This window comes from Colius striatus, chromosome 6 (genome assembly GCF_028858725.1).
Source record: "Colius striatus isolate bColStr4 chromosome 6, bColStr4.1.hap1, whole genome shotgun sequence".
NCBI classification, from domain to species: domain Eukaryota; kingdom Metazoa; phylum Chordata; class Aves; order Coliiformes; family Coliidae; genus Colius; species Colius striatus.
This window is the reverse complement of record NC_084764.1, coordinates 6,903,918-7,046,297: the sequence shown is the minus strand read 5'-3', so window position 1 is coordinate 7,046,297 and position 142,380 is coordinate 6,903,918. Positions and strand designations below refer to the sequence as shown.

General features: G+C 47.7%; 2 protein-coding genes across 8 annotated transcripts; one reads left to right on the top strand and one right to left on the bottom strand.

Annotated features, from left to right (window-relative positions):
* The first annotated feature begins 47,715 nt into the window (after positions 1-47,715).
* On the top strand, positions 47,716-99,830 carry PRDM11 (PR/SET domain 11). Of its 6 annotated transcripts, none has more exons than XM_061997832.1 (8): positions 47,716-47,823; positions 67,660-67,778; positions 68,332-68,435; positions 69,316-69,578; positions 70,527-70,594; positions 86,029-86,216; positions 89,292-89,942; positions 90,776-99,830. In XM_061997832.1, exons 2-8 carry the CDS (start codon positions 67,663-67,665, stop codon positions 92,938-92,940), a joined length of 3,555 nt encoding a protein of 1,184 aa, XP_061853816.1. In that variant the 5' UTR covers positions 47,716-47,823; positions 67,660-67,662; the 3' UTR covers positions 92,941-99,830. The 6 variants fall into 6 exon arrangements, with proteins under 6 accessions (XP_061853816.1, XP_061853814.1, XP_061853817.1 ...); XM_061997830.1 differs by lacking the exon at positions 47,716-47,823 and adding an exon at positions 47,827-47,885; XM_061997831.1 differs by lacking the exon at positions 47,716-47,823 and adding an exon at positions 47,982-48,313.
* A 9,975-nt stretch (positions 99,831-109,805) lies between these two features.
* SYT13 (synaptotagmin 13) lies at positions 109,806-127,072 on the bottom strand. Of its 2 annotated transcripts, none has more exons than XM_061998586.1 (6): positions 126,890-127,072; positions 121,747-121,969; positions 119,721-119,859; positions 117,205-117,502; positions 110,366-110,495; positions 109,806-110,110 (listed from the first exon to the last, which is right to left on the bottom strand). In XM_061998586.1, exons 1-6 carry the CDS (start codon positions 127,070-127,072, stop codon positions 109,806-109,808), a joined length of 1,278 nt encoding a protein of 425 aa, XP_061854570.1. The 2 variants fall into 2 exon arrangements, with proteins under 2 accessions (XP_061854570.1, XP_061854569.1); XM_061998585.1 differs by having other exon boundaries at positions 117,205-117,515; positions 119,725-119,859.
* Positions 127,073-142,380: the final 15,308 nt, after the last annotated feature.

Here is a 142,380-nt window from a genome sequence, read left to right as displayed (position 1 = left end):
TTGCCCAGCATGGGTTGGGAGTATTCCCAGTTATTTTAGAAAGCTGTCTCATCCCAACGTGACATCAGAGTGACAGATCTGGGTTGGAAGGGACCTCTGAGCTTCATCCGGTCCCAGGCCCTGGTCAAAGCAGGGCCAGCTTAGGTCAGGTTACTCGCCCTCTGTCCAGCCAAGCTGTGAGTATTTCCCAGGATGGAGATTTCACAACTATTTCAACCCGCTCCAGTGTGGCACTACTTGTCCCTCTCATGAAATGGCCACCAAAGAAGTTGTGCACTCATCCCAGAAATTCAGCTCTCATGCTCTAAATGTGTGTCCTGTGTTTAAGATCCAGCTTGCTGCTCCATCTGCCAGGTGTCAGGAGGCTGCCATTCCAGGAGACTGCCTTTTAAATACCACCATCATGGAACTATCTCAGGAGGGTACAGGGAAGGATGTCGCAGTCCATAGATGACACCTCCGGAGCTGCGTGGGGTAGAGTGGTTGTGTTTGGTTTTTTCTCTCCATGGACACCTCAGGAGCTGGTGGGGTTGGCTTAGGAGCAGAGACTATGTCCTGCTGGCAGCAGGGCTTAGTGTTCTGCAGCCAAAGAGTGACCTTCACCTAGGGCTGGTTTCACCAGCAGATTTCTGGTTTGAAATTCCCTGTGGCCCTGCCTGCCCTTAGATCTCTCTCCTCTGGAAAGCAGCTGATGGGAACTATTACAGATTAAGAGGCAGGCAAGTGGGGTGCAGCTGAGGGCTCATTGTAAGCCTGCCTCAACTGCACCTACAGCCAGCCCAGCCCATCTCTTAAGAAGACAGGAAACAATTCAGCTGCAGGATGGAGTCAGTGCCACCAATGCAGCGTGTCTAGGATAATCCAGCACAAGAAAGAGATAAACAAGTGCTGTTTAAAATACTGTGCTAGCCTGGGTGGTCTTCATCTGTGTAGACAGAAGGCAGACAGCTAAGCAACCAAGAAAATGCCCAGTAAATTAAGCCTGTTTTGCACTATTTATAGCTAAATGTAAGACCTGAGGGAACTCAGCACCCGCTGCAATGAGTTTGGCAGCCGGCATCCTTCGTGCCTCATGCCTGTGCTGCCATGAGCAAAGGTGGCTGATGAGCAAGCCAAGGTCTCAGGATCACCATACCTCTTGAATTGCATCTCATAGAATCATAGAATGGTAGGGGTTGGGAGGGACCTTTACAGATCATCTAGTCCAACTCACTGCAGAAGCAGGGTCACCTAGATCAGGTCGCATAGGAACGTGTCCAGGCGGGTCTTGAAGACCTCCAAGGAAGGAGCCTCCACACCCTCCCTGGGCAGCCTGTGCCAGGGCTCCCTCACCTGAACAGTGAAATAGTTTTTTCTTATAATTAAATGGAACTTTTTGTGTTCCAGCTTCATCCCATCACCCCTTGTCCTGTTGCCAGCTACTATAGAAAAAAAGTGCTGCCCCAACTTCCTGACACCCACCCTTTAGATATTTGTAAATGTTAATGAGATCCCCCCTCAGTCTCCTCCAGACTAAACAGCCCCAGGTCCCACAGCCTTTCCTCATAAGGAAGATGCTCCAGTTCCCTGATTATCTTGGTGGCCCTGTGCTGGACTCTCTCCAGCAGTTCCCTGTCCCTCTTGAGCTGAGAGGCCCAGAACTGGACACAGTACTCAATGCATCTACAGGCATTTGGACAGCCACTGCAATTCAGAGGAGGAGAGATGCTTTATGCCTCTGTAGCCTGGGACAATCTCTTCCTTCCCTGCTAACTGAAACTCCTGAGAGACTTTCACAGTCTGAAGTTGGGCAGAATGTATTCATATTGCAACTCAGTAGCCTCCCTCAGCCTCATTCCTTGGAAGAACACAACTGATTTGGCAACAGAAAGGACCTTGAGGATCATCTTCCCTGCTCTGAGTTTCCACAGGTTTCTAAACTTGGGAAACTTGCTGTACTGTCCCTGTAACATCCCAGGGCACCACTCTGTTCATAAAGAGAGAAACAAAACTGCTGTCTGCATGTAGCTATTGCCATACATACTCCTGTAAGACATGGAGAGGTAAATCTGGAATCATTTAAACAGATTTTTGCCTTAAACTTACATTTCTATTACACGTTAGTTTACCCAGATGGTGGATGACAAGTCAGTGTTGATAATGCATTTCAGATCTGCCATTTATCTTCACATTAATGTCTCTTTGCCTTTCTGATAGTATTTTAAGAGTAAAAGAGATCAAGTACATGCATATCACTATAAAGCTAAAAGCCAGAAGAAAAAGCCTATGAAATTCTTCTACAGCATTGTTGCAGAATCTGGAGTAGATCTGAGTGAAACTGGCATACTCTCACACATTTTCATTCACTAGTTTTCTTGGTTGCATGTCCAAAATCATGGGGCAGCAAGGGAAAGAAGAGGGTCATGTTACCTAGTTTGGCTTTGTGAAAGACAACATGGCTGTAGTTATTTGTCTGAATGCCTTTCACATCAACAAAACAAGATGAGGACTCAAATCTAGACTCCTTTTATATCCACATACCATCTCGTGGGGAGCCAGCACTTGGGGGACTACAGCGCCAGCACTTCCCAAAGGTCAGAGTTGGAGCCTTGGATTCCAGTTTTGAGGCTTTTTCTGCATGCTGGCACATGGAGGCTTAAGATTACTTTTCAAGCCTGAGAGGTTGGATAGAGACAGGTAGTGGCATCTCTCCTATGCTGCATTTTCACATGCTTTTTGTGAGCTTGGAGAATTACCTTCTTCCCAGAACAGCTGCCACTTCATACACCAGGCAATATTTCTTAACCATTTAACTCTGTTAAAGCAGCTTTCACAATAATTGAATGCTATGACATAGGTATCCACCTGAAAAATATATTCACTATGGGTTCACCATTGTGTGGGCTAATTCCTCATTACAGAAAGGAATAGAAGAAAAGTCGGTGGTTGGTGATTGTGAGCAGTCAGCACACAGTGTAAAATATCAGTGTTTGTAGCTACGGTGTCAGCCCACACAGCTGGGGAAAGAGTGCTGCCACTGCATTAGTAATACCTCATTTCACACCAAGTGGTGAAGGCTACTAGCAATAGAGAGGAAAATACAATTAAAGCCTATGCTCACCCTATCCTTTATGATCTACTGATAGCACATCTTCTGGTCCTCAGTACAGACTCACAGAATCACAGACTCACAGAATCATAGAATGTTGAGGGTTGGAAGGGACCTGCAGAGCTCATCCAGCCCAACCCTCTCCATCAGGAGGCACAGGAACGTGTCCAAGTGGGTTTGGAAACCTCTCAAGAAGGAGCCTCCACATCCTCCCTGGGCAGCCTGTGCCAGGGCTCCCTCAGCTCAGCACCAAACAAGTTTCTCCTCATGTTCCAGTGCAACCTCCTATGTTCCAGTTTGTGCCTGTTAGCCCCTTAACCTGTCACTGGAGGCAATAGCAAAAAGAAATGCCCCATCCTCTTGACATACACCTTTTAAATACTTGTAACTGTTAACAAGGTACCCCCTCAGCCTTCTGCAGACTGAACAGCCCCAGCTCCTGCAGCCTTTCCTCATAAGAGATGTCCCAGTCCCCTGATCATCTTGGTGTCCCTGCTGTGGCCTCTCTCCAGCAGTTCCCTGTCCTTCTTGATCTGGGGAGCCCACAACTGGAAATGGACTCCAGATGAGGCCTCAATGGGGCAGAAGAGAGGGGGAGGAGAGCCTCAACCTGCTACCCACACTATTCTTGATGCATTCCAGAATGCCATTGGCCTTCTTGACTCTCATGGTTACTTTGCTGCCCACCAGCTCTCCCAGGTCTCTCTCCTGGAGCTGCTCTTCAGCAGTTCAACCCCCAGCCTGTGCTGCTGCAGGGGGTTGTTCCTCCCCAGGTGCAGGACTCTGCCCTTGTCCTTGTTGAACCTCATGAGGTTCCTCTCTGCCCAACTCTCAGCCTGTCCAGATCCAGCTCAATGGCAGCACAGTCTCTGGTGAATCAGCCAGTCCTCCCAGTTTGGTGTCATCAGGGAACTTGCTGAGGGTCACTCTGTCCCCTCATCCAGGTTGTTGATGAAGATGTTGAACAAGACTGGCCCCAGAACCGATCCCTGTGGAACTCCACTGGCCACAGGCCTCCAACTCAACTCTGTGCCATTGATCACCACCCTCTGGGCTCTGTCATTCAGCCAGCTCTCAATCCACCTCACTGTCCACTCATCCAGCCCACACTGCCTGAGCTAAACACTCACATTGGTTGCATTGATCATCCCATTGCCCTTGCATGAGACCCAAATTTACCGCTGGCTGAAACGAAAGTTGTGTATGTGCCAAAGGGCAGAACTTGGATCCACTGAAATCATGGAACACTTTTGCCTTTGTTTTCAGAAAGGACCAAGATTTCACTCTGTATCTCTGTGTATGTGTTTACCACCACCATGGATCAGGCTTTCAGAAACTTCAATGGTTTAGTTCTTCCAATTGTCCTGAAAGACCAGAATACCTTATTCAGTCTGGGCATGAGATGGAAATGGGAAGTCTTCAGCAAGCCTCACAGCAGAAAGTGGATGGCACCTGTGCCATTACCAGCACTACCTCCAGCCTCCATCCAAACTAGTGCCTGACCAAGATCATGAGGATGGCATCACTACCAGCATTCTTAACAGAAAAACACCTCACATTAACAATCTTTCTGCTGAGGAGTTTGTTACTGCGAACCTGAGCATATTTGTTACCAGTCTTTGTTTGGGATGATGATGGAAAGCAGAACTGGTGGGAACCAGCAGAGTTACCAGCCAGGGAAACTCTGCAATAGTGGTAAACATCCAAAGGCTCGCTGCCTGTTGACTGCTTGAATATGCTCTAATCTGCACCTGAATGCTGGAACAGTTCTTTTGATGGACTCTGAGGACCAGAAAGAGAAAAAGAGAGCAGTTACAGGTAGGGATCTCAAACAGTTGTTGCTGGTATGAAACTAAAATTGTTGGTAAGACAGTCTGGCCAGACTGCTTAAACAGGTAGGTGGTCAGGCTGAATTACCCTGTGCCTTCTGGGTTTAAAGGCTTGGAGTCTATAAGTATAGAGAAGAAAACAGTGTATGAATTATTTCCAGATCATGTAATAAAATCAATTATCCTTGTAGCAGAGCAATACTTTGCATATCTTATCTGCCACAGTCTAACCAGATTATTGGCGTAAGAAACCAGACAATAACATGGCACAGGCAAGCAGGAGCCAGCATCTTGGAGAACAGTTTGCATTCAAGTGAACATTAAGAGTCAAGCATTGTGGTTATTAACTGCTGTAACTTTTGCTGAGCCTTAGAACAGCTCCAGGTCTGAGGAAACCAGCCACGTCAGGGTTTATCTGCACCAAAGTAAGCGACTGCTTTGACCTCTGCTGCTTTGTTTTCTGAAGCAACAGCCAGCCAGATAGAGATTTTCTTTGCCTGGGCTTGGTTCAGTGCTGTTCAGTCGTCTCCCTGCCCTGAGAGAGCTCAACCTGGGAGGTATTTCTTGCTTTGTCACTTAGATTCGCTTCAGTTGCTATGGTTGCCCCATCACTCGCTGTGCTGCTTTGGTCAGCATGCTCTCCCTCCTCGATCCTTATTCCCTATGAACTTGCCATGGCACATTTCTCCATTTACTGTCCTCAAGGCCAATGTTATATCAACTTCTTTCACCTTCCTTTCAACTTACCCATCTCTATCGCTGCTCTTCAAGGAGCAGGAGAACTAATGTTTGCTGCCAGTGTCATTATGAGCTACTGTGAGGTTCCTTCTCTTTTTCAAATCAAGAAGTAATTTTAATGATAAAAATCCTTTGATCTGAGTCACTTTCAAAATGAGTGGCTGCAATCCCCTTGTCCATACTTGTAGCAACCTAAATAGGGAAGAATTGCCAAGGCTGAGCAAACAGCAAGCTGCCCAACAGTGCCAAATGTTTAAGGCTGCTTCTAGCTCCCTCAGATGTGTCCCTGCCTGGTCCTTGGCAGAGAGTTCAGCACAAGGCTGGGGCCTTGTTAATCACCCACTCAGCTGCTGCATCCTCCTGGATGGCAAGAGCTGCTTCAGCACATCTCATCTGCCCAGGTTTAAAAATTATGTAGAGTACCCCTTCATGCCACTTCTTTCCCCTCATAAGCACTAATTCCATGCTCTATTGAATTAACCTTCCTGCTAGATATTGTCAGGATTTACAGGGCAGCCTTATTCTTAATATTCTGGGAGAGTTGTGCAGCTCTGGAGGGAACAAGGGAAATGCTTGCTGCAGCTGCTGGTCTTTGATGGAGGTCATCTTAAGTCTCTCTCTCTTTGAGGTAGGCTGCTTCTGCTGCTCCAGTTTCAAAGATAAAAACAGATTGCTTCTCTTCCTCATGCTGATCCTGCTGGTGGAGAGCCCCTTTAGGCAGCTGTGAGATGCACCTTTGCTTCATGCCCCACCAGCCTCAAGCAGAGGTCTGGTGGGTGATGGAGGTGAGAAGAAGCATCTGGCCCTGGAGTGCTGATGGGGCCCGGTGCAGAATTTGTTTCAAGTTCTTCCCCTCGCCCTTGCTCCCATTGCTAGTTCTCAAAAGCTCTCACACTTCAGGGCAAGAAAAAGAATTTAAAGAAAGCACTGTTCCTTAGTGGTAACATGTACCAGAGGTGCAGGCAGCCTTTCATCTTTCCAACTACAGCGAGTGCAATGCCTGCAGTGACTTTATTCACATTAAACACAGCATCTGCTGAGCATGAAGGCTGTGCCTAGGCTGCTGTGATTATCCTGCCAAGCTCCCCAGCTGAAGCAGGGCCAGCATTGCACTCCTCCAGCTTATGCCTGGCCAATATCACTTGTGCCAGGCTCCTTGGCACAGTGAGAGATGATGGCAGTTCCTGCTGGGTTGCCAGGATTGCACCAAGCCAGGATCCTGCCCTGCTGTGATCTTGCACTCATGTTTCATTCCTAGAGGGTTTTTTTCCTCAAAACAACTTGCACATAGAAGGCTGTTCTGCCTCTGCCACAAAGCACCCATCTCAGTGCAGTTAGCAGCAAGGCTGAGGGCTGTCTGCCTCTCTGAGAGGGCTGCACCAGCTCTACAGCTGGTGTAGTGGAGTTCAGAGGGGTATGTGCTCCTCTGGGAGGAAAAGAGAGCAAATGCTGCAGGGGTGGTCCTGGGGAGGCCAAAGAAAAAGACCTGTATTGCTGGGAGTGGAGGAAAAAAATGATGGAGACCAAAAGAGCAACTCTAAGCAATGCTGCTGAATGCCTCCTGGGAGGATACACCTTCCCCGGGGGAGCTGGGCCATAGAAAATGCTTTGCTTTTTCCTCTTCCAGAAGGTACTGGCTAACATTTGCCAGCAGGAAAGCAGCCTCCCAGATAATACCACAGCCTGAATTTGCACAGGGTGTGCAAGCCCAGCTGGGTGGTTTCCCTTTTCAAGCAGATTTCTTTAGCACATGGATATTTTTTCACCGCTCGCATCACTGTTTGGCAAACGACAGATCTGCTGGAGTGCCTCACAGACAGGGCCCAGCTCTATTTCCCAGAGCTGCTAAGGACAGAAAACTCCATTTTCTCCATCTGTTGGGCACAGAAGGGCCTTTTTTTTTTTTTCAAGAATGTAGTTTTCCAACATTTAATTGCTTTGTTTCATAAGCTTGATATGATGAGGATGTCCCTGTTCCCCTACGATCTGCTAGCAACACCTCAGACCCATCTGGCTTTGCCTAGCCCTAAAGTTTCCAGCTTTGGAGCAGCTCCTCAGCCACACATTTGTACCTCTCCAGCTAGTGCTGCTCTCACTGGGTGCCATGCTGAACACCTTTGAGTTATCTCTCTCTAATTCCTTCTCACTCACTAAGGTTTCAAAGTGCTTACTGGACTTTGCTATATGAGGGCCACCTGTGGGTTGCTGAAATAACAGTACAGATTAGCTCTTCCACTAACATTTTCCTCTGTATGTCCCACCTCTGTTTCAAAGAAGATGAGGATGCTTTGTCTTGTAGGTGGTGAAGTCGATGCATAAAGATAACAAAAAGACTTTCCTGTGACCACACTGCTAGGTCCCAGAGCAGAGTCTGAGCCCTTTGAATCCTTTGGCCATGCTCTGTCCCCTCTGATGCCTCCCCAGGCCTTGGGAACCTGCTCATCACCCAAGCTGGGCTGTGATACTCCTCCCTCTGTGACAAATAGGCATAGTCTCTGGTGCTACCTTTGCCCATGTCACACAGAAATTTCTCCCAATACCAAGCCTGCTGTTTGCACAGGCCATTCATTAGGGATAAGTGGAGCAGGGAGCAATGAATGTTGCTAATTGCATATAATTACAGATCCCAATTCTCTTCTTATGCTGTATGTGTGTGTCTGTTTATAGGGCAATTACAGAGTAAATAGGATGCAATTAGAGTGATCTATGCTGGAGGGCTGCACTTCTCACTGAGTGCTGAACTGGATGGACTCCAAATGGGGATGCCACCTCCTTTCACTGGAGTTCCCCCAGAATTAAGATCTTGTCAGGTTCCTCAGCTTCAACCTTGACCACCGAAGGTCACTGTCACAAGTCTGTCTTGTTCTGCTGCTCCAGCACTAAAGGGAGGTTTCAGTAATGCACTGTCTCTACTAATTATCCCCATCTCTTGGTTTTCCTTGTCCTGATGTTCTTTTTCTCTTGGCTTAAGCATATGTACTATTCAGAAACATATGTCATAGCTTTAGGTCAGGGTCCTAACCGAAACAGGATTTTGACATCAGCCTAAGTAGGTGGTGAGTGATGAGTTGGTGCCAGATGTTCATACTGTTTGTTCCCTGCACAGCTTGCAGGTCTTGGTCTGAACAGAAAAAAATCCACAGTACATAGCTGCAGTTACAGTGGGAGTCTCAGGGGAGTGAAAAGTGCTGTGCTCTCCTGGTCCTGCTGCCTAGAACGGAAGAAGTCATCTATTTTTAAAGCACTCAGTAAAGGGAGTGTAAACTGGCTGGAGCTCCTAAACACTGCTTTGGTATGAAAGTTAGGTCGTTAGAATAAAGTTGGCAGGGAGCACTGGGAAGGAAACATTCCCAACTGCTGCCTTTCCTCTCAACTCAGTGAATAAACAAACCTCAAGTCCCCACAGCTCCCAGTTTAGCACTTTTTACCAGAACTGGCATCTTAAGCAATACAGATGATGTTAGATCAATAAAGTCTCTGCTCAGAATAGCTATACAAACATGGATTTGGGCTTTCTATAACATTTACCTGTGAGCTTCTCACATCCTTGCTACAGAGGTTACTCAAACAGACACGCTGTTGGATTCAACCACTTCTTTTGCCTAGCTATGAAAGCAAAACCTGAGTTCAAGTTGGACTTTGGATGCATCAGAAAAAGTGTGGTAGATAACTCTGACTGTGAAACCTTCCTGACTGTACTTGAGGTTGAACAAAAGCATGATGCACTTTGAAGAGGTTTTGTTTTTCTCTCTGAACTTCTGCTGTATAATCTGTATCTCAGTTTAGTTTATAGCACAGAGATGCTGTTGCTGGCCAACTGAATGGCACTGAGAGCTGGAAAGCCAACTATGACAGAAAATAATACATCCCATTTCAATAGTTTTCACCCACAGGTTGTTGGTTTCACAGAGAAGTTTCTGGCTTGTTCAGTGCAGTCAGTTGGGGAATGAGTTCTTTGATCCCATGAAGTGGATCAGGAGGAGAAATGCCCAGTTTATACTATTCCTTGAGTCAAAATTAGCCAAGGAGGTTGCTCAAAGGAAAGATCAGAGATTAAAAGGCTTTTAGGCAGGCCTGTTCTTCACCTCCTTTTCATGGGAGGTGGGAGTCACACCAACACGGGTGAGAGCACTGAGGAAATGCAGGTGTTGCTACTTGGTCACATCGATGCTCACCAGGCAAACTGAGTTCTAATTTTTAGGCTTTTCAGCTTTATGTATGTACACGTTGGACAAATAAATCCATAATTCCTTGAACTTCATGGTGAACTTGAGGAAACTTCTGCCTTTAACTGTGCTTTGTTCCTATGCAACCTGATGTAGGTGAACCTGCTTCTGCAGGGGGGTTGGACTAGATGAGCTCTAAAGGTCCCTTCCAACCCCTACCATTCTATGATTCTATGATTCATAGGAAAGGATTTGGAAAGGAGAGAGGTCCCGGGGCTGTTAGCCATGGCAATGACTGTCAGATTGGCCTGCATTTTGTCAGGTGAGAAAGCAAAATGGAAAGGCTTGGCAGAAGTACCCATGGTCAAGGTCCAAGACTGAAGAAAAGCAGTTTTTCTGCGAGGTGTGTGAGTGGTCTTCATCTCGTTTTCCATTGGAAACAATACCTGAATTACAGAGCCTTGTCCAAGGCCATTTAAAACCAAGAAATCAGCTGCTGACTTGGGACTGCTGGGGACACCCTGGCTCAACCACTTCATCTCTGGAAAAAGAGCTGGACGGATGCATAATACCTAGCAGGCATAAATGTGAAGGAGCTAGAGCTGGATGAGACTAGCACTTTTGTACTTTCACAGGTGTGAGCTTCTCTAGGAGCTCCAAATTATCTGAGCTGGAGAAAGCACAAAGATCTTCAGATCTGCACAATCTTGACCTGAGTCAAATATAGCACAGCAGCTTGCCATCTTAATTTACTACCTTCTCAGCCTGTTCCCTCCTATACCCATTTGAGAATCACTTGTTGATCTCAACCCACCTACCTCAGCACAGCTGGAAGCTTTCACGACACCCTGCTGACCCAAATGAAACTGCCTGTCACACTGAGACTACCTGTGAGGCTGCTTTTGGCAACTCAATGGCAAACCCCTTCCTGCTGAAAGAAAAGAGGGTACCTTACTTTCCCACAGGAGGTTTTCTTTCTGGATAACTCTTGATCATCCTTCAAATATGTGCCTAGCAGCAGAGAAAATAAAAGGCCAAGAAGGAATATGTTAGAAACTGAGAAAACCTTTCTAAAGACACTAAGGAAGGGTTCAAAGAAGGACACTAGTGATGTTCTTGTCATTGTGTATTCGAGAACAGGAGCTGGATTATTGTCACATGTTAGACTAATATTTTCTCCTTGAAACTCTCATGACTGCAGATTTTCTATCCCTACCTCAGGCTGAGCTGTTGCTGCCAGTGCTGAAGTTCATCTCTATGATATAGAGTGCCACAGATGTAAAGGATTTATGCTCTTGCCAGCAAATGTCCAATAAGGGGGTTAGTTGTGAAGACAAAACCAGCTGATGTCCCTCTTCACTGATTATAGAGGGACCCTGGAGAAACCAGCTTTCTCATTCTACCTGTAGTGTCCATGTTGTCATGCTTTTAGTGATTCAAGCAATCACACTCTACTGGGACAACGCCTTCCCCCTTGCTGCACAGACAGCAAATCATTATCTGATCAGAATCATATCTCATCAAGACTGGAAATGGCAACCTAGATATCAAAGAGTTTATTTCTCGTGCCCAGCAGCACTCCTTTCAATCCAATGGCAGAAGTGAGCAGGGCAGGCTGGAGCAGAGAGGCTCAGGCAAAGAAAGAGTTAATTCCTTACCCTGGCATTCCTGACGTGTCTTTTCTATTTCCCACAAATATTTGCACATAAGAAAAGCTTGTCTAGAGAAAAAGAATGCATCTATTTGTGCTGGGCCCATTCTCACAGTTACCCCCAAAATCTTGCAGGAGGGGTGGGAGTCGAGTGATGTGGGCAGCACGCTTGCCTGGGAAGAAAAACAATCACACTCCCACATTCCCACAGATGAAGTGTATGAAAGTCATTAATTGGCAGTGTCCATGTTGGGAGTGTCCACGCTGATGTGTTTGCAGGACCCATTTCACAAGCGTTTCAAAACGGTGGGAAAAAAAGAGCATTGGATTTTTTTGGTGTTTCAGGAATCCGAAAGGAAACTAAATCCTGCCAAGAAATGGATCACTGAAATTAGCTTAAGATGCTCTAAGCCTGTTCAGCTCTCTGAGCTTATTACACTGGGGGGTTAGGAAGTGCCTGTGAATTTCTCCATTTAGGAGATCACCAAAAAGAGGCCTATTTGACAGAATAGTCATCCTGAAAGTGAAGTCCAGTGAAGATGTGTTTGCTAGGAGCCTAGGAGCCCCCAAATTGTGAGTCTCTTTTAGTAGGCCTAAACTCATTTGAATATAGCCCTGTATTACAGAGGAAAATGTCTATAATCACTAGAAATAGGAGTTACAGGAATATACTTACCCTGAGTGAGTAACAGGCATCTTACATCATCCTTGCTTTAGTTAAGCTAAGTGGAATTTAGATGAGGGACAAATACTGGAGGTGAGAGACAGAGATGAGTCAGGACTTTCTGTGAGAAAAATGGCAAGATGCAGCTTCTTGGCAAGTACCAACAGATCTACTCTTCACCTTCTTTAGCCTAAGGTAAGATGGCAGGAACATACTTAATTAGCTCATCTGGAGTTCAATGTTTTGTGTTACTGACTAAGATCACAAAAAAAGGGGCCTCAGACTGAGGCTGAGTTTCTCTGACTCACGTTCTCACCTGCAGCGGCTGACCTCTTCCTAAAACCTAATCTCATTCAGGTTAGACTTTCTTCTTTAGCAAGGCTTCCCTTAGACATCTCTGAATTAATCTCTCTGCTTATTTTTACATTCCTATTTTCCTTCTACAGCCGCCTAGCCCCCATTTGCACTGATACCCACGGGCTTGCCATGTCACCTCCGCAGCACGGTGCCCTTTGCTCCTCAACGCGCTCTATGCTCAGGCCGTTAGCTCATCTTCTACCCACCTACTTCCATCCAAGCCAGTTCTCTTGGAAGTGCTCTGTGTGAACCTTTGTGGCTTTCCAGCTAATGTCTGGAGCTTACACATCTCTCCTCTTGAATGGCAACTTCCTTGAGGCAGGAGAAAGTCTTTAGACAGCAGAGTCTGAGATGAGCACACAGCTGCGTGTTTCTATTCATACAGACATGCCTGTCTGTCAAATACAGATAATTGGATATTTATCCATACATTTGCATGAGGAATCAGTGGAACTGTCTACAGAAGCATTTCAGGGGCTAGCCTGGGTCCTTTCTCCCTTTAAAATGTCAACCTTGGGTAGCTTCACAGAGAGTGACTGTATCCAGAGCAGTTACGGCTGCAGATTCGACTGAAAAGTTAATTATGAATAATAAAGAGAATAGAGGAAAGAACTCTGTGCTCTGTCCTTTTGCCATTAGCAATTACTGCTCAGCTCATTTCAGAGGTTTATGTTTTTGGGGTTTTTTTTGCATTTACCAGTTCCTGGCTGATTTCTCTGTGTGTGGAACTAGAGAGCATCACATATCACCAGTACTGACCTTTATTTCAGGATCCCTCTTTCAAACCTGGTGCTTTGAGGCTGCCTCTGCTACATATGTTTAACAAATATTTAAATCCTGGAAGAACCTTATACTCTGTGCACTTCATCTTTCAAAATCATGTTGCTCTCTGAATGCACCTCCCATGAAGAGCTGGTGGCAAAGTGCCTTATCTCTTCTGAAAGCTTTTTTGACTCCCAGCTGTACTCTCCCTTGTTTTTTAGCCAGGCTTTCAAAATTACATACACAAACAACCAGCTGCTAGATATTTGTGTGGAACATTAGCCTTGCAATTAAAGAGAGAGAAAAAGAAGCTCTACTTTGGGGTCCTTCAGAGTTTCATTACTGCCTGTTCTGCTCCATTACTGCATTCCTTTGAAAAGTGAACGGCATTAGAGGACCCAGCTGCGAACAGGCCCCATTGATCACCAGCTGCCTAAAGAATTATCCATCCTAAGCCAGACAAGTAAAGTCATGCTGAAGGTTATGGGTGACTCCCCAGTTCTATCCACCACTTCTTCCTTCTGGTCAAATGAACATGGTGAAACAAAGGTTTCAGGCTGGAGACAGAAACATCCACAGAAACAGAGGATATACTGGCATCCTTGTCCTGCTGGTGGGGTCCCTGCAATGTCCTAGACAGAAGAAGGTTTTGGTTGGGAAAGATCTTTAAGCTCATTGAGTCCAGCCCCTCCCCCCGCCCTGCCAAGCCCACCACTACCCCACGGCCCTCAGCACCTCAGCTCCACGGCTTTGCAATAGCTCCAGGGATGGGCACTCCCCCACCTCCCTGGGCAGCCTGGCACAGGGGCTGACAACCCTCTCAGGGAAAAAGCTCTTCCTCAGCTCCAACCTAAACCTCCCCTGGGGCAACTTGAGCCTATTTCCTCATGAATGGTGATTCATTACTGGAGAGAAGAGATCGACCCCCCAGGATATATTTCATGAACCTTGTGGTAACCACATTTGCTGTGGGGCTGTACCTGAGGGATCAGGAGCAAACATATCTTGAAGTAGTGGTGTATATTCTGATTTCAGAGAAAGCTGCTGGGAGAGGGAGGAAAGGGATCTCCAAATCATCAGAAGAGCCCAACCTGCTGTTGTGCATCTGGCACGCAGAATGGATTCTCCCATCTCCCACCCAAGGATGCCTGAAAGACTCGTTAAGGGTAGCAGTGTGTCTGGCAGGAGTTCATGGCACCGTGTAAGAGTCAGAAGTCCTAGGGACAGGAGACTTGAGGGTCCATTACTGTTCACTGTGGTCAGCAGAGAGGGGAGACAACACAGTGCCGAGCATGAGGGAGGAAATGACTTGCAAAGGACATCATCACCAAAACCTCACAACACTCCCATGAGCAGAATGAATGACACTGTGGCAAACAGAGTGAAAAATAAGACTTGTGTTTTCTATTTCTAGCCTTAGGTCTAATTATTTGTCTGATCTCCACAACAGATACTTATCCTGGACAACAGCACTTCATTTTATCTCTCTGCAAGTAAGAGAGAAAAAGAGCTGCCCTGTAGGGGGGCTTTAAATATTCCCTTCACTGCTTTTAAAGTAGCTCTGGACCAGTTTTGAACAATGATGCATACATGAAAATCATTACTATTAATTCATGCTTCATAAAGAGAGAGCTCACACAGCACTCGAGCTGCAGCCTCACCGGGGCCCAGCACAGAGGCACAATCCCTGCCCTGGTCCTGCTGCCACGCCAGGCCAGGACAGGCAAGTAAATGCAGTCAGGAACACCTACACCTGCACTCAGGGTCTCACCTCCTTTGGTGGGCTGCTCCTGCCTAGATGGAGAAGTAGCCAGTGCTTGGACAGAAACAGTTTTGCCATCTGACAGGGTTTAATTCAAACCTGTTTTACACATCAGGGTGACTGTCCCCAACCTCGCCAGCATCAGCCCAGGCCATAGTGCTGGTGGGAGAGCCCACCACACAGGGCCACACTGCGGCCAGGGCTGTGGTTTCACTTTCTCCCTTGCTCCAGGGGCAAGACATCTCCTAAAATGCCCAACTGCTGAGGAGGTTCCCTGCTTGCAGCAAGGCTGGCAGTGCCAGCCAGGCTTCCCTCTGAGCTGTGATGGACAAACAGCGCTGACAGCACAGCATCAGAAAAGGCTGCCTCATGAAAACTGGGATATCTTGTGGGAGCACTTTGTGTCAGCTGTGAGAAAAATGTTGACCTAAAGGGTTTCATAAGCAACTTTCTGATTTCATTTTGTTTTGATTCCTGTGAAGTGCTTTGCTGTCTTTTCAAAGCGTTTCAGCTATTAGTTGGATTTAATTGTGTGCACATGTATCGACTCAGATGAAAGCTCATTAAGAATGGCACGTTATGGTTTTATCTATACTATGAAATGTGTCTACATCATAGAAACAAGGTGTCTTAACATTTTAAAACATAACTGTCAGTGAAAGGTGTTTCTGTGGTTAGAAAACGGAACAGCTGGCTTTTGCCTTTCCTCAGGAAATTTTGTAAACACTTTTTGCTGCATCTGGGACGTGTGGATCTCCAGCTATCGAAGCTTCCTCTGTTCCAGGCAGCTCTGCCTTCAGCCCTTTGTCACCAAGAGGTGGGGCTTTCAGAAGTCAGCAGTGACCATGAGCGTGTGACAAACTTGTGACAAAGCTGGAATCCCAATTCACACAGGTTTTACTTCTGCCTACCTGAGAGACCTTCTTGGCTACACCACTTTGTGATGCTTCCACATCTCCAGCCCACTCATCGTTTAGCTGGGGCATGGAGAGTGCACAGTCTCCAGATGAGCCTTGAGTGAAAAGCTGATGGGAGTTTTTAGCAAGTGAGTTTCAGGACAGAAATTGTTCTGTTTGGATTCCCTTCACTTTCTTTCAGAGTCATTATCTCCAATTTGTGTGTGGAAGGCAAAGCTTCTAATTATACACTGCAACGAGTGCACTTTCTTATAAATAGCACCAATTGTTCTCCTGGGACATGTTCATCTGAATCAGCTCCTATTCAGCTTTGCAGTCTCTCTTCCATGTGCAAGGAGAATATTTTTTACTAAGGAAAACCAAGCAAGTCTCATGTGACTCAAGGGCTGAGGCACTGGGACGGGGTTTGGGGAATCTGGATCCTGCTGCCTGACAATGATGGTTTCACCTGCTGTGTCACCCTGAAATCACTCTTGAATCTAGGCAGTCTAGGGCTACCAAGATGCTGAACAGACTGGAGCATCTCTCTGATGAGGAAAGGCTGCTGGACCTGGGGCTGTTCAGCCTGGAGAAGAGAAGGCTAAGGGGGACCCTTATCAATGCTGATAAAGGGTGGGTGTTGAGAGGATGAGGCCAGTCTTTGTTCTGTGGTGGCTGGTGACAGGACAAGGGGTAGTGGACACAAGCTGGAACACAGGAAGTTCCATGGGAACAGGAGGAGAAACTCCTTTGGTGTTGAGGTGAGGGAGCCCTGGCACAGGTTGCCCAGGGAGGGTGTGGAGGCTTCTTCTCAGGAGGTTTCCAACCCACCTGGACACGTTCCTGTGTGACTTGATGGAGGGAAACCTGCTTTAGCAGAGGCTTGGGCTGGATGAGCTCTAGAGGGCACTTCCATTGCCCACCAGACTGGGATTCTGTGATTCTGAGCTCTTGGTCCAAATGGATGGTCACATCAGTGCTAGTAAGCATTGGCCCTGGAAGATCTGAATTATGGGGTGATTTGCTTATCACCCTGCAGAAGAGAACATTTTGTGTGACCCCTTGCCAGCTAGTTCTGGCTGATGGGAGCTGGAAGATGCTGAGCTGGCAGGAAGCCCTGATGGTGTGCAAGAAAAAGAGTGTGGCCAGCAGGTCAAGGGAGGTTCTTCTCCCTCTCTACTCTGCCCTGGTGAGGCCTCATCTGGAGTCCTGTGTCCAGTGCTGGGCTCCTCAGCTCAACAGGGACAGGGAAGTGCTGGAGAGAGTCCAGTGCAGGGTCACCAAGATGATGAGGGGACTGGAACCTGCTTCTACAGGAGGGTTGGACTAGATGATCTCTAAAGGCCCCTTCCAACCCCTGCCATTCTATGATTCTATGATAAGAGAGGTTACAACTTTCAAGTGGAGGGATAGAAGGAAGTGAAAAAGAAAGTCTAACCAGAACTAAATTGGGACATAGCTCAAGACAAGATGAGAGAGGTATTCATATTTTTGATTTTGTGTGATCATCTTCCCTACCTGCCACCTTCTGCTTTAACTGGCTGCATTCTCAGCTGTCAGCTTTATGCAGAAAAGCCTTACAGCTCCATGAAGGGAAGAGGGGCTCTGGACACCCACACGACTAGACACAGATTGTTAGCAGAGGGCTTCTGTGCACCCCATGGATCCCTCTCCACCACTGTCTGTAGGTGAAGACCCTGGCTGTGTCCTGCTGCTATGTGGAGCTGTGAACAGAAAAGCACCTCTCAGCTCTGGTTGAATGGAACACAGATGCCAGGTCTCACAGCAGGGGCTGCTTTGATCCTTGCAGAAGGCTTCCTCTCCTCTCCTCTCCTCTCCTCTCCTCTCCTCTCCTCTCCTCTCCTCTCCTCTCCTCTCCTCTCCTCTCCTCTCCTCTCCTCTCCTCTCCTCTCCTCTCCTCTCCTCTCCTCTCCTCTCCTCTCCTCTCCTCTCTCATCAGTAAGGCCTCAGTGCATATAACTGCTTTGGATCTTTTCCTGTGAAGGTGCCAAAACAGACCAAAGCCCTGTCTGCACTGCAGTATTAGTTCCTCTCTCCCCATCACCCCCAGCCTCACACTGGCCATAGGGCCCAGACCCTGCTGCCAGGGTGGGAGCTTGTCTGCAGAGGCTGAGCCACCTTCCACTAAGAGTGCCCCACAGCTCTCTGGTTAGCCCCCATGTCCCAGCAAGCACTTGGCAGTGCCCATCCCAGCGGTACCCATCCCAGCACTGCAGCCCACAAACGGCCATGGCAAGAGCCTGTGTGCAGAGGAGGGGGCCCATGGGTGGAGAGGACACACCACTGAGGCCCAGCACTGCACCAGCTGAGGGCAGGGAGGAATCACCCTGCTCAGGACCGAGCCCAGGTCACCCCAGCAGGTCCCCAGAGCTGCTCTGGAGTCTCTGCTTGAAAGCCAGACGCTCCCTGACGCAGCCCAGCGTTGGAGGCTACGTCTATGTGGCAGTGAATATGTCACAGAGATGAAATCTCCAGCGTGCTCGGGGCAAGTGATTCAGACGCTGCTCATCTGAGGAGCACAGCTCAGCCAGGAGCGTGTGTTTAATTGCTCAGTTCACTGTAACACCTGATGCTTCCAGCGTTATCCACTTGCCCCAGCACTGGAGCTGCCACCTTCTGAACACACTCATTTCATGAAGCCATTTGCTTTTCCCTGATTATCTTTTTATGCAGTTAATATCTGCTCAGCAAATCACCGATCCCTCTGCCTCCTCCGTATCTAAAGCAATTAATGAGCCCCAGCTGGCAGCCATGGCTGAATGAGTCACTCGATGGAGAAAAAGATATAACCGTTGCTATTCTTCCCTTGTGCTGTTACTTGCCAGTTGATATTTTGGACTAAGAGCACTTGTCTGTAATTCCCATGATGGAGCTCGTCCAGCTCTCTGAACCTGCCAGGTCAGGAGGCTGTATACTCAGAGGATTCAGTCCCCACTCTTGGCATGTTCCAGCCATCACCTCTGCCACAGCTGTGGCTGGGGAGAAAACAACGCTGCAGGCTCACTCCTGACCCAGCAATAAACAGGGAAGATACCTGCTATAAAATCATAGCCCTCTCAACTTTTCTAATAGGGTTTATGAAGTTCAGAGAGCTACTTCATGCTACGAAATAAAAGCACTTTAGCAGCCTTCTTCAAATAAAGCAAACTGGGACATCCCTGGGGTAAATTCCAGGCCAATTTTTAAACATACGTCAGCCCTGCGTGCCTCTCATCACATACATCACAGGCATGTCTCGGGACATTCCTCCATCCCATCCCTCTTGCAGCCTGCCACAGATAGCTTTGCTGACCGAGGTCAAAAAGGCTTTTATAAGCTGTCTGTGCTGACACCTTGGTGTCTTCCCCAGCTGACAGAGCTAATGTGGAAACTTTTACAGTGTGCAAACAGTGGAAGTGCCTTCCTGGAATGAGCCTTTAAAGGAGAAAAAGAAAGTAACACTGAATTACTCTTGTTGCCATTTACCTGTCTGATTCTGCATGAAATTTGAGTTCCCTTTCATCTCTACTGACTAAAGAGACAGCTTTGTCATCAGCATGTTGTTTGGTCTTTCTGTTCACTTACTGCCTTTTCAAACATCAAGAAGTGTGATTTGTAGAGGGGCATCTGAAGGAGATGAAGGCTCCTGGCTTAGCTCAGGAAAGCAGTTGTGTACATATCTCAAGAGAGCTGGAAACCTTTGTACATGTGCAAGGAGCCAGAAAGCAAAGCATTTAGGCCAGCACCACCAGCAAAGATGCCTGATGTGTTACAGTTGTTGAGGAGTGGGATAAACAGACGGTAGGGGGTCAAGACTGGGAATTTGAAACACCACAAAACAGGGCCATGGCAAGGAGCAGGCAGCAGGGGCAGGAGAGTTCGGGGAGAAGCATCATGCAGGCATCAGTAGAGCCTGAGAGAGAAATACAGCCAGAAAGAGCACAGGTTGCTTGGATGGCAATTGAGCTGGCAAGGAGAGGAAAATCCAGAACTAGAAAAATATTAACAACAGTAAATGCACACGAGGAGGAGGCAGCAGTGAGCAAGGAGCCCTAAAAATCTGCTGAATCACACCGTTGATGTGTTGGAGCTTTGTTTTCAGTCACACGAATGTTCCACATCTGCCAAGCTGTTGTGTGGCTTTTCAGCTGAAGCAGTTAGCCATCATTCGAAGCATCACACAAATAAATCCCTCCTGATAGGCTGTAGGCTGTTTTCATATGTGAGATTAGCGGTGAGTCCAGCTACATTATGGTTCTTCCACTCAGGAAGCTCTCCTATGGACTGTCTCCCTGCCTCTTACAAAGAGAGGCTCAGGAGGCCGTGTGATGCTCTTCCCTGGTTGCCTTTATTGCTGCCTATTGAACCAAACACATGTGTAAGAAAGATAGATAGCATGCATTAGCCTCCTCCTTTCCCCAGCACTTAACAACATGCAGCAGAACAATACAGACTTCTGCTTTCCACGTGGCCCTTCCAGTTAATGTTTCTTTTGGGAGGGGAGAAAATCACACTCCCGTTATTATTTATTAACATCTGCTTCATGCCAGATCTGAATTTCTGACCTACATTGTGCTTGAGCAAAGGGCTCACTGAAGGAGAATTTTGCCTAGAGTAAGGACTTCAAGTTTAGGTCTATTAATTATTAATTGTTCTATTTATTTATTCAAAAGGCATGGTGAAATGGGAACGTTAGTTGTTTTCCTTCCTCATGAACTCATTCTCTTGACTGGTCTTATCTGGTTTTGCACGTGTTCTTTCCCAAAGGAACGAGTCAAAAAGTGTGAGTGTGTGTGTGTGTGTGTTCATGAGGGAGAGGGTCAGATTTTGTGCCAGGCAGGTCAGGATACAGTCACATTTATCCTTCTCACACATTGTTTTGTAGGTGAAGAGGCTGGCAGATAGAATGAAATACTGGCTTCATTTCCTGCAGAACTGAATTCTCCTAAAAAGCCAAGGATGGAAGAGACTGAATTTAGAACAACAAACACCAAAGCTACAGAGACTCTACCAGTCAAAGAAAATCTTTCACTGTAGTGATTTACCAATTTGGAACGTGCTGTGGAAGACCCTTTTCCATCAAGATCTGTTCACCTACAAGGCCATTTGGCTGTTCAAGGTTTGGAGGGTGTTATCTGTGACAGTCAGTGGCACTCTTGTGTCTCTTCACAGCATATTCTCCCTCTATTGTGATTTCATTTTCTTGATAACCCAAAAGAGCAGGAGTCCACAACCTTCCCTTTTGTGCTCTCCTTCACGTCATCTGCAGCAGGCTAGTGTGTCCTACAGCCAAAGGTGGTGGGGGAAAGCAACCCTGCTCTGTGCTGCAGAGAACAGACACGGAGAAAGAGCCTCCCAGCTCGGGTGGGGCTGGGAGCAACACTGAGCAGACCTGAGCTCTGTGAGCCCAACACTCCTGCAGAAAGGATCCCGGCTCTGCCGCTCTCACCCTGAAGAGAAGAAACGGTGGCTTCTGAGCCAAGGCTTCAGGGGCAACTCTAAACATAGGCCACAGAAGAAAGCAAAAATGTCAGGGAAGTGTCAGGGAAGAGGGGCAAACTCACAGATCTTGATCGATCTGTAGCCAGACCTGCCAGGCACTCTGCTGTGAGTGTTCAGATGGAACGCATTGACATTTGCTAATGTAGACCCTTGACAACTGGAGACATTTCCTGGGACACAAGAACTTTGTATTCTTGTACTGCTTAGTGTCACCTACAAATCCAGGAAGAGCAAAGAAACCTTCTTGTGTCTCTGCCAGAGCGTAACTTGATTTCTTTCCGAGACAGACAACCCAGCTGCATGCTGCTGGCCTTCTGGCGCTTGTGAGGTTACAGGCATCAATGTCAATAACCCTCATCTCTCCCCTCCAAATGTCTTCTGAAACATCATCCAGCATTTCAGCCCAGCATCACATATGCTCCTTTATTTGGTGCTCAGAAGTGAGCAACTGAGGATATAGGCTTTTATTAGAGTGTACTGTAGTTCCCCTCCTGTGAAGGCATTGCTGCTGCATAAATACTGCCCCAAGGGCTCTCCTCAGCAGCTCCTGCTATTTCCTTCCCATAGTGAGCAAATAAACATGAGGTTTCTATCCAAGGTCCTCTGCTTTTCTTTTTGGCTGTTGTGGCAGCTCAGATGAGAGGAGATAAGAAAGTGGTCCTCTCCTCACCGTGCTGCTGACAGCCTGAACTTCTCTTTCCTCTCCCTGCCACATCCTGTAATGTTCATTGACCCCAAACCCCACCAATTGCTCCATCAATAAGCTGTTGGCTGCCTGAGTCTCAGTGTGTCATCCTATCTTTAGGAAACAAAAAAAGCCAACAACAAAACAAAGCAGCCATACATCCCTTCAGTAAGCTGCTTGCTTGAGTGTTTTAACTGTGCACAGAGATCCCTTGATAAGGTTAAGGGATTATACCCATCACTCAACAAGGCTGTGGATAAATACAGAACTGCAGGTGATGCCAGTGTAAAGAGGTGCAGACAGGGCTATAAGTGGGAACTCTGCTCTTTGAAAGCAAAGCAGGGCAATGATCTTTCAGGGCTGGGTCATAGCTCCTAACATTTGCCTCTTTTGGAGGCAGTTAAGGTACATGATGCAGTGGGAGCAGGTCTAGGAGGAGCTTCAGCCAAATGCCTCCAGAAGTACGTTTTGGAGGGCTGGCAGCCTTCACACTGTCTATTTGGGCAGGACCAGAAGCACCATGTGTGGCAGGGGCAAGCCTTCTCCATGGTGGGAAGCAGGAACCATCAGAAATCTCCTCTTCTTGTGGGGTTTCCAGTGCTGCTTTGCAGGTGCATTAGTTCAAGTCAACTGGGGGTCATCCAGACAAGTCTCAGAAGCATGTCCTGGCTTGTTTTGTGTCTAGGCTTGTAGCTGGTTGCCTTCCTCACCTCCAGGCCTCCTGCTCCAAGCCAGTAAGGCTGCTGTGCATGTGTGTCTCATCTCCTGAGAGCTTGCTGAAGTACAGTGGGGGACTGGAAAGACCAGCTATGAGTCAGCCAGCACCCAGCAGCTTGGACATTGCCTTTGCAGAGTCTTTGCAGAGTCATGGCTGCCTCATCTCTGGAACTGTTCAAGGCCAGGCTGGATGGGGCTTGGAGCAATGCTTGGAAGGCAACTCTGTCTGTGGCTGGTGAGTAGTAATTAATTGATCTTTAAGATGCTTTCCAACCTAAACCATTCTGTGATTCTCAGGAAGGACTCAAGAGTGTCTCACAAACCCTCACCCATTGCGTTGGCCTCACCACTCTGCAGTGCTGGAAGTAGAAATAGCCAGTGCTGACATAGGCTAGAAACAGAAATGCAAAGAGGGAAAGAGGCTTGGGAAATGTAGCAACAAGTAGCAGCTAACTCCACACCATTTCCTTACAGTCTTGAAGGAAACCTGACATCTTCCAGGCCTGAGTGGTGCATCTTCTCCCTGCTTGTCTCAGCAGCACCCCCAACCTCTGCCCCTGCAGCAAGCTGCCTGCCTCTCTGACAAAGCTCCCACCCATCTCCTCCCTACCCCTGAACATCTGTACCTTCTCTCACTTCTGCAGACTCAGCTTCTGTCTTGGTCAGTGCAATTTGTCCCTTCCCCATTGGACCCAGAATGCAATGAGGCAGCAGTCACTCACCCAGCCATAAAGCACGCAGGCTGTAATAAACTGCAAACAGATAAACACAAGAGGGATCATCCATCAGAGCAGACAGGCCTTAATGTCTGATGCAGGTCTGTGCTTCAACACTTTAACCCAAAGGCAGATGGTAAAAACATGTGAGTGCTGGATATGGCAATTCCAGTTCAGACTTGTTCTCTTTTTGGAGAGTAAGAGCACTCTGCGTAAGTGTTTGCCTCAACAGTTCCCAGCTCATCATTTCTTCTCAGACTGTTTTGCTTCTACCCGTGGCTGTTCGTGACTGTGGATGTGTAATGGGTCAGTGGGCGTTTTTCCCTCTCACTGATTGTGTGTTTGAAATGTTTAAACTGGGGGATAATGACTAGCAGAAGGTGAGTATTGAATCTCGTGCCTCTGGTATCAACTTCCAGGTGAGTAATAACTCATGTTAGAGTGGAGCTCCAAGAGTTTCTACATATTTTCACCACACTGTACTCAAACACAGAATTGCTCGGGCTTTGGAGCTTTTGGTGGGGGTTTTATTTAGGTTTGGTTGGTGTTGTGGGGTTTTTTTTCTGAAGAGTCCATGTTTCACTCAGTAGGTTCTGGATGGAAAGCAGGGCTCTGGAGTTTTCCTCACCACCAGTCCTTCATGGGGCAGGTTGCACCTTCTACAAAGCAAACCTAGCCAATTTCTGGATGGAAGTAAATTTCTTTCACAGGGTTTTACAGAGCAGCTGTTCTCTGTGTGTGTGTGTGTGTGTGAACATGTATACACAGAATCACAGAATCATGGAATGGTAGGGGCTAGAAGTGGTCCAGGTGCAGTAAAACCGTGTGGGAAAGCATATGCAATGGGGGCAGGGAGGCTGAGTTTGCTGCACCTTAAATGTCATTTTTCCAGCAGGCAGTAGTTTTCAGGACTCAGTGTAGGCTACAGGGAGTGGGGAGACATGGAGAGGGACAGTCTGCCTCTGGGAAACACCAGCAGCCTGTGGAGGGATAGGAGGAGGAAGCCCCTGGAGCAGGATGGTGTTTCCCCCCATATGGCATTCCTCCCAACTCTGCTTCAGCAGCTTTACCTCTAAGGAGAGAATCATAGAATGGTAGGGTTGGAAGAGATCATCTAGTCCAAGAGATCATCTTTAGAGATCATCTAGTCTAACCTCTCTGCAGAAGCAGGTTCACCTAGATCAGGTTGCATAGGAACATGTCCAGGCGGGTCTTGAAGACCTCCAAGGAAGGAGCCTCCACAACCCCTCTGGGCAGCCTGTGCCAGGGCTCCCTCACCTCAACAGTGAAATACTTTTTTCTTATATTTAAGTGGAACTTTTTGTGTTCCAGCTACATCCCATTACCCCTTGAGAGGCCACAGTTGTTCCTGTAGCAACATTTTTTAATCATAGTCAAAAAGAGCATCAGCTGTCCCTGAAGACACCAGAAGAAGGCCAAGCTGCAGGAAGAGTCTTCACGCTTCACCCACCTCACTTGTGACTTCTGCTCTCACAAAAACCCGTGGCCCAGCTCTGTAACTTGTCCCAGTTTCCATCTCATCCCCTTACACCACAATCTGTCAGTGTTGCTGAGGGGCCAGCCTGGCTCTTCCAAGGGAGGAGAGCCTCTCACAGCTCCCTCTCAAGCCCTGCACCACCAGCACTGCTGCACACACCTCCTCTAGTGATGGGTGCCTGAGGAGGATGTGGAGAAACCAAACACCTTCTCCCAGGGCAGCCTCAAAGAGATGTGACACCTCCCTTCTTGCCTCCTCCACCCCCTACATCTCTTGGATATCCTGGTTTCTCTCCTTGCAGATGCTGACTCATCTTTCAAAGGGAATGAAGGGCTGAGCTCAGTCCTGAGATGTCTGGCACCACCCTTCTAGCCAAGAACTTGGCATTCAGGGGCTTGCTCACCCTCTTTTGGGGATGCCACCACTTGATGGCTTTGCTGAATTACTGCTGAGCAACTCTCAGGGACAAGGAAAGAAGACATTAGGCTATCAGTGTCTGTGGGGAAAATGCCCTGTTCCCCTTACATTTGTTCCTGCAGGCAACAGCAGGGTTAAGCGCCAGAATAGCATGTCAGATCTGGATGGTGCCATGGGGAAAAACAGCAGAGTAATTTAAACTGCTAGGGGAGAAACAGCAAGACATAAACCTCTTTTTGCCCCTCCCTTCTCCTCACATATGTACTTTGCTTTTTTAATAAGGATTGACTTATTTTTTGTTTGTTTTCTGTTTGTTTTCTAAGCCTGAAACTCTGCAGAAAAGAAAATGTGTCATCTAGACAAGACTACCAAGGGCTGCCATCTGTGCTCATAGCCCCAGCACTCTTTGCTGGGACGTTGCTTTGGAACAGTGCTGGCCATGAAGAAGCTGTTACCTTGCCCAGCAGTTGTGGAGGCAAGCTTCACTTCATCTCTGCCCAGAGGTGCTGGCGTGTGCAGAGAGAGGACAACCAGCATCTCTGAAGAAAGATGCTCGCCCTAACCCCTGCCTGTTACCCACACACACGTGCACCCTTCTTTGCCCCAGGGAGACACTGTGCAGACATGGAAGGTGCTGGAGTGGACACAAGAGCACACAGAGGAGAGGAAGCCTCAAGCAGAGAGCTGTTAGATTCAGCCTTAAGCAGAGTGCTGTTAAATTCAAAGAAGCATCTTGCAGTGGCTATTAAGGGCTGCCAGATGAATACATAATCACAAGCTTGTCAGGGCTTGATTTATTTTGGTTATCTGCCTGGTGCTAAAAACATATACATCTCTTTCTGAAATCACCACATGCTAAAATGCCACTGCCCTCACTCCTGATCTTATGGGAAAACTGGTTGACTTCAAAAAAGAACTGAAGGCAAGACAGAGACTGTGTCATGTGAACTCCCTCCCCTCTGAGCCACAGCCAGAGGTGAACAGTGCAAAAGTCCTGCTGAGCAATCCCTAAGTGTGCCCCAGGCCAATGAGACCGTGAGCATGGGCTGGAGAATGTTTTCTTTCCATAGTCCCAGTCTGCCCAGGGTCCTCCTCTGCATTCAGCTCCTGGTGGTGGGGCAGTCAGGAGCTGCCTGGAACCCTTGAGGTTTAGAGGACTAACATCTATTATCTTTTATGTGTTGGCTGGAAATGGAAAAACCTCCATCTAGCTTCCCCAGAGGGAACCTCCTCCACCAGCATACAAGTCCCTTTGTCAGGGAGTGAGAATGAAGCAGCCCTAGTAGGTCCCTTCTGGCCCACTTCTCTGAGAAAAGCTGAGGGGGGAGATTATCTCTTCCAGCTCTTTTTTTTTTTTTTCTGATGCTTTTTCAGTCTTACTTGAAATTTGGCTTCCCACCTTATCCCTGTGATGCTGTCTCACAACTTCACATCCAGAATCCATATGTTCCTTCCTATATCTTCCCTGCACTTCCCTGCTTTAATGCTGGCATTTCCAGATGGAGGTTCCCCTTCAATTCAGCTAGATGCAATCCCTCCTACCCTGCTGTCCTGTAGGCTGATGGATGCTGTCCTGGTGATCAGCCACAGCTTATTCAAGTGCTGTAACTTGGCTTCTCTTCATCTCACCTCATATGTCCACTTATAAAATGCTTTTTTGCAGCTGCTCTCCAGGCACAGTCCAGGCTGCCAGCATCCATCTGGTGCTACATGTCTTGGTACTGAGGCAGCAGCCCCTGTTCTCCCTTCCCTCCCACCAGTGTGGCCTCTGTTCAAAGGGTTTCATCTGGACAAATCCGAGGAGGAGGCTCTGAACAGACAAGTCATCCCTTCCCACGCTGGGAAGGAGGCAATGGGACTGCTGTTGGCTGCCAGATTGGTATGACACATCACTGATAAACCCAGTGATTGAAGAGATTATGAGCAAAGGGGAGTAGCTTAGAAAGAAATTCTTTGTGGACTGCTCTGTTTGTCTGTGCATGATCTGTTCAATACCGTGAGATTCTGCAGATATAGAACTCCTTTGTCATGATCTGACACTCACAGCACACACAGGCAGTTGCTGTTTTGGGCAGAAGGAGCCCAGAGCCTCCCTGTGGCTTGAGGAAGGTGTGTGTTACTCCCCATAGGCGCTGCCTCTTAATTACCTCTGTTAAATCGACTGAAATGAACCCTGTGGCTTGTAGAGTCAAGAGGCTCCTATGGAAGCTGTGATGCAGATGTGGTCAGGGAAATATTAAGATAACAACAAGAAGAGATGGCACATCCCTGCCTGGAAGGAACAGAAGAAAACAAAGACACGGAGCTCCCACAGGCAGCTGAGATGCAGCAGAGATGCTGCTGGCTGTGGACACACACCAACACAGTCTGTCACCTATCCGAGGGCACAGCATCTTCCCTCCTGTCACCCTGAGAGGACAAAGTGGGAGGTGCTGACAGCCAGTCACACCTCCTCCCTGCTGGCACTGACACTCACAGCCCCTGCACTGCCGGGTGCAGAACCAAACACGTCTCACTGGCACAGCAAGGGACAAGGAACTGGCTTTTGGATGAGTTCTCCCAAGTGTAGCAGATGTGGGAGATCTAATGTTTAACATCTCTATCAATGATGTGGATGAGGGGATTGAGTGCACCCTCAGTCAGTTTGCAGAGGACACCAAGCTGGGCAGGAGCGTAGATCTGCTTGAGGGCAGGAAGGCTCTTCAGAGGGCTCTGGCCAGGCTGGAGCCATGGGCTGAGGGCAATGGGATGAGGTTCAACAAGGCCAAGGGCTGGGTCCTGCCCTTGGGCCACACCAACCCCAGGCACCGCTCCAGGCTGGGGCAGAGGGGCTGGAAAGCTGCTGGAGGGAAAGGGCCTGGTGAGGCTGCAGCTCGAGTGCTGTGTTCAGTGTTGGGCCCCTGACTGCCAGAGGGACACTGAGGGGCTGGAGCGTGTCCAGAGACAAGATATGGAGCAGCTGAGGGAGCTGGGGACATTCAGCCTGTAGAAGAGGAGGCTGAGAGGAGACATGAGCACTCTCTACAATGCCCTGACTGGAGGTGGGAGTTAATCTCTGCTCTCAAGTAACAACTGACAGGATAGGAGGAAACAGCCTCAAGTTGCTCCAGGGGAGATTTGGATTGGAGTTGAGGAAGAACTTTTTCCCTGAGAGGGTTGTCAGCCCCTGTCCCAGGCTGCCCAGGGAGGTGGGGGAGTGCCCATCCCTGGAGCCATTGCAAAGCCGTGGAGCTGAGGTGCTGAGGGCCATGGGTTAGTGGTGGGCTTGGCAGGGTGAGGGGAGGGGTTGGACTCCAGGAGCTTAAAGGTCTTTTCCAGCCAAAATGAGTCTGTGAATACCCAAAAAAAGATCTGGAACAGTGAGTCATCAAAGGGCTCATCAGATTTCTCACAAGAATGAATTGTCTGCCAAGAATTCCACATCAATTCCAGATCACATTTTGCTTCCATTACCTGCAGGTGAGATCTAACTTGCTGCACTCTGAACCTCTGTTGGGTATTGTTCAACAGACTCTGTGGACATGCTCTGGCTGCAGAGGATGATGTAGTGCCAGTGTACCCCACACTTTTTCTTCAGGACACTGAGGCTTTGTTCTGGCAGCCTTCCCCCATATGGTGAGCAGCCCCACTGAGGACAGACCTATCACCCACCACAGCTCAGCCCAGCTTGGCAAATGACTCGGAGCTTCTTCAGGCTGGGAACTGCACAGGAGAGGGTAAAGTGCACTGCTGTTACTGCTGCAGGTATTTTTATGAGTTGCTTCATGCTGGAGCCCCATACCCCTCTCCAGGCCACCAGCAGCAATAAACATCTCCCCTTTCTTCCATCTTCTTGAAGAGTTTCACTCAGTAGGAGCGGGGCAAAACTGATTCTAAATCCCTTTACTGTTCATGAAAGTGGATCACATTGAAGATAACCTTCTCCTCCATTCCTGATAAGGAAGTGGGATCATCCTGTAGGCTGGCTCCTTCTTACAGTTCCTTAAATCCTTAAAGAAAGGACAATTTTTCAGTGCATTCCACCCAATGTTTTGCAATTCTTCACCAGTCCTGATTTGTTGCCACTAAATATCTTCACTTGCCAGGTCAGAGTGGTTCACAGAGAATTTAGGCACAGCCTCAGCTTAGTTTATCTTTGCTTCCTTTCAAAAATTCCAGAGGAGCTGACCATGGACTTCCTTGTGCCTGCAGACCACAGACAGCAAGCTAAACTGGCCTTGAGTTCAACAAATGCTACTTTGGGTCCTGTATTAGCAAGCTCCTTTACACAGCATATCCAAGTTTCTGTTTTTCAAATAGGGAACTGTAAAGGCCAAAACTTATTTCCCATCATAATTCCAGTATCCACAGTGTACATACAGACTGTGCAGCAGAAAAGAATGACTCTCTTTCCATTATAGAAAGCTGAATAATTCAGACACCTTCTTTAGGCCTCCTCCTCTCTTCCCTAGATAACAATCATCCCACATTTTAGTGCTGCAACAAAACCAGCCACCCAGGGCTCCATGGTATTCACTAGGCTTTGTACTGACAGGAGGAGAAAGCACAGATCCTCTTGCTGTCAGAGTGAAAATAGAATTCTATTTAATTGTTGAAACATGAGGTTTTTGATGTGGTTGCATATTTCTGGCTTCCTTGGAGGATGGACGGTGGTGGGTACCCACATGTACTCACACGTGCCACATTAGGAAGGATGTTTGTGCAGTCCAAGGATGAGGATGCAGCTGAAATGGGGGGGAAAATTCTGCAGGTTTCCTCTGTGATTTTGGCCACATTACTTTGTGACTCATTCCTCCACCTTCAAAGAGAGCAGTAAAAGCATTGTCTGGCTGTAGCAATGAGTGTCAAGGACTTGTCCACCACGGTGGCAGTGAGTGTTAGTTATTTCTCACCCTGTGTGACTTGTCCCCAAATCTTCAAGCATCCCATACTATGTGCATCAGGCCTTAAACCTGGAAGTCCTGCTAGGCAGCAAACTAACCATGAGCCAGCAACGTGGCCTCGTGGGCAAGAAGGCCAGTGGCATCCTTGGGGGAATCAAGAAGAATGTGGGCAGCAGGTCAAGGGAGGTTCTGCTCTCCCTCTACTCTGCCCTAGTGAGGCCTCATCTGGAGTCCTGTGTCCAGTTCTGGGCTCCCCAGCTCAAGAGGGACAGGGAACTGCTGGAGAGGGGCCAGTGCAAGGTTACCAAGGTGATCAGGGGACTGGGGCATCTCTCTGACAAGGAAAGGCTGCAGGATATGGGGCTGTTCAGTCAGAGAAGACTGGGAGAGGACCTCATCAACACTTACAAATATTTAAAGGATGGATGTCAAGAGGATGGGACCAAGTTTTTTTTCTGTAGTGCCCAGTGACAGGACAAGGGGTGATGCGCACAAGCTGGAACACAGGAACTTCCACTGGAACATGAGGAGAAACTTGTTTGGTGCTGAGGTGAGGGAGCCCTGGCACAGGCTGCCCAGGGAGGGTGTGGAGGCTTCTTCTCAGGTTTCCAAACCCACCTGGACACGTTCCTGTGTGACCTGATGGAGGGGAACCTGCTTTAGCAGGCGGTTGGACTGGAGATCTTTAGAGGTCCTTCCAACCCCCACCATTCTGTGATTCTACAGCCAGAGGTGAACAGAGCAGGCTCTGCACTCTATATCCCTGAAATAGAAAGCCTTGTTCTGAGCAGCATAGGTTAATTTAGGAGAAGAGAGTTTAGGGGCTGTCAAATTGTATGTTATCAGAATGAGGTTCAATTTGTAGTGACTGTACAGACTACAGTCTTTACTCCATAGTTTAAAGAGAAGTGATGCCTCTAGGATAAAGCAATTGTGAGGAACAAATGATGAACAAGAGGAAAGTGACAGTTTAAGAAAAGAGCACACCTTCCCTAGATATTACAAAAGTTGCCCTAGCTTTATAGCAACAAAACAGTATCTATTCCTTTAAAAAGTCCTGAGTGACTCTACAGACAGGCAGTTTTAATAACATGTATATAGAGAGCCTGTGAATACCTGTGCAACTGCATAAAAAAAAGAGGAAAGACAAGGTTCTAAAGGGAGCTGGCGGAGGCAGTGAAAAAAAACCTCTGTGACTCAACACCGTCGAGACAGAGAATGTGGATACAAATGTTCTGAGAACAAAAGAAATCCTCAAATTGTTATAGATCTTTTATCAGATGAAAGTAATGATATATCTAATATTCCTGCAGCAAAAAAATACCCCATCAGTGTCCAGACAATATTTATCTTTTGCATTCTGAAAGAAAAATGTCAGTATCCCATGAGATTAATGCATTATTCTACTCTTCTACATGAACAACAAAAGGATTGTAGAATATCCTTTGCTGGACAAAAATATTTCTAAATCAGAACATCTAGATAAGGCTCAAAAGGCTTCTAAAAGCTCTCTGAAGATCTCTCAGGATAGCTAATGTCAATTTTTAATAAAGTTTGAGAAAACTGAGGATTGCCTACAGACTGTAAAGGGAGGTGTCGTTCCATTAGCACTTTTAAAGTAGAACTGGGACAGAAAGGGGAGGGAGACAAGAGCAGGGAGAGAGAGAGACAAGGGAGAGGGAGAACATGGAGAGGGAGATGTAAAGCAATGAGAGGAAAACTGTCTCCAGTCCTGTTCCCTAGGCCACTAGCCCAGCACTAGGGAGAGGGATGTGAGGAAGAGGCAAAGGAATACAAGGATGGGTTATTATTGCACAGAGCAGAGTATGGATGAGAGATTACAGCTACCATGGTGTTGTCTTTATGTCTGAAGTCATTTGAAGGAGGGAGAATCACAAATGCACTTTTGTCCTGGAGCATCACTAAACTGCCTAAATTCTACCTGATCATTTGGGCTGATATTTCTTGCATTGCAAACTGACTGACTCAGAGACCTCAAAGCATATTCACCAACCAGGAACAGCCAACATGATGCCCAGGATCTCAAGAGGTTTTGTGGAGGTGAATTCCTGACCTGCTGCTCTCCCATACTCGAGCATCAATCCAGAAGGGAACCTAAATTCCTTGCCTGCAAACTTCTCAGCTCCCACTGCCTAGAGGCTGGTAAATAATGAAGAAGTCTGCACATTTACAGTCTCTGCTGACTGGAGAACAGCCTATGCACAAGCACCTATAGAGACTGCCAAAAATTTGGTGTCACAGCTTCTTTCAGTATCAAGACTTCCCCTGGGCTTTGAGACTGACCACTTCTCAAGCCCCTCGGTGTCTTTACCCTTCCATGTCACCTTTTGCTTCTCTCACCCACCTTCTCACAGGTCTCTGACCTTGCTCATTCCCTCATAAACCACAGTGTCTGGCCCTGGGCCCACTGGTTAAACCAAAGATAAATATAGGTAAGTATATTACCCTGAGTTTTACTGCCTAGCCTGAAATGCCAAACAGGTGAGATTAACCCTTCCCTGCCTCTACTCCACTCTTTGGGTTGAATCGACAGGGACCATCCCGTCTCTTTGCACATACTTTCTTAGGCAGCACATGGCTCCTACAGATTCAACCAGACAAGAAGCAGAGGTGGTGGACTCAGACATTAAAAAGAAGATGGTCTTCTCCTCACTGCTCCATGACACCAGGAATAGATCTTGCTAAAAGAGGAAGACCTGGACACCTGAAAAGGCTGCATGTAGAGCTATGCTAATGCACTTTACAGAATCACAAAATCACAGAATGGTAGGGGTTAGAAGGGACCTTTAGAGATCATCTAGTCCAACATCCTGCTAAAAACAAGTCCACCTAGATCAGGAGGCACAGGAACGCATCCAGGAGGGTTTGGAAACCGTCAGAGAAAGAGACTCCACACCCTCCCTGGGCAGCCTGTGCCAGGGCTCCCTCACCTCAACAGTAATGAAGTTTTTCCTTATGTTTAAGTGGAACTTTTTGTGTTCCAGCTTTTGTCCTTTACCCCTATCCCTATCACTGGACACTACAGAAAAGGTGGTGCCCCATCCTCCTGACATACACCTTTTAAATACTTGTAAGTATTAATGAGGTCCTCCCTCAGCCTTCTCTTCTCCAGGCTGAACAGCCCCAGATCCCACAGCCTTTCCTCATAAGCAAGATGTTCCAGTTCCCCGATCATCTTGGTGTCCCTGTGCTGCCCTCTCTCCAGAAGTTCCCTGTTCTTCTAGAGCTGAGGAGCCCAGAACTGGACACAGGACTCCAGATGAGGCCTCACCAGGGCAGAGGAGAGAAAGAGCAGAACCTCCCTCGACCTGCTGCCCACACTCTTGAACTCAACACTTACACTGAAAAGAGAATACCTCAAGTTCCCAAAGCACTGGGAGGAGTGCAAGGAAACACACTTTCTCTGTGTGTAGCACTACCTGAGAAGATGTATTCCTCTCTTTCACATATGTGCTTCCTTATTTTTTTTTATACTTGTTCTTGTAAAGCTCCAAATATAGGGGTTTTTTTTTTCCTTTAAATGCAGTTTCTCTGCTCCCTCCTGGGTATGAGGGCTGACTTATCTACCCTTTACATCAGCTGCTCCAGGCAGAGAGATAAACATAGGCCTGGGGAAAAAGCTTTGTCAGCTTTTGATGGAAAGATTAAATGCAAGCCATTACTGAACCTAAGAGAGTGCCAGAGCCTGACACACGAATCTCAGTAAACAACACAAATCCCTCTATTTCAGAGGCTCCAGTAGAGTGAGAAATGTGTCCCACTTAACTATGGCAAGTGGTCTGACCCCTGGGGAGCTCAGGCAGCCACAATGCTTCTCATTCTCTCCCCATAAGTATTTTTTGCATGGTCTCTCCTCTCTCAGCAGTTGCTCAGCCCCTTTCTTTGGGCTGTGGAGGAGCAGCCAGTTAGAATAGTTTTGTTTCAGCTGGAAGAGACCTTTAAGGTCATTCAACCTTTGTCCTAGCCCTGTCAACCACTAGACCATTTCCCTATGTACAGTTGGTCCAAGCTACCTCACCGTGTGGCTGTGATGGGAGAGAGAAGAGTAATATAAAGACAGAGAGGATCAAGGCATTGCAAAGTGCAGGTTCAGCTTCTCCATCCAGTGACAGGTGAAACCAAATTTAAATAGAATAAATAAATGACAGGAAATCTCCCTCCACCCTAGAAAAGAACTGGTAAGAGTTACCATGGGAAGTGTGAAGTGATCATACCAGTCACAACTACAGACTTGCCACCTCTGCTGTGAGCTGAATCCTGCTTTCCACTCCATAGACTCTTACACATTACTATGGATCAGAATTTGGGTGATTACACCATGTTTTGGTACCACAGCTGGCGGCAGAAATACAGAAGTTTAGCAGCCTGCCTCTGGTTTACTCTGCAGGTCCTGGCTGAGCCCTCACTCACACCTATCCCATATCAACAAACTCCTTACAGCAACTGAAGCTGTACCTTTCTCTGCCACCCAGCCTGATGCTTCTGCTTGCATGGTGGAGAGATGCTTGGCCTTTTGCAGTTCCCTCATCACCCATCACCCATACAACATCATCCAGGCTTGAGCTATGCACACCATCATCTGTTGACAGTGCATGTGAAGGTGATTAGCAAAAAGGAAACACACGTCTGTGTCCTCAGATTTGGTGTTGATGTTTTACAGCACAAGCACTTCACTGAGGAGCTGGAATGACACAATGAAAGGCAAAACTGTACCCAGGAAGCCTGTAAATGCATCAACAGTAATAAAGGAGGAATGCTTTGTTTTCACAGCTAATCCAAATCTAGCAGTCTTTGACCCAAACTGGTGTGAATGATAGCATGGAGGTGACGTTGGAGACCAGCCTCCCAAGGCTGAATCATTTGATTCAATCCTTCCAGGTAGCTCAGAGATGCACAGAAACCTGCACTTCAAGAAATAGCTTTGCCAAGAACATAGCAAGCCACGGTGAAGCAGCCTCAGGCTTATGCTGAAGATCTCCCATGCCCCTTGCTGGAGAAACAGCGCAATAACAGAGCTCTGGGCAACACAAACTTTGTGAAAACGCTAAAACAGAGAAACACAAGATGGTAAAGAAAAGCCAAGCACATATATCCCCTTGGATAAAGGATTTGCCCAAAACCCCGATTCCAGGAGTAAAAACTAGCAAAGAAAGTAATATAACATAAGATCTAAAAACAGGACAGGCCTGCTGTATTTTGGCTTTAGATATCTGCTGAAATACAGTACATGGTCTCCTGTTTTTAGACCCTGAAGGAGCATTTCAGAGCCTGTTGTACATGAGAAATAATATTAGATGCTTTTAAGGAAGACTGCTTAGAAATGGCTGTGTCGTAGTATAAAGGTACTGAAATTAGCTTCAAAATAACTCCTGGCATTCTGATAGCCATTTAGCTGTCAGGTATCTTACCAGCCCATGTTGGGCCCTGCGTTGCCACAGGCTGTTTCCATTGCTCGAGTTAGAGCAAGCTGCAGGCCAGCTCAGGAGTCTCCACTTGTCACCGTGGGCATGTCCACACCTCCTCAGCAGCTCTTGCACAGAGATGGCTAACAGCAGAGAGCTTTAAAGAGTGATTTTGATGCTCTGCCCTTATGTGGAATCAGTGAATGCTGTATTAACATGAGCCAGCTCTGACTGCCATCTGGAAGGTGGCTGTGGCTTGATGTTGGTTGAGGCACCAGCAGTGCTGGTGGCAAGGGGCTTAGCAGGGTTCAGCATTACCATGTGATGTGATACTTGTATTTCCACACCCTGCCCACTCCTGTCAGTGATATTTTATTTTCCCCTTTTCCTCTGCTCCACGCTGTTCTCTCTCTGGCACAGGCTATCCCAGTCCCAAAATACCTTCCTGACTATTTTCTCCTGCTCTGGCTTGGTTTCCATCCTCAGGAAGATATCTTTCTTGGAAATGAGCTTGAGTATGCGAAAAAGAGGAAAATACCCCATATTTAGAGCCACAACCTTGTTCACAAATCAGTTTGCACCTGTTGATTCACCAAAAGTAGGAGAAACAACTCTGTCCTACACTTTACTTGAAGCACTTCATGTGAAGGAGGAGCTCCAGGGAAAGCCTTGCAAGGCCCCACTCTAAAGCTGCAGTTTGGCCAGCATGGTGTCCAGGAAGCCTGAAGAAAGCCCAGTTTTGTTTCAAATATCCCTTTTAAAAATTATTTGGCAAATCCAATGGTTGCTGTTTGTCATTTAATGTGTTCCTAATGGAGCATTAAGTGAGTGGACTCGTCTTTTAACACTTCATTTCCTCCTTTAGGGAGGAAATCTAATGGTAGTGACTGCAACTGAGTGGCCTAGAGGGAATTGGTAATGAAATTTCTCTAGCAGCCCACAACAAAATTGTTTTTAATCTAAGTCCTGTGTAAATGAATGGGTAATTTTCTGACATCCTTTTTGGGTTTTTTTTAATTGATATGATTCCAAAGTTAAAAACAGCAGCAACACACATCTGAACAACTGCAAGAGAGAAAGCAGATATCTACTTTCAAAAGAATAAGGGCTCTAGACCAAGGGGTATGGAGCAACAGAAGTTAAAAGATTATGCAGGTGACTGGAGCATTTTTCTTATGAGGAAAGGCTGTGGGACCTGGGGCTGTTCATGCTGGACGAGACAGAGCAGATCTTGTTAATACTTACAAGTGTTTAAAGGGAGGATGTCAAGAGGAGAGGGTGGCACATTTTCTGTAGTATTCAGTGACAGGACAAGAGGTAATAGATAAAAGCTGGAACAAAAAAAAGTTCCACTTAAACTATTTTACTGTAAATGTGAGGGAGTCCTGGCCCAGGCTGCCCAGGGAGGGTGTGGAGGCTTCTTCTCAGGAGGTTCCCAAACCTGCCTGGGCACGTTCCTGTGTGCCCTGATGGAGGGGAACCTGCTTTAGCAGGGGTTGAACTTGATAATCTTTAGAGGTCCCTTCCAACCTCTACCATTCTGTAATTTTGTGATTCTGTGATTACACCTGCTTTTTGTAAAATACACCCCCTGCACACAAACCAGGCTGGTTTTCGTTGCTCACAATCCATCACTGTGGTGCCAGCTGTGCTGAGGGTGCCCGACCATGTGTGGCTCCGGGGGCACCCCCGAGCACTGGTGGGTTTTGGGGCAGCAGGTGCCCTGTCAGGCCAATGCTTCACCTACCCTGCAGGCCCACAAACATGTCCCTCCTCACAGCCAACACCTCAGGCCTAGCTTGGGAGACAGCTCGGCGTGTGCTAGGAAGGAGCCAGGCGACATCCCGAGCTGACAAAGTGGGGCACAGCCAGAAGCTGTGGAGCATCCTCACAGGAGGCCCACTGGCAATAACTCCATGGTGAAAAAGTCACAGTTAATTAATCCAACAGTTAGAGCAGGACTTTGCCACAGGCCCTGGCCCTGCGGTGGGGATGCAGTTAGATTTCTGGCCCAGATGAGGGTCAGAGGCACTGCGGAGCCAACACGGCGAGAAACACCAGCCCATGACAAGGGCGTTCAAAACCTTTGGCACCATCCAGTTTGAAAAACAGTTCATGGCTCTCAGCTTCAGCATTTTCTCAATTCTTCTTGAAAGCATGAAAGACAGACACAAACAGGGAAAGTTGCCTAAATGCCCATACTGGGGAAAAAATGAAAGGGAATGTGCATACCATATTCGCAAAGTAAATTGGTAAAAAAACCCCATTCCAACTTATTATTTCCTCCTGTTGGAAGGACTAGTTTTAAAAACACAAGACATAATCTGGATGAAACTGACAGTGGCAATTTAAAATAAAAGCAAAACATCCATAGGAGGAAAATCCACCAAATCTATGCCTTACATTTAAGGCTATTCTTTGCCCACATGTTCTTACAAATGAACAAAACATGAAAAACCACTTGTGTGAGATTTTGTGAGTGTTGGACATGATTTAATTTTTGAAACAGTAAAAAAAAAAACCCAAAACCTCTGAAGCTTTCACTGATTTCATCTATTGAAATAGTTATTAAAACCACTTTTGACACTTCTTATTAGACAAACAGGGTTTGTTTTGATAAGCAAGTCCTTAATAATGTTAGTAGCCAAAGGAAAACAGCATTCAGCCTTTGGGGGAAATTAAAGCTTTTGCTAGGCAAAACCAGGATATTGTAGCCCCCACCTAAAACTGAAGCTCATGTGCTGAAAAGGGGAAAGAAAACGAGAAGATAGTATTTTCTCCTTTTTTTTTCCCTTTAAAAATATTTTTTTAACTATCTTATCCATGCAAGTGATACCCATGGAAACACTGTTTTCAGCTCAGGGGACGTTTTTGATGAAGTCCTTCAGCTTGAACATCACCTTGAACACTTTCAGTGATGGTGCTTTTGATAAAATAGGTTGCTTTGCCCTAAATATCCCCTGCATCATAGTCATTGTTATTACTTCTATTAGACATTATTATTACTTATATTGATGGAAGATGCAGAGACTGTAAGATATTCAAGGTGCTACTCAAAGGCAGAACACAAAAAGGCGGTTCTTGAGTTAAACACACTGTCATTAGGCAGAAGTGCTGCAGAGTTCAGAGGGAAAAAAAGCACCAGCCATCGTTAAGCAGCCAGAATTAGCTTTGAGATCGTGACATTTAGAGCAATAATGAAAAGGTGTCTGCATTTTATTTACTTCTGTCTTAGGAATCTTAAAATATTTTGTTCATAAGTTCAGTTTTTTGCAGCCTCTTAGAGGACGAAAAAGTGCTATCTTTAAAATGAAAGCTGGGAAACTGATGTAAGCAGAAACTTTAAGGAAAATACCGAATGTCATGAGAGTTGGCAACACTTCCCCACCAATGTTATCCTTCGGATCCTGTTTTTAATACAAAATTAAAGGCTGTTTTCCCCTACACTCTTCAATCCTATAGTTAAGTGCAATGCGTTGCCCTTTAAATGAACACTCTTTTTACAAAGCAACTGGATTATCTTCAATGATGCTACTGGCAACAGCTGAGATTGGCAAAAAAATATCACAGGTTTATAATTATATCAAATTTTCTTCTCATTACAGACAATAAGGTCTGGACAGTCATTTTGCATTTTGTTTATTATCAGCTTCCAGTCGCAATCATTTTCAGACTGTTGCATTAGAACAACACAAAATGATCTGGATTGAAAAAAAACCCAGATGACAAATTATTTGCTATGAGAACCTTGTGTTTTTTTACTCTGGGACTTCAAATCCACGTGGAAGTATTCAGTTAATGTAGATTAATTGGGTTACTTAAAATAAAGCTTTAGTTCAGAGCTAAATCTGATCTACATGTCTCTAAATTGCAAAAGAGAATCCTGAGATTTATAGATCATGTTCTCGTGATGTAGTCTCTGTAACGTAAGACATGGATGCAGCAGTGAATGGGGGAGGCTCCCCCTGTGAAAATCTGTTGGAACTATTTGCTTCAGATCTCTCTGCTCTGCTTGTGCAGTTGAATTAACTTACTATAATTCAACAGCTTGTTAAGGGTAACATCAGCTGGGGGAGAAATGTAGCACAGACTGTACCATACTGTGTTGGCATTTCTGGAAGCGCAACTCTCCTGCCCCCTGAAGTAGAATGAAAGACTGATAAATGATGTGCACAGAAGGCATTCTGTCTGGCTGTCTTAAACTGTAAGAGCTGCATGATTAGGACCATCCTTTCACAACAAAGCAAGCAGCAAAGGGGGTCCCCCAGCTTTCCCAAAAGCAGCAGGGAGTAGCTGTGACTCCCTGGCAAGAAGAGTAGGGGAAGGGTTCAGCAAAAGTCTATGTGGAATAAAACTATGTGTGCTTCAAGACTTGGGCTAGAGTGAAGACAGCCTCTCTCAAACTCTGTCCCCTGCTCAGAAGCTTAGCCTCAATGGTACTGCAATAGATCAACACTGCAATAGATCAACACCTAGTGATGAATGGATGAGTATCTCTGGGGGAGGATATGCAGGTGAGAAAAACAATCAGCAGCATCTGGAGCTCCCCCCAACCACAGACAATGCTGTGGATCTCAGGAGGGAGCTGAAAGTGTTCCCAGCTCTCTTCTCAGCACTGTGCTGATGCCATGGGAAGGAGGAGCAAAGGGTACGGGGGGTCCTGCTACCTGGGGTGCAGCTATAAAGAAGCAAACGCCTCAGTGGGCCATCAAATGGAACCCACCTCTGAGCTGGACTCACATTCAACATCCACTGTACTAGTTGTGTGGAAGGGGCAGCTGGGGTACACACTCAAATTCAGCATATCTTGAACAGACAAAACCCATGTCTACGTGAAGAATTATTTTCTCTCCAGCTCAGAAGCCAATGCAAGGAGTTTGTACCCCAGGAGTAGGAATAAACTGTGTATCATCTGCATTACAGAATCCTGGAAACTTAGTACAGGTGACAATTTAATCAATCCAGTGTAGCATGGTTTATATCAGTAGCATTGGCTGAATGACAGTCCAGAGGGTGGTGATCAATGCTGTCGAGCTGGAGGCCTGTGGCCTGGGGGGGTCCACAGGGATGGGTTCTGGGGCCAGTCTGATTCAACATCTTCATCACTTGGATGAGGGGACAGAGTGTACCCTCAGCAAGTTCCCTGATGACACCAAACTGAGAGGACTGGCTGATACACCAGAGGCTGTGCTGCCATTCAGCGGGATCTGGACAGGCTGAGAGTTGGGCAGAGAGGAACCTCATGAGGTTCAATATGGACAAAGGCAGAGTCCTGCACCTGGGAAGGAACAACCCCATGCACCAGTACAGGCTGGGGATTGACCTGATGGAGAGCAGCTGCAGGAGAGGGACCTGGGAGTCCTGGTTGATAATAACCATGAGCCAGCAAGGTGCCCTCATGGCCAAGAAGGCCAATGGCATCCTGGGATGCATCAAGAAGAGTGTGGGCAGCAGGTGGAGGGAGATTCTGCTCCCCCTCTACTCTGCCCTGATGAGGCTTCATCTGGAGTCCTGTGTCCAGTTCTGGGCTCCCCAGTTCGAGAGGGACAGGGAACTGCTGGAGAGAGGCCAGCACAGGGCTTCAAAGATGCTCAGAGCAAACATCTTTCTTATGAGGAAAGGCTGCAGGACCTGGGGCTGTTCAGCCTGAAGAAGACTAAGGGGGGATCTCATCATCACTTATAAATACCTAAGGAGTGGGCATTGAGAGGATGGGGCCAGTCTTTTTTCTGTTGTCTCAAGTGACAGGAGAAGGGGTAATGGGCACAGGCTGGAACACAGGAAGTTCCACTGGAACATGTGGAGAAACTCCTTTGGTGTTGTTTTGGTGCCAGGGAGCCCTGGCCCAGGCTGCCCAGGGAGGGTATCAAGACTCCTTCTCTGGAGGTTTCCAAACCTGCCTGGACACATTCCTGTGCCCCCCATGGAAGGGAACCTGCTTTAGCAGGAGGTTAGGCTGGATGAGCTCTGGAGGGCCTTTCCAATTCCCACCATTCTGGGCTTTTGTGCACTCATTAATCAGATGAAGAACTGGTTCCTTTCAGATCTCAAATCTGAAAGTCCCCAGTAAAGATAGATGGTGATGTGGCAGGACTTTCTAGGGAGGAGTATTTAACTTATTCAGCATTTCAGCCAGTGACCAGAAAGTTAAATATAAAATTGCTGCTGACAAAATTCACAGGTGACATCAAGATTAACAAACAAAGGAAGAGAAGGAATTCTGCTGCCTGACCTGAGAGCGTTTGATGGCAGAAGTTTGGGGCCCTTCCCAGAAAGCGGTTTTGTGGGCAGCGCCATGCATGGTGGTGCAAGCACAGGCCATTCCCATGAAGTGATGGAACATCCCCTGGCTAACAGCAGCTCTGGAAAGGGTAAAAGGACAAACAGTTCATGAGAAACTTGCAGTGTCATGATATGATTAAATACTAGGGTGACCCAGAAAGCAGAGCTGTAAAGAAGAAATGTGTATATAGACGTGTGTTTTTGTTTAGGTGGGCTCTAGATTGCCAGGGGCAGTTCAGGCAACCCTATTTTAAAAGGGATGTTGAGAGCAGGGTTCAAGGGAAAAACAGGAAAACAATATAAGGACGGGCAAAAATGTCTTTGTGAGTTGACTAGACTACAGCATAGATAACATTTTCCCAAGAAGAACATATCCAGAATGTTTTGAAGCATAAAAGAAAAGCATAAAAAGAAACAGCAACCAGAATGTGGACACAGCCAAATTCACAAAGAGAATCCAAGCCCACGTTCATCATGAGGAGAGTAAGACAAAGGCAAAGATCAATTTTTTATCTCTTCATTTCTTCAGACCAGAACTCTGTGTCTTTCTTAAAGACAGCTTGCTAGTTAAACACGGGTTATTTGGCTCAAGAGAGGATAGCTGCTTGTGATATACAGAAGTGCACATTCCTATGGACTGCCAAAACATGTGACGGATGCCTAGAAACAAACCACCGAGTACTGAAGTGCTTGTGAGTGGAGACATTCCTCGCTTTCCAGTCTTTGGGCCAGCTACAGAGAGATCAGTTCATATGGAAAAGTAGTTCTGATTCTTCATTAAAAACACACACACCAGTGCAATTCTCAAACCCCAGCGTTTGAAAAAGGCACTATTTCGATGTGCCTCATCTGATTCAAAAGATTTCAGGAGTGGTCTTGGGCAGGTGATCTAATTGCTGAGTTTCTGGCTGCAGTTCAAGTGCTCGTGAGTGCTCATTCCCACTGCCGGCCCCGCAGCCCAAGACACTGGCGCCAATCTGGGTAAAAGGCAATACACATGTGTGCACCAATACTATGATAACTAAGCAGCTTTCCTCTCTTTTTTTTCTGGTGGATTGTTTTCAACCCAGCTCAGCACTCTGCTCCAGTTCATGACCTGCAAACAGCGTTGTCAGCACAGCTGGGGCTGGGCATCTTTATCATCAAACCATACTCTCACATTCCTGTATCGCTCTACAGTGTTCCCAGAGAGGGCTCCCTGGCTCTGCACACTGATAAACCTCAGGCAGGGTCATCCCACCCTCCTCACTGTCCCTAACTCTGCCTTTTCCTCCTCTCTTGTTAGTGCTAGAGCTGCTGTGGCCAGAGGCTATCAGGCTCAGGTTAGCTCTCGTGACAGGCTCAGCAGACAGAGGCACAACAGCCAAGGTCCAGTGAAGAGAGAAAAGGGGAGAAGGTTGCACCCAGAAGTTTCTTGCTTTCCAGTAAAACTCAGGAATGTTTATCCAGCTCTTGGGGGCTGGTTCATCAGGCTTAATCCAGTAACACCCATGAAATTCACAGAGCCCATTGCATTGCTAAAGCGTTCGTATTTTTCTACTGGCAACTGTGAAAGACTCATCTAGCAGGATGAGGGAAAAGTCACAGCAGTGCTGGGGGAAGGTCATCACCGCATCTATTGTATGGCAGAAATAAACACAAGCTGCAGCTCGGCACAGTTATGTGCTTTTCAAAGAGCTCCCACCCTGACATTTGTAGCTATGACTTTCCTTCTCAGTCATGTAATTTCCTCTTTCTTTTCTTTTGTGGGACATTTTCAGATTTTCAAAGGGGAAAGTATGTATTCCAATTCACCACCCAACAACCCAGCAGTGTGGAAAAGAAACGTCCCTAATTTTGGTGTGGCTTCTTACCAATGTCTTTAACGTTAAAAGCTGATTAAAAGCCTTAACAGCTAGCTAACTTCACACTGATGGAGAGCATCAGCACCACAGTCCTGCAGATGTGAATCTTCTCTGTGTGCAGGAAAGGTGTTGTCTGGGTAATGGCAGAAGGGTTTTCCTTTCTGCTTGCAACCTTTCCTGGAGGAAGAGAGTTCGGCCTCAAGCAACCCTTTACTCGAAGCCTGGGAAGCAGACAGCAGTTGCTTGGTATTGATGTGGTTATGTAGAATGTTGACAATCTTAAATGAGAGAATATTCAGTAATGTGAAAGCTGCTGTGCATGTAGGCTTGCAGAAGAACCAGAAAGCTCTTCTACCTTTCCTTGGGTGCCCTATTGAATAGAGCCAGGCAGCTCCCACCACCCCACCTCCAGCACAGGTCCTGAGCAACCCCTGTCTTTGCAGTGTTGTGCCTGAGCCACCTGACATTTCTAGGGAAATTCACACTCACTGTGCTGAATACATCTGGACGCTTCCACTGCTGGGGCTAGACTTTGCAGCTGACAGAGGTACATGTTGACTTCCAGCGTTTCCAGCTCTGAAGACCGTTTAGGCACAGTTGCTGTCAAGCTGAATTCTGTTTTATCCACTTTCACACGCATTATTTTTCATACCGTTGGCTAAAAGCTCAGCGTCAGCAGAAGAACCCTTTTGCCTCTCTGGGAGACTCTCCAGCACTTCATGGAGGAACAGATTTGACAGTCTAATACTGGAAAGTCAACACCTAATTACTTCATTCCTTACTGATGTTACTGTTTGTAGAGTTTTTTCTGAGAAGCTGTCAGACACGGATGGGAATGGCTGCGGGTGATGGAGCTGGGGCTCAGCGCCAGGAAACAGGGCTGAGGCACTCATTAAACAAAAATTAATCCTACATCTTCTTAATAAGCGAGGGGGCAGTTTGCTGGGGAAGAGGGAGCCTTTCCAAGCCCCAAAGGTAAGACTTCTGAAGATAGTTTGAACTGTGTTCCTTCTGTAATTAGTTTCTAGACAGAAAACACACAAAAATCTTCTTCACGGGGGTTTTATCACCTGAGGTGGTAATTTCACCCCAACTGGATGCCAGGTGCCCACCAAAGCTGCCCTGTCACTCTGCTCATCAGCTGGACAGGAGAGAGAAAATATAATGAAAGTCAAATCTGAGAAGAATGATGAAATAAATAAATAAAAGTTAAAACACCTTCCCTCCAGCCCTCCCTTCCACATCCCCCCTCAGCAGCACAAGGGGAATGAGAGTGGGGGTTGCAGTCAGTTCATCACACATTGTCTCTGATGCTCTTTTCTCCTTGATAGGGAGGACTCCTCATACTTCCTCTGCTCCAGCATGGGGTCCCTCCCACAAGAGACAGTCCTCCATGAATTTCTCCAATGTGAGTCCTTCTCGTGAGCTGCAGCTCTTCATGAACTGCTCCAGCATGGTGCCTTTCCACAGAGTGCAGTCCTTCAGGAACAAATTGCTCCAGCATGGCTCACCCGCGGGGTCTCAAGTCCTGACAGCAAACTTGATTCTGCGAGGGCTCTTCTCTCCACAGGTTCACAGGTCCTGACAGGAGCCTGCTCCATCATGGGGCTTCCCACAGGGCCACAGCCTCCTTTGGATACCCACCCACTCCAGTGTGGGGTCCTCCAGGGGCTGCAGGTCAGGACCTGCTTCTCTGTGGACCTCCATGAGCTGCAGGTGGATCTCTGCCCCACCACTGCAGGGGCATAGCCTTTTTCACCATGGGCTGCATCACAGGCTGCAGGGGAGCCTTTGCTCCAGCACTTGGATCATCTCCTCACTCTCGTTCTTCACCAACCTTGGTGTCTGCAGCACTGATTCTGCCAAGTATTCTCAGTCCTCTCTCTTGGCTGCTGCTGTTGAGCAGTAGTTCTTTCCCCACCTTAAATAACTTACCCCAGAGGTGCTACCAATGTCACTGATGGGCTCAGCCTTGGCCAGCAGCAGGTCGATCTTGGAGCCAGCTGACGTTGGCTCTGTCAGACAAGGGTCGTGTCAGACACGTCAGCTTCTAGCAGCTTCTCACAGAAGCCACTCCTGTAGCTCCCTGCTCCCAAAACCTTGCCCTGCAAACCCAATACACCTGGCTATTAAATGTATAAAGACAAGAGACACACATTAAGACAAGGCAATTCCTTCCCAATACTGCCCGTGTTTGCAAACAGACACCATAGCTGTTAGTTATGTTGTACTTAGGCATTTAATTTTCTTTACAAATAAAAGCTTTATGTCTCCCTTTGAGCCTGCTCTTGCAGCCTGAGACGGCAGCTACAACAAAACTATCACTCCAAATTACCATGGCATTCAGTGTGCATTTCTGTTACTTCCACGATTTTTATTGGGGTTTTTAATTATTATTTTTTCCTCTTGGTTCATTCATCAATCATATTTACAATCCCATTGTCGTGCTTGCTGCCAGTTTAGTGTTCTCACACATTTCAGCACATAGACAGAAGCTGCAAACCAGGGCAGCTTTATTAGGATCTCTAATATTTCTGAGGAGTCTGAAGGTGCTGACAGCTTATGGTATGTCTTTCCCAGGCAAGTGCAAATGCCTCAAAGTCCATCTATCTGCGATTACTGGAAGGGGTAAAATTACACAGCACGCTTACCCTCCCAAGTAGGAATCCTCTCCCCAGAGGTTAAAAACGGGGAACAAAAAGCATATCACAGCTGGAGATCTGGGGAATGCTACTCGTTTGAACTTCCGAATCATCCGTGCCACACTGCCTGCCTTTGCAACGAAAGCTTGGTTTGAAGCTGAGTTCATTGCCTTCCTCTTCATTTTGCCAAATTCTCTTTTGCCGACTGAAGTGATACATCGAGGCTGGATCCTGAAGTCCTGCCACCCCTCAAACTCTGGGTGACAGCAGCAGGGGCAGCTCAAGGATGGCAGAAGCTGGCCTCTGTTTTGCTACGTCCTTATTCACTTTGTGTCCTCACTGATTTTCCTCCACACCATCTTTTTCTAGCAGGCACCTCAGGGTGAAGGATGGTATTAGGAATAAATCTCATCTCTTGAGACTCCAGAAAAGGGTATTTCTCAGGGCTGTAGCAAAAGGGAAGTAGTTCCCAGTATCCAAGCATGCCCATTGTCACCACAGCCCTGTTTGCACACAAGCCCATTGTCACCCAAAGGAACTGGAAAATTATGGCTATTTATCCATCCCTCTCTTAACCCCCCACTGTGCCTCTTTTGGCAAAGCAGCTAAACAGTTTGCATTGTTTCAGATTTAATGCCCGCAGATGGTTTTATTTAGAATGTGTTTTATTGGTGAGACATGCTTCCTCTGTTTATGAAATTATGCCTACTTTTTGTCATCCGTGGGGTTGCCTGCGCTTTCTGCGCAGAGCTCGAGGGTAGGGTTTGTTTTGTTGTTGTTGCTGCTGCTGCAGGGTGGGTTGCTTTTTTGAGGGGGTAATCTGAAATATGGTCGAGCTCGGAGCTTTGGGGAATCGCCCCGTCTCCACCTTCGCTTTTTGCCCGCAGAAGGACATGAAGCTGCGGCCGTCGGAGAATTGCTGCGCACCGGCGGAACCGCCCCGCCGTGCCCTCCGGAGCCGCTCAGACCCTTCCCGCGGCCGGCGGAGGAGCCCCGGGGCACTTATCCGGGGCGGGGAGCGGGGGCTCGCCTCATCGCCGTCCCTCAGAGGCGGGCGGCCCCGAGGGCGCGGGCGGGCGGCTCGGCCGCGCTGCCGGCGGCAGGTGGTGGCCGCGGCAGCGGCGGGGGGAGCCCTGCGGCTCCCTGCGGGCCGCGGCCCCTGGGCCGGCGGCTCCCCCCGCGCTGTGCCCGAGGGCCACCCGGGCGGGTCTGGCCGTTGAGGGCCCCTGCGAGCCCCGGGACGGCCGCGCGCGTCGGTCGCCGTTGGCTCCGCGCGGAACTCGCAGGCTCCGGAGCAGGAGGTGGGAACCGGCGGCGGCTTGGGTTTGCTCCAGTGCTTTTTTTTTAAAAAATGTTTTTTGAGGTATTTTTTTATTATTGTTTTTTCCCCTCCTCTCTTCCCACCTCGGGTTATTTGGAGAGAAGGCGGGATCGCCGCGGCCCCGGGAGAGCCACAGCGGGCCGGGCCGGGCCGGGCCGGGCGGGCCGGCGGCGCCTCCCCCCGGTTCGGGGGGTCCCCGGGCTCGGCCCCCGAACGCCCCTCTCTTCCGTTCTCCATGTCATTTCCTGTGCTAATAAGATGGTGGTCACGGCCGGGAGGGAGGGAGCCGCCGCCGCCGCCTCCGCTGAGCCCGGCCCGGCCCCGGGACCCGTCCTCGCCTGGGACTAGCCAGCGGGGCCGGCGGGGAGGGAGGGCGCAGCCAGCCGGGCTCTCCCCCGCCCCCCCTCCCCTCCCCCGGCGGAGTGGGCCCCCCGACGCCGAGGCGGGCCCCCCGCGCCCGCAGCGCCGAGGTGAGTCAGCCCCGCTGGTAGCCAAGGTGGCCACAAAAATGGCTGCGGAGCGCGCCGGGCGGGGGAAGGGGGAGGGGGGCACCTGGCCCAGCGCGGGGGAGGCGGGGGAAGGTCCGGCTGAGGGGTGCCCACAGCGGGCAGGGCAGCGCCGAGGACCCGCGGGCTCAGGTACCGCACCCCCCCCCTCCCCCCCGCTTTCTCCTGCGGGGCGGGCGGCGCTGGGCCGTCCCCGCCGTTCCCCGCCGCGCCGCTCCCGCCCTTCCCCTCGCCGTCCCCCCTCCCGTTCCCCCCCGTCCCTTCCCCTCCCCGCGGCCGTTAGCGGCACCGGCGACTGACGCGGCCGGTGGCCAATGGGACGCGGGGGCGGGCGGGCGCGCGCCACATTGGAACGCGGGGGCGGGGCGGCGCGAGGGGCGCTCCCCGGGGGCGGCAGCCCCGGCACCAGCCCCGGCACCAGCCCGAGGTTGCCGCAGCCGGTTGCATGTTCGACGGGATCGGGCGACTTCGCCGTGGGGTTCCCGTCGCCCACGGGTTTCGCTCCGTCTCGCTCTGCCGCTAGAGCGGCCCGTGAGCGATGGGATCCCCGCGTTTCGTCGCACCCTGCTTGCAGACATCGTGCCTGCAACATCTCCCGGTGCAGAGGAATTGCCCTCACACCGCTTGGCTTGATTGAAAAAAAACCTGGCCGCTGGGCAAAAGTCTTGGCTCTGGTGTGGCTTCTTCTAGTGATTAATGTTTGGCATTAATGGGAGAACTGGCAGAACCAGCTTAAAAAAAGAATCAAGCAGCCCACCTGACTGTCAGAAAAGGTTGTTTTCCAGCACTGCAGAGGGTGTTTTTAGGAGCACTGAAGGAGCCCCAGCCCCAGATATCCAGCAGCTCCCTGGACCTGCTCCTGCTAAGCAAGGTTTGACTCCCTCTGAGACCAGCGGAGCTGCCTGGGTTGGGCGTTGTGTCCTCTAAATGCCCAAGATTATAAGCAAATCAAAGTGGAAAGGGAAATGACTCTTTCAACTTGTTAAGGTATTGTGTAAAAACCCCAGAACAGACGCCCATGGCTGGTCAGGGCAGTGCGTTTTTTGTTTCCAAGTGCGAGCCGCCATCGAAAACGAAAGCGTTCAGATGATGCATGTTTGCTTCTTGCAAGGGGATCCTTCCACCCAAAGTGCTTCTAGGGCTCTTGAATCGCTTGCAGTCTGAAAAGGGTTCAAGCATTGGGGCTGTTGGTGTGGCCGGCAGAAGGACTGTGACAGTGAAAGAAAGGCTGGCTGTCTGAAACCGCTCACCAGGGAGGGTTTGAGGCAGCAGCGGGAGGTGCTGAAGGTGGCCCTGGCTCTTGGTTAGACGCCGAGTTGGCTGATCCCACTGCAGTGTGGAGTTGCAGGACCAGGGGAAGCTGCTCTTCTCTCCTGCCTAGGAGCTGTTCATGAAAAACTGAATATGAGCCAGCCCAGAAAGTGAACTGTATCCTGGGCTGCATCAAAAGCAGGGTGTCCAGCAGGTCAAGGGAGGGTATTCTCACTCTCTACTCCATTCTTGTGAGACCCCACCTGCAGTGCTGCATCCAGGTCTGGGACCTCTAACATAACAAGAGACATGGACCTGCTCGAGTGGATTCAGAGGAGGCCATGAAGATGATCAGGAGGTTGGAGCACCTTTCCTGAGAGGACAGGTTGTTCAGCCTGGAGAAGAGAAGGCTCTGGGGGAGACCTTGCAGCAGCCTGCCAGTATAGAAAGGGGCCAACTAGAAAGCTGGAGAGAGACTTCTTATGAGGACTTGTGGTGACAGGACAAGGAGTGTTGGCTTTAGCCTGAAAGAGGAAAGGTTTAGATGTGCTGTGAGGAAGAAGATCTTCCCTGTGAGAGTGGTAAGGCCCAGGCAAAGGTTGCCCAGAAAGGTTGTGGCTGCCCCATGGCTGGAAGTGTTCAAGGGCAGGTTGGATGAGGCTTGGAGCAGCCTGGTCTGGTGAAAGGTGTCCCTGCCCGTGGCAGAAGGGTTGGAACAAGATGATCTTTAAGGTGCTTTCCAATGCAAAGTGTTCTATGACTCAGTAAAAAGCTGCTGCTGCTTCTTGCTGTCCATGGGGTGTAAGGGAGGTCCTGTGGCTCCCAGCTCAGTGCTGGCTTCAACGGGGAGCTTGCTGGTTTTGGGAGAGTGGCCTTTTGTTCCTCTAGCATCTTTGTGAACCATGCATGAAGCACGGTGCTTTCTGGGCCAGTTCATGTGGACTCTCTCATTGTGAGCCTTACTGACTGCTAGTAGCAATTGTGTGCATTTTTAACAACTTAAGGAGAATTCTTGTGAAGTTAATACCCAAAAAAGGCAAAAACAAACCCAAAACCTTACTTTTGATGGACTGAGTCAAGGTCAGTCTTATCGGGATGGACTGGGGACAGCTTGTTTGGTGGAATTCCTTGCTGGAAAATGATGGACCTGCTGGAAACAGGTAGGAGAGGGGTGAGGTGGTGTCCATGAGCACTGCAAGAGGAGGCTGAAGTAGGAGGGCTCCTCTGCTGCTGCAGACTGACTGTCTGTGGTCTGGAGGCTGCAAGCACTGTGGGGAGTAGAAGCTGCTGCCCTGAGATGTTCTGTTTTTTTTTTTTTAAATATTCTTTCTTTTGGAACTTCTCTCTCATGCTGGTTAATTCTCAAGCAAAGCTGTTGGTGTTTGAGGTGTTTTAGCCCCATGTCCATTTACTCAAGAGGAGTACTTGCTTTTACCTATCTGTTTATTCTTAAAGTTGCTGTTAGCAAGGCTGATTTGGCTAAAAGTGCCATTTCCAGAGCTCTTAGACACTACCTAACATTCATGGCATTCTGGAGTAGCATATTTGAAATTGTTGTTGCCAATCTGGTATTGTTGTCATGTGTGTGAAAATTTGCATGGAGAAACTAAATATAGTCCCCAAGGACTGAATTGGGTTTGGCTCTTTTGGTGGAGTTTTTTTGTGCTTAACAATGAAATAATAATAATCAGTGGATTAACTGAGGCACCTCTAGAGGGAAGAAATAAGCTGATGTGAAAAGGCCAGGTAAGAAGGAATGACTTGTTTTCAGTGGTGTGAGCACAGATGGGAACCTTTGATGCCCACTTTGCATTGAGAATGCCTGTCTGAGACCTATGCACAACCGTTTTCCCTAAGAAAGCCAAAACAAGCAAACACTGCTTTTATTCCTCAGTTTGAATTGCAGCTTTATGGCATTTTAAGTAATCTGGAGTTAGCTGGACATACATCTGGGGATACTTGACGTCTTGTATCAGCATTGAGTTGTGTACTCAGGGCTCTCACCTGAGCACAGGTCCTTTGGACCCAGAGGCTCAGGGCTGCCTGAGGCACAGGCGTAGCTGGTGAAGAGTACACCAGGACAGGCTGGGGACTGACCTACTGGAGAGCGGCTCCAGGAGAGGGACCTGGGAGTTCTGCTGGGCTGCAGATTAAACATGAGCAGCAGTATGTCCTCGTGGGCAAGGCGGCCAATGGCATCCTCGAGGCATCAAGAAGAATGTGTCCAGCAGGTTGAGGGAGGTTTTCCTCTCTCCTCTTTTCTGCCCTGGTGAGGCCTCATCTGGAGCCCCGTGTTCAGTTCTGGGCTCCCCAGCTCTAGAGAGACAGGGAACTGCTGGAGAGAGGCCAGTGGAGGGCTACCAAGATGCTCAGGGGACTGAAACTTCTCTCTGATGAGGAAAGGTTGCAGGACCTGGGGCTGTTCAGCCTGGAGTGTGAAGGATCTCATCAACACTTACAAGTATTTAAAAGGTGTTACCAGGAGGATGTTGATGGCTCTCGTTTCTTTTGTCTCAAGTGATAGGGATAGGGCTAATGAACAAAAGCTGGAACACAAAGTTTCACTTAAACACAAGGAGAAACTTGTTTGGTGCTGAGGTGAGGGAGCCCTGGCACAGGCTGCCCAGGGAGGGTGTGGAGGCTCCTTCTCTGGAGGTTCCCAAACCCGCCTGGACACGTTCCTGTGCCCCTTGATGGAGGGGAACCTGCTTTAGCAGGGGGTTGGGCTGAATGATCTTTAGAGGTCCCTTCCAACCCCCACCATTCTATGACTCTGTGAAGAGAGGCTGGCATGGAGCAAGTGGCAGAATTCCTCGTGGCCTGGCGTCGAGCAGCCCTGCAGTGGGATGCTAGCACTGCTTCTTTGCCTCTTTGTGGCTTTTGTGGCATATGTCATTGTAGCACTGTCATAGAGGATGAAGTTTTTTGGATCAGCTGCAGTTTTAGTGCCTCCTCTTGCACTGACCTCCCTGCAGTAGTGGTGTAAAAAATGCTTTAATTTCACGGGCTCTTCTCTCTGTGACCTCTTCTCTGCTACTGAAGGTGTTTTTAAATAAAGCCTCTAGAGCAATGGTCCTTCTAAAGCTGCATGGTGAAGTGTTGCTTTTCAGGAATCCTTGCTAGTTAAACTTGCCCATGCAAGTGGAAAGGAAAAGCAGAGAGGACAAGGTGAGAGACAGATTCCTGTTGTCCTGCATGGTTGTCTTCAGAAAGAAGGTGAGGGAAAAAGTGCTTTGGAAAGGGAGTATGTTTGCAGGCAAGACTGTACAAACAAAGCAGTGGAAAACACAGCAGTCCTGCAGCTTCTGTGGAAGGTGAGAGCAGCCAAGGTGGATGGAGAAGAAACCTGGTGAGCAGGGCAACTCGAGCATCCTATGCTAGGGAATCTTTTCTTTAAAATGCCCTCCATGTGACAGACACTGCATTACTAACAGAAAGACTGGGAGGATTGAAAGCAAGGAAGGAAAAATAGCAGAGGTGGAGGGTGTAAATTTTGACTTGACATCTAGAGTCATGTTTAGGATGTGGATTTTTAGAGCTCTGGTCACTGTCGTCACCATGTAGGCTTCAGACTCCAGCTAGACTCAGCAAAAGTAGTACCAGCACTGACATTTTTCCTCCTTCCATCCCAAACTGTGCCTATAACTGCAAGGACCTATGTTTCTGCTGAGAGACAGGCAAGCTGTTAAAAATACTGACAATTTGATTTTGTGCTTCCTGGTCACTAGTCCGTTTATGTGAGCAGGATAGCTCATATCCCTGAGAGCTGTTGTTCAAAGGCCTCTCTCTGCAAGGCAGGGAGGCAGCACTGGCCTTTCCAACTCGGAACAGTTTCTCTGCAGTCAGAAGGTAAAAACATTATAAATACAATTTAAGGTTTAAGCTGCAGAAACTGGCAGACTCCAGAGAGAGATCAGTAATGTGCTGGAGTCCCTTGGTCACGGACAGCCATCAAGAAGGGGCCCATCAGAAGGGCGATTCTATGTAAGCAATTTGAGCGTGCTTTGACAAATGGCTTCGTTTCTCTGGCCCCTTTCTTCTCTCCTCCTTAAGCTTTGGGTTTTCAGCAAGACTAGTTTTTCTTCCACTCTAATGACTTGTCCCAGAGGAGGGCCTGCTGTTCCAAAATGTGTCGGCATCAAGCCTTGCCAGGGCCAGCGCTCTTGGAAACTAGAGCTGATGTCGGTCAGGGACATCAGCTGCTTCCAGGCTGATAACTGGCATGAGTTATTGTCCACTACATTCTTTTTCAATACAATGAAGCTTTCTTTTGAAAATGTATCATATAAACTGTGTCAAATGTACTGAGTGGAGTTAAATGTGCTCCTTCAAGTGCAGACCCAGAACAGCTGAGCAGATTGCATAGCATCTTTCTTGGAGGACCTAAGTTTGGCTGAGAGTACTTTCCCACTCTCACAGTGTACCTCTTTACACCTTTCATTTGGATGAACCTTGACTTCCTCATGACTTTGTATATTGGGGGGAGTTAGGTTTTTTTGTTCTAAGGCTCCTGTAGTACTTCCTGTGGTCCACTGCTTTCTTTAAATTGGAGACCTTTTGCTTGGAAGGGCTAATGGGAATGTTAAATATGCCACTGTTTGCAGACTTCAGTCCTTCTATCCCTTCAGATGAAATTAATGAAAACACTGGGAAACTGAAGGAAAAAGCGGTACTGATGACACAGGAACATGCTTTTGTGGACAGTAAAATGCCTTCTGGAGTTGTTGTGTGTACACAGGTTATTTTTTTGCTCAAAAAGTTCCCCTTAAACATAAGGAAAAACTACTTTACTCCAAGGATGATGGAGCCCTGGCACAGGCTACCCAGGGAGGGTGTTGAGTCTCCTTCTCTGGATGTTTCAAAACCTACCGGGATGTGTTCCTGTGCCTCCTAATCTAGGTGGACCTGATTTAGCAGGGGGTTGGACAAGATGATCTCTAAAGGTCCCTTCCAACCCCTACCATTCTGTGATTCTGTGAAATTGCTTAATTTCTCTTCCCTTTGTGAATGGTAAGAGAATTTTCTCATGTATGGTATGTTTGTAAATTGCTTTGTTCCTTGAGAAGTCTTTCCTGAATCATGCAGGGAAGGACCACTGAATGGGTGCAGCAGTACCTGATACTCAGCACAGAATCCCCTCAGCTAACACTGATGCAAAGGCAGTATCTCCAGAAAGGTTGGTCCCAATCCACTTACTGTGTCTCCTGGACATGTTGAGAGTTAGCACCAACTAAATCAGGTGCTAACATATCCTCTTTAAGTCTGATGGACTTAACCACGTTTGGTTGGGGATTTTTATAACAAGGTTTCATTCTGTAATCAGGTGTTGAAATCTTGCTTTTGAATTCTCTTGGGGTAGCTGGTGAAATCCCATAGTCCCAGAGTGACTTGCATGTGTGAAGTAACTGTCACATATTCCCTCTTCTTTTTGGATTGGAATTGAATGAGTTCTTGGGTTCTTTAAATGCTTCTACTATTCAGCATTTAAAAAATCTCCATAACGTAGAGGACAAGATATTTCTGTGCAATCCATTTATGCAGAAGACACATTGGAGGAGTGGGAGTTAAGGAATGGACCAGAAGTGCTTGGTTCCTGCTGGAATTTTTTTTGCAGTTAGCTACATTAGGATATACAGAGTCTGAACATCCCTCTCCCTGCATGGAAGGGAATGTGCTGATCAACCGGTGGTGGTGGTGAATTCAGCACACGGATATCTGATTTCCTGGCAGGTCTGACACTGGGAGTACCTGGACTGCTGCCTGCCCCAAGGAAAAGGGGGTCGGTGTGACCCATGTGCAGCCCGTGCTGTAACATGAGCCCCTAACCTGTAGACAGATTTACCAGCCCTGAATAATGTCTGTTGTGCTGTGAGATCTTATCTCTCTAATGGCCTGCAAGAGGGTACAAATGAGGAGAAAAAAAATGTGGCTCTTGCTTTTGCTTCCTCTACATCTTGATTTGAGCAGTTGATTCGTTCTGCCTGGTGTGATTGTTACTGCTTTTAAAGGAAGGAGCTAGTTTGTTAGAATGTTAGGAACAAGTGAAAATGTGATTTGCTCATACCTTCTCAGTTTTCCCCAAAATGTTTTTTCCCTTTTTGCTGAACAAGTGAAAAGAAAGGAGCTGCTTGCTGTGTCCTGAAGCCTGAGTGAAACCACTGTAACAAACAGAGGAACCGTCATGTAACACGCTTCAACAAAAAGGAACAGGCACCAACTGGACAAGTGGTACCTGAGCAGGGTTTTATCTTTACTTTATGTCACTACCCACAGGTCCCAACTGAATGGGGATCCCCCTGCAGCTGAGACTGCCTGCCTAGAGGTCTCAACACTGCAGAGCCTTCCCCTTTTGGTGTTTGATTCCTGAAGCTTTTGAGTTGGGTGATGGGAAGGAGCATTGCTCAATAGCCAGATGCTCACTGGAAGTACAGAGGTCTCTTGGAGGGTTGAGGATTTCTCATCTGCCTTTGAGCCTTGGGTTGTGAGTTGTGATACTGTCTGCTCAAGAAACTGTCATGTGTCTGTATGAAGGGTGAAATTGTGGTTTGTTTTTAAGTGACAGAATGTACAGGCAATCTTACACACAAACAGCAGTGTGATTTAAGGCAGATGAGCACTTGCTTGTCACTCGAGTGCTTTGTTGGCTTTGTGTAGAAGATTGGTGCTCTGGTGAAATGCACTGAGCATTTGTCTTGGTGGAGCAGTTTGAACTTTGTGAATAGCTTGACCGTGGCTTGCAGACATGGTGTGCAAGGCAGTTCATCCCGTCCTGTCCTCTGACACCATTGAACAGTCAGCAGTGGACGAAAAAGAGTACTGCAGGAAAAAGCTGGAACTTCTAGAAAAGTGTTGAGTGAAAGGCCGTCTTGTTAAGAGATGGATGTGCTCTCCAGAGGGTCTAATTTAGACACTAAGGAAATATATGTGGAGCTGATTGCTGGCTGGGTGCCAGTCACTGAAGGGCACCGGAGGCTGAAATGCCAGGCTGCGCTGGTGGTGCTGGCACTTCAGCCCATGACGGTTGGGTTGCATGAATTATCTCTCTGCCTCCCAGCTAATTTTATCCTGTTGATTTTTCATGAATCATTTCCCATCTCTGTGGGTTAGAAATTAAAGTGGAAGTTTGCTAGCCAGAATAGCCACATCTGCTATTTAGAAAGTAGTGTCTGGGGTTTGCTTCCTGCCCACCCCCACGCCTTCCCTTCGCTTTCTCTTTTTACCTCCATCAGTGTTCAAATATGTGAATCGCTGGTGTTGCTCCCCCAGGGGAATTTTTAGGCTGTCTGGCCTGCCCAAGGGCTGGGTCCTCCCCTGCGTGTGGCTGGGCCCTTGGGCAGCAGGAGGGTGCTGAGTGCCATGTGGCAGGGTCCCAGGCGCACGGCGAGGCTGGCAGGACCCGACCAGGCCGTCTAGAATTTCCTGCACGTCCCTTATGAAGCATCCAAGGCACTCCAGTGTCTCTTCCCTGTCCCAGCATAGCAGAAGAGCAGGAGTGCTGCAGTGGCCCAGCCTGCTGAATGCCTCCTGGGCCTTTCTGTCTCCAGCCTTCTGGTGTGTCCAAGATGAGAGTGGAAGGTCATTTGGGCAGTAAATTCACATCTTTGCTTTTCAGAAAAGCATCTGCCTGATGAAAAACTTAACATTTCCAGACCCAAACATGCCTTCCCTTTGTTGAGCTGTTTGCTCTTGATTGCCATTGAGGCTCCTATCCAGGCCAGCAGCAAGGAAAGGATAAGCTCATTATCCAAAAGTTGAATCTTATAAATAGAGATCCAGGGACCCACATAGGAGTTGCATAGCATGGATCCTGTGGGTAAGCAAAGTTCTGCTGGCACCTGGGCTTAAGAAAAATCATGTTCCCTTGAAACAAAGAGCTAGGTAAACAAGACAAGGTCTGCAGCTTGCTGATATTCATTTTTCATCAGACTTGGTGGATCACAGTGAATCCAGGAGAGGGAAAGAACGATCTTGTTGGGACAGGCCTGAAAATTGTCAAGCTGATGGCTGAGGAAATGATAGCTTGGGTAGCATGACACCAGTCCTGGGTAAATGAATTACTTGAATTCATGCTTGACACTTGATGTTGTGGAAAGTGCCTTGTACTTCTCAAACAGGTCTGATTTTATTCTTTGAGAGGCTTACCATTGGTTTGCAGACAGATCTGTAGATGTGATATACTTAGGTATATACGGCGGTTAACTCGGTGCGTGAGAACCCAATTAATACCTCATGCCAAAGAATATCAATAAAATGCAAGTGGCTCAGGACGTGAAGATAGTGATTGATAGAGACTCAGCATCCAATAAATAAACTGAAGTAGCAGGATAAACAGTGAGGAAGATGAAGGCCACTCTAAGCTAAAGGACAGTGTTAGCACACTAATACATCAGCTATGTTCAGATTAAGATGAATGTAGAACTTGGATTTTTCAGCGTCAAAAGATCAAGGCCCTGGCGTTGCTACCTTAGATGAGGGGAACAAATAATCCATCTATTTTAAGCTGGAGCTTGCTCACTTTACAGAAGAGTCTCTGCAACATGATATGTGGAGGCTGCCTTTTCAAAGAAGTAGACTCGGTGACCCTTCCCTTGAAATGAGGGCAAGGGAGAAGGCAATTCTGCCTGACACTTACTCAGTGATGCAGAAGAAAGCACGGCTCACCATTGGCAAAAACACTTTGTAGATGAAACAAGTTTGGTGAATTACAGCTGTTAATAGGGAATAATACAGTGTATTTGGTAAAAGAGCCATTGAAACATCATTTTCATGCAAGCAAGTGAAGAGTTGTAAAGGTGGAAGGGCATGTCCTGAATGTGATCTGCAAAAAGGAGGCTGTCCCGTGTGAGAACATCAGGGTTGGAATGGGCAGGTAGCTCTAGGGAGCTTTCTGTCTCAAGTCCTGGCTGGAAAAGATGGCCATGGTCTTGGACACAAACAGGGAGGTATCAGGGTGAGGAGGTAGTTTTACTTATGTCAGTAAGCCTTGTATTTACTTCAGACAGTCTTATATCTGTGTGGCTTTCTGGTGCCAGCAGCTTGAAGAAACATAGAGAAAATAGAGTTACACAGGAGAATGAAGAAAACTGTTGGAAAGCTGAGAGGATACTGCATGGGTACATATCCAGGGCTCTGCTATGTATGTGTTTTCATTCAGTACTTATCACTGTTGCCATCCAAACACTTTTTAGTAATGCCTTAAGGACTAAGACTTCTGTCTTCCACTTGATTTTGTACTCTTACTCTGTCCTTGGGGATAAGATTGTTGGTGGAATGGCATCTTGGTTTAGTACTGAGGTTTTGTATCTGTTGGTTTTAACTTTATAAATGTAGATGGATATTTATCTTGAAGAAGCTGGCAGTCCTGACCAAAGATGGTGAGGTTTGTTACAGGCATTAACCTACGAGGCAATTCTTTTCACTTGCTCAAAGCAGCATCTCAACATGCTGGGTATTTCAGCCTTTCCCACTGGGTTGCAGGGCCCTTTGAAGGAACTGCTGGCTGGTGCTAGAGGGATTCACCTATACCTTGTCTGTGATGGCCATTACCTAATGAAATGAACTTGTGGTGAAGTGTTGGCTTCTCTGCCTCTTGCTAGACTTGGATCGAGATTTTGTCCTGTTTGTAGACAAAAGTTAAAGGCATGTGACATACAAGGGATCAGTCAGTTTGACCTGATTCTCCTTTCTACCCTCAAACTGTGAATCTATGAGATCAGTGCTGGGAGCCAAATACAGCAAAAATTATAAGTTTCCAGTTTAAGGGAATTATTTTGAACATGCTTTAAAAACACAGTCACATATTCTTTCAGCTGCAGTAAGCAGCTGCCTTGGCTCCTTGGCATGCCACACTCTTTCAGAGGCTTTTAGTCTGCACGTTAGCTTTACATTGTCAGCATCCCACAGTGTTAAGTCCTTACTCAACACTTAATACAGAGAAGTTGCACTACATTATATCTTGTTTGCAGAGGCTTGTGCTGATCCACGACCTAGCTTCCTACTCTGAGGTCAACAAAGGGCAAGTGCTCCCAATTGACCATAATACCAAGTTTTGTGTCAGATCCTATAAAGTAAAGCAGCATTGTCCACCTTCACTGGAAGCCACCATAAGACAACCTTAAGACTGGTTCAGGGATTATTTCAGAGGTTCTTCTATTTCTCCCTCTGAATGCATCTGTCATGAAGTAGATTGTGGCAGTTTTTGATGACATGTTTTGCCAATCAACTATCCAAGAATGACAATGTGAATGAACACATTGCACATCCACTTGAAATGACAGGAGGAGTTCCAGGTTAGCAAATGGGAATTGCCCTGCCCGCAGCCTGTCTGCAGTCAGGATGACACCGGGAACTTGGTGATGTGGTACCCCAGTGCTATTTGTCCTGTCAGTTGCTGCTCTTGAGCAAGCATTTCTGGGATGCATTAAGAAGAGTGGGCAGCAGGTTGAGGGAGGTTCTCCCCTGCCTCCACTCTGCCCTGGTAAGGTCTCATCTGGAGTCCTGTGTCTACCAGTTCAAGAGAGACGGGGAACTGCTGGAGAGATGCCAGCACAGGACTACCAAGGTGCTGAAGGGACTGGAACATCTCTCTGAGGAGAGAAAGTTGCATGGATCTGGGGCTGTTCAGCCTGGAGGAGACTGAGGGAGGACCTCATTAATACTTACAAGTGTTTAAAAAGTGTTTGTTAAGGTGATAGGGTGACACTTTCTTCTGTTGTCTCAATTGACAGGACAAGGAGTAATGGACATAAGATGTAACACAAAAAGTTTCACTGGAACATGAGGAGAAACTTGTTTGGTGTTGAGGTGAGGGAGCCCTGGCACAGGCTGCCCAGGGAGGATGTGGAGTCTTCTTCTCAGGAGGTTCCCAAACTCACCTGGACGTGTTCCTGTGCCCCCTGATTGAGGGGAACCTGCAGGGGGTTGGGCTGGATGAGCTCTGGAGATCCCTTCCAACCCCCACTATTCTGTGGTTCTGGAGTTGAAACCACTGGGAATTCTCAGCCTTCCCTGCTGTAAAATGAAGTTAAGTCTTGTAGTTTCAAAGCTTGCTCTCCAAGCTTCTGAAGAAAGCTGCAGCAAAACTAGTGGTGCTTGCAGGTATCTTTCTTGCACTCTTGACCTCCTTCAGTGTTTTCAGAATTCTAATCTCCAAGAAAACATTTCATACTTCTGGTGAATTTATGGCTACCGACCCTAGTGGAGTAACTGGCAATGATTTAAACAAGTCCTAGTTGCAGCCCATGCTGCTCAAATCCTACATCATACATGCCCTGTAATTGTCACTAACTGAGTTTGAATTTATGACTGCCCCAGCTAGTTTCCAGCTGCTCAGGCTGCATTCAACCCTGCTCTGTGGCTGTCAGGGAAGAGCACTGGCCTTGCATCAAACTGGAAGGCAGGTCTTCAGGTCTTGCCCAGCCACCAGCTGTGGGGTGAGTGATGGCTTTGCCCACTGTAATGTCATGGTTGGGATGTGGATTGGGGGAAGTTAAGCCAGCACTGTGTCAACTGTCATGGTGAAAACAATTTTCCCAGTGGAACCTGGGATTGTTTTAGTGTCTGTCAGTGGACAGTGGTCCCCCTCTGAGCAGCATGGTTCTCTCTTTGTTTTGTGGGATCTCTTGTGTTTGCATTGGCTCTGAGCATGAGCCAGCTGATGCTTCATAAAGTGATTTGAAATGGTTGGCATGGCCAAGGACCTTGGTAAGTGAATTCACCTTGGGGGGAAACAGTCAGCCTGGGTCTTTTGTGGCTGATTTGGGGGGAGCTTGGAGCCTTGAATACTGTGCTTTATTCCCCTGTTTTGGCTCATCAGTAGCTGACTGTTCTGGATTACTATTTCTGGTAATAATATGCAACTATAGAAAAAGCACATGAATTCAAGTCCATCTTTCACCATGGGCCTGCACTTTAAACGTGGTGCAAGCTATGCAAGAGCGTTCTTAAAAGAAGAGGGGATGACCTCCAGAAGGCCAGCAGTGAGAAACTGAGTGAAGGAGCTGTGTGCTGAGAAGGGGATGGATTCCTACACGGCTGTTTCACATGCAAGAATGTCCCAATCTGGGAAGATTGCCAGTAAAATGTAAAATTAAAGCTCTGTTTTGGAGACTGATCCACTCAGATAAGAGTCTGTAGCAGTTAACTAGTAACTACAAGAAGGGCAGTGATAAAGGTGGCATGCTTGAGGACAGGAATTCATAGGTTTGTTCATGCTTAACCCCGTTTGGACTTTTTTTCCCCTGCATTAGTGTTTAACAGCTCTGTGTTTTCTGCTTCCCTGATTGTTAGCAACATGGTAAAGCCACTGGAGATCTGAACCTGTGTCATGTGGAGACATGACAGGTCTTTGCCTACTGTATAAAGAAAACAGGAGGTTATGTGGTGCTGCCTGTGAACCCAGGGATGCCTCTTGGTATTGGTAAAGGTCATGCCAGTGTCCTGGTCCTGCCAAGGGACACTGTACCTCATACCACAGCTGCCTTTGCTGTTCCAAGGATTTCATGTTGTGTACAAGCAGCAGCTGCATCTTCACAGCATCCCTCTCACATATGGATTGTTCTCCCTGATGTGCTGCTAGGACTTTGCAGTAGGCTGTGTGGGCACCGGCAGTGGGAGGGCTTTCCTGATGCGCAGAGGGATACACACATGGAAGGCCAAGTACCCCCGGGAATACCTTCAGTAGCAACCAAGGACCCTGCTCTGGCTTATGCTTAGAAGATGCTTCCCCATATCATCTGAAATGTTCAGAGGATCTTCATATTTAGGTGATACAACAAACACAACTATAAACATTGTCGTCGTCCCCCCCTCCCCAGACCAATCAAATGGAATCATGGAAACAATTAGATTGGAAAGACCTTTAAGGTCGAGTCCAACCATTAACCCAACACTGCCAAATTCATCACTAAATCACAGCCCTCAGCACCACATCTATACTCTTTCAAATACTTTGAAGCATGGTGACTCAATTCCAATACTTAACAACCCTTTCAGTGAAGCACTCCTCTGAGGCCTGTTTCCTCTTGTCCTGTTTCTTGGTAACTTGGGAGAAGAGACCAGCCCTCACCTCACCACAACCTACTGTCAGGGAGTTGTAGGGAGTGCTCATGTGTCCCATCAGCCTCCTCCAGGCTGAGCACCCCCAGCTCCCTCAGCTGCTCCCCATCACACTTGTGCTCCAGCCCCTTCCCCAGCTCTGCTGCCTGGCTCTGGACATGCTCCAGCCCCTCAGTGTCCCTCTGGCAGTGAGGGGCCCAACACTGAACACAGCACTCGAGCTGCAGCCTCACCAGGGCCCAGCACAGGGGGACAATCCCTGCCCTGGTCCTGCTGCCACACCAGTGCTGATCCAAGCCAAGATGCCGTTGACCTTTTTGACCATGTTGGCACACTGCTGGCACATACTCATCTGGCTGTCAACCAATGTCCCCAGGTCCTTTTCCACTGGACAGCTTTCCAGGCAGGAAAAGTCAAGTGAGAAGTGCAGAATGTGAACTACACTCTTGTAGCTGTGGAAAACTAGAGGAGGAGGAGAAAGAGCAAGAAAGAGAAACTAATGAGCAGTGAAATTAGGGAAGATTAAAAGCAGCTTTAAATACATTAGAAACTAAAAGAGTCCTAAAAGCACAGTACTGATGCCTGGAACTGGACATGTTGAATGTTTCTTTTGTGTAGCTGGTGGAAAAGCTAGATGATGGTAGCTGTTACAGCAGCAGTGTCATGTTCTCTGTTGTAGCTATACCTTGGGAAATTACCAAGCAGCAGTGACTCCAGCAGTATATTTCAAGTTTGCTATTCTGGCTAACTTGCATCCAGGGATTTTAAAAGAGGTAGCTGATGAGTACTCTGTGGGCCAAAAATGCTGAAAACAATGTTGTGTGTTAGTCATAAACAAGTAAGCTAATACCAAGTCTAATCTGGGCAAACTAGAATACCAGGCTACCTGCAGTCTGATGTCTTCCAGTAATAAAATAATGTAATCTTGGAATGTCTCTCTGTTGAGGAAAGGCTGCTGGACCTGGGGCTGTTCAGCCTAAAGAAGAGAAGGCTGAGGGGAGATCTCATCAACACTTAAAAGTGTTTAAAAGGTGGATGTCAGGAGAATGGGGTGACACTTTCTTCTGTTGTGCCCACTGACAGGGCAAGGGGTAATGGACAAAAGCTGGAACACAAAAAATTCCCCTTAAATACAAGGAGAAACTTGTTTGGTGCTGAGGTGAGGGAGCCCTGGCCCAGGCTGCCCAGGGAAGTTGTGGAGGCTTCTTCTCAGGAGGTTTCCAAACCCATTTGGACACGTTCCTGTGCCCCTGGTGGAGGGGAACCTGCTTTAGCAGGGACTTGGGCTGGATGAGCTCTGGAGGGCCCTTCCAACCCCCACCGTTACATGATTCTGTGATTCAGTACCTGATTGGTCGTGATTTAAGGGGTTGTTAATTGTAATAACCAGTCTGTACAGTTTGTGGTTTTTTCAGTAGATCTTTTCTAGCATGGTGTGATTTTTCTGATGTTGCTATAATTTTGTTTGATAAAGGTAAAGGCGCTGGTGTGTCCCGAATGTTTAATGCACTGAAGTTGTGACACAAGTCATCAGAATATGCAACTGGAGGGCTTCAGTGTGTCCCACACTGTGGGGGCGGATCAAAGGGTTGGAACACCTCTCAGATGCAGAAATGCTGAGAGTTGGGGTTGTTGAGCTTGGAGAAGAGAAAGCTCTGAGGAGACTTTATTGCGGCTTTTCAGTACTTAAAGGAGACATAGGCTGTAAGAAAGATGGGGACAGGCTTTTTAGTAGGGTCTGTATCGACAGGACAAGCTGTAGTGGTTTTAAACTAAGAGAAAGGAGATTCAGAGTAGATAGAAGGAAGAATTATTTTTACAATGAGGGTGTTGAAACACTGGCACAGGTTGCCCAGAGAGATGATAAATGCCCCATCCCTTGAAACATTCAAGGTCACGTTGGATGGAGCGGAGAAACCTGATCTAGTGAAGATGTCCCTGGGCACGGCAGGGGATTGGACTAGATGACCTTTAAAGCTCCCTTCCAACCCAAACCATTCTGTGGTTTTATCAGTAAATGAAAACCTGACTAAATGAAAGGTCACAGTGGGACAACAAAAGGTGAGCTGTTGCTGATACTGTATTTCTTTTGGCTTGATGCTAATCAAGAGGTGGGTGTCAGTAACAAGTAACAGGACAAGATGAAATGGCCTCCAGTTGCACCAGGGGAGGGCTAGATTGGAGGTTAGGAAGAATTTCTTCACCAAAAGGGTTGTCAAGCCCTGGCCCAGGCTGCCCGGGGAGGTAGTGGGAGTCCTCATCCCTGTAGGGATTCCAAAGCCACGTAGTTGTGGCACTGAGGGACACAGTTTAGTGGTGGCTGTGGCAATGCTGGCGAAATCTTTGGACTTGATGGTCTTAAAGGTCTTTTCCAACCTAAATAATTTTAGGGTTCTATGTTTGTCAGCATACTGACAGAGAACACAAAGTTAATTTGGATTATGTTTGTGGGCAACACAAAGCCTGGGCAAGTTAAAGTCATGAAAAGGAGCAAGTTAGCGTTGCAGTTCTGATCACACTTATGCTGAGTGAGACAACAAGGAGTTGTGTGAATTTCTTAACCTACTCACAGAGGAGGTTGGAGGGATGGCAGGGTGTACGTGGTGGCCTGGAGCTGTGGCAGGAGCTAGGGCTCTTAGGGAGGTTCGCCAAACACAAAACTCCAGCTGGACACGGTGTCCAGAAAGTCAGTTCAATACTTGGATGCAGACATGGAGATGCTGAGCCAGGGCAGGGAGAGTGTTATCTCAGTACAAGGTGCTGCTCACAGGTGCTGCGGCCAGTGCAGCACAGGCATATTGCTGACAAGATAGAGGGAGTTCAGGGAGCACCATGAGAGGAGAGGGCTGCAAAATGTGCCATACAGGAAAATGAGGAATTCTGTATGCAAAAGAAACAAGCTTTCTTCTTTTTTTCTTCCTTTTTTCTGCCTCCTTTTTCCCTTCCCTTTTTTCCTCCTTTCACCAGGAGCTCACTGAAGGAAGCCTGATGGCCTTTGTTAGAAGATCAGGCTCTGCCACCACAGGGTCTCCTTCACTCCATAATGGAGAAGTCTCTACAAGGGAAGAATGGGAATAGAAAAGCCAGTGTCTCTTCAGAGACAGATGTCTGCATCTCTTTCTGATGAAGCCTTGGTGGGTGTGGGTGTTATAATTCCAGGTGCCCCATCCTCCAGGCTTCAAAAATGGGTGGGTTTTCTGACTGAGAGCATCTGCCTCACAGCCAGTATCTGCCTCTCCTATGTCAGCTAACTAGCTCTAGGACAGAGTTCTTCACATCTTTCTTCTCCTCCAGACGCTGATTTTTCTCTCCTGAGTTTCTTTCAGACTTTTCAGGAAAGATTTTTTCCTCCTCCTCCTCTGGGAAGGGCAGGTAGCCCCTGCCAGCAGCAGCAGCTGGTGCATGGGGACAAGACTGAAGAGCTTCCCTCTCCAGGGACTCAGCCTGCCAAAACAATAAGCCCCTCTTTGTTATGAATACAGTTTTCCTTCTGAGTGGCCGTGGTAATTCTGAAAGAGAATAATATATCTTATTTCCAGCACCTGGTGAAGGCTTAGAAGCATGTGTGTTTGCATGTATCTAGTTGTTTGTAAGCTGAGGCTTTGCTTTCAGAGCATTATGTGAATATTAACTAATGCTTCCTTGATACTGGCTCGATAAAGGTCTTCTAGGCTGTACATTGGCACGTGAGAAGTTGAGCTGGAAAAATTAATCATTTGTCCCCTGGAACAAAGGGGAGCAGAGCACAAAGAGGCTGGGAGCAGCCTTCCTTCTTGCTGTAACCAGGGCACAAATGCAGACAGGACGTCTGTGGTGCTCAGTCCTGGACAAGCACGTGGGGAATAAGAAAATTCCTGTCTTTAGAGGTTTGTGACCTGAGAACATGAATTTTGGGATGCCCAGAGCTGCGATGGGGAGGGGCTTTTTCACCAACTCCCCTCACAGAAGGGGTCTGAGGCCCCTCTGTTGAGTGCTTTTCAGTGTACAGCACAATGGCCTGCTGTTGGGCAGCAGGTAAGGAAAGAAGGATAACAGGGGGGACTTTTTTGGGGAGGAGCTATGCAGTCTATCTGATCTGATATGATGCCTGAGAACAGCCAGTTTATGTGCCTTGGAGGAAGTCTTCAGACAAATGCAATGAAGGGATGAGTGGTACTCTGTGTTCTTTCTTGTCACAAGCTGGCGTGCTCTGAAGCTTAGTGGCCTTTCCAAAAATCTTAATATTCATTAAAGCAATTCCAAATTATCGTTACTTGCAATGTGTGTTCTTCAGCTCCATCCCATGAGGGAGTGAGGAGGGAAGTGTTACTGTTTTGGAGCGTGCTGACCTTAGACGTCATTAAGTGGTTCCTGGCTGTTGCCTTGAGCTGAGGGAGAAGCATTTTCCCTGCAGCAGGTCATATGCCAGAAGGGTAGTGGTAGCTCACCTCCAGTCGTTGCAGGGGACAGGATGATCAAGAGCATGACTTGTGCAATTTTGGTGGAGTCTGACAGGGTGGCACCCTGTTTGTCAGAGGTGTCCAAAGCGCACAGAAAGCTCCATTGGTAGGGGTGTGTAGTACTTTGTGCTCTGTTCCCAGGTAAAGGCTGGACTGTGTTATATTTGTAGACAGGTTTGTGCAATGGCCGGCATTCCTCTTTCTTGTCATTCTGTCCTCAAAGCCCTGCTCTGAGGTAGTGAGTGGTGCTCTGTGTCTCCATTACACGTCCCACCCAGCAGTCTTAAATGCCACGCGCACATCTTTAATGGGCGCTGGGGAGCATACTTGGGATTCCCCATGCTCAGGGTTGCTCAGTGGTATCTCATGCTCTTCACCTGACCTGCAACTGAACTGCTCTTGTCTCCCCAGCACAGGAAGGGGTTTCTACCTTCATGCACACTTAGGTGCTCTGGCGTGTGATGGCAGCTCTTGGTGCCGGGAGGGAGTCTGCTCTGGGGGGAGAAAAGTTGTGATTTCCTGGCCACTCATTTTTTTTTCCTCTCTCCCTTTGTTCTTTTTCAGAACATGAGTGAAAACTTGAAGGACTGTTTGATCCAGACCCAGGCTTCCTTAGGGGAGATGGTGATGATAAAAACAGAGGCCTGCTCTCCGCGCCGGGACCAGGACTATGGACAGCCTTGGTACGAGGCTGAGCTTTGGTCTCATGTACTCTTAACTCCTTTTTCCCCACCTTCCCCCAAGCTTCAAACTGATTTGGAGGGGTATACTTGAACTTCTCGAAGTTATTCATACCCTCCCATGTGAGGTCTGCCTTATAATCACACACCTGTCTAGGCACCTGTGTGCTAGTTTGCATAAAGCCTTGCAGTGCTGGTGTGTGTTGAGCGTGATGCCTTGCCTTGGAGCAGCATGTTTCCCAGGCTGGAGCAGAGTGATGCTGCCTCTCTGACGGTGGGAGTCCCTTCTGCTATTCTCCTGCCCAGTGTGGGATGTGCCAGGTCTATGCCACGCATGATGGTGCTGTAGCTGAAGCTACTACCTGCAGTAGGCTTTAGCCTTAAAGCCATCTTAGGTACCTGCTTTCAGCAGGTTGGATGGCAAGTTAAATCATTTCTCTGCTGCAGGTATGGGGACTAATAGTTGGTCAAGTCCCATTGTCTCCACTCCTCTCTGTGTGCAGTCCCAATGTCCCAATGTTAGATTAATGTTCTCTTTCTGTTGCTCCCTCCCCAGCTCTGGAAGGCCTGACCTGCAGTCCATGGAGGTGGAGCCCAAGAAACTGAAAGGGAGACGGGATTTGATCATGACCAAGAGCTTCCAGCAAGTGGACTTCTGGTGTAAGTGTCTGGTGAGGGAAAAGCAACGCTACCATTTTTATAGGCTTCAGTTTCCCTGGTCAGCACTCTGACAGTTTGGGGCAGGAGGCAGGGGAGGAAAAAGACAGGGACAAAATTGCATGTTGTCCTGAAAGCACTGGCACATTTGATAGAGAAACTCTTGCACAAGAGCAGTTTGTCTATCATGGGGCTATGCAGTGATAGGGCGGTAGGTGAAAAGCATGCTGGAAACATGCAGATACCCACGGGAGAACCCCAAGAATCTGCAAAGCCAAAAGACTTGGATTCAGAGACTGTGAAGGGAACCCTGCATGGGCAATAACTCTTTCCCACCGTGTTCTGGGAAAGGAAAATATTTATTAGCATACCTATAAAATACCAAATCATAGGCCACAGTCTAGCCATGGGACAAGTGTCTGGGGATGCTGTCTCTCTCCAAAGCACAGCATGAAGGCTGTATGATGAGGGTATTTGTTTTCAGGGATGTTTGCTTTAGTTCCTCTCTGGTGAGTGGACAATCCAACCTTTTGGCTTGAGGATGTTGCTAATAACCAGGGATGTACAAGGAGCCCCCCCGAGATCTGTCTCTGCAGGTGAAGGTGGGGCCTTTCCCTGTGTGCATAGCCATTGGTGGTGCATCTGTGAAGGGTATCAGGGTTCATGTAGGCACAAGCATGGGGTGAGACAGAGCCCTTGTTGAGAGACATGTGGTAAAACAAGTGAGCAGTTGGTGAAACATCTGCATACATGGAGGCTGGGCTTTGGGTAAGGGGTTCAGTCAGGCTATGGGGAGGACAGGGAGCCATGTGTCCTATGAGCTGTGTGAGCCTGTACAGGCATCCCATCTGCTCAACCTAACCCCTGCTCCCCTCACCCACAGTCTGTGAGTCCTGCCAGGAGTACTTTGTGGATGAATGCCCGAACCACGGCCCGCCGGTGTTTGTGTCTGACACCCCAGTGCCCGTCGGCATCCCTGACCGGGCAGCGCTGACCATCCCGCCTGGAATGGAGGTGGTGAAGGAACCCAGCGGGGAGAACGACGTGCGCTGTATGAACGAGGTGATCCCCAAAGGTCACATCTTCGGGCCGTACGAGGGGCAGATCTCCAGCCAGGACAAGTCCGCAGGATTCTTCTCGTGGCTGGTGAGTGACGTGTCTCCCCAGTGAAGTGACAGTCTGGCCGTGCAGCTCAGAGCTGGGGGACTCATGGGCCTGTGAGGCCACATTTTAGCTGTCTTACCCCTTCTCTGGAGATCCTCTGCTGAACCACGTGGGTCATAGGCAAATGTCAACCTGCCATAATTATTAGCAGATCAAGGGTATAGATAAGTGAAAAGAGACCAGGTGCCGTGGCACCTGAGCTCAGTAAGAAGCAAAGCTTGCTTCTCCTCTCTCCCTTTCCATGTTCTTCCATCTCCAATCAACCTCTAGGGCTCCTCTGGTACAATTCTCTGCTCTGGTCATCGTTTTGAGGATAGAGGAAGGGTTGTATCTAGAGATCACAGTGCTCTCATGGGCCTGCAGCACTCCTTCCCAACCCACTTAAGCACAGCAGGAGGCCAGGAAAGAATTCCAGTTCATCAGGAACTGAGATATATGCAGAGTCCAGCACCAGAACCTTTATTTTATTATAGTGCTGCAGGCCTTGGTTAGTGTCTGAGATAGAGATGTCACTGGATCGATGGGTGTTAATTATAATGAGAAATGAGACGTGGGACTTGAGTTACAGGTGGGGAAAAAATGAGAGCTGCTGATACCAAATGCTGCTTTTCTGTCTATAAGGTAGATATGTGTCACAGCTCTGTCCTGAAAGGGAAGTTAATCTTTTATGTCTCAGGACTGTTATGTCAGCTGCATCCGTAGTTCTGTGTTAAGGATATTTGTACATAAGAAAACGCCTCTTAGTCAGTTCAGAGCAGCCTCCACACACACATCCAGGGCAGCAGGCTGTAGTACTAGGAGAGCTGAGGTTCATGACACGGAGTTTCATGTCCCGACTTAAAGCTGAAACCAATGCGGTGATTTGAGAGCCACAGACCTCCCGCCTGGACCAGTTAGTTGACATGCTGCATCTGTTGTTTTATTCCACAGATCGTTGATAAGAACAACCGCTACAAATCCATCGATGGGACAGATGAAACCAAAGCAAACTGGATGAGGTGAGTCCAGTTGTCTTCTTCTTTCCCTTTTGGGGCTCTGTCTTCCAGAGAGAGGCCATCCAACACTCCTTGTTGTTTTGCATGACAGAGAAACCAAAATGCTACAACCCCTTCTGTAAAGGGTCTGCTTATGCTCTTGCAGTATTTGCTTGTTGTGATGAGAATCCTTTGGAGTCAGATTGAATGAAAGGGACCAAAGCAAGGATGTGTGTGTGGAGGATGGCTATTTTCTTGAACGAGGACAAATGATAAAGGTGATCCTGTTTGTCCAGTCTTACACATGTTGACAGGCCTCACTCCATTATTTTATTTATCTCTTTACTTGATGTTCAAATACTTGCACAGTGCTTCTCGTTATCCCCAAGGTAACACTTGATTCTGTTTTGGGGTTTTTTGTCCTTTTTGACAGCTATTGAAAGATGCATTTTTTTTCCTTTTGGGCTTCCCTTGGAAGGATTATCTGTGGTGGCTGTTATTGGTCGTGTCAGCTTTACTGTGGTAGGAGAACCACGGAGTGAGTTGCTGCTGCTCGGGATGCAGAAATGATGTGTGTGCTTGCCGCTCCCTCTGCTGGCCCCAGAACCCAAATACCACTCAGTACTGAACCAGCAGTGGGGCTGGCTCTGGTTTGCGGACTGCAGAAGTAAGGGAACTTTGTTTAACCATGATGCAGTGCTCCAGGTATTGGCCTGGATCTGCAAAATGTAGGTCACTGTTGCAGGCTTCTGAGGTGGAGGCAAAGCACTGAACTGCCTGGTGCATATGGACATATTCTGCTTTCAGGGGTGAATTTTGGAAGTGGTTGTTGTCAAGAAGGCATTTCATACGAGAGTAAAGCAGTATGGGAATTGGCTGGTTTGTTGGCCTGAATGTCTAAGATTTTCAGTTGTCACTGGCTAAGGGAGAGTGTGAAGCAGATGTAGATGCAAGACTGACCTAGCAGGTCAAATCTGATTGCAGCACTTTTGCTTTGTTTGAGCCTTCAGATGAATAACAACTGTTCAGACCCTTAACATTCGTAAAGTTCAGCAAAGGATCTCATTTTCCTTTAAGAATTTCAGCCATTACAGTTGTTCACTGCTGGATGTGAGAAAACATGAGGCCTGGGCTGGGGCTGGAGCTGTCAGCCCAAACAGAAGCAGTGATACAGTTGACAGGTAGGTAGGGAAATGTATACTTTGAAGTAAAGAATGCAAACGTTTTAATGCAAAAAGTCTGGATCTTTATGTGATATGGGTGACAGTGAAGCTGGGGAAGAACACAGTCTTGAAAGGCAAAAATCCTGTGATGAACTCTTTTTCCTACTGTCATGAACTAACAGCTTGATGTCTGGATTTAAATGGGCACTGTTTACCATCCCAGACCAGGGAACAGAATGCGCTTGTCTAAACTTGTATTTACTGTGGTTAAGTTTCAAGATGAGTGTGGTCTGGAGCATTTTGTACAGCCTTGAAAAATAAGGAGGTTATGGTTTTGTGGAAAGGGCATGTTTGAAGCTCTGGGGAAGGCTGTATCAGAGGGCCTGTGCAGGCTCTACCAGACTTACCGATCTGTCTGGTTTTACCTTGAAAATTCCTTCTAACAGCATTACATAAAATCTGACTGACAGTTCAGCTGGAGATAGCTTTGTTTGTCAGCAGCTTTCAAACAGAGGTGCACTTGATATCCTGTGCTAGGACGTTACCTGTCCTGGAGGTTCCCCACAGAAATTGCTCCGGGACGCTGTGGACAGCGATCTTTTTGTTTTTCAGATGGTGCTCTTTGCCATCACTCACAGATGGAGTGCTTTGCAAAGCAGATCTACTCACCCTCTGAGTAGGTGGGTATGGCATGGGGAAGGCAGCTTGGGCTGACTCCTCTCTTTTCTTGTAGATCTGGCTATTGTTTTTGTTGTTTGACTACCGCATTTGAGTCCATTTTCATGTTCCCACTGAGGACAGTGTGTACACTGCAGCACCAGCTGGTTTGATTTCAAGTGACTGTTTACCCAGGGCGGTGGATGACAGGAAGGAGGGAGTACAAAGTGTGGCAGATGACATGGCAATGGGAACATCCCCTTGCCCTTTCCCTCTACAGTCAGGCAGTGGAGACAAACTCCTGCTGCTGAGAGCATGGTCTCCTAAGCTGGCTGCTGGCACAAGAGTAATGCACCTTTCGACTGCATCCAGATTCAAGTGCTGTTGTTTCCAATACCTTATAAAACTCTGTGCCTTTGACCTGCAGGGATGTGTGCAAACCTCTTCTCCTGTTCTCATTTTTCTTGGGGGCTGGGGGTGACCAATTCACACTGGTCACAGCAAACCTCAAGCAGAATCGGGTGTTTTCTCAGACACAAACCATAAACTGCTGCTAATAGGAGTTCTTGAGACTTTTGAAGGATTGTGCAGAACCATCTGTTGTTCCTGGTTACTTCTGAAATTCTGTTACTCGTTGAGGAAAAAAAACCCAAAAGGATCTGACTGAAAAATAAAGATAATTCAGAAGTCCAGGAAGCATCCCTCTGTGTATGTATGACTTGGCCCAGACTGAGGTGCAGGGTAGAAAGTACCTACCAGTACCAAACTGGTGGTACCTCACTGAATTGTTGAGTCAAGTGCCTTGTGTGGGCGATTTCCAGGCTGTTTTGGGCATTATAGTCTGTATCTCTTCTTACATGTGAGTACCTAAGTGCTCAGGCTTTTGGCACAGTTCAAATTCAGCCTTTTCCTCAGCCAACATGAGAAGGATGGTGCAAGGCTTCCTCAATTTTTTCGCCTTTGACTTCTTCTCTGCCCCCTTTCCCTTCCAAACATAGTAACAAAGAGGTCACGGGGAGCAGGGCTGCTCTCTAAGTCGTCCTCTATCTCCTTATAATGGAGATGTCTGCAATTTAATCTTTGTACAAGAAGAGAGCTCTGGTCAGGTGTACCAACAGCCTGCTCCAGGCAGGACCAACTTAGATCAGTAGATCTTTTTAAGTATTGAGCTGTTGTTTCAACTTTTAGGACCTTATAAAAATAAAAGTGATTTAAAAGTGAGGGTTACTGTGTCTGTTCATGTGTTCAGGGGGAGTAAGGGCCACCAGCCTGTGCACAAGTCATTTTGTTGAACTTCATAAACTGGTTTCTTTCAGCAAGCGGAGCAAATGTTCTTATCCGTAGTTTATGCTGAAATTTATGCTACTGTAGGACTGTGATCCGTGTAAAAAACTCTACTTCAAAGCCCTGGGAATAGTGCTATGTTTATTTCTTAGAGCCAAGCAAAGTGGGGATGGTTGGTGTCTTTGTGGGCAATCATGAAGTGCTCACTGTTCATGTAGTTACAGCATCACTCGTGCTTTTAAAGAAATAGCTGTACTGTCTTGCATTTTCAGATTGACCAGGGCTGAGGTGTGGATTCACAGCCAAGGCTTCTCTGGAGCTTGCTCAAACCCACACAACATCCTCAGAGAGAGTGACTGCTCCTAGAGACATCCTGCAGACTAGAGCAAATGCATGAGGGGGAAAAAGATCTCTGGCAGTAATACTGTCTGCATTTTTATAAGGAGGTGGTTAATGTGCCTGCTGGGAACCTAACATTAATTGAATTTGTGATTAAAACTGGCCAGAACTCATTACTCTTTTCATGGTGAGTTTCCTGTTGGAATACTTAAGTCATCTTAAGTAGTTTTGACCAAAGTCATGCTAGAGCAAATGAGTGGAAACCCAGAATAAACTCTGCCCATGCAGGTCTACCCAGGTTGTCCTAAGTGCAGTTGATGGGATATCCTGCCTGGGAAGAGCAAGAGGGGATCTAGTTGCCCAGCTTTGCTAGTGACAGCAGCCATGGGTTCAGCAGAGAAGAGGGGGTGCAGGTTTCCTGACTCCACCAGCAGCTCTGAGTAGCTCCATAGAGACTGATTTCTGCAAGCTGAGTGCTACCCAGAGGAACTCTTCAAAATACTGGTACTGTTTTTCACCAGAGCAGTTTGTCAGCAGAGGTTTGTTCCCACCACCTGGAGGCACTGGTGATACTGTGCAGCCGCAGGTACCTGCAGAGGGTGCACCTGAAGCCCAGTTTTGCTGAATGTGCTAAAAAAACACAGATGTTCCCTTGCTCAGTGTTCCACATAGCCTTTTCCCTCCTTTCAGTGTTAGCTGGGAGAACTCCTTCCTCCTGTAAAGTTTGGTTTTGATTTCTTTCCCTGAGGTCAGCATAGCAAGTGCTTTGCTAGCTCTCCATCATTTCATTACTATCTTCCCTAAACACTCCTATATAAATAAACACTCCCTCTATAAATAAAGCTCCAGCAAAACAGTATCTCAGGGATGCATTTACATTTGTCTCTGTGAAATGCATCTGTGCACTTAGCTCCCATCTCTTCCTGTACGTGGCCTGGATTTGAGCAGCGTTTCTCCTTGCTTTTCCAGCTTTAACCAGGGTTAGCAGCTTGTGACACTTAACCCAATGGAGGGCAGCAGTGTCAATAAGATGTGTTAAACAGCACTCCAACAGCACTTACGAGAAACTAGAATCACATCTGTCACGGGTCACTGCCTTTCTGTAGGTTTTTCTTAGTCTGTAGCCCACTAGCACCTTTCACATGAGTGCATCCCAAACCACCTCTTTTCTACCATCACAAACATGAGGCAAGTGGGAAAAATGCCAAGGCCTTTGCTTATACCAACTTTGTAAGAAAATATTTTGCAGTGGTTAAAGTCTGCCTGTGGCACTCCACCAAGATTTTAGGATTAAGTGTGAATTTTTGAGAGAGGAGGGTCTGAGCTATTCCAGACAGTGATTATTCCTCTAATGTTGCAAAGATACTATCAAAAGTCCCAAATGAAATGAAAGGAAGGGTGCTATCTTCTAATAATAGCATCTTTTTTTGTCACTGAATTTGGGGCCATAAGCAGAAAGGAGACTAAAACATAGGGAAGACAGTAGGTTTTTCCTTCCCATGGTGTCACTTCACAGTTACAGTTGTTAGATGTCCTAACTGTTAAGGTATCTCATTTCTGATATATCTTAATATCCTCTTTAAAGATTAATTTTCCAGGCTCATAGTGACAGCTTTAGGGAAAAATTTATATTAGCACTGAAGTTTGCTACCTTGGATGAGTGTTGTGTTCTCCACCATAACTCTTGTGCTAATGTAGATTTCTACCTGAGATCTTCCTTCTGAAATGTGAAGAGCTACATGATGTGAGCACCCAGAAGGTTGATCTCTTTCAAAAAAGTTCCCTACATCCCTGCTTTTAATTGTGTGAAGATGTCTTCAAAGCAGTCTTTTGTAATGTGTAGCACAGAATAACTGTTTTGGCATTTTACTTCACTCTGTAAATCTTCCTTTGACGGTAGCTGTAAAAATGGAAACCCTCTTCTTCTCAGTGGGCTGAGGCCACGCGTTGTTCCTCTGAAGCACCACAAACTGAGTTGCAGGCTCCTGTCAGCAGCAGTGACAGCAAAGCCTAGCCAGGAAAAACAAGTGGGTGGCCTCATTCCTTTTGAGAACAATGGGCAATGGCAACCAGTTCAGGGTGAAACAAGAGCTCGCTGTGAAGCAGACAAATGCTGGATGTGCAGTACCTGTGGTGCTGAAGAAAAAAGCTTTTCCTTAGGAAAAGCCAGTTGCAGAAATTGCCCGTGAGTCTGGTTGAAATCTCTCTCCCCTGACAGAAATCCAATCAGATGTAGTCTCTGGAAGTTTGAACAGAAAGCAAGGTGTAAGTTTCTGTTGCAATGTTGTGCCAGGCAGAACAGCAAGATATGTTTCAGGCCTCTAAGTTTCCTCAAGAATCCATTTCAAGCAGTGTCACCTTAGAAGCTCATTCATGGACATGGTGGCGAGCTCTCACCCTTTTTCCTGTGCACAAGCGGCGGCAGGTGAGGGGAGGCTGCACTGCGATGCTCCTACGTGAGGCAGGGCATCACAGAGTATAACGTTTCCTTTTTGCTATAAAGCTGAGAAGGCTCCTTCACACTAGTGTTGCCTGGTGGGGGTTTTTTTCTTAAGCTTGAAAGTTGCATCTTAAAAACAAACCGTGTGCCTTTTCCTGGTGTGAGCGAGGAAAAGTGAGAGGTGGTTGCGGGTGGGGGGAGCTGGATCCCACCGAGCTGCTCTGCCCCAGCGCCGCACTGGCCAAGTGATTGGATGCAGGAGTATGCTTTGTGCTGACTTCCTCTTACCCAATTGTGCTTTGTGGGATGTTCAACCCAAGGAACATGGCTGAACGAAAGAGGAAGCCCAAGTTTTCCAAAGAAGAGCTGGACATTCTGGTCACTGAAGTGACCCGAAATGAAGCCATGCTGTTTGGGAGGGACACAGCGCGCCTGTCCCACGCCGACAGGGACAAGATCTGGGAAGGCATAGCCAGGCGGATCGCGTCAGTCAGCCAGGTTCCCAGGTCTATAAAAGACATCAAACACAGATGGGACGACATGAAGAGAAGGACCAAGGACAAACTGGCGTTCATGCAGAGGTCCCTCTCCAGCCCCAGCAGCGCGGGGCAGCCCCCGGCCATCGTCCTGACCGCCCATGAGAGAGCCATCGAGTCGACGCTGCGTTCCTCACGCCAGACGCACGGCTTCCGGAGAGCGGAGCTGCACGCGGCTGACAGCCCATCAACAAGCTGTAAGTATCACTGCCTTAACACCTCCTTATGCTTGCATATCTCAGTTTGACTGCGGAAAAGCGTTGTGTGCTGTGAGAGATGCGGGGTTGCCTGTCAGGCCAGGTCCTACTGTCCTGTTTGGTTTCGAGACAGCCTGCTGTGGTGCTCACGGGGCGTGGAGATGGATTGAAAACTGTTCTTTATCCATTGTTCTAGTCTTTTCCATACTGTCTTCTAAGGGTAGGTGTTGTTGAGGTCCCACTTTCTTAATGAGTCCTAAGTCTGAACTAATCCTACAAGTGAGGAAACATCTGTAGTTGGGTTGCAACTAACTCCAGTTTGTGAAGAAGCGTTTGTAAAGGATTAGGAGTTCTACATCTTGCATGTACCTGAATAAAGCAGCAGTGCTGTCAAGCTGCAAATCATGGGCCAGTCACTAATGGATCACTGCATGGGAACCATCTTCCAAGAGGGCTGTTGGGGGCCTCAGTGATTGCTGATGTTTATGCCACTGATGATTTCTCTCTAGAGGTCTGAAGGCTCAGCACAAGTGCTGTGAAAAAGGTAGATGATAATGACTCCCTTCTTCACTGTTCTTTGAGAAAGTACTGGCCCTGCTTTACAAGTTAATCTTCTTATACCACAATTCTCAGACCACCCTCCAGTGCAGAACCACAAGCTGCTTTTTGCAGGTTCTTTTCCCAGCTGCATACATCTGGTTTTCTTGTGTGGAGGTGCAGCTTCTTGCTCTGTGAGGCTTAAGGGATACACAGGAGAGAGGGGGCAATTCCTTGAAAAGTGAGCCAACTAACACTTCATGGGTGGCACTGCCCTACCACATTAGGTCTTACCTCATATCTGAAACAATGTTATTAGAGGGGGAGGAAGAACAAAAGTCTTCAAGAACTGACATAGTGGGACTTAGTCATTCTTTGCATCTATCTTGGAAGGCAGTCGTGCTCTTTCAGAGGTAACATGAATACAGCCTGTGCTGTACAAGGAGATAGTGGGCAGCTGCAACAGGTGAGGTATCATCTCTTCTTACTCTCAATATGCCTGTGTTGTGAACTGGCACTAGGTATTTATCAGGCTAATAAGAACTTTCCCATGGGGTTTTGCTTTGGTTTTGGTTTTAAATCAAGTATACTTACCCGATTAATGTAGGGTCCTGTTGCTGCTCTGCCTGACTGCCTGCTTATCTTAGTGATGCCAAGCCACACAGAGGCTTTGCAGTCAAGACTGTGTGAGCAGTAAATACTACATCTGTGCTTTTCTCAGTGCAGAGGATGGAAGCAATGATATGGGAGCAGAGTTTTGGTGTAGAGGAACCAAATGTCAGGGTGTTCTGAGCGTGGACCAAAGGCCAGGAGCTTTTGTCGCTCCAAAATGTTTGAGTCTTCTAGCTGCTAGTTTTGGGGAAGAGGAGTCATTGCTGCTGTCTGAAACGGGTTTGTATTCTAGTAATGAGCACTGCTGTGGACAGGATACCACGGCAGCTTGGATTCCTCCTCGACTCACTGGGCCTGCCTGCTCTTCAGGCCCCTTAGGGCTTAGCTTGTCACCCAGGTGCTAACGTGACAGCATGCACCTTGAGTTACACACCAGGAGCTACAGGCCTGTCTCAGCTGGCAGACTGGGGGGAGGGGAGAACCCTTTCTCCATGTGAGATACCACACAACAGAAAGGAGGGTTGCGAGGGAGTGCCCATTAATAACTGATGCTTCCTTTCCTGTTTAAGCTGATGAAGACGAAGAGATGCCAGGCACTTCTCGGGAACACCGCTGCCCATCGCTGCAGAGGGCTGGGGCAGGAGTCAGCCAGCTCTCCGGGCCCTCCTTCCTCCACTCCTCCTCCTCCTCGGGAGCTTCCAGCCAGAGGCAGGAGCCGCACCGCCCGCCCCCACGCGCCGCCTCGGCCTGCAGACCCCCGCGGCCCCGCACCAGGAGCCCGCCCCTCGCCGGCTTCCATCGCCAGCTCCTCCATTCCCACACGCAGCAGACAGAGCTCTTCAGGCAGTTCTGCCAGGAGCTGGTGGCTATCCACAGAGACATGGCCGACAACATGCATGTCATCGGTCAGAGGATGGCTGACCTCACCAGCCAGCTTGGCCACATGTGCCAGACCCTATCGGAAATCCGGGATGGGGTCCAGGCTTTCCATAGGATGCAGGATCCTGGTGTCGTGCAGGAGTCTCTTCTGCAAGCAGCTTGCTCAAAACAGCCCCCTGAGCCCAGCGCAGAGTCTAGCCCAGATCCCCCAAAACAGCCTCCTCCTGCACGGACTACCAGATCACGAAAGAGAAAACAGCCTTTGTAGTGGCTGGCCCTTCCTGAGCTGCTGCATGCTCACATGGCCTCTCTGTGTGTGTCAGTACTCTTGTGGGGAGGGTTGAGAGCCACTCCAACCCATCCGTCCCACTGCTAGCTAGCAGAGCGGTATCAATTATGGCAGCTGAACCGTAAGGCTGGCAATGGCAAAGAGAAATCTCAAGTCTTGCAGAGCTTGGAATGCAGGAAACCTGTTCATAGAGATTAGGAGTTTTCACTGACATCCCCGTGCTTTGAATGCTCTATAAGCTCAGAGATGCAATAGGAATCATTATCTTGGTCTCTTCTCATGCCTGTGAAATGTTATTGACTGGGGCTGTATTACAGAGCTCCTACAGAATTACCCTGCTACTGCCTTCCCATAATCTTCCTGCCAACTAGAATATGCACTGTGCAGAGATATATCCTTACAGCTCTAAAGACTCTTAGTGCTCGTGCATTCAGCAGTAATGGGTGATCCAGGGCTTGCTGTGGCTTCGCATGTGTTTGGGCAGAGGGGTGTAAAAGCAGAGTTTGCGCAGGGAAGGGAAGAAGGCATGATGCTGAGGACAGGTGTTAGCACTTTTAGGCTGCTGAGAAGGGCTGCTGCTGCATGTGCCTGGATCCCACAGTACCACATGCTCTTTGCTTAGGTCTGAAACCCCCATATGCCCTTCACAATTGCACTTAAAATGCAATTATTTCATAATAGGGCAACATTTAAAGAGAATTGTATCATACAGTTTTCCTACACGTTATGATCTTTAGTTTTGAACCACTTCTCCCTCTGCAAACTCTGAGAAACTGCCCAGGAGCAAGGAAAGCTGTATACAGGCTGCTGCTGACCTCAGGAACCACTGGGTTTCCTATCACTGTAATTCTGTCAACCTTGCACTTACTCAGAGTTAGTTAGGGTGGGATCTGTACTGTGTTCACCAGTCATGAAGAGTTTACAGTCTAAATTAATAGCTATAGATGTGTTGGTTTTGTACTGCAAGATGCAAGAAAGAGCTGTGTTGCAACATCTGAATTGCTGTAGTGCTGTGTGACACTCCCATGCTCAGCCCCCCTTCTGGAATGGGCATTAATAATGTCACCTCAGGTGGCAGTAACGTACATGACAGCTTTCTTACAGCATCTCTGTCTTCTTGATTTGCACATCTGCACCTACCATGCTGCCTCCATCTCTGGAACAGTCAGGACCATTATCATGATCTGCTTCAGCAGAGAGCAGAGCCAAGGTGTTACCCACAGATGGGTATCAGGCCTCTGCTGTCCAGGCTGTCTTGTTGTACGTGGAGGTGGGTTGCAAGAGACTTCAAGTGAATGTGAATGCTCATTGTCATGCTCTGTCTGGGCTACAGACTTGGCCAAAAAGTTGTCTAAACTGCAGGAGCTGAACACAGTACAGTGTAAGAGAAGGATGGCTTGTTTTTGTGTGCTCTTGAAAGGATCTTCTTTAAACCTGTCTGTGCTGTCCTTTGAAAGTACAGTGCACTGGCTTCTCCTCTGGCACGTTCACTGTGTGTCTGCTGTGTCAGACACTCCTCATGTGCTTCTCCCTTTTTCTTTTTAATTGTTCTGTAATTCTAATTCAAGTAATTTATTGTTAGTGTTGTGGTCCAAGGCCCTTGCTTGAGGAATTAGAGATCTGGCAAGGAGAAAAACCTCCTTTCTGAGGAATAAGCCCCACTGGTTTCATGCAGAGGATGTTCCTCGTAGTGCAGGTGCCAGACCAGGGCAGTGATGCCTCACCTTCCTCTGAGGATGTTGTTTTGCTTCTTTTGTAACATTTGCATTATGCAAAAGTCACCGACTCTCTTCAGTTGAAGGGAAGATTGGGGAATCTGGCAGAAGTGGATCCAATTTATGAATCACAGAGAACTGAACAAATGGTGATATGTTTTAAAGGCTGAGTCAATAACAGTGCTGCTGCTGCTGTATATGAGAAGTGGTATTTTATATTTTTATAGTATTTGGTCCCTGCTGACATTCTCCCATGGATACACTGGTAGGATTAGCTGCTTTGACATTGTCCAGGGGATCCCTTCCTGGAAGGCTCAGGTCTGCACTGGAGGAGGCTCCCACAGGTGCTGTGCACTGGAGGGGGCTGGTGTTGTTGCTGCCGTCAGTTTGCCCACACAGATGTGTTTACAGAGAGAATCCTGGTACGGGATGTGCAGCCTTTAATACAAACCCCCAAAGGCTGGGCTCTGCTCAGGAGAATGGACCTTGAGCTATAAACTGTCTGATATCTCCCCCAATTTCCTCTGTGGACTGTTACAGATTGGCCTAGATCTGGGGATGTATCTGCTGCCCTGTGTAGACCCTGTGTAGGTGAAGTGGCTTTTCTGTACTGGCTCACAAAGGATACTTCCTCCTGCTCCCATCATGTTAACTGGCTGTTAAAGTAAGTGCCTGTGTCAAAGCAAACTGCTGTGCTCAAGCCCAGTATCTCCATGTCTTGTACCTGCTGAAAAAAAATCTCTCTTCAAAAGTATTTTTGTTAAGAATGCAATAAATACATAACACTTTTAACACAGCTGCTGTTGGGTCTTTTGTTTCTCTGGTATAATTCTTGCCTGAGCTCATGACAAGGCTGTCACAGACACTGGGTCTCCTGGAGACACTCAGGGCTGGAGAGCCAGCGCTTTGCTGGTATGGCACCCCGTGGCATCTGCCTGGGCTGGTGGCAGCTCTCATGCACGGGATGTCCTACCCTGGCAGGGGGGTCAGAGGGACCAGTGGGGCAGGGGAAGGCATGGGGCAAATCTTGGGGAGGTGAGGCAGAAGCCTGAGCTTCCTTCCAGCTGCAGGGCTCTCTTTCCTCCTTGATGTCTCTCCTGGCTGCTCTGTTCTCCTCCTAGGGAGGATGGTCCCAACTGCCAAAAAATACCTTCATATTTTTCTGGACATCCTCACTGGGCCATCCCAAAACTTGGCAGTTTGCTGCCCTAAGTGGACTGTAGCTTAAAAAAAAAGGGAGATAAACATGGTTTTTTGCTGCTAGCTAGAAAGGCCATGAGAAAGGCAGCCCTGCAGAGCAAGGAGCTGTGCCTGTCACAGGCATGGCGCTGATCCAAGCCCATATGGCTGCAAATGGGTCATAAATGGTCTCCATTGGTATGATGGCTGGTCCTGAGTAGCCTGGATAAAATCTGTCGTGTTCTTAAGCTTGTCTGGTCCCAGGGACTGAGCAGGACATGAGATGACCTATTTGCAGCTGTTGGCAATGCCTGTCAGCAGGCATGGGAGCAAGGTCTGCCCCAAGGGTGTTCCCAATCCTGCTTTTCCTCTGAGGATCCCTTGGGACACCTGCTCTGGCAGCGGGGTCATGCCTGCCTGCACTCAGGGCTCGTGGCAGCCCAGCAGGGCCTGGCCTGGCCTTTAAACCCAGCCAGCAGCTCCCCTCATGGCAGCTTTAGTGTTTGGCACCAGGAGGGGAACTGGCTGCTTTCCAGCCTTCATAGGAGGGGTTGCTCAGGGCATGAGTGCCTCAGCCTCAGAGAGATGTGTGAGTGAAGGCAGACTGGTGCACTCTCCTCAGCAGGTGCTTCATGCACCTGCCTCACCAGTCAGGCTACTCTTTTGTGGAGGGACTTCCTCTATCCTTGGGAAATGGTCTGCCTCTAACCCACGGTGCACAGCTGCATGAGGTGTCTCAGACCACAGGTGGAATTGGGGTTTCACACAATCCTTCATAACCTGTGTCATTTGTGCTCCCGGGGTTGCTTTTGCTGGAGCTGGGGCTGAGCAGCTCAGGTTCCAAAGCCATTCATAGGGATGATCTCATCCCCATTAACATTTCCTCAGGGAAGTAGCACAGGTGTAGAGCTTCCTCTCAGAGTGTAAACCACTTACTAACTGCCAGCAGCTGTGAAGAAACATGTTTGTGACTGGATTATTCTACAACTCTCTGTTAAGAACTTTTACCAACCTCCTGGTGAAATGGGCAGCACTGGTGGCTGTGGACAGCATGCTGCAAGGCTGCAGCATGCTGTGGGGCTGCAGTGTGCTGTAGGGATGCAGCATGCTGTGGGGCTGCAGTGTGCTGTAGGGATGCAGCATGCTGTGGGAATGCAGCAGTACTGGAGCTCACCAGCCTGGACTTGCCTTCCAGCTCTCCACCACGCTGTGAGGTGGCTGGAGCTGCAGGACACAGGCAGCAGAGCTGAAGGGCATTCTTGAAGAGAAACTTGAGAGAGCTTCAGAGGCAGGAGGAGAGCAAACAGGAAGGGCATGTTCATGAGCCCTGTGGGAACAGTTAACCCACACAAAGTTGTGTTTGAGACAAGTTTCTATAATCTTGTTGTCAATGCACCAACCTGTCCTGCCACTGCCCTGTGAATCACACATCCCATGGGCTGTGGGGTTGTGGGTCCTGTGTATTATATTAAGAAGCTGTGAGTGTATTCAGGATGCTGAGTCTTTGCAGGTAACCAGGCTACTTCCCAAGGGCAGCTTGATTTTGTCATCACTCTAGCTGATGCTCGGGCAGAAGGATGCAAAGCAGTTGCAGGGTCTTTCCTTGGTGCTAAGAAGCATCCTTGCATTTTGCTTGGACTGAGGAGAGCAGGGCAGCAGAGTGACTGCTGCACATTGCTGTGCCTCAAGGGCTATGTGTTGTGTAGCTGACTGAATGCCTGAGACACCTTTTGTGGAGTGAAGCAACAGCCTGTTGCTGTGTGCCATTGCAGGACACCCTTCCTTCCCACTGCGCTGCTCCAGGCCTCCCTTCCTTCTCAAATACACAGACTGGTGGATTAAAAGTTGCTGCTTTGTGACCAAAAGTAAAATAAGGGTTAACAAAAGCCAGTGCTTGGCTAATTTTGGCAGTGCCAGAACCCACTGTTTAAATAATTACCGAAGATTGTGGCGCATCTTGGGTTAGGAAAAATACAACTGATTGCAGGCACATGCACAGCTGCTTAGCATTAAAACCAGAACTGCTAGAGTCTCAGGCAGTCTTGAGGCACTGCAGACTTGTTCTCTGTGTTTTGTGGGAAGTTTCACCAGGTTAGTGAAAGGCTGAGGAGCTGGGGCTCTTCAGCTTGGAGAAGAGAGACTGAGGGGTGACCTCACAAATATGTAAAGGGCAGGTGTCAGGAGGATTGAGCCAAGCTGTTCTCAGTGATGTTCAATGGTAGGACAAGGGGCAATGGGTACAAGCTGGAAAATAAGAGGTTCCAAAGAAACAGAAGGAGGAACTTCTTCACTGTTCAGGTGAGGGAGCACTGTATGGGGCTGCCCAGATGGGTTGTGGAGTCTTCTTCTCTGGGACCATTCCAAACCCACCTGGACGAGTTCCTGTGTGACCTGCTCTAGGTGGTCCTGCTCTGGCAGGGGGGTTGGACTGGATGAGCTTTTGAGGTCCCTTCCCAACTCTTAAGATTCTGTGACTCTGTGAAATATTGACAGATTTCTTAAGCCAAGAAATACCTGTGAGCTATAAGGGAACATTTGGGCAAGGACTACTGGCAGCGGATGTCAGAGGAGCCATCTGATGCTCACCTTTGTTAATCTTACTGCAGCAGGGTGCTGAGTAAGAGAGACAAATGGCATAAAAGAAGAAAAAGGTTTTAGCTGTGAATCATTCGGATCTGCTTTTGGGTCTGTATGTGCCACGGCAGGGCCTTTTCCTGGTCATGAGTGGGTGTTAGGGGCTCATGTTGGTGGCAGCTGGAAGTGGTTTTACCAAGCTTTTTTCATGTCCTCTAGTGAGAACACGATGAGTGTGAGAGCAAATAATACAATCCTAGGTGTAGGTCTCTGACTTACCAAGCTGCACAGAGGGCCAGTTGCTCAGAGTGAGAATCAATATGTTTCTGCTGAGCTGAAATTCAGCTGGTTTTAAATCAGGAAAATGAACCCCATGTCCACAAAGGAACCTTTCTGTCAGCACTGTCAGGAGATCCCCACAATGTGATGCTGGGCTTTCCTGACACTTGCAGGGCTGTTTCATGTCATGCCCTGCTGAGTAACCAAGTATCAGACCTTCCAGTACTGGCGTGTCCTTAGTTTCCTTTTGGACAGCTGGTGAAGGCACATTAGGTTCTCATGTTTCTGTCCTGAGTATCTTGATTCTGCTTGTCCAAAAGGACAGAGCAAGGAAATCTGACATCTGCTAAAAAGGAAGATGATGTTTTGGGGAAAGAGGCAGGCAGAGGGACCTTGCTATATTCCAGATGTTCCTGAGAAGAAGGGAGGAGGGCAAGTCCTTGTTTCCATCAGTAGACAAAGGTATTTCTGCTAGTGAGAGTTGGTGTCACCCTTACTGGCAGAAGCACTCTTTTGGGTTGGATGCACATTGTTGTCATCCCTTCCCCAGCACAAAAGGACCCACTGGCTTAGCTAAGGTCCCTGGGTGTCCATGCTCGTTGTCCTGTATCTGGCAATTTGCACACCATTTCTTACAAGTCCATGCTTCCCAGTCTGGCTGTGTTGATGGCTCTCTCTGAAGGTTCATTCTGGCTTCATCATGGTTGTCATTCTGACGCAAGGGGGGGCACAGGAGAGACGTTTGTGCTTCATGCCTGCCTTGTCACCTCACCCTCAGGTACGTGATCATCTCCCGGGAGGAGAGGGAGCAGAACCTGATGGCTTTCCAGCACAGCGAGAGGATTTACTTCCGTGCCTGCCGTGACATCCGGCCTGGGGAGAAGCTGCGGGTGTGGTACAGCGAGGATTACATGAAGCGGCTGCACAGTATGTCGCAGGAGACCATCCACAGAAACCTCACCAGCGGTGAGTCCCTTCCCTTTCCACGCTTTTCCCCATCCCCTTGGGCTGCTGCCTTCCTTGGGGCCAGTGAGGTGGGCGAAGCAGGTGATGTGCTGGCAGTGCGAGGAGAGCTGCGTGTCTGGAACCAGAGCCCCTCTGGGCGAGAGCTCTGCGTGGCACGGCGTGGATGGATGGGTGTACCAGAAGAATAACATACCCACTGTCATGGAGGCCATGAAAGAAGGACTTGTGCTGTGTTGTGTCGTGTCACGTGCCGTGTCATGCCGTGTGTGTGCTGCAAGGGCCTGATGCTAAGCCCAGGGATCACAGCTCCTGTGTCGTGAGGCTTGCTGGCCTGAAGATTGCCGAGCGACTGGTCCCGCAGACAGGCGTCAGGTTTTTCTTCTGAGCGGGCTGCTTTCTATGGCTCCTGTGAGCAGCCTGGTTGAGGGAGCTCCGGCTGGATTTGTGTGCACGTGCAAGAGAGATTTCCTCGGTGTGTTTGTGTGTCCGTTTTCCTCGCTTAATTTATCTCCTCTTTCTTCAGAAAGATAATTTGGGATCAGCGCGACATCAGCTAGAGACTCCTTAGTCTCACAACCTTTGAGTGCGTGTACAGCGTACAGGAGGCTGTGTACTTGTCAGACTGGTTCTCCCCTGGATTAACATTGTTGCCTTAAGAGTAGCCATGCTGGAACAAACCCAGCGGTCCTTTAGGTCAGTGTCATGTCAGCAATACAGGAAGCTTTAGAGGAAGGCAAAAATTCTTAATGCATCTGCTCATCTGTACAATGCTGAGACCTGAAGCTAATTAGGGGCATTTCTTTCCAGGCATAGCCACAGAATGGCAGGGCCTCAGAGGGGCAGCCACACTAAATATAACTTTCTCATTAGGGTTATCCCGTGTGCGTTGTTACACAGCTGCTGTTGCTGCCTTGACTTGGTAAAAGGTGTCTCCTCTTTAATCACGGGGTGGACGAGATGTCTTGGAAAAGCTGGTTATCCTCCATCACCTTGGAGTTGCTATGCACTTGCAGTGTTATATCTTGATGGCTCTACTTGGACAATTCCCACTTCTGAATTAACGTCGGTCTGAATGCGCTTTTTGACGTTAATGACCACAACTGAACGATAAGGCACAGGCTGCAGTGACTTTGCTGCCTCCCATGCACACATTAGTTGGCTGGCTGGCTTAGTCCTTTCTGAAAGTATGACAAGAGAAGGACTGTGCCCTCGGAGCAGCTGCTCTGGAGGGGCACCAAGGCCACGAGCATTTCCCCCATCGTACAGACACACCTTTAGTCGACGTTTGTGTCGTGGCTCGTGTTGAAATGGTAACTCACAGCCTGCTCTGTGGTGTGAGTGGGTTGAAGATCTGCCTCTGAGCACCTCAGGACCAGCTGTAGCCTACCACACACTCAGGTTGAAGCCCATCTGGCTTTGGAGAGCATCCTAGAAACCCTCTGCCACATCGGTGGGCACATCCTGGGGCGAGCTGGGCTCGGCCTGCGCTTGCACAGGCAGCACAGGGATGTTGCTGAAGCAGAACGTTGCTTGGGCTGTGTCCAGAGTTGCGAGAGACATCGCAGCCTCAGCTGGGAGGGCGCTGGGAGGTGATCAGGGAGCAGCACCAGAGTCTGTTGAGTCACTTGCTGTTTGAAGGGTTTCACATCCCCTGCACAGGAGCCTGTCGAGTGAAGCGGTGGCACGCTTCATTAACTCACAGGAAATCACGCCTTTCCCACGTTTTCCCTCTGTTGGTGGTTTCTGAGCCACCTGATCGGTGGAGTTGGGACCAATAACATGAGGGATCATCGTGTGATTTCTGGCTTTTCCGTAGGGCTGAACCACTCGGGTGGTTGGGGGAAAAAGTCACGGAGAAAGAAGAATCCATTCTCTAAATCCCCACCTCTGCCAGTAGCCCTTATAGTCCATAACAGGAGCAGTATTAGGGCAGAGGACTTGTTTGCCCTTAGAAATTCTCTCCAGTGTGTTGAAAATGAGATCTGTTGTTACAGATTCGCTCAAGAAGTGGCTGAGTTTGCCAGCCAGCGCCCAAACGCAGTGCAGAACCCGTGCCATCCCAGCCAGCCCTTTTTACGGTGCCTTACTCTAACTGTTTCGAGTCTTCCATCTTTTCTGCTTTCTTAGCCTTGCTCTCCTTAGAGAGGGAATGGTAGCTTTTGCTCCGTAACTCTTATGAAAGCATGAATACACTTTAAAAGCAAAGCAAACCAAACCAAAAATCAGCATAAAGCAGCGTCTTGTTTGGGAAGCCATCAATGCTTGAAGTTATTTACAAGATAGAAGAATGATGGAAATTGAGCCAAACCTATCGTCTTTTGAATTCTCAGGTAAGGAAATCTGGCTATTCCCTTTATTTTAAGCAGTTAATAATTTGTATTAGGTTGTTGGGGTTTTTTTTAGTTGTTTCTTTTTCACTCACTGAAAGGCCACACTCTTAGACTCCACCGGGACAAGCTTAAACGTCCCGTCCTTGGAGGGCATTCACCCATTGTAGCTCAGCCGACAATGAGTACCTTGGGGAAGCAAGTTATGGGTGTTTTTTAACTCCTTTACCTTTGCGTTTCTGGAGCAGCTTCCAAACCAAACGAGAGTAAAGGAGCTCGCACAGGTTTGTGGTGAAAAGGTCCGAATCTCTCGCTGCACTGCTGTACACTTTGATACCTTTTACCAAGTCAAAACAGGCACAGGTCTTCCAGCCAGACTCTCTGGGCGCTGGGTTCCAGCGCCATCACTCATTCACCTCGTAGTCTCCTTCTAGCTCAGGTTGGTTACACCTTGAGGTTAAACGAGCTGCCTGTAGTTTCTCTTCTCTGTAAATGTTGTGGGTCCTACTGCGCGGTGGCTACCCAGGACTGTCTCTGTTTTTGCAGACGTGCCCATTAGCAGGGCTCCTCCTCTCGCGAGCCTCCGTTTCCACTGAGTTGTGTCAGTTCCCTGGTTTGTAACGCAACGTGCAGACCTGCAGGGATTCAGCCTGCCTTTTTGTTCTGGTTTTTTCATTTGATTTTTTTAGATTGAGGGATGTTGCTCGGTTCCCAGTGATAATCCCCCACCCCTCGTTTTCATTTCCAGGAGACAGAAAGCTGCAGAGGGAAAAGTCAGAAAAGAATGTGGAAAATCAAGAGGACATGAGGGGGCCGCTCCAGCTCGTCACCTTCAAGCAAGGGAAGAGCCCCTACAAACGCAGCTGTGACGAGGGGGAATCCCACCCCCAAACAAAGAAAAAAAAGATTGACCTCATCTTCAAAGATGTCCTGGAGGCTTCCTTGGAGTCAGCCAGATTCGGAGAGAACCAGTTAGCAACGAGTACGCCGCTTTCCATCAGAAGGACGTCTAAATACCAGGCGCAAGACATCTTTGAGAGGTGTGGCAGCGCCATGCAGCACGGCTCCCTGAACCTCAGCAGGCACCGGGGCGAGGGGGAATGGAAGGTCCCCCACGGTTCCTCTTTCAGCTCAGTCAAAGAGATGGGCATCCTCGAAGATGAGGAAGAGGAGCCTCTGTCACTCACAGCAGACAGCCCGACCGAGCTGTCGCTGGCCTCTGCGCAAGGCAACTCCCACGAAATGCCCACCACCTCGTTCTGCCCCAACTGCATCCGCCTGAAGAGGAAGATCCGGGAGCTGCAGGCCGAGTTGGACATGCTGAGATCCGGGAAGTTACCCATGCGACCCGTCCTCTCGTCCCAGGTACCTGAGCTCCAAGAGTACTCGGACCCCACAGGTAAGCCTTGCCGAGTAACAGCGTTCTCCAAACGCTGCCTAAGGAGAGTAGTGAGATGCCTGTGTGCTGTGTACCCACCTAAAGCGTGTTGCTCCGAGTATTCAGGTGAACACGTGCTTCCACGGAAGGTTCATTGTCAGGTTTTGTGACTGGGTGGGCCAGGAGCTGACACAGCTGTGGGCGCAGTGGAAAACCCTGTCTTGGGAAAGACTCTGTATACCAACTTGCTCTATTTGTTGCCGTTGTAATGGATGATGCACTGCCAATAAAAACGACGTTCCGTTGCAGACAGTTTGTTTGCTGTATTTTTGATGCTCTCCCTTTTGAGCGGACGCCCCTCCGCAGCGCCTCACGCGCTACCAAGGACGTCTGAGTGACTCGGGGGTAGCTCTGAAACGTGCGCTCTTTGTGTATGAAGTGACGTCCCGCTGTGTCCCTTGGTTGAAAAGCCCTCTCTTGTTTCCTCCACTGCCTTAACACAACCACCTGTCTCTTGCTGAAAACGCGTTTCCGTTTCCTCCAGGAACGTGCTGTCGGGCAGCCAGGAGCCTTCAGCGGTGATTCTGTCACCACGTATTGTGCAAGTGGCCAGGATGCAGTGTCCTTTCTTGCTGTCCATCGTGGCACGTTGGAGACAGAGTTCATTTGCAGAAATGTTGGTTTCTTTTCCTTTCAAAGCCACGATTCAAATTCTACCCTTAGCGTGTTGTGGGCAGGAGAGGGCAGGTTGTGGCCAGCTCGTCAGGCAGTGTTCACTGGCACCAGTAGGGTGCCTCTGTAGCTCAGCAGCTTCGCAAATACTATATTTTCTTCCTTTTTTCTTTTTCTTACAGCTTCAGAAAGCATCATCTCTGTTCCCACCATCATGGAGGACGATGACCAAGAGGTGGATTCTGCCGACGAATCGGTTTCCAATGACATGATTGCTGCTACAGACGAGCCTTCCAAGATGTCTTCTGCTACGGGCCGGAGGATACGTCGGTTCAAGCAAGAGTGGCTTAAAAAGTTTTGGTTTCTGCGGTACTCCCCGACCTTGAATGAAATGTGGTGCCACGTGTGTAGGCAGTACACGGTGCAATCCTCTCGGACTTCAGCCTTCATCATTGGCTCAAAACAGTTCAAGATACACACGATAAAGCTTCACAGCCAGAGCAACCTCCACAAGAAGTGCCTGCAGCTTTACAAGCTCAGGATGCACCCAGAGAAGACGGAAGAGATGTGCCGAAATATGACCCTGCTCTTCAATACAGCCTACCACTTGGCCCTGGAGGGCAGGCCCTACTACGACTTTCGGCCTCTGGCAGAACTACTGAGAAAGTGTGAGCTCAAGGTGGTGGATCAATACATGAACGAGGGAGACTGCCAAATCTTAATCCACCATATCGCCCGGGCCCTTCGAGAGGACCTGGTGGAGCGCATCCGACAGTCTCCCTTCCTCAGCATCATCCTGGACGGGCAGAGCGACGACGTGCTCGCAGACACGGTCGCGGTTTATGTGCAGTACACGAGCAGCGACGGGCCGCCGGCCACGGAGTTCCTGTCTCTCCAGGAGCTGGGCTTTTCTACAACTGACAGTTACCTCCAAGCGTTAGACAGGGCTTTTTCCAGCCTGGGAATACGGTTGCAAGACGAGAAGCCAACTATTGGCTTGGGAGTCGATGGTGCTAACGTTACAGCCAGCCTGAGAGCCAACTTGTTCATGACAATCAGAAAGACCTTGCCCTGGCTTCTCTGCCTGCCCTTTATGGTGCACAGGCCGCATTTGGAAATTTTGGATGCAATCAGTGGGAAGGAACTGCCGTGCCTGGAGGAGCTAGAAAACAACTTGAAGCAACTGCTCAGTTTCTATCGTTACTCTCCCCGGCTGATGTGCGAGCTGAGGGTCACTGCCGCCACTCTGTGCGAGGAGACCGAGTTCCTAGGGGACATTCGGGCAGTGAAGTGGATCATTGGGGAGCAGAACGTGCTCAACGCTCTAATCAAAGATTACCTGGAGGTCGTGGCCCATCTCAAGGACGTCAGCGGCCAGACCCAAAGGGCGGACGCTTCTGCCATCGCCTTGGCTCTCCTGCAGTTCCTGATGGACTACCAGTCCATTAAACTCATCTACTTCCTGCTGGATGTGATCGCGGTGCTCTCCCGCCTCGCCTACGTCTTCCAAGGGGAGTACCTTCTTGTGTCGCAGGTGGATGACAAGATAGAGGAGGCCATCCAGGAGATCAGCCGGCTGGCAGACTCACCCGGGGAGTACCTGCAGGAGTTTGAGGAGAACTTCCGTGAAAGCTTTAATGGCATTGCTGTGAAAAACCTACGGGTGGCTGAAGCCAAATTCCAGTCCATCAGAGAAAAGATCTGCCAGAAGACCCAGGTGATCCTAGCCCAAAGGTTCGATTCCCGTAGCCGGACATTTGTGAAGGCCTGTCAGGTGTTTGACCTTGCAGCTTGGCCCAGGAGCACCGATGAGCTGATGAGCTACGGGAAGGAGGATATGGTACAGATATTTGAACACCTGGAGACAGTCCCGTCGTTTTCCAGAGAGGTTTGCAGGGAGGGGATGGACACCCGGGGGAGCCTGCTGATGGAGTGGCGAGAACTCAAGGTGGATTATTATACCAAAAACGGTTTTAAAGACTTGCTCAGTCATATTTGTAAATACAAACAGAGATTCCCCCTCTTAAATAAAATAGTTCAGATCCTCAAAGTCCTCCCCACCTCCTCGGCCTGCTGTGAGAAGGGGCGGAACGCCCTGCAGAGAGTGCGCAAAAACAACCGCTCTCGGCTCACGCTGGAGCAGCTCAGCGACCTTTTGACCATCGCCGTTAACGGGCCGCCCATCGCCAGCTTCGACTGTAAAAGGGCACTAGATAGCTGGTTCGAGGAGAAGTCGGGCAATAGTTACGCGCTGTCGGCTGAGATGCTGAGCAGGATGTCGTCTCTCGATCAGAAGCCCGTGTTGCAGAGCATGGACCACGGCTCTGAGTTTTACCCCGACCTTTAGGAAGGAATGCCTCAGATCACAAAAGCTGTTGAATAGGTGGTGTTGGTTTTTTTTAATCTATACTCTAAACTTTGATATATTATATAAAATATATATATATATTATTATATATATTAAGGAAAAACCCACACTGAAAAAATTTTAAAGTTGAGACGATGTGCGTCTGAGAGAAGCTAAGCAGAGTTTTAAAAGATTGAGACAATGTTTAGACATTCACCGGTGTCTCCAACCGTGGCAGCTGCAGTGTAGGTGGCAACATTTCATTCTTTAGAAGCATGTGCTGGGGCCATACTCTACATGTTCAACCCTAACGATCCATAAGCTAGACGACGGGTCTTTTTCAGCCTCCTCCTCCCGGCGGTTTCCTTTGTACGTTTCTTGTCGGTTTGTTGGGTTGTGTTTCTGTGTTGTTCCGTTTGAGGGTTGGCTGCTTGGTGGTGTTTCTTCCTCCTCGGTTTTAATCTCTGCCTCTCTTTTCCGTTGTTCAGTCCAGTTTTTTGAGCCATTTGAGCCTTTTGTTGACGACCGTCAGGTTTCAGAGCATCCCGTGCGTTTGTGTTGCCCCCAGCTCTCCACCTCCACCTCCACCCAGTTCTCTTCACTCGAGTGGGAGCTTGCTTCACTCGCAGAGATGACTGGCAGGAGGGAAAGGCTGGGGACTTGTTCTGGGGTTTTTCTTCTGATTTAGCAACAAATGCCTCCACTAAACTGTGATGCCCCTTCCTCAGTTCTCCCTACTTTTGGGCTGTAGAGTAATACTCGGCTTTCAGCTCCTTTTATGATAACCGTAGTTACCAGTCCATGATAACGTATGTTATAACATGATGTCATGTGCAGACTATAAAATAGCAAAATAGAGAAGGCAGGGGGAAATTTTTGCATTTATATTTTTATATTGTAGGAGATAAATATATATATATATACAACTATTCATTTAAACCCAGGGCTGCTGTGGAAGCTAGACAGCCAATGAGTCAAGAGCCATCTCTGGGTGGAGATTCAAAGGCTTAAAAAAATTATATTCTAATTTACATTTATTTATACTATGTCTTTATAATCCTAGATTGTTGTGGGGTTTTTGTTTTGTTTTGTTTCGTTTGGAAAGACTGAAAGAAAAAAAAACCTGCTGCAGTCCAGCGGCAGGAGCTATCAATGCAAGATTATCTTGGATTATATTCATGTGATGGTGTTGTACAAAGGTTCATGTATTCTCTTGTGACCAAGGTAACAAGTTCCACAGCACAGCAGACTGATGACAGCAGGAAGAAGGGATGCTCTGCTTCTTCCTGCAAAACATTTCTTCCTTCCTTTAAGGGATGCCGAGTCCAGCGAAATGTGAATGGGGGACTTGCACCTTCCATCACAGAGAGATTGTTCTGTGGGCTTGACGGATCTTCTTTGGGTTCTTATTTTAAAGGAAAGGAGCTCCAGGCATTCACACAATCTCACTTCAGGTTAGAAAAGGAAAAAAAAACCAGGAAAAAACACAAAAAAAAAAGGAAAAAAAAAAAAGGAAACAAAAAACCCACACAAACAAACAAAAGAGGTGCAAAAACTCCACAGTTGCTAGTGCCTTGCCCCGCTGATGTGGCATGGACAGCACCAACCTGACCAGACCATCGCGGGAGTGAGAACCTGTTGCCCAGAAGGGTGTCTGAGCCAACATGTTCTCACTCCCCAGAGGGACGAGCTTTGTGCCAAGCTGTGTTGTTTGGAAACATGATGGTGGTATCAGCAACACTGAACCTTTCCTTTCTCCTGTTACCCCCCTGCCCTTGGTCTTGGTGCTAAGATATCTCTAGAACCGTTGCTGCTAGTTGATAGCTTTTCATTTATATAAATATATATATATATATTATATATTATTTTATTTTTTAAACATTTTTGTTTGTTTTCAATGGAGATGTAGCATGTTTGGAACCGATCTCTCTCAGAGTCACTTTCACTGCCAGGGTTCACACACTGTCTTCCCCGGGAAAACACGCACTCGTACCCAGGTCTGAGTCGGCCTCCTCAGCAGAGCTACGCCGTGGGGGCTGGGCAGAGGCGAGCAGCCCAGCCCCAGCCCACCGCCTCAGCCTTCACACCCCACCGGAACAGCGAGATGGGTGTTGCTCAGAGCTTCGGATGCATTTCCCCTCTGTCCCTGTGAGGCCGAGGAGGGACCGAGCCCAGCGGTGGCCGGTCCTTGCGCCCAACTCTTTGCGCGCTGTGCTGGGCAACGAGGCTCTTTGGGCAGATGCTCCAAGGGGAGCAGAACAGAGCCCTCCAGCAGAGCGGGGCCGTCAGTGTGCCCTCCGTAGCACTTACTCCCTGTCCCCTCCGCCTTACCTCAGAGCCGGCCGGGCGCTTCTCCCCGCGCTCCTCGCTGGGTCAGGGCGCCGGGGCGTCGGTGTGCAACACCTAAACAAACGGCTTGCTTTGCATTTTCCCCCGTCTTCCCCAATAACTGGTGTGATTGAATTGACCGATTCTCCTAGAGGAGTGACAATTAAACTGGAAGCCCTCCGCCAGCTGTGCAGACTTGGGCGGTTGTTGCCCAGCCGTGGAACAGGGATCTCTCCGCACGAGGGGCCTGGCGAGGTGGCTCTGCTCAGGGTGCTGCCGCCGGGCACACACAGCTGCTTGCTGCTGCAGACACGGTTTGAGGAGAGGTGGGAAGAGAAACAAAGAATTTAAAAGACAGAAGGATTGCTGCTCCGTTAGACATGGAGACAGGCAAAGTGAATGTAGATGTTGGAGGCAAGAAAGAGAGTTGAGGCTCTAGAGGGAAATGGGCAGGTTGGGGAGAGTCTTCCTTGTCTAGCGTGTGCACGTGGCAGCAGAAGCAAAAGTAACCAAGATACTTGGTGCGACGTGCTGTGGCTGTCAGAGAGGCTGTAGAGACAGTTTCCCTCCCCTTTTTTTTCCTCTCATTCCTTTCCTCAACACCATTGCTCTCTGTGGGGGGAAAAAATATGTTACCTGCCTTTCTGTGTGCAGCAGTGACAGCTCCTCAGCACGTGGCTGTGTCACAGAGGCCCATCAAAGTGCCTGGCTATATGTGGAGGGAAGGGACACTGTGCTGAGCCACCCGAGAGGCCTGTTTACAACTCCTGCTCTGAGCCTCTTTACTTTTGCCACTGGTGAGAAAATGGTGCCTTGCCTTATGGTTGAGGTAAGAGCTACCAGAGGCTTGTTTGGAAATGAGTCCTCTAATTCGTCTCTCCTTTCCTTTGGTTCGTTTGCAAATCCCTGTCTCACCGGTGACATCCTTTGCTGGCTGCTCTGAGGGCAGTGAGACGTGCAGCGAGAGATGGCTTTTCCTGCAAGCAGGCATCTGTCAGAGGGAAAGAGCTCGTTGATTTTCTAGTGACTGTGCGTGCAGTGTGCGCGGTGTCGGAGGGCAGCGTGATTCCCTGCCGTGGGGCCTCGCGATGGCGATGGTCAGACACCCTTTGATTTGGTGATGGGGGAAGATGGGGGCTCGTTCAGCAGCTGGCCCGGCCCAGCTCCACACCCCTAACACAAACAGCTCCCCGTCGCCCCCATGGCAGAACAGAAACCCAGCCTTTGTCCTAGACAACAAACACAGGTGCTTTGCAAGCTTTCCCTCTAGCTTCAGCCACCTATCTCCGATCTGTAGCTGTTACTCCCAGGGATAATCTGCGGATGGAAACGTGACTGCCGGCATGAGCAAACCGGAGAAGAGGGAGGAATGCCAATGCAAAATGCCCCTGGCTCCCCTGTGCCCCAGCCTTTCCTGGGAGCAGGGGCCTTCCTGAGCACTGTTTGCAGAGCCCAGGGCCCAGCCCGGGGACAGCGAGGGCGGCAGGTGTGGGGAGGGCTCTGTGCGGCAGAGGGAGGCTGCCTGGGCTCAGAGGTCACAGGCAGAGGGTTCAATCGATGCCTTTCCTGCTGTGCTGAGCGAGTGAGCGAGAGGAGGCTGTTTCGAACGTGTTGCTTGCAGCATCTTGAACCGCTTCGGCTGCAAAGAGAGAAGGGTTTGGTTTTTCTCAAATGAGTTCTTTATTCCCTGCCGTGTCTTAGCTGTGGCATCTGACTGTGAATCGTGCACACTTCTCCAGACCCTGGGGTTTGAATGTGTAGCCCGTGGGCTGTTTGGTTGCCAATTTCCCCTCCCCACTCTTCGCTCAGGCTCCTTGCCTCTTTTACCCTGCTGTGAAGCAGTAATCCGTGAAGCACATGTAGACATGTCCTCCTGCAGGGCTCGCCGGTGGCCGCAGGGGTCCAGGCCCTCTGGCCACGAGACCGAACTCAGCAGGGATAATCCTCACAAGAGACCAAAGCTCTTCCCATGCCAGCAAAAGCAAGGGGACGTGGCGAGCAGGACCCTGGTGTGTCATCCACTGTGGGTCTCGGCTGCCCATGGCGACGTCCCCCGTGCTGGTATCACTCCTCAGACATGATTCAGGCTCGGTCCATCTCTTTCTCACAGCACAAACTCAACCAGGTGGCCCGTGGGGTCTTGGGGCTCCTCTTTTCTTTCTTATCTCGTGAGGATTGCTGTTTGACCAGCGGATAAGACAGCCGGCTTGCTGATAAGCAGCAGCAGCCTCTGCTCTTGCAGATTCCCCTCTCAGCCCTGTCAAAAAAAAGTCTTAAAAGCAGAGAAATGGTACGTTGCTCCCCTAGCCATTGTATTCAATGCAGTAATGCCTATGCAATTCCTGTCTCCCTTGGAGACACGTATGATGTGTGTGCATGTAAGCTAGTGTATGTATACAGTACATATGCATATGGTCTATATATTGTATATACGCACATCCTAGTACATATACACACAGTACAAAAGATTAAAATCACGTGCTTATATATCTATAAATAAAATCCTATATATTTATATATTTCTATGGTTTTCGATAGATATAAAGATATAATAGAGATAGACTCAAACCACCCTTGTGTAAGGCTGGCCCTGTGTTCTGGCACGAGGCACGTAACACTGAAGACTTTGGACTTTAGGATAGTTTTAGCCATACACCAAGGCCTACATTTATATGTGTAGCACTCTATGGAGAGGGGCTTTGCTGTGCTTAGGGCAAGGGGTTTCCTTGCTGGCACGTTAATCAAGTGCTACGCTAAGTCTGTGTGACAGGAGAATGTCTTGGAGGGGTGAGACGCTCGAGTGTCCTCGTGTCTGCTCCTGAGGTCCCGTCTGCTCACGCTGGGACAGAGACATATCCCACCCTCACGTGCACTTTCTTCTCTCTGCGCGGATGTGGCTGAGGGTATCAGTGCTGTGAAAACGTGGCTTTGCTGTTCTGCCTGGCCTTTCCCAGCCCTCACCCTCACGCGGCCAGAGAGCCCCAGCAGGCCTGGTGAGAGGCTGGGCCGGCCCTCACCCTCACGCGGCCAGGGAGCCCCAGCGGGCCTGGCCAGAGGCTGGGATGAAGGCAGCAGGAGGGCAGGGGCGTTCTGAGCGGTGGGGGCAGCGGCAGGAGCTGCAGCAGTGGGAGTGAGACGGGAGCTGAGCCCGGAGTGCTGCAGGGAGGAGCACGTGGGCCCAGCCGGGAAGCCATGTACTGCTCAGCCTCCTCAGGTCTCGCAGGCGGGGAACAGCTCGCCTGGCCCCAGGGGTTACTGGAGGAAAGGGAATGATACCATGGCACGATGGCCATGGTTGTTGGTGCGTGCGTGCCTTTGGGCCCCAACATGTGGCGTGCTGGCCTTGCCAGCACTAAAGCACCGAAGGGTACAAAACCCTCTTGCCCTGCCTTGTGCAAAGAGACACCTGTTCTCACAACAGGCACTGGGGGTGGATCCAGGCGATGGATCGGCCTTCCCCGAGTGTCTGCCGATGCCTGCGAGATGGGCAGCTGCCCAGTCCTTCCCTTCATACAGTCACTCACAGGACACTGCGGGGTGAAGACCCAAGAGGTGCCTCTGGCCAGGCTGGCAGTGGGTGGTGGATCACCGTGCTGCGTCCCCATAAGGGTCAAAGGGGAGGCACGAAGGTTTGGTTTTGCAGCTCCGTGCCGGCCTGGCAACCTCTGCGCTCCTCGCTGTTGGTTTTAATCGTTGGCTTTGGTCGGGAGGAGGGTGAGTTGTAATTCCGACGGCCGAATGACTCGTTACACACTGGTATTGCATGAGCAGACGCTGTGCGAGCTGCCCCCAAGCCCTGTCACACACCTCAGCACCTCTCCCAGGCCTCTCTCCTCCACACAACTGGTAATCCACCTCAGCCGCGGGCCGCCCGCCGGCAGCTCCCCGCTCTGCCGCGGCCGCGCCGGCGGGGAGTCCCCGGCACGCGTCCCTCATGAACCTCAGAGACGGTTTCCTCGCTCCCGGCACCCTACTTCAGATGCCACTGACACTCACGTAGGCTCAGCCCACGGCCTCGCCGCCCGCCCCGGCCCCCATGCACTGCACCTCATCTCGAATAAGCTCGCTGGGCTACGTGAGGGAACCGCGTCTCATATGCTGTAATGTCCCGAATGCTCTAGGAGGGCTGCGGAGTTTTCTGCCAGTCATGGCATCCTCATAGACTCACCCAGCTGTTGGCAAAAATGCATTTCTACTTCCAGAAAACAAGAGGTTTTTGTGTCAAACCTCTTGATACCCACACCCGAGCACAGCCCTGCTGAACTGTTGCAAGCGATCTCTCACTCACCCACCCACCACACACACACACACGAAATGAGAGAAAAATATCTAGATGTCTATTACTACATATGTATTAATATGTTAATATCACTCTTTTGGAGAGCATTAAAATGTTATTACTTTACAGACTATGCTTTATAGTACCTGTGTGAAAGGACCTAGGACACTGGATACGAATAGAGCTATGTTGATATATCATAGTATGTACACGAGAACCTTCCTTTTGTCATATTATCCTTGTAATGTAAAATGATTGTTAATAAAAAAAGCATTTAAATTTATCAAGATGGGTCACTAATTCTTCTTATTGATCCTAGAGGTCAGTGTCATTTTCCTAGAGCAAGGGCATCTAAGCAGATGCACCTCCTCTTACTCAGCCCAGGACTGTAAGGAGTGGGTCCAGTGCTAATTTATCCAGAAGGGTTACAACTGTAAGGATTGGGTCCTGCTTAATTGGATTAATTGCAGCCCCCTGAGGTGTTCTCCCTCCCAGGTGACTCTCTCTCTCGCTGTGGGGGCTGTAATTGCAGCCTCTCAATGTCCTCACCTGGGTGAGCAGCTCCAGTGTGTCCTGTGGTGGAGCTGCCTCATTTCACCGTGGGCTGGGTCATTCTGGTACCTGTGCTGAGGCTGCAGCTGGTGCTGTGAGTGCCCCTGCAGCCTCTGCCTCCTCTTCTAGTCGGGTACTGCAGGGGAATCGGTGTCTTTGCTGCAGTGGGCTCTGCTTGTTAACTTGTTGATAAAACATGAGGTTTGTACCTGGTTTGGTTTGAAGGATGGAGAGTCTTTTCCTGAGCTCTAAGGGCTCTAAAGCCAGAGGAACCTGGGCTTTTTCTACCCTTAAAATAACAAGCTGTTTTAATTTTGGATTCTTCCTCTTTGACATGGAAGTTTTGGTTGAGGCAGGGTTCATGGTGGACTAACTGAATGTGCAACTTTTAAAACAGTTCTGTGAAATAAGAGTCATTTGGACGTGGAGGTTCTTACATCTGCTAAATTGGCATTGGCAAGAGAGAGCCAACCTCTGAAACAGGTACAAGCATCTGTGGATTAGCACCGGGCTGCAAGCTGTGGCTTTGGAGCAAAGCAGTGCTGAGAGCATTACCTCCGTGGGCTCAGCCTGGCTGGTGCTGGGGGTCTGGCCCACAGGGACCGTGGGCTGTCCCTCCTGCTGCAGTTTGAGTTGCCACAGCAATGCAAGCAGAGAGGACGTGACAAAGGTTTAGGCAAACCCTGCTACAGGGTGCCAACCACAGCTGGAGAGAACTAAAGTCAACAGCAACCCCCTTCCATCTCAAAACAGTTGCTCCCTTGGCTGTAAGACTGTGTGTCAGGGGCAGGGGGGAACCAGAAAGCAGAGGAGGAAGCTGCAGCCGATGGTGTGGAGCCTGTACACTGCAGGTGCTGGTGCTGACAGTAGTGCTGAGCTTCAGGAGGTGGAGGTGAAAGCTCTTGTAAACACAACTGGCTCTTTAATTTAACTGAGTCTGAAGTTTTCCATCTGATCCTGGGTGTGGATACCAGCAGATGAGCCAGTGTTACATGAAGTGGGGGAGCAGTTTAGCCCTCTAGCAAACAGTTAACACAATGGATGCACGTGGTATGAAAAGGTGTTTGTTCCCCATTAAGGCCCCACTGTCTTATGAATGCTCACAGTCCTGGACTTGAACCTGCTGCTCAGCTGTGTCCCACTGCTGGCTGTTCTAGCTGCAAGGTGCTGGCGCTGCCCAGCTTGACTGGGCCTCCCAAGGAAAGGAAGTTCGGGTGGAAGTTCTGGCCTGGAGGAATGTTCAGGTTTAGAGGGCTCTGGGCCCAGGGGGAGTGCATGTGCAGACACATCAGTCCCTGTGGGTGATGGGCTGTGCAGAAGCTTTGGTTTCAGAGGGAAACCAGTGACAGAAGCCACAGGGGCTGGAAGCAAGAGGCAATTTGCAGACTCAGAAAGCAGCCCGGAATTAGTGATCCAGTAGAAAAGGTTGCTTTTGGTGACTTCTCTGAAGCCATCAAGCGGTCCAAGTATTACAGAGAATCTGCCATTTTCTGGCAGCTTTCACTGTCATGATTTCAAATCTCTTGGTTTTGAGCAGTGAGCAAGCCCAGCAAAATCCTGGGGGCTATCAGGGCTTAGCTCCAACTTCACGGGCTTCAGGTTTGCTGGGCACCCAGCAGCCAGTGGTGGAAACCTCATCTCTGGGCTTTTGCCTTTGTTAGTCCATTAGCAGCACACAAAGCAGGACACTGCTCCACTTTCAGCACCTCAGCCCTGAGTGATGAGTAAGAGTGGTGTGTGAAACGTGTTGCTGATTTGTAATTCATTTCCTAGACGTGGTTTTGTGCTGTGGACACTTGACCCTCCCTTCCTTCTTCATAACTTCAAACCAAGGGCTTGAAAGCAAATGCCCTTCCAGCCAGGCGTGCACAGTCTGAGCTGATGTCAGGGAGGGAAACTTACACCAATGTATCTGGTCTAGGGCTCAAGGTGCCTTTCATTTTTAGTAACACTGATTCTCATGTCAATGTGAGTGAGAAGGAAATTGAAGGAAATTCCTCTGTGATGGTTGTCAAGGCATTAAACCTGGTTAGTTCTTCCCTGGCTCTGCTGGGTCCTGGACGTGCTCCAAGGAGATGGCTGTTGTTAGCAGCTGCCACGTGAAACTCTCCCCTGCCCTGGTGAGGCCTCATCTGGAGCCCTGTGTCCAGTTCTGGGCTCACCAGCTCAAGAGAGACAGAGAACTGCTGAAGAGTCCAGCATAGGGCCAGTAAGATGATCAGGGGATGGAGCATCTTCCTTATGAGGAAAGGCTGCAGGAACTGGGGCTGTTCAGCCTGGAGAAGAGACTGAGGGGGGATCTCATTAACATTTTAAGTGTTTAAAAGGTGGTTGTCGGGAGGATGGGGCAGTACTGTCTAGTGACAGGACAAGGGATGATGGACATAAGCTGGAACACAAAAAGTTCCACTTAAATGTAAGGAAAAACTCCTTTACTCTAAGGGTGAGGGAGCCCTGGCACAGGCTGCCCAGGGAGGGTGTGGAGGCTCCTTCTCTGGAGGTTCCCAAACCTGCCTGGACACGTTCCTGTGCCCCTGATGGAGGGGAACCTGCTTTAGCAGGGAGTTGGGCTGGATGAGCTCTGCAGGACCCTTCCAACCCCCACCATTCTGTGGTTCTGTGATTTGGCAAAAGCACCCAATATGTTTTTTCTTCCTGGAAACAGGACTGTGGTGCCTGCAATGCTGAGGGTTTGCAGGCATAACCAGAGGGGTTTGCAGTGCTTCCCAGGGGCTGCCTTCCCTATCTGTCTCCCCTGAGGCAGGAGGGAAAACACGGGCAGCCAAGCACATCAGTTGGTTTCAGGGGGTGCCCCCTGAGGCATTTGAGTTGGAGGGCCAGGCAGGCACCGGGGTCGTGGATGGGTCTAGCTCCACGGTGGCACAGAGCAGTGGGCACAGGGGACCAGAGGCAGAGCTATTGCCACATGAATGAGGCCACAGCCTGTTTACAAAGGGTCTAAAAATATCTGAAGGATAATCAAAGGCTTCTGCAGAACAGCATATGTGCTAACTAGACTTTTTGGCGCTCTGAAGTCCCTCCTTTGAAGTTGTTTGATCCACCTCATGATGCTCAGGAGAGCTGTCCTGGAAAGCTGAGTAGTGGGTAGGTTTCAGGTCTGAGCTGTCTTCTGAGGAGCATCTGGGAGCCCCTTCCTTGCTGGGTTTATTCCACATACAGTGGTCACTAATGGTTCAGGGAAGCAGTGGAACCAGCTGCAAACCTCCAGGGCCAGCACTGGCAATGCCTGCAGCAGAGACTGGATTCAGTGCCACTCTCTCCTGGCAGCCAGAGTGTTATGGGCCTGTCGAGCATCCCTGGAGATATTTGAAAGCTGTGGAGCTGAGGTGCTGAGGGCCATGGCTCAGCGATGAGCCTGGCAGTGTGAGGGGAGGGGTTGGACTCGATGAGCTTAAAGATCTTTTCCAATAAAGACAATTCTGTGGTTGTATGATTTCATGGTAAGTTTTAGATACTGTGGGGGCAAAAAGGCTTCTAATAAATCCAAAGTGACAGTGAGCAGCAGGGTTAAGAGAAGAATGGTTCTGTGGCTGCTATTGCTGCTTTTCAGTATGCTGGGCTGGGAATTACTGAGTAACTCCACTCAAATACCCTGGGCTGGAAGAGTTGTCCTTAGGTAAATGCAGCATCCCATGTGCAACTCCCTGTGTGACAAGCGTGCGGCTCCTTTCCTTCCACCTCTATGGCAAATGCTTCAGGTGCAGCAGCCTCGCTGTGCAGCTGACAGGCTGGTGGCAGCCCTCCCTGCAAAGCCAGCAGCAGCCCAGAGCTCTGGCAGACAGGCTTTCTTCTTTCTGTTTGTGCTTAAACACTGACTGTGATGGGTGAGAGAGTGTCCCCAAACTGTCAATGAGCCACTCCTGCCCCCCAGATCTGTCTTCTCTTACTTTTATGTGCAATTTTTGATCTCTACGTCTTGTTAGGAACCAGCTAATGCCAGTGATGATATTAGGTCAGCTAAGTAGGTGTTCCTCCTTACAGATGCACAGAGCGTCATCAACATCACCTTGAAAGTACTGAGATCAGTAAAAAGACACACTCCAAATCCACTTCTTAGCTTTGTTTTGGAGATGGAGATGGTATCTGGGAGGAACCCAATTCCCAGATCCTGTTCCCTAACCTCCTTGCAGCTGCAGCAAAGCCTTTACAACTTTGTTTAGCTGCCACCTTGCTGAAAAAGCCCAACAATTCCCCAAGCCTGGCCAGGATAGGACACCATTGCTGACTGCTCCCATCCCATTGCACACCCATCCCTTGGATGACACCCATCTGTCGTCTCACCCCAGTGCTTCGTACCCCTGGCATGCTGCAAGCAGGAGGGACTCATCCTAGAGCAAACAATGCACACACACACTCCTGGTACACTTTGGGATTATTTACTTGCAGTGATTTGCATGTTGTGCTGTAACATCAGACGCAGTGGCCGAGCCTCATGCTCTGCTTTTGTGCTTTGGACTGTGCAAACAATACAGAGTCTTGACAAACAACACCTGGCTCTGTACAATAAACACACCGAGACACTAAAGGGCCAAGTAAGCAGAAAAGCCTTCTCATGCTGGAAGGCCACAGACACTATTTCACTTTGCTACTATTCTTGCACAATTTGATTGTTACCAACAGAAGAAACAACATAAAGTGTCAACATTTACTCATCATGCTTACCTGTCAGCAAATGAACCAAGTACACGTTGAGGCTTAGTTAAATCCTGAAACACGTAAGAAATGCTGCCAAAGCTCTGCCCTTCAATTCAATCAACCTTCACACTGACCTTCAAAAGTGTGCCAGAAGCGTGGTCCAAGCTGCCTTATCTCCCAGCTCTTGCTAAACGTCATTGTGCTTATCTTAGACATCAGGACAATTTGAGCAAACCTTGGGCTGTATTTCTAGAGCCCAAATTACAGCCTGTTGCGTTCTGGAAAAGAAACTGGGCGTCTTTGGACACTACTGTCAGATAATACTGATGGCAGATACTAGCAAAATGCAATGTGCTTCTGTTGAAAGCCTGGGAGAATAGGTGAGCCCTAAAAATTTGCCCAGAGCCATTGAAGGGAATACTGTTATTTTCTGATGCATTACCCCTTTGCAATAAAATACTAAATGTGGTTCCTATCACCATGGAAGGAGGTTTGGGACAAGAAGAGAGGGGAAAACTCTGCACTGAAAAAGTGGTACCCTTGCAAGAAACCAGCTGCAACCACTCCCCCTTACAACTGGGGAAGGGATCTGAGGGTAGTCACGAGTCTGGAGCAGACATTTCAGCGACTATTTATGATCTGTCCTTTTTAATGTCTTCTACTGTAGCACAAATTGCCTACAATCAAACTGAATCATTCCTCTGGGAAGATCTAGCTCTAAGGGCGGGTTGAGGCAAAGCAACAGATGGCTGCAGTCTATGTTTTAAACAAATAAGTCCTTAATCCAGTTACAAGTTCTTTCCTCTGGCCTCAGTCTGCACAGAGGCCTCAGCAGGTGATGCTGGATGCAGTACGGCAGCTGCATTTCTCATTCTGTTTTACAGTAGCCGTGGTGTTTGCTTTCCATCACTGGATGAGGGTCTGTGAACCTCTGTCCTTAAAAACTTGCCACTTCCTTACAAACTCTTGGCTTTCCAGCTTCCTCAAGTTCATGCATTAGTGTGAAAACAAGTCAGTGCAACCACTGAATAGCCATTGGGGAATCTAGTGGCCGTTTTTGATGAAGCTTAAGGACATCAATTGCCATAAAGTGGGGGTTTTTCTGCTTCTTCTCTTATGATGCAGTTTATAAGAAGCACCCTCGAAGATGTGTTTGTGGTGCTCCTGTATTTATAGCTTCAGGAGCTGGGAACCATGCTCTGTTCTCTGGCTGTACTGCTCTCAGGTGATGCTTTTACAGCATCATGCTGCTGAAGCCACTTGCTCTGATGGCAATTTCCAAATACCTGGCATTTATATTCATGATGTTGACATCTACCACAGCAACTCCCTGTGGTTTGTCTGCTTGGGCCAGTTTAGCACCTCGGGCCCTTGGGGTGTTCGGGCTCAAGGGCATCCAGGCATTGCTAAACAGGCGGTGCAGGCAGCTTGGACGGATAAGGACAGGCACTGGAATGCGATGACAAACAGCTCCTATTAGCAGAGTTCAAAAGGGCCCAGGCTGAACATCCCTTGCCTTTGGTACCACACGTACGCAGCATTCCTCCTGTGCAGGAGAGCCAGCCCCCTTAACTGCGCTTCATCTCAAACGGCTGCCTCATTACAGAAACACCTGGCAGCCTTTGTTCAGGCTGAGAAACATTCTTCCCAGGCTAAAAATGCCAGACAACAACAAAAAATGATCCACCTGGAAAAGATGCAGGCATTTACAGTCTTTCTCTCTCCCCCATTTCAGTCCCGTGGCCGGGGAGGAGGGAACGCTGCCATTCCTTAACACTGATGGCACCGCTTTGCTCCCAAGGCAGATTTGTGGTTAAGTGGTGTATACATGTGTTTTCCCTGCTTTATTCTGTCACCATAAAATCAGACTGCAAGAGGCACCTTTAGGTGCTGTAGGATTGCTGTCTCATCACAGGCTGTGCCAAAATCACCAGGGGCACAGGCAGATAACGCTGTTTACGATCAGTCACCAAGATGTTATAAAAGACTCATCAAAATAACCAGAACTAGAGAAATCTTTTGGCAGCAAGGCAAATATTTCGCCCTCCAGGCTTCCCAGTGCCAGCCAAATAGCATCATCCCATGAAGTTGTCTTTCTTGTCATTACCCAAAAAAGAAGGAAGGGAGTCACAGCACTGCCAGGAAGCTCTGTGTAGAGCAGGCCAACATTACAATCAACTTTGCACTTAAATGGAAATAATTGTTCCAAATCTATAGGTATATCTACAGGCAAACCATGAACACAGCAACTGTTAAGAACTATCAACTAAAACCCTGTGTCTAGCTTATTCACACCATCCCAAGGCTTTTTGTTAATAAACAAGAAACCCATGGAGCAAAACAAGAAGTCAATTTTCTTTACATCTCCCTCTAACCAGTGGAGCAAGATCAGAGATTAAAACCTTGGGTGTGGGATTTGTTGGCAAACTTAGCCTTCCTGTTCGTTTCTTTGCAGTTTTCATCACTTCCTTCATAATGATCTTGTAACTCCTGGCTTCACCACTGATAAAGGGAATGATAGCAGGTAAAATAACAAGGGTGTTCAGTGTGCATCAGCCTTGTTGGTCTCTTCCCAGAATGTCAGCATTGCTGAGGATGGAAAGGACCTCTGTAGATCCTCTTGTCCGAACCCACTGCTGCTCAAAGTGGGGTAAACTAGAGCAGGTTGCTCAGCGCTGTATCCCATCAGATTTTGAGTATCTCCAAGGATGAAGAGGGACTCCCATCAACCTCTCTTGGCAACCTGTTCCAGTGTTTGACCATCCTCACAGTAAAGGGTTTTTCCCACTGTTGTTTCACGTGTTCTAATGGAATTTTCTTTATCTCCGTTTGTGCCTCTTGTCCTGTCACTGGATACCGCTGGAACGAGTCTGCTCCATCTTGGTTTGTCCTCTCCCAGATCAGGTATTGATAGGTTCCTTCCTTGACACTTTTCTTGACCAGACTGAACAACCTCAGCTCTCAGCCTCTCCTCCTACAGAAGATGCTCCAGACTCTTCATCATCTTCACAGCTATTTGCTGCATCTCTCCAGTGAGTCCAGATCTTTGTTGCACTGGGGAGCCCGGAACTAGATACAGCACTCCGTATATCCCCTTAATGAGTAGAAAGGAAGGCTGGCAGTGCTTTTCCTCATGCAGCCCAAGACACCCTTTACTTTCTTTGCAGCAAGAGGACATTACTGGCTCATGTCCATTTTGTTGTGCACCAAGCTGCTCTCCAGATGGTCAGCCCCAGCCCTGCACTGGTGCATGGACTTTGCACTTCTCCTTGTTGAACTTCAGGAGGTTCCTGTCAGCCCATCTCTCCAGCCTCTCCACATCCCTCTAAATGGCAACACAACTGTGTGATGTATCAAACAATACTCTCAGTTTTGTTTTACCTGCTAACTTGCTGAGGACAGGCTGTGCCCCATTGTCCAGGCTATTTATGAAGATGTTAATCAATGTCTGTCCCACTACCAGCCCCAGTCACTACTAGTGACTGGCTTCCAGTTGAACTTCCTTCCCTTGCTCATAACCCTCTGTGCCTCAGTTTTCAGACAGTGGTTCTAGTGGTTGGTACTGGTTCAGGATAGCTTGATAATCCCTTGACAATCTGCTAGATGTGTCTGACTAAGCCACCAAAATGGGATGGATACTAGATAAAGCCTAGCTTAACATTTTGAATTAAGCAGAGGACCAAGCTGACCCTGCAAATACCAAGTTCTCTGAGTGCTACAAGCTATATGGTTCTGTTTTCAGAGTTTTGAATGCCCTGCCCCCATGGAAGTCCCTTAAAGCTGTGTCTGCTAACAAAGTGGTAGGATAAGCAGGTGTGCTTGTTGGGTTCTGACATCATCCAGACTTTAAATCCAGCTAGACACAAAAAAATAAAGGGTCAGCAAACAGTAACATCTAAGCCACAACAAATCTTGAAAGTGCACACAAAAAAACAAGCCCTGGAGAATCTGTCTGGTCAGTGAATTCCTTCTGTCTGCAAGTGATGAAATACATGGCAGCTTCTAAGGGTAGTCTTCGAGTCATGCTGGTACGAGGATCTGAGTGACAGAGTTAACTGTCAAACCAAAACCATCCATCAATTGCTGAGGTACACATTGATCTCATTTCTTTTGCCTAATCTTAGATGTTGCTGAGTATCTGAAACTTTCTAGCTAAGGAAAACAATCCCAAAGAAACCAACCAAAACCCAAAGAAAAAGGATGGCAGTAAGCAGAAAGATTAGGTCCAAGTTTGTGAAGTTAACATCAGCGATAACTTTCTGTCCATGTTCAGGGTCTTCCCAGGTGATACTGCAGAAAGATTAAAGTATTTTGCTACAGGATCTTGAAACATTCATATTTTCAGTAGTTTTCATGAATCCTAAATACAGGACATCAAACGCTCCGGGAAACAAAAATAAAGGAAGGAATTTGTCTTCTTGTTTGGCAGCGTTTGCTTCCAAAGCTACACAGGATGACAGTGTTGACTCTCTTACTCTTTCTTCCTCCTCTGTTCTCTCCCTTAGTTCTGTATCTTTTTCTAGGTATCCATCTGCTGTACTTTGGTTTCCCTCCCTCTTTCATACCGATACACTGGATCCTCGGTGAGAGTTTGTGACCTTCATTTCCCACAGTCTTGTAAAGCACTCTGGAAAACGGCTCTGGGTGAATCATCTGCTGTGTGTTTGTGATGCTGGAGTCAGCACTCACCAAGGGACTGGGATGCCAGTGCTAGATGCCAAGGAGGGGCTTTACATTTCCCTGATGCCTTTTCTCCCCTCTGCGCCTCTACAGAAACAGGGACCTCACAGAAATGACAGCGGGCAAGCCAACACGGTTAATTTAAATCATCCAGACAGATGAGTAAGTAGATCCCTTGTTTGAGAGAACCACTTGATCAGGTGAGAGGCTGTCCTTCACATACATTTTTCAGACAGTTTCCCAGGATAGGATGAGGCAGGAAAACCGGAGAAGGTGGTGTAAGAAGGATGCTGTGCCAAGCAGCTCTATGGAGGGGAAGGTGGGAGATGAAAGCCTGGTGGAAATCTGCTTGGCAGCAACCACGGTGAGCCTACATGTGGAGCTGGTGCCACATGGCTATCTGTCTCCTGGGGTTCCTCAGCATTTCTTCCCAGTGGTTCCTCTCCGTGCCCGTGCCGTGTAAGCCCAGGCTGCACCTGGCAAACACGTGGCTCTGCCCAGCACCATCCTGGCTCAGCATTTCCAGCTCCACGCTGGAGGCATGCAGGAGCTCGTGAGGCACCTCAAACATGATCATCTCATTCCACACTGGGTTGATCTTGTGCTTTGCACGTTTGGTCTGCTTCTTCTTCAGCTTCAAGGACTGATGCCTCAGCGTCACCTTGACAGAAACATCTGTAGAGGAAGGGGAGACATCACATTCATGAGCATGCAACAAAACCAGGGCAAGAGGATTTTAACCTGTGACATGCTGAGAGAGAGGACACACAAAACACTGATCTTGTGTGGTTTGCTTTGCAACTTTTAAAAATGATTCCAATCCCTTTGGCTTCCTGACCCAAACATCTATTTTATTCCCCTTCCCCCTTGCTTTCTAGATCTCCATAACACCAGAAACACCAGTCTCTGTTTTCATGCTGTTCTACTCACCATTGCCAAGTAGATCTTTCAGCTGCTTGGAATGGAGGTTTTTAGCCTTAATAATCACCACGAGCAGGCGGTTGGCTGCTGGCAGGTAGCTGATAGAGAGCAGAACCTCCCCATGGCCTGTAGATGGCTCCTGGAAATGGAGACACAGGAAGGGTTAATTTTTCATACAGTCTTGGCCATAACATTAGGAAAACTAAATAGTACAAGGTGATGAGGGGACAGAGTGACCCTCAGCAAGTTCCCTGATGGCACAAAACTGGGAGGACTGGCTGATTCACCAGAGGCTGTGCTGTCATTCAGAAGGATCTGGACAGGCTGAGAGTTGGTCAGAGAGGAACCTCAGAGTCCTGCATCAGGGGAGGAAGAACTCTCTGCACCAGGACAGGCTGGGGGTGACCTGCTGGAGAGCAGCTGCAGGAGAGGGACCTGGGAGTCCTGGTTGATAATAACCATGAGCCAGCAAGGTGCCCTCATGGCCAAGAAGGCCAATGGCATCCTGGGATGCATCAAGAAGAGTGTGGCCAGCAGGTGGAGGGAGATTCTGCTCCCCCTCTACTCTGCCCTGATGAGGCCTCATCTGGAGTCCTGTGTCCAGTTCTGGGCTCCTCAGCTCAAGAGAGACAGGGAACTGCTGGAAAGAGGCCAGAGCAAAGGTACCACGATGATCAGGGGACTGGAGCATCTTCCTTATTGTACTAGTTTTACTTGGGCCAGGTTTTGGTAGTGAGAGGCTACAGGGGTGGCTTCTTTAAACAAAGATCTGCCAGAAGCTTCCTCTGTAGCTGATAGGGCTAATGCCAATCAATTCTAAGATGGGCCCACAGCTGACCAAGGTCTGGCCAATTAGTGATTGAGGTACCACCTCTGTGATTAATGAGAGATTCCTCTGTGACCCGTGGTGCAGCCCATGATGAGGCAGCTGTGCCCCTGCAGTCCGTGAAGGAGCACTGGGGAGCAGAGAGCCACTTGCAGCCCGTGGAGGACCTCACATTGGAGCAGGTGGGTGTCTGAAGGAGGCTGTGACTCCATAGGTATGAAGCTCACCCTGAAGCAAGTTCCTGACAGGACCTAGGAGCCTATGGGGAGAAAGGAGCACATGCCAGAGCAAGTTTGCTGTCAGGACTTGTGATGCTGTGAGGGACTCAGGCTGGAGCAGTTGGTACCTGAAGGACTGTTCTCCTGGTGGGTGACTCATGTTGGGGCAGGGTGTGAGGAGCTGCCCCTGTGGGAGGCCCCATGCTGGAGCAGTTTGTGAGGAACTGCAGCCCATGTGAAGGACTCATGCTGGAGAAGTTCATGGAGGACTATATCTTGTGGGAGGGACTGTAGCAGTGGGAAGTGTGAGGAGGCCTCTCCCTGAGAAGCAGCAGCAAAGTCCATCTGTACCAAACTGACAGCAACTGCTATCCCCCATCCCCTGTGCTGCTGGGTGGGAGGAAGGAGAGTCCCGGGAAGAGGGAGGGATGGGGAGAGGCATTTTAGATTTGGTTTTATTTCTCATCTCCCTGCTCTGTTCTGATCATTCATAAATCAAACACTTTCTCCCCAAGTGGAGTCTGTTTTGCCTGTGATGGTAACTGCTGAGTGATCTCCCTGTCCTCGACTCACAAACCTCTCGTTATATTTCTCTCCCTTGTCCAGTTTAGGAGAGGGTGTGACAGAAAGACTGGGTGAGCAACTAGCACCCAGCCAGGGCTAAACCACCACACTTAGGGGGAAAGGCTGCAGGACTTGGGGCTGTTCAGCCTAGAGAAGGCTGAGGGGGACCCTCCTTAACACTTACAGGTGTTTAAAAGGTGTTTGTCAAGAGGATGGGGTGACACTTTATGTTGTCTCCAGTGACAGGACCAGGGGTAACAGGCATGAGCTGGAACACAAAAAGTTCCACTGGAACATGAGGAAAAATTATTTTACTGTTAAGGTGAGGGAGCCCTGGCACAGGCTGCTCAGGGAGGGTGTGGAGGCTCCTCTAAACCCAGCTGGACACGTTCCTGTGTCCCCGGATGGAAGGGAACCTGCTTTAGCAGAGGGTTGGAGGACTAGATGACCTTTAGAGGTCCCTTCCAACCCATACTATTCTGTGATGGGTGGAAGGTCGTGGTTGTCTCCCTGTCTTTGTACTGGCAAAGATGTCTGAAAGGGCTCCTCCACTCATAAGACCCCAGTCATGTGAGTCACAGCTTCCTTTTGCTGATGAAAAGTAACAGCTTCCTACTTCTACTGGAATACTTAGAAGAGGCTTTGGAGCTCATCTATATGCAAGTAGTTATATACTCCTTTTTTGAGAGTTTACTTAGCTGCCTTTTATTTATGTCCTTCCATTACTACTGTTCATAATTCATTTGAGTTCCTCTTTTTGTCAAGAGGCTCTGAGCTGGCATGGACCTAGGCACACACTGCCTAGCAGGAGTGCAGGGCTCCCTGGGGAGCTGGGGCTGTGCCACAAGCCAGATCTGCTGCTGGAGCTGAACCTTCATTGACACCCTTAACTTGGTATGGAAAAAAAACCCAGCCAACCTGAAATCTTCCATGAGCTTGGCATAAAACACTTTTCCTTCCTTCCCATGAGTGATTGCCCTCTTGGCCTCCTGACCTTTCCCCCTTCCTCCCTGCTTGCCCTAGAGAAGCATCCCTGGAGGGAGAAACAGAGGGACACAGTGGCCATACAGCCCAGGACAGCAGTGCTGGTTCCTCCTCCCTGGGAGCTAGTGGAGGAGAGAAAGCACACACCAAGCTGCCAGCCTGTCATGAGGGGCTAGAGAGGAGCAGTTTTCTCTCAGTGAGTAGGAGCTTGTGACAGAAATCTGGTTTAGTGTTCAGCTAATGACCCAGTGGAGCCCCTGAAAGCCAACATCACTTCAATAGAGTCCCTTTGGACTCCTCAGCATGGTTGACACGCTTTAGGGCAGATAACTCTTCTCCAGGCCATTTCTGTGCTTTGCACTCTTGCTTCTAAGTGAGCCATAAATATTTCAAATGAAGTTTTCAGCTGGTTACTCACAACAGGCAAGGACAGGCCCCTGTAGGCTCTGCAGGAGCTGATTGACTCTCCAGAAAATATGTCTGTCAGCGCTGTCTGGTTTGAATGACTTATCTGTTGTGCCCAAATCAGGTGGGAGGCTGTTAACAAGGAAGCCTGAAATACAATCCCAAGTAATTCTGGGTTCTTTTTTCCTTATGCATTCAGGTAGCAACTAAGGGCTCATATGCATTTCACTCACATAAATCCTGTCCTAAACCTAAATGGATCTTAAAAAAGGCCCCACACATAGCCATTTGAATCTGCCTCTGTTTGGGTCTGTACGTCCACTACAAAAGAAAAGGTGTTTGTACATAGAAGGACAAATACAAACACCACCTCAATGCAAAACCACCACTTAGGCAAATCGTAAGCTGCTTTTGTTTTATTTATCCCCTCTACATCCCACCAGGTCCCACTCCATAGCTCTTGGCTAGAATGTGATTCCTGTAGCTCCAGGCACTGATAGATAATGGCAGAGATTGGGTGGCAGGGCTCTGTAGACGTGCAGGCAGGCACAAACACACCCATTAGGCACACGTGTCACATCTTGTGCTTGTGCCTTTCTAGCTCCTCGTATTCTGATCAAGTTTTGGACCAGCCTGTATCCACGTGAAACCAAAACCCATGACAGTTCATCTCTGCTGGAGTTTTGTGTGAGGAGACCAAGCCAGAGGTACTTTTCCTTCCCCTTCCTCCTGGGTTTGGTTTTATTATTGTTTGGAGGGTTTTTTATGTTTTTATTTCTTGTTTCCTCTTTCCTATTGAATCCATAAATCCATCCTGCAGTTCGTGCTGCAACCTTGCAAACTGGCACAACCACCAGAGCTTCAGCTTCCTTTCTGTGCAATAAAGGTAAAAAGCATCAGGGGGTCATCGATGCCTGTGCATGTGAAATCACAAAAGAGAAGGTGCCCTGTGAGGAGCCACTAGCATCACGGCCATTATCAAAGCACTGAGGGGGGGAAGGAGGAAGAGATAAGGATATCAGCCTGCAATATCTGTGCTTTGCATTGCTCACAGCAGTCCACAAATTCCTGAATCCTAATTACAGTACCTGGTTGGCTGTAAGCTGCCCTCCAGAGCTCCTTCCCTTGTGTGGGGGACAACTACCAGGACGGTAGGAGTGAAATTCTGCAGCTCTATGGCTTTTCAAGGAAACATCAGACTTCAAACAAAGCCCAGTAACTTTGTTCCTGGCTGGATGCTGGCAGAAATAGCTCCTCTGGTTTTTTTTTTGATCAGCTCTTCCTCCCTCCCTCCCTCCCGTTCTGGTTCTCGATGAATGATTCAGGATCTGTGTGTAAGCTCTCTGTGCAACGGTTGGCTCGCCCAGGTCCCAGATGACGCAAATTCAGCTTCCACTGCACATCCTCGGAGCAAACTGGGGCATGGTGCAGCAGCACCGGTACTGTTAACCTTGTGCTGTCAGCCTGGGGAGGAGATGAACGCTGCCCTGTCTCTGTGCACCGCTGTGAAGCTGGACCCGGGCAGAGGACCCAGTATGTCAGGATTCCATCAGGTGCACTTGAGTGACAAATGACCGCTGCTGTGAGTGGGCTGTTCCTTGGCAATACTTAGAAAGCAAATGCTACAGTAGATTGAGGGTGGGGTGTTTAAGCTTCATCTATCTCAGTTGAGGAATTTAAATCATTATATTGGAGTAATTTCTTCTGGACATCTCTTTTTACAGCAGCAGACTGGGAACTCATTTTGGTTTACAGGCAAATTAAGCAAATACTTAGCCTTGTGCTCAAAGCTGGTTAAACTGACCACCCATTTGTTTCTGCTGACTCTCTCCTTGCCAGAGGATTTTTTTTTAGAGTCGCCAGCCCTATTAGCATTCTGGTGGCAATCAGATAAATTAGCATTCCTGGAAATCAGAGAGGCTCACTCTGCTGGGGCCAGCTCAGTGGAGAGCCCTCACACCTGATGGGGACAGGATGCTGGCTGAATGACAGAGCCCAGAGGGTGGTGATCAGTGGCACAGAGTGGAGTCGGAGGCCTGTGGCCAGTGGAGTTCCACAGGGATGGGTTCTGGGGCCAGTCTTGTTCAACATCTTCATCAACAACTTGGATGAGGGGACAGAGTGACCCTCAGCAAGTTCCCTGATGGCACCAAACTGGGAGGACTGGCTGATTCACCAGAGGCTGTGCTGCCATTCAGCGGGATCTCAACCGGCTTGAGAGCTGGGCAGAGAGGAACCTCATGAGGTTCAACAAGGACAAGTGCAGAGTCCTGCATCTGGGAAGGAACAACCCCATGCACCAGTACAGGCTGGGGGTGACCTGCTGAAGAGCAGCTCTGCACAGAGAGACACCTGCGAATCCTGGTTGATAATAAACTAACCCTGAGCCAGCAATGTGCCCTCACAGGCAAGAAGGCCAATGGCATCCTGGGATGCATCAAGAAGAGTGTGGGCAGCAGGTCACGGGAGGTTTTGCTCCCTCTCTACTCTGCACTGGTGAGGCCTCATCTGGAGTCCTGTGTCCAGTTCTGGGCTCCTCAGCTCAAGAGGGACAGAGACCTTCTGGAGAGAGTCCAGCGCAGGGCCACCAAGATGATCAGGGGAATGGAACATCTTTCATACGAGGAAAGGCTGCGGGAACTGGGGCTGTTTAGTCTGGAGAAGAGGAGACTGAGGGGAGATCTTATTAATGTTTATAAATATCTAAAGAGTGAGTGTCAGGAGGTTGGGACATCTCTTTTTTCTATAGTAGATAGTGGCAGGACAAGGGGTAATGGGATGAAGCTGGAACACAAAAAGTTCCACTTAAACGTGAGAGTGAGGGAGCCCTGGCACAGGCTGCCCAGAGGGGTTGTGGAGGCTCCTTCCTTGGAGGTCTTCAAGACCCACCTGGACATGTTCCTATGTGACCTGATCTAGGCAAATCTGCTTCTGCAGGGGAGTTGGACTAGATGATCTCTAAAGGTCCCTTCCAACCCCTGCCATTCTATGATTCTATGACAGTCAATACTTTATTCCAGTGTGCTTAGTGATGCTGGTGTGGGTTTGCATTGCTCACCCCTACTCTACCTGCTGGTAGCCACATCCTAGTAGCAACAATAGCAGTGCCCTCCTGTCATGTTGTTAAGTGTATTGCTGTGGCTAGAAGAAGAATCTATTTCATGACAGAGAAAAGGCTTCTGAGGATATGTGCAAGAAGTTACTGCACATGAAACATCCCCTGTACCTACTGCAAGTACTGCTGGAATACTTCGCTCCATGTTTCCTGTCTGTGCATCTGGGAAGGTGTGGATAAGGAAGGAAAATCAACACAATGCAATGAGTGACATTTTGACACCTCCCAGAATGAATAGCACTGCTGCACTTCTAGCACTGCTATCCCCATAAGGATAAGTGGTCTTCAGTCAAACATTTCCCGAGGATGTATTTCACTCCTGCCTTAAGGCTCTCTGGGGTGCCACCGTGTGCCCTACCCACAGCCAGCACTGCAGAGTCCCCCCCATCCTGCTCTGGAGGCACTCTCTGCTATTTCAGCTCTTGCCACATCACTAATTCACAGAAACTCATGTAACTGTTTTTTCCAGACAGAGGCTTTGAGTTACACTGTCAGGTTGTCATGTAATTAAGGGAGGGAGTTTTGACCCATCTGAACTGCAGGGAGCTTAACTGCAGATGGAAGAGTTGGGTTGATGGGCCTTTGTGACCTCTGCAGTCACACAACACCTGTGTCTAAACCTAGCTCCAAACAAAGCCACCTACTGACTGATGCAACCATCTTGCAAGTGTGCCTCTCTTGTCCAAACAATTCCTTATTAGAGTTTCTGGACTACCAACACAGACTGAGTCCATACCTTCTCTGGGGTCTTTAGCCTTTCCCACTGGGCCATCCCAAAGGACTCCATGTCAGCAAGACTCAGTTTGAGTTCCCCCACAATGCTGTGTCTGGAGAACTTGTCGCAATTTCTCAGTGTAAGAGTCAGTGTTCCCTCTGGCATCTCCTCCTCCATCAATGGGAACTGCAGGACCTCATCCCAGACGGTGTGAAGGACTTTCTTCTTCAGCTCTGTCTGGGCCTCAGCAATACCAGACTTGCTTGCCAGTGTGCCCAGTATGTAGCAATGGCAGCCAGCATCTTGGTCCCCACTCGTTCTGCCATGCATAGCTGGAAAAGAAGGATTGATTGTCAGGACCTCTCACAAAAGACAGCCCTGAAATGTCTGTGGCTAAATTGCTCATTTAATGAGAGCTGTAAAATAAAACAGCTGCACAAACATTGACCCCGTTCCCACTCGCACAGCACAGAATGAGCTGTGAGCTGCTGCTGCAGTGTTTTCCTCACGCTGCACCATGTCCTTGTCCTTCTGCCACTGCAGAGGATTCTGTTAGTGTTTGGGAGAGCAACAGCTGAGTTTCAAGGAAACATGCTCTGTTGAAAGATTCAGAGCAGCAATGAGATGAGACACAGCATGGCACAGGGACAGGCAGCTCTCATTTGCTTTTACCTTGGCACACATGGAAAGCTTCTTACAAGGGAGGATGGCCAGTGACAGATGCAGAGATGGGGGAGACCTCGCTCTCGGAATGTGCCTAAGGGTTATCACATTCTGCTTGCCCAGCCTTGGGTAAATGACTCCTTCAGAAGCCATCCCACAGCCCAAAAGATCTGTGTCAAGAGACATCCATCCCTAATGTTATATCTCTTTTATATTGAAAAGCCTAGGATGGGACCGATGCTTCACACCTCTCTCCAGCCGCATCAACAGGGCTGTGCTGCAGGAGGAGCACACCTTCCTCCCAGGGCTCCTTAAAACATATGGTTTTGTGGGCCAAACTGAGGCCCCTGTGCTGCAGCTGCACAAGGACAGGCACTCACGAGCTTGCAGGCCCTGTGGGGCTGACAGGGGTGTCCTGGGAGGAGAGCAGGGCCAGATCCCACGCAGCTGGGGCTGAGGTGGCCTGCAAGAGCCCCAGGCTGGCAAGTGGCAGGAGTGTGCAGCGGGCCCAGCCCAGGGGCAAGCAGAGGGCTCACTCCAGCAGGCACCAGAGGCAGCAGCTCCCCTCTCGTACATTTCCCATTTAGCACCCTCTCGGTTCTCACTTCAGAGAGTGTGACTTGATTAGGTTTCCACAGAGATCTGCACTGTGCGTTAATTATTCAGGCAGCTTATTTTATTCTCCCAAAGGAACTGTTGATGCTCCAGCCCTGAGTGGAGAAGCTGTTGCAGTTGTCAGTTCCCTCTTCAGAGAGCAGCACGGAGCCTGCCTGCCTGGCCAGATGCAGCCAGAGGGACAGTCCTCAATGGCCTAGGAGATAAGTGTCTAAGCTGAAGACACACACTGTCCTGCTCAGAAGAGGAAATTTGCTTAAACCAAACAGCAATGTGCTTTGATGGCAAGGATATCAGCTATTGATGTCAGCTCCACAAGAATTAGTCTATGAGAGACATTTCTGGAAAGGAAGTACCATGGTTGTTAAATGAAAATGACATGGAAAAAGAGGAAAGCATGATTAATGCTTTGAGTTCTGCTTTAGTTCTCCTTTTTGCAGAAGGTGAATTTCTGTTATTTTGGAATTTAATCATACAGAAATTCTGCTATCACTTTTGCCGCCCCCCTCCCCCCCCATCTTTTTAGGCAGCCTCCCCTACCCTGGTAGTTAGGAGACAGTAAGATTTACTGCTTTCCAGATCCTCAGCAAGTACCATCACAAGTGAGCATATCTGGTATTTCACTGAGTGTACACTGTGTTTGCAGTACATGATGCTTAGCAACGTGGTTTAGTGGTGGGTTTGGCAGTGTGAGGTGAACGGTTGGACTTGGTAGTCTTAAAGGTCTTTTCCAACCAAAACCATTCTATTCTATTCTATTCTATTCTATTCTATTCTATTCTATTCTATTCTATTCTATTCTATTCTATTCTATTCTATTCCATTCCATTCCATTCCATTCCATTCCATTCCATTCCATTTCTAGTGTCTCCACCTCTCAGCCTTTGACTTGATTTGAGGAAGAGGCAGTAGGGAGTGGGTCAAGTTGAAGAATGAAGGAAAGGAAAAAGCAACCCCCATCTCCCTGCCCCCAAAGGAATAAATTAAAAGAAGAGATTGGTTTGTACCATGTCTGAGACTAGAGGAGCCCACCCTGGTTCCTGGCTTCTTGTGAGCTGTGCAAACAACTGTTCCCAAGCCTTGCGCTCACTCACTTCACACTCACTTCAAGCAGTGACATTGCCAGGTATTGCTATTCTGCAAACCCAGAACCAGTGAAACATCCAGTGCTCCTGGGGACACATGTTGATTTTTCAAGGTAGGAAGAGAACTGTCCATAAAATCATCCGGTGTCTTGTACTCTCCAGGTGGAGAATCACTTACCTTCCAGAAGGGCCACACGCAGCTCGGCTTTTTCTTGATCATAGGCAAGGGAGTAGTGCAGCTCAGGGGTCTGGTTGCAGCTGCCTGCCCTCTCAAGGTTCAGGTGCTCTGTGACACACACGTCCTTTACTACACCTGAAACTGAAATAAACTCTTTAGCAAGCAGGTCTTCACCTTCCCAGAACAAATCCACCCTGTTGTGGGTCAACTTTTCTCAATGTCTTACTGTTCCTGTACTGTGTCTGCAGCAATATCATTTATGTTCATTCTTCCTCTGTCACCATATCTCCTTTCTGCTCTGTTTTTTCATACTTTCAGCTCTTTCTACAACTCTTGGACAAGTCTTCTGCTTTCTCCCACCTTGTGCTTTAGGATGGTTTACATGCTTTCTCTGCTTTTGAGAAAAGTCTGCTTTTGAGATGCCATGCAACTCTGCAGTTAGTTCAGGCCTCTCTAAATACTTATTAATATTAACAATCCAATCTTTGTCACGAAGAAGAGATCTATTTCTATAGCGCTCGATCAGGTTGAAGATAATGAGCTTGGGAAGCTGTGAGGCAGTTTGTCTACCTCTGATTTTTTAAGCTGACTTCATATTTAATTCTGTAGTAAAGGAAGTTGCAAGACTAAAAGGGAAGTCACAGCTCTTTGTCATCAAAAGCTGTTATCTGCAAGGACAGTTCTGATTGACACAGAAAGCAACAGCAGACCAGTCCTTCTAAAAATCTCAGCCACAGTCTTGACCAGCTCAATACAGCACTGAAAAGAGGATGCAACAATTCTTGCTTAATTTCAGCAACACTTGAGCTATGAAAGCAGGAAACAAACTGGATTGTGCCATTAACACTGCTGAGAGGCTCTTCCACCAACATATTTATATAAAGCTTTAGCGTACAAGCAGCCATCATCCTTCACCCTCTCCACCCTATCATCTTCTCCCTGATGCCTAAGGATGTAGATCAATCTTTTCCTCCAATGCAGCTGCTTCCCACTGTACTTTCTTTTCCACTCTCACAAGCCTCAGAGTGGAGGGGTGAAGGTAGTGATTGTCCTCCCAGAAGGACAGAATTACAATCTCAGTTTTTAAAAGCTATAAGAATCTTCCTTAAAAAAAGTCAGGACAGATGGCATTGTCTCTGGCAAATCTTCAGGAAGGTTTTGTTAATATGGTAACTGTAAGAGTCAATTATCCTGTTAAAAGACAGCTGTGAAGGTAAAAAATCAGTATGGAAGCAACCCAGCCATGCTGCCAGATGTGTGTAATTAATATGGCATTTTCTCTCAGGCTCCAGGAATCTCATGTTCCAGGCTTTGGCATGTTAACCTTTGGGCTGGCTGGAAAACAAGAATTCTGTTTGGCAAAAATGTCTGAGGTGTCAGCCTTTGGTTCCACTGCATGTTACAACAAGCCAAGATCATCTCACCAAACCAGTGGGGAAAAGTAGCAGTAGAGAAAATTAAGTAGAAGCTCTAATGCCTGCTGCCAATGTTCCTGATGAGGAGAGTTGCTGGACAGCTGGCATTTGTCCTCTGCCTAGTTTTGGGCAGGTATTTCACCCATACTCTAGCAACTGCTACAGTAAATATGTGTTTTTCTACAAAATCACAGAATCTCAAGGGTTGGAAGGGACCTGGAAAGCTCATCCAGTCCAACCCCCCTGCCAGAGCAGGACCAGCTAGAGCAGGGCACACAGGAACTCGTCCAGGTGAGTTTTGAAATGTCTGCCTTCAGTGAGTCAGATGCTTCAACACAAAAGATGTTTAAAGTAAAAACATTTACAGTCAGACTCTACTACAGCTTTGTTATCTGAACATCCTGACGAGTTCATTGTGACTACTCTCTATTAGAAACACAGGCATTGGAGGCAGAACTCACTTGCAATGCTCATGGTACGAGAACAAGAAGCACCCATGCCTGAATTTTCACATCTGTTTCTCTAACTACAATCATGTTATTTTCAGAAGTATTACAGATTTACCCCCAGAAAAGCAATTGTTAGCCTGATGACCGAATGCTCCTACCGTTTTGAGGGAGAACAAACAGCTCTTCGTTGACTTGTATCTTCATCCTGGTGTCATCCAAACCAGTGTGTTTTCCAGTAGCTGGTTCTTCGGTTGTCTTCAGGGAGTACTGAGTGTAGTTAACAATTTCAGGTGAAGTTACTACTGGTTTGGGGCCATAAATGTTGGGAAACTTCAGGAGTGCTCGGGGCTGGACTGGCTCCGTGGTTTTCTTAACGTTGAACTGAAAATCAAAAACTTGTTTATTACTTTGCACCAATTACATTAATTCTTCTGATTCTCTCAATGATAAGTGAGCTGAGACAAAGGGAGAAAAGACTGTTGCCTCTGGTCATTACCTACTGTCATAGTTTCTTGGCTTGTAGAAACCACTCCCTGTATGTCCAGAGGTTTTCTTGCCAAAGCAAATGCCCTTCTGTAGAGTATGGGCTTTTATTTCAGATTTATTCCTCTACACACGTTTGGTTGCAACAAGAAAAAAAATAAGCTCTTATTGTTTGATCATTCTTCTGTTCCTGTGCCAATTAATCCTTGTCCCATGAGTCTGTGTTTTCTCTTAGCACAGAAATCAGCCATGAAGTTCATTTTGCTATGACTGAGGTCTGGTATTTCTACCCTGATGTTTGGAGTCAAGTCCAAGATCAAAAGGCTGTTTAGCGACTCAGAGATTTCAGAGCATTTTATGTCAGTCTGTGGTATCAGAAGGCAAAGGCATGGGTCATGGTCACTTGGAGCAAGCACAATCATAGCGTAATAAGACGAAGAAGAAGTGGTTGAACAAATGAGCCCTGCAATGGCATACCAAGAGTAGTTGATCCAATGGTCATCTCAGCCTCTTGGACTATCTCTCTTGGCTCTGTGAACCAAAGCTCCACCTGACTCTCAAACACATATTTTCCCTTCGTTGTATCAGGATTGAAATCTGGATTTATGTCTGAGTTTGTTCTTAACATTCTGCTTCCCTGCTGAATTGTGAGTGAGCAGAAGGACCTGAAAGACAGAATGCTCAGGCAGCCCTAGCAAAGGTTGTCAAAAAGGCCTCACTGTTCTCCCAAAGTCATGAAAAACAATTTAATGGTGTATAACAGTCCTCTTTTCCTTACATCCCAAGAAAGAATCCTGTCTGCTCACAACTGAAATGATTCCTGATTCATTTATGCTTGGATTTATCAATGGGAAAGAACAAAAGCTGCCTAGCAAATGACCCTGAACCTTGCAACAAATTTTATTGATGTTTCCAAAACACGAAAGAACAAAAAGCAGAAGTAAACCTGCCATTGTGGTTCATTATTGTGCAGTGGGATTCTCTCCAGCCCTACTGCCTGACAACCTATTCTGTGTTAAGTTTAGATTGAAGGTGAGCCAGAAAATGTTCATAATTGCAATTAAAGTCTTTCATTAGTCTCATTGTTTCCTGTTAATAATGAACGTAGATGATGCCCTGAGGCAGTTGTCTGTGCTGGGACTTAGTAGTCCCAGTTCACATCCTGAGGGTACATGCCTATGCCTCAAGAAAGAGAGATGAAGAAAGAGAGCAGTCTTGGACTTTAGCTCTTCAGTTGTACTCTGCACAGGGAGATACAGCACTATGGTTACATGCACTTGGCAGTGGTACAGAACTAATTAGGTCAGCCATTCCATCTTCTCAAGGCAGCTGGTGCATCAGGGTTTAGGAAGTCCGCTATGTAACACAGCATTTTGTCTTGTATAATTTTAAGGGCTCTGAAAGAGAAGTGGGCTGAGAAAGACGGACGTCACTGTGTGCAGTCCTCACCTAGCACTCAGCTGATTTTGGATATTATGTAAGTCACATGGTGCAGGTCTGTACGTGACATCCCTCTTTTAGAGATGTGAGCCTCACCAGCCCTAAAATACACAGGAAATCTGAAGTTACTCATCTGCACCTTACATGCAGTTTGCCATTCTTCTAAACTGAAGGCCAACAAAAATGTGTTGGGAACCACTAGACAAGTGAAGCAGATGCTTTGGGATGAAAAACACCTTACAAATGTGAGACATTGTTACTACAATCTTTTCTTCCACTTGCTAAAAGCCAGACATTTAGTCAGGAATATCCATCAGCACACAGCAACTAAGAGCTCCACTGGGTCTAAATATTCCTCTTGCATGTCTGCTCTGCAGAATTAGAGATGAGAGGCATATGCAAGCACAGTGGGACTGGCCCCCCTCCCTCTTCCAACTGCATCTGCCTCTGTTTATTATTTTTGCTGCCAGCTCTGTTACCAAGTGCTGTCTGCTGATCTAGTTACATAGCAGTGCCCAATGGAAGCACTCCTTTGCAAATCAGCAGCGGTATCTTAAATAGATGAGCAGAGCAGGTCAGATAGATCTGCATAAAATGCATGAAAGTAAAGAGCTCAAACATAGCAAGGAGGTTGCCAATGACCCTTCTAGGTCCCTGCGCAGTGCCACTCAAACAAGGCACCAGATTGTTGCCATTGCTGGATGTGCCATGGTTTTGCAGTTTTAAAAACCAAACATCATTTTTTAATTGCTCTGTTGATGTCTCTTTGTGTTCAAACTCTTCCTCCTCACATACACAGGGCATGTCCATGGGGAGCCTCTGTCTATAGCAAATACAAGCATCACTCTCATGGGAGACATTGCCAAGTGAATAAAAAGCAGCCCTGCTTCATCTTTCTTTTGTCATCTCTGTTTACCAGAATCGGTGGCCCTGACAGGCTTCAATAATAAGCGTGTCAAGCACCAACTAGGACACGGAGTGTACTGGAAAAAAGTCCCGACAGGACAATTTATAAACACGGATGATAAAACTTCACAAGCACAGAACTCAGTTTGAGATTCATCCCTTCAAGGTGTACAGACTGATTCTCAATCAGTGACAGCACAGGAGAAGGCATGTTCCTGGCAAGAAAACTGTTTTAATTGGAAAGACTTGTTAAGCATACGGAATATGCAAACTAAGAACATTTTGCACTTTCGGTGACGACGTTCATTTGGCTGCTATGATTTGTCCAGATTTCCTTGAAAAAAACCACAAAACCATTAACATTAGCAATAATGCTTCTAATTAGAAAGTCTACAATGCCTATGTGACCTGATCTAGGTGAACCTGCAGGAGGCTTGGACTAGATGATCTCTAAAGGTCCCTTCCAACCCCTGCCATTCTGTGATTCTAAGTGAGTACAATCACTCAAGTGACAGTGATACATTGAGGGTAGGTTGGATAATTTGATTCCTGTTGGTCAAATACTGGATTAAGTTATGGCAACACTTGATGGATGTATAAATTCTGTGAGGACCATCACCTAATAGCTGCTGAGTACTGCAGGCTCCATTGAACTTGGTGGTTTAAGTGCTTATTTCAGCCATGCAACCAGGATGACATCCCGGAGGACAAGCTCCAGCATGGAGTCATACTTTCCCAAGATGTTTCCCAAAAGGCTATATAAAAGGAAAATATCCAAGGATGGAGTTAAACGAAAGAATGGAAAGATTTCTGAGCTAGAAAATTATAACAACAAGTCTCTTGTAGAAGGAGACTGATGGTAAAGTTATCTGTGGGTAACGTTGTTTCAGACAACAGCTAGAAAAAAATGCTGTGCAAAGTGATGTGACTGTCAAAGTTACACATTTCTCATTCATTCTGTCAGTCAGCTTGGAAAATCTCAGCATTATTGTACATCCTTATATACAGGGCTTGGCAGATCCCTGGGATGGGTTAGAAAAGACAAGAAAGGTGCCTGGAAAGGAGACGACAAGTCTATCAAACACAAGAGCAGGTGAAATTCGTCCTAGGAAAACACAAGCTGGTAGTGGGAGGTGTTCACCCTGCTTATGGATGAATGCTCTGAATTAGCAGCAGCCTCTCAAGAAGTCCTAAGCTCGGTGCACATATCCACTCATGGTCAGCAGAGCCATCCTCCCTCCCTCCCTCCAGCAACCAGAAGCATCTGGTGATGCGATTCTGTATGTCTTACAAAGCAATAAGTAGATTTGTTTGTCTTTCCTCAGAACAACCTGCAACAGGAGCATGTGGATGCCAGTACTCTCTTCTGCTAAAAGCCTAAGAGTGGTAGCCAGAGAGAGACTGAATATCTAATTACAAACATTACAGAGAAGCTCAATTAGGGCTCCTGCTGCACTCCTTTAAGGATCAAAAATAATAGGCAGCTCAGATAATTAAAAGGCAAACAAAGACTGTTACACAATGGATCTCTGGCCTTTGGAACTGGCTGCTACGGCTAATTTGGTTGAATGCTTGAATAGAATTGAAAAGAACATAAGGCACACACAATCATCAAGAGCAACAGCCAACAGGTAATACTTTCAGAGACTGACCAGTGCTGTAGCTCTTGCTAAAGACTATAGTCAACCAGGGAAACCAGGTCAGACACTTCCCTTTGAAACATGTCCTACAATTCCCTTTGCTCTCTCTTGCACTGAGCTCAGGAATAAATCCAGGTTTTTGGATTTGAACAAAAAAGAAAGACCACTCAGATCCGATGCTTGACATACCCATACTCCACATTGCTCCTAGAGTAAGTGAAAAAGCAATTCACAATGTGATGAGACTCTTCAGTCATCACACTCTAGAGTCTCCCTTGCATTTTATTATCATTTTAATGCCTTGTTTTAACTTCATACATAATTAAGCTCCTCAGAGGAGCAGAGGGAGGAGGAGGGATGGTTTTCACAAGGAACCAGCTGTTGATAGGGAACTATCCTACAGGAGCCATAAGATACTGTGAATAGAGTTAGAGAAACAGCTGCTACAGGAGATCCCAGCAGGAGTGATCTCCTCTCTACAGTGCTGCGTGCCACCTGGAGAAGTCCAGTCTTCTCTCCTCAGGAAATTATTTCCCTTGTGATCTAGCTTGACAGCTAAGCAGCATTTCCAGTCCTCCTCTCCCTATTTTTGCCATTACCAGCTTTCTCTTTGGCAATGTGGCAACTGTCTGCTTCTCCTGTAATTCTGTGGGTCACGCAGCCCATCTCTGTTCTTCCCTCACTCCTCCTCCCAGTAACATGTTGTTACATCCTGAACACAGTAAGCAGACATACGGGCGGCATAAATCACATGCTGAGTAGCCTGATGAAAAAGTTGCATTCCCACCCCCTGCATTTAAAGACAAAAATCACAAATTAGAGACTGTCTTACTTGCTGGGCTGGCTGAAGCACACTGGGCTTAGTATTGTCTGTGTCCTCCTCTTGGTCCTTTTCTGAGAGTCCTTTCCCAGGTTGCTTGCATTTGCAGAAGCAGGTGAGACCGCAGAGGGCAAGGATGCTAGTTGCAGTCCCTAAGGTAGCCCCCAGGGCTATAACTGGGGCAGATAAAACCATTGTCCTGTGCTGCACAAAAGCAAAAAGCACAGAAAGCCTGTGGCTCCTTCTCTTCCCTGTGAGAGCAGCTTCCACACATCCACTCCGATTTCTAGCCTGGCTTCATTCTCCTTGGAAGTCTGAAAACAATTCTCTTGTGCAGCAAAGGGACCAATCTAGAGACAGAGATAAATCATCCCACTTTTGCTAGGCAACAAGGCTACCTTTCTATCCTGATAATGGAGTTTCTGCTCCAGGTCAGGTTAGAGGAAACAGTGATGGTGATGCCTGCAATCTCCATATAGCTGCAAACAGGCAGTTTTCATTGAAGCCCGTTCTCCAGCTCCTCTGGGAAAAGTCTGATGTGTGATAGAGAGGAAAGACGTCAGCAGAAGGGGCTGGGCCTTGCTAGCTAACTCACAGAAAGTGCATCCAAATGTTTGCTCAGCTCCCTAGCAATATTTCCCAGGGCCAGCTTGCTCATTTGCTCAAGAGGTTGAATTTTTTACTCTCTTAAGGCAAAGATAGTGATTGCCAAAAGGTGCTGGCCTGAGAAGCCCTGTTGTAGCATTGCAGGACAGCACTGTAGTCAGAGTAAAGCCTGAGTGTAAGTCAGGCAAAACTTTCTCACTCTTCAGAGGCTGGGGAGCACACACATGTGGGAATTAAGCACTGTCCCACACCTCACCAGCTTCCCTTCAAAGCACAGGGGAAAAGGCTGAACCTTTTGGAGCTGCTTTCTGTAGCACCAGTGCAGAGCAGAGCTTCTGTTTAAAAAGAGAGCAGCAGCAGCAGCAAATCCTACCAAAGGAGACACATTGGTGCATATGCCGTTTCCCCCAGAGAGGACGAGAGAGCAAACAACATATGGCAGGTATTAGTCACATTGCTCACTACAGCGGGGTCAGTGCTGCTGAGCACAGTAGAAGCACCCTCAGGAGCAGACCTGAAGGGCTACATGTCTGCCACAGTTTTCTCTTGAGGTGATGGAGTGATTAACTTTCACTGACTCGTTTATTTTTGCCTTATTTCTCAGACTGCCCAGCTTGGGGAAGAGGAGAATAAATGCCATGTTTCAATGTGGTTCTTGGGACACAAACAACCACTTTCTGGGTACTTCACAAGGAGTAGCTGGTGGCTGGAAGAGGATTATGGTGCTGGGTCACTATATACCTAAGAATGTATCTGGGCCTGTATCTGGGTCAGAGTGGAATTGGTAAGCAAGAAGCAAAATATTCCTTCTAAGGCTCTGGAAAAAAGACCCAGTTCTACTGAGAGTTTCTTTATCTGTTTCAGAATACAGTTGATGCCTGTGGATCAGGAAGAAAGCTGAACTATGTACACAGAAATGTTTAGACATTTGGGGTATTTTGATCTTTCTGCAGCTCAGATTTTTTCTTAACTTCTTTTTTGATGTTTCACATCTTACTCATGACGACTCACTCAGCCTTTGTTCCATTATAGATGACATGTTCACCTTCCCTGCTCAAAGCTTCCCTCATACATCTGACTCTAATTGTTAAAGATACCTTTTTAACACGTCAGCATCCTTATGGGTGTAGTGCACATTCCATCATCTTGCCTTCTCCTCACCCCACCAGGCCTGTCAGATATGCATCTTCCTCCCCACATCCAGCCCTCCTGACCTCCATCAAGAAGAGAATCCCAATAAACTCCTTAAGCAGAGAGTCTGCCGATACACTGCTGAGCCCATGGAAAGTGGCCTTTCAGCTCAGCCCACAGAAGGAAAACCTTGACCTTTGTCTTTTGTTCATACAAGAACACAAAAGTGGCCACACCAGGCTGGACCACTGGCAGATCTCTTGCTGTGCTTGGTAATGGGAAGAACATCACATAGAGAGGACTGAGAAATCTGACTAAATGATCCCTTTGCTCCTTGCTCTGGATGGCTCAGGAGCTTCCAAAGCCTTGAGCTGCAATCTTGTGTTTACTTCTGCTGATTTGAACTTTTTCTTCCACAGGTGGACTGTTGCAACCTTTTTCTGACTTACCTAACAACTACTTCATTCAGACCATAGCTGAACAGATAACACATCATAATCTCAGGGCCACGAGGTCTCCTCTTGTATTTGAAGAATGTCTTATATTGTGATGGACTTGCACCACTGCTCGAGAGAAGTAGAGGAGAGGCTGAAAAAGGACAGAAAGGATGGACACATTGTTTAGATGCATTTGGTTGCCTCCATATGATGGGTTCAAGCTGCTAATGAAATCTTGAGATTTGGAAACTGTGTGGAAAGGAAGAAGGTGCTGTTAAAGGCAGAATACATTGACAGAGGCTTGGAGTGGAGAAGGCTTTCAGTGCATCCATGAGACAGAACCTTCCCGTGTTTGCTGCAAGCTGTTCTGAGAATTATATAAAGATTGCTTAGAACAGGCTGTGAAAGGAAGGCCACATCAAAACCTCTCTGCCAGACAATCATTTAACAGTACATCTCTCCAAGATGTTTTGTAGCTGCTCATACTTGGAGATTAAGTTTTCCTTGCTAGACATTGTATATGCTGAGAAGTGTGAGATGTACGGAATCATCAGATACCGTATTTTAATAGTAACAGTGAGGCAGCAGCCTTTTGCTCCTCTTGCTAGGAAAACAAACCAGCTCTTCACATTGGATATTAACAGTGTGTGAGCTTCCACCAGCAACAGGCCAGAGACTGTGGAATTTTGTGTGTGCACTCATGCATGTAACTGGTAGGGATGTATAATCTAGCTGTAGCTTTGGCACATCCCCTGGCTGCATCTGTCTATCATGGCTGCTTATTTTTAACACATCCTGCTCTAAAAGAGAAAAAATGGGTCATGAATGTATTTCAAAGTCAGCTTTACACTTGCCAGTTTTAACATTCAGTAATAAAACTGCTGCTTTTTCTTTCAAACTTTAGGCTAAAATGGGGCCATGCTCGTGACCTTTCTCACTGGCCACTCACACTGATATTTCCAGAACCACATAGTTTTTTATCTGTCGCATCTGCCATCGGAAAGAAACTTGCCAAGGCAGAAAGATAAAAGCCTGTTTTTTGCAAGCTAAACTCTATGGGCAGGTTCAGGCCTGACAACATATTTTACAGTCAGTGTATCCACATATTTTCTCCACATTCTGCCACAAGGCATATATAAGAATGATAGAAGTGTAAACGTTGCTTTCATCTCCTGATACTTCAGACATGAGTATTCTGTGATGACAAAATACAAGGCACTGAACAGCCTTTGGTGCTTATAGAGTCTTTGTTCCAGCTGTGAGCTTTTCCACTGATATTTTGAGCCTTTCTGTCCATTGCCTGCATGGAAGAGGTTTTCTCTGAATGAGGAACTGGTAGTACAGATCAGATGGAGGATTACAAGAGCTTTTTTGTTGCCTGGCTGTAGTTTATGCCTTACCAGAAAGAAAAAAAAAAAGCCCTTTAATGCAATTGCCAACCACTCAAATAAGCAGGTCAGGGGCTTGTAACATTTATTCTGGCTTTAGAAGCACATATTAAAATTCCAGAAGCCCTCACTATCACAAGGAGAAGTCGACAGACAACTGAATGAGAGATGGTTGGACTCTGCTGTCACCGACTCAGCCCACTCCATCAGGGGCTGGTATTTATCAGAGATATCCTGATTCTCACCGAGGCATTTCACCAGGCAGAAGTGTGAGTTGACAGATGGAAATAGGAAAGAAGAAGGTTGTGGAGGTTTTTTGCAGGGAAATCCTTGTAACAGTCAGATTTTTTCCTGAAGGTGTAAGCTCCTGTTTTCACTTGTATGGACTTGTTATGAGACTCTGATATTCTGAAGTGCTACAGAAATGGGAGAGTTTGAATAGGATGATGGTCTAAAATAGCTTGCTAAATCATAGTGAGGTGTTTGGGCACTGAAATAGCCAGTTAATGACAGAAGGCCACATATGGCTGTCATGCATTCCTTTAACAGGAAAATGAAGGACATTGAAAACAAAAGTGAAGGTAAAAAGCTCGTGTTTACAATGACTACACCTACCTCCTTATGCTTTTGTATGCTGTTGCCTCAGGTTGTAATTGTTTTAAGAAAGGGATTTTGTCTTCCTCCAACTAGTGAAGTAATCCAGACTACTAATCTTTCAAAGTGCTGTTAAAACAAAGCACTTGTCTCTGCATATTTATATGAGAAAAAAAAAGAAGGAAGATTTGTGAGGAAAGTGGGCTTGGACCTTACATCACTGTCACTGAAACACACCTGGAGATATAAATCAAGTTAATTAAGTAATTAGGAGAACAACAAAGAATAATTTTCTAAAAGGGAGGTAGACAATGATCAACCTCGAGAGCAGGAGCTTTGAGCTGTGGTGCTTCAGCTGGTTTTAGTGGAGACAGAGCTCCTGAAACTTCCACACTTACAGGACTATGTGCCAGCTCTGTGTGTAGCCTTTGTCCCTCTGTTACCCTCAGAATGATGATGAGGGTTTAGCATGCAAAAAGAGTAGAGCTGGTTGCATGTGTGCAGTGCAAGGCTCATGGCCATTCTGTACTAGGACACTACACTGTCCTGAGACCAAGATCTGTGGCATTCAGGAAATCTATAGGAAAAAATCTGTCTGTGTACTTATTTCAGGACATTGCCATGTACCTCCTGTCACCAGCAACCACTGTAAACCTGCCTGTGATAACAGCTCCTGCAACATTAGGAAGTGAGGAGAAGGAATCAAAAAGCAAAAGTGGCCAGCAAGGGTAGCAAGCTCCTATGGAGGGTAAAAGGGAAAACACTGGGCAGGAATAAGAAGGGTCTGTAAGGGGCAAATTGGGCATTGATGTGATTGCTGTGGAACCCTACCACACCCCAGTGCACTCAGGGGGAGTTCATCAATGAAAAGGCTAAGGGGTGACACCATCACAACCCTTAAGAACCCACCTGGGGGATAAATCTTTGCCAACAGACATCCTCATCTGTTGAGGAAACGATGTGTTACCAGCAGCCAATGATCAGAAGCTGATGCCAGGCGAGCTCAGAGCAGAAACATGTTGCAGATTTCCAACAATGGGAGCAATTTTGGAGGGATTGTGTAGGGTTCAACATCATGGGTAGCTTTGAAATCAAGACTAGTGTCATCCAGCTTGTTTTTATGGGCTCCATTTTCATTCAGTTACAAGATAAACTGATGTTAAACCACCAACGACACGGCCAACGTGGTGTCCTCTGTTGTTTCATGTTCATAGAGGGACCACTTGGGATGTTACAAGAGTATTAATGTGGGAATCAGCTTTGCCAAAAAAATCACAGCTCCTCTGAGAACACCTAACTGCAAAGAGAAAGGCAGTTGCACTTTAGAAAGTCACACCACACACAAAGCCCAGCAGAAAGACAATGCCTGTGCTTTACCAGGTGAACTGCTTTAGTGTGTGTCCTTAGCACCTCAGTAGCAGAGATTCAGGAGGAAATCGGCAGCTCCAGTTCAGGACAGACATGGGAGAAAGCAGGAAAAACAAATCACTGAAAACTCAGCTGAAAGTATTTTTCAGTGAAGTGGCAAGTACAGGGTTAAGTAGGTTCCCAATTAACAGATGAAGCTAAGTAAATGAGCAAACGCTTCTCTCATGGGGGGAGGCTACTGTGCTGGGAGCAGATCAGCAACCCAGATACTCTGCTTTTCCTCCAAACTCTGCTAACTCTCTGCTGAAAACCCAGGGAAACGGTGCACTTTGTAAATCCCACCTGGACAAGTTCCTGTGTGACCTACTCTAGCTGGTCCTGCTCTGGTAGGGGGGTTGCACTGGATGATCTTTCAAGGTCCCTTCCAGCCCTTAAGATTCTGTGATTCTGTGACTTACTTCTGTTTCATCTCACGATTGGCTCTTGCTGGCTGGAGAAGCTGAGCTTATTTTTGTGCAGCTAGTTCCACTGCAAGTGTGTGTTTAATTAGTTTCTATTAGATTTATGTATATATAACTAACCGCAGGAGCTTTGAGAAGTCTCAAAAACCTCCAAAACTGTCCGACCCCAAATTCCACGGTGCATATTTGCAATAAAATGCCGCCTCCTAGAGGTAACTCCGATTTTCTTGCCGTTTCTTTAACGGTTAAAATGCCAAAGGTTCCATTTTTTTGGCAAGGCCAATGCTCTAAAGCATATTTTGCAGAGATGAGCATTTGCATCTCGTACTTTTATCTAGCTCTGTGAAAGCTGCAAAGTCAAGGAAATCCAGAATTATGGTGGACAGTAAAGCCTTAGTTCTATCCACTTCCATGCCAGCTTTGTCTTTAAACCTTTAAGTACCGGATAAAGATACCATTTCATTTCCAAATGGACTCTGAATAGTTTGCTGATGAGGTGCACTCTTGGAGCATGAATCAGGGTTAGATACGGATTGTTTTTATGTGTCCTCCTCCAATGAAGGAGTGGATAATAAGATTCCAGATTGCTGGCTGATCTTAGGATTTAAGTAGCTGGAAATATACCCAATAATTATATGTTTCTTTCATATTTTCTGTCCACTCAACCCAGTACTTTGTGGTCTGACTTACATGAGAGCTGAGTGCATCTGCAGCAAAATTCTGTGGGAGCTGTGCTGGAGTGTGTAGAGCACTGTGTGCTGTGAAGCATTCTGAAAAAGGAATAACCTACAGCAAGTCCTCAGCACTGTGGGAGAAAGCCCGAGGAGGCAAGCAGTCCTTCTGGATTTGCAGCAAGGCCTGGAGGCTGTGTATTCTACCTTGCTGCATTCCTCATCCCACTGCCTCTCAGACCACAGATACCACTGCCACTGCAGAAGCAGCTTTAGGAGACAGGAATTAAAAGGGCTATCGTGTTTTTCACTGCAGTGCAAGAAGCAAACTAGCAACCTAATGTCCAAAGTAGCATCTGCTCTTTGTGTGAGTTAATTCTGGTTTTGGGCCAGACTGCCTTTCCCTGGAACATTATATGCAGTTCTTGCTTCTCCAGACTAAGAAAAAGATGTCACCAAACTAAAAAAGACCCTGTCAGATGGATCAGAAAGGATGATCAAAGGTGTGGAACAGCTTCTGCATATGGAATGAATAAGCAACCTACAACTCCTCAGCCTGGAGAAGAGATACTGCAAGGGGAGAAGGAAGAAGTCTGTGAAATGCCAAGTGTACTGGGGAAATTGGCTTCTCAATTCCAGTGTAAGAGCTACAGGGAAAATTCAAGCAGGATCCAAGTTCAAAAGAAACCAAGTGGAAGTATCATGTCCTTATGTGCTTTTCCAGGCAGCCACTTTTGTCCCTTGACAGAGAGAGGACACGGGGACAGAGAGGCCCGTGGTCTGGGTGGCTATTCTAGCAGACATCACATGCTGTACGAATTTTGTTTCCTACATCTTTTAGGTAAAACCCCGAGAATCAGCTGCTTTTTTTGGACATGTTATTTTTAGTCACTGACTCATGTAAAGTAGCAACTTGGCAGCAGCTGTTGGCCTCTTATCCTTTCTTTCCATGTTTCCTTTGAGTCTTGGTTAGAGTTTTCTTGTATTCCCTCCCTCCATCAAAGAGGCACAGGTAGGAAACCACAGCAAACAGACTGCAAGCTGCTCTGCTCCATCTAGTCCCTTCACCATGTTTACTGGGGTCTTTTGCTAGGTACCTCCACCAGCAGAAGCTGCAAATATCTCAGCTGAGGTAATTCTTAGTGCCAAATGGTAAATCACTTTATGCAGTGAAGTTTGTGCCATTATTGATATCAAAAGCACCACAGGGACAGTTTTCCCTAAGACAACGTTGCTTGATCCTGTTACTTGGCATGGAGACAGAAAGAAAAGCAAAGGAAATCTGTACAGATAACAGACACTCACAGTTTCTAGTTCTGGAGTTGAGAAATAACATTTCTGTTCATGTTTGCCTCTAGCAATTTCTTGTGACCCACAAGATTTTGTCTGGGTTTGGACCATTTTCTTATATTGCACAGATTTCAACCAGCACTCTGATCCAAAGAGTTGGCACAAAGGATCGTGTACCCAGACATCCCAGTCAAGAGACAGAGACCTTCCACACATCTTCTACAAAACCAGCCTTTCCAGAAAACAGCCTCCAGCTGACAGGATAGATGCCTTCTATCAAGTTTATTGACAATGAGTTAAGTTCAAAGAGTGGCATGGGTCTGTGCATGTTATATCCATGCTGCTCCACTGCTGTGGCCCACTTGACCTCCATGCCTGGCTCTGAAACAGTAGAGACTGGGAATTGGTTTTGCTCTTTGTAGAAATAGATGCTCCTTTTTAGCTTTTCAGATGGAGATCATAGTGTGATTTGACCTCATCCTGCTCATGCCTGAGAGATAATTGCTACTCACACTCCAGCCAGCACTGTTACTGACAGCTTTGCAGTCAGGCCTAACCTGAATGATCTTGAGATCTTGAGATCATGATCCTGACCACCTTCAGGATTTAGGCATTGCTGTGGTGGAAAGCACAGGGACATTGCCTGTGATTGCCCCAAAGGGCTGTACTTGCTTTGTACACAACTTTCAACCTCCAAAGCAGTCGCAGCAGAACCTTCCTCTAACACAAGACTGAAAAACCACATCCAAATTTGAAAGGAGGTCTCCCATGTGTCCTCCTTTCAGTAATTGCCCAAATTGGACTTCAGAGAGGACTCTTCTGTCTCTGGTGAGCCCCTTGACTCAAAGCTTTGTGTCCTCAGCTGTCCCTTAGCCCTTCTCAAAACTCCTGAGCAAATTGTCTTCCAGCTGTAAAAGCGCGAAGTGGGTCAGAGGCTGTCCCCTGGGTAATGTAGGCGGAAACCTGGCATAGTTATGGTGAAGAGTAAAACCCTTATTGCAAATTCCCTTACCTGGCTCAGTTGTTTCCACTCCAGTTTCCAGTCTCTACTCCACTGCTGTGCTTACACTGGCCAGTTCACTCTTCTTTTCTCCTGGACACATTCATGACTTTTGAAACTATCCTCCCTCTACTTTTCATAAAACTTTCCCTCCTCTTTCTCCTCTTACTTCTTCTATCTGTGCATTTTGTGGTCGTCTTCTGTTGCCCTCATCATGTAAGCATTCATTATCTATTGAGAGAATAGACAATTCTTCTTCCTCTATACCTTATCTCCACCTGATATTTCCTGATCCATCCTCGATGTCATATTTCTTACAGAGTTTACAGAGCCCATACCAACATCTGGCTGCTCTGTCTTCTTACAATGGGAAATTTCAGGTTTACATTGATGTCTTCTCCCAAGAGACTTCATATGAGCTTGTAAGTCTTATATAGTCATATTTAAACTCATGATTTTCCCCTCCAAGTTGCCTTCACCATCCAACATCTGCCACACCACCAGCTGCATATCAAAAGCCTTTACATCTTGGATGTACCCAGCATGACATATAGGTATCATATCAGCAGCAGTCTGCATCTTCTTGGTCAGTGCCAGGCTCTTCTCGCTGTCCCTATGGCCTCCATACTCTGAAGAACCAATTCCACTGAAAGTATTTCATGGCATCATCAGACAAAACTACACGACTGAGATTAAATTACCTCCAAGCTATGATTTAGGAAAGAAAGGCTTTTTGTTCCAACAAAGTTTAAATTTTGCACTTCTCACCTAAATTGTGGCAAAATACATGAATCTTGTGTCAAAACTTCTGTTCAAAGTTGAGACACGCTTGGTACCAGACAGTAGGAGGAAAAGGTCGTCTCCTGTCTCTAGAACAGGAACAATTGTGTAATCTTTGACAGATGCCTAACAAGGTGTGTAGGAGGGACAGCTGCCTATGATTTTTTTTCCCAACTTGGCTAGCTCTGCACAGATCAGGACACAGAGCTCACACTATGATTAGATTCCCAGGCTACTTCTTTAATTAAAACAACAATGCAGAAGATGGAAACATCCAGACACAGCAGACTACACGGTGCCTTTGGAGTCGCAGTGGTGGACCCTGGGAGAAGTTCCCAAACCTCTTCTCATGTCATAGGCAGTGAAAAGACAAGGCAAAAAGACACCAGTCTCTGCAAAGTGTGATACCACACGCACATACACACCTTAAAATGCTGTACTCTGCAGCAATGCCCAAGTAGTCAGTTAGGTGAGAAGGTGCTCAGATGGACTTTCTTCAACCAAAGCCGCAAGATTTGTATCTTGATCTTCTAAACCAGATCTCTGGCATGTCATGAAAGGAGAAAACCCTTTTGCTTCTGTTCACAGGATCACAGTTGCCACAGAACAGGATCACTTTCAAACATGGCAGTGGTCTCAGTCTCTGGCAAAAATCAGGAATTCAGCTATTAGAGTGATAATAAGGCTGAATGAGGCTACAGCCACCAGGGAGCAAGTATTGCCAGCCCTTTCTCATGCTGCATCACCAGCATGTGACAGCCTGTTGCCACTGGCTCTATCCAGTGGCACTGCTGATGGCCAGGACAGAGTGCAGAGCCCAGGCCTATTAGTTATAGGCTTCCTTCCTTCCCCATGCTGTGCAACAGAAGGGCAGGTGAGGGGCAAGGAAGGCAGGTGAGAAGAGTCCTCTCCCAAGCTGAAGCTACAGAGATGGCAGTGTCCTGTTTTCCCTCCAGCTTGTCTGTCACTCACCTCCAGACCTGGCCAGGTGAGCACATTTACACACAAGTGGAGGGCTGCAAACACAGACAATTATTCAGCATTCCCCCACCATGCAGTTTTACTTAACAAGGAGACACACAACCAAATGTACTCAGACCTTCTTTCCCTGCTGTGACTCCTGCCACCACGAAGAAGATCTGCAAGTCATTGATAGTTTCAATGGCATAGGGCAGGAGAAGTCCTCAGGAGAGGTGAGGAAGCTCATTGACCACCAGCAAGAATCTGGGCTGGCACAGGAGAGTTGCCTGGGGGGACTGACCCATTCTGATGTGATCCAAAGGGAAATGCACTCCAAGTGTGACTGTGCCTGTCTGTAACTCTGGAAAAAAAACACTGCCTGCCTTCAGTTTGTTACCCCTAACAAGTGGCTTATAGCAGAGATGTATGTGTGAGCTGTAGAGCATGAGGAATTTCAGTGAAATACTGCTGAATGAAAGGCTGCTCTAAATCACCCTAGGATAGCAGTCAAACCATCTGCTACAGTAACCATACACTGGAGCGTGGAAAAGATATCATTGTCTCATAACAGCTCATAATTTGGGCCAACTGTCTTCACTGACAGCAAAGTACAACCCCATTTGGTTTCAGTCTGTGAGTGCTTTAACCAAACACCCCCACCAGCAGAAATGTATGTGGGCCTGCTCCTGTGAGGACTGGTAGGTCATCAGGACTGCTGCCCAGTTAGTTGAATGATTAGGCAAAAACAGGGCAAAGTTTTCCTGCTTAATTGCATTCAGAAAGGTTGACTTGATCATTTGACATACTTTTTTTTTTCTTTTTGCATTTTTTTTCTCAGCTATGACACCACAGGAACCAGCACCTTAGTGCTTGTTTCTTTGTCAGGCCTCAAGACACCAGCACTGCAATGGTCCAAAGACAGAGCCGTAACTCATCTAAAGGCAGGCCACAGAGGCTGCCTCTATGGCCCTCATAAATTCTTGGAGAGATGAACTCTGCATTCTCTTCTCCTTTTTATGATGGTCCAAAATGAGTAAAACGTGGGCCTCTGTCTCTTCTAGATGAGAAAAGATTATCAGAGTAAAGAAAGTGATAAATTCTCCACCCTTCTCTCCTTTGCAGAAATCAACCACTTTGAATATTCCACATCATCCACTTCTTCAATTTCCTACAGAAAGAATTTACTCATTTAAAGAAGGAATACAAATATCCTCCCAGATCCTCTTTACAACATTCCTTATCAGAGATAGAAGGAAGATACATATGTAAAGGTTGGGAGCAGACCTTGAAGTAGGAGCTTTCTCGGAGTGTCTTGACTTTGATTAGTTGCTGAACTCACACTGTATCATTTGCAGATCCACAAGAGAACCATCCCTGTAAGAAACCAGAGCTGCAATTCAAATCTTCCGGTACAAAAAAGTGGTTTTCCTGTATACAGGCCTGTGAACTGAGAGCCAATGCTGAGGCACTGAGGAGAACTGAAACTACAGCACAGACAAATCTGAAGCCAAAAGGCTAGACTTGAAAGCCCTCAAATTAAACTTAGCCCATGCATGCTTCCGTCAACTAATTACATATATATAAAACAAATGAAGTGTGAAAACATAGCTAAGCTTTTTAGTCCAGCAGATTATCTCAAGGCAGCCTCTCTATTTCAACTGCAAGTTCTCTAAGGAGAGTGATGTGCTCATCAAGCAACAGAGGGAACACTGATAAGTGCTTGAAAAATGGTGATCAGAGGTAACGTGGCAATGTTGCTTCAATGTGTTCAGTAACTAGTGGCAGAATGACTGCAGGTGAGTGGAAAAGAGAGGATGCCCTGGAAGATATTTCTTTAATGTAATCACAGCTGTAAGCCAAGGTTAATGTAACCACAGCTCCCCTGAGAAGCATCGTGGATACATTTGTCATGGATTGGGTAGCAGACATCTTCTGCTCCCTATTAGGTCCCCTCTTCCTCAAGGGAATGGTGAAGGCACTGGACTACAGGATCCTGTGATTCTGCTCCTTGAGGAACAGGCAGCCCTCAGGAACTGAAAGAGGATGAAGGGGGAGTTTTCCTGTGACAAATGACATGGTTAAGTCTTCAGTTGTAGCTGTGGATTTTAAAAAGTGACTTATTTCCTTGTGAAAGCTAAACCACAGCAGTGAGCAGCCCAGGGAAAGGCTGTGCTGCACAAACCACCTCAGGGACTCTCTGCCAGCACAAGGCAGGGAAGCCTCCAGCTTCCCACCCTTCTTCCCTTGCCTGCTGCAGCTCTGCCGGCACTCGTCCAGCCTCCCTTGCAGCAAACATGCTACTCCAGTCATTCACCCTGTTGGTAGGGTGGCAGTCCCTACTGATCCAGTCTGAACACCCTGCCCTTCCAGCCAGACTGTGCACCCCAGGCTGGCTGGCTGAGACCCATTGGAGTTTGTTAATGTGCTCACAACAGTCAAGCAAAACAGTTTCCAGCTGTCCTGACCTGTCCAGAGACCCACACTGCATGATTTATGGTGATCAAAGCTATCAAAGATCAATAGTTTCTTCTTTGGAGTCAAATGTTCTCTTTGGAAATAGACTCCATGGGCAAGAAGCAGATTCCTTGTTATTTAATAGTTTAAAGTTTATTACCATGCAACCATTCCAATGTCAATATTTAGTCAGTACTTTCTGCCTGGATAGCAGCTCTCTTAAGTCAGAGGCTGCAAGGGCCGTACTTTAACTTTTCCTGAAATACTTTTCTGTGGATCCAGATAATGTCAGAAGTAGCAGAGGAAGGTGTCCACACTCGCCTGCCCAGGAAGCATGAGAGGAGATACAAATTATCCTTCCAGAAGAGGAAGCAAAGCCATTCTCAAACCTAGTAAATGGGTGTAATTCATGGTGAGGCTCATGTTGTTCATGGAATTTCCATTCAGAAAAACACAGTAAGACTGAAACCATCTTCCATTGAAACAGTAAAAAATCCTGCAGAGAGGATAGCTGGGAAGCCAGTGAGTGAATAACAAGCAAAGTTATTGAGATAGCCAGCACAGTCAGCTTTTCTGATGAGGTAGAAAGGAAAAAAATCCTCAGTGAGGTGCTGCTAGCTGATGGTGATGATAGTCTATGGGAGTGTATTTGTTCCAGAGAGACACTGAACAGTATGACCAATAGACTCCTTATCAGGCAAATCTGTGCTTCAAAGCAGGGATGTGGTGCCTTTCCCTTTCCATGAAGCCACCAGCTTCCGTCTGAGAAGCGGGCATGAGATGCTGCTTTGGTTCCCTTAATCAAATCGTTCACAAAGGTAACTTCCATTGCACAGTTAATGTGACCAAAAGCTACCCATTTGTAAGAGAAGCCCCTTTCTCACAGAGGATGAAATCAAGCTGGGGAGCTGACTGTCATTGCACAATCTGTCACAAGGATGTGTCCCTATGCTATACGTGTGCAGCACCATGTGATGGCATGTCCCCCTTCAGAGGGCAAAGGGACCAAAGATAACCCCAGGCATCCCTCCAACAGCTCGGCACCTTACCCCATCACACAGATTCCTTTGCAATCAGCATAACATTGTTCTGCAGGCTGGAAACATCATGTCAAACCTTTGATCAGTCCATTCTTCACCTAAGGGCAGCAGACAAATCAGATGGCTTCTCCTGATAGGAGAAAGGAATTTGTTGGTTTGTTTCAAGACAATCAGAAGTTCATTACTAGAGTTGTCCAAATTAAAGTTCCAGTTTCATCACCTCCCATCCCCTCCCTCGGCCCAAATAATCTTTGGATCATACATCATTACAAATCCTAGTTTAATTGCTAAATTATGCTTCCTCAAATTCAGCCTTGTGATCTGATTTTGAAATGGAAGTGAACTTTGTTTCAACATTTCTTTCAGAAGTCACAAAGTTTTGACTTTTCCAATTTGTTTCTTTATATTTTCTTAACTGAGTATTTCTCTTTGGAAAGAATAATCCTTCCCCAAACCAAACCCCAAACTCTATCTTCATTGTCCTTCTGATCACAGAATGAAGATAAAAATTTCTAGGTTTGCCTCTTGTGACCAAGTGATCAAGCAATAGCAAGACAATGTTCATCATTTAGGTCTGAGGTCTCTCACAGAAACACTGCCAGGGCTAGGGCTACAGCTGCAGCTAGTCATTAATATTGTGGAGGATGTGTAAATGCTCTCCCAAGGAATCTTCAGACTGTGCAGATTCATTGCTACAGGCAGTGTTAGCAAGGACATGGGAATCATGTTGAGAAACTCGAGCTCTTCTTTGGGAAGTAGGATGCAAAGAAGTGTGGAGAGAGACACGAGGGACAAGTAAATCTGTTGGTTCAACAAGTATGCTCTCAGGTGTGGGAAAAGAGCTTCCAACTGTGCTTTGCCTTATCTAGAGTTGTCTTTTATGACATGTCAGTTAAGTCATAGACTTGAAGTCTATGCTCATTACCTACAAAACCCTCAGAAGCGGCTGATGTTTCAGCAATAGTCTCAACAAGCAAAGTGCAGCACTAGCTGACATGAAGTCAAATGAAACTATCCACTCCTAATCACTGCATTATCAAAAAAGGTATAGTCAATTTGGAAGAAGGAAGGAATTTGGTAGATCCAAGCAAAGACAGACTACGGTCTTTTAAGCCAGAACAGAAAACACTTGTGTGAAGACAGATGTGTTATCTGAAAAGTGTTTGACAGCAAAGACAACACAGAAAAGGAAGCAAACCCTGTATGATAAAGTGTTAGGACACCTGTTATCAGAGGGAGACTAAAATGTGCTGAGCTGGGAGCAGTGCATGGGAGCAGACAGAGCACTGGGAGTCAGAATGAAAGAGCCCAGAGCTGAGATGA

What these genes read in the sequence shown, in the direction of transcription:
- PRDM11 (XM_061997830.1), top strand. An exon ending in CCAGCAAGTGGACTTCTGGT is followed by an intron (nt 68,436 to 69,315) that starts GTAAGTGTCTGG and finishes CCTCACCCACAG; the next exon opens with TCTGTGAGTCCTGCCAGGAG. An exon ending in AGAGTACTCGGACCCCACAG is followed by an intron (nt 89,943 to 90,775) that starts GTAAGCCTTGCC and finishes TTTTTCTTACAG; the next exon opens with CTTCAGAAAGCATCATCTCT.
- SYT13 (XM_061998585.1), bottom strand. Translation starts at nt 127,072, where the DNA reads ATGGTTTTATCTGCCCCAGTTATAGCCCTGGGGGCTACCTTAGGGACT. An exon ending in GCGTGTGGCCCTTCTGGAAG is followed by an intron (nt 117,516 to 119,724) that starts GTAAGTGATTCT and finishes CTTCTTTTCCAG; the next exon opens with CTATGCATGGCAGAACGAGT. An exon ending in GGCTAAAGACCCCAGAGAAG is followed by an intron (nt 110,496 to 117,204) that starts GTATGGACTCAG and finishes CTCCATTTCCAG; the next exon opens with GAGCCATCTACAGGCCATGG.